This window comes from Aplidium turbinatum, chromosome 12, assembly GCF_918807975.1.
Source record: "Aplidium turbinatum chromosome 12, kaAplTurb1.1, whole genome shotgun sequence".
Classification (NCBI taxonomy): domain Eukaryota; kingdom Metazoa; phylum Chordata; class Ascidiacea; order Aplousobranchia; family Polyclinidae; genus Aplidium; species Aplidium turbinatum.
Window position 1 is genome coordinate 15854066 of NC_137483.1, and position 118879 is coordinate 15972944.

The 118879-nt window shown below is 36.9% G+C and overlaps 3 protein-coding genes across 3 annotated transcripts; 2 read left to right on the forward strand and 1 right to left on the reverse strand.

Moving 5' to 3' along the window:
• The first annotated feature begins 5032 nt into the window (after nt 1–5032).
• Nucleotides 5033–25434, forward strand: LOC145780617 (netrin-G1-like). Its single transcript, XM_082592243.1, has 10 exons — nt 5033–5063; nt 5490–5614; nt 6042–6222; nt 7163–7298; nt 11218–11371; nt 14260–14435; nt 14816–14991; nt 21568–21801; nt 23833–23970; nt 24885–25434. The coding sequence occupies exons 1-10, from the start codon at nt 5033–5035 to the stop codon at nt 25199–25201; spliced, it is 1668 nt and encodes a 555-aa protein (XP_082448369.1). The 3' UTR covers nt 25202–25434.
• A 24977-nt stretch (nt 25435–50411) lies between these two features.
• On the forward strand, nt 50412–117673 carry LOC145780618 (sodium channel protein type 4 subunit alpha B-like). Its single transcript, XM_082592244.1, has 28 exons — nt 50412–50476; nt 50983–51111; nt 52113–52246; nt 52785–52971; nt 66975–67313; nt 67847–68004; nt 69728–69885; nt 76571–76698; nt 77297–77480; nt 78875–79063; nt 80736–80912; nt 93480–93668; nt 100338–100460; nt 101984–102127; nt 102358–102558; nt 103179–103430; nt 104698–104871; nt 105394–105534; nt 106519–106694; nt 109239–109398; nt 110376–110609; nt 111110–111305; nt 111730–111879; nt 112558–112886; nt 114467–114597; nt 114959–115121; nt 116563–116725; nt 116847–117673. The coding sequence occupies exons 1-28, from the start codon at nt 50427–50429 to the stop codon at nt 117671–117673; spliced, it is 5586 nt and encodes a 1861-aa protein (XP_082448370.1). The 5' UTR covers nt 50412–50426.
• LOC145781223 (DC-STAMP domain-containing protein 2-like) lies at nt 82904–93122 on the reverse strand. Its single transcript, XM_082593002.1, has 10 exons — nt 92902–93122; nt 92113–92403; nt 90056–90269; nt 89384–89590; nt 88582–88781; nt 87993–88139; nt 86208–86507; nt 85743–86118; nt 85266–85426; nt 82904–84543 (listed from the first exon to the last, which is right to left on the reverse strand). The coding sequence occupies exons 1-10, from the start codon at nt 93120–93122 to the stop codon at nt 84261–84263; spliced, it is 2400 nt and encodes a 799-aa protein (XP_082449128.1). The 3' UTR covers nt 82904–84260.
• Nucleotides 117674–118879: the final 1206 nt, after the last annotated feature.

The window sequence follows — 118879 nt, forward strand, 5'->3', positions numbered from 1 at the left end:
GATCGTCCGTAACAGTGTCAGACCGTTTATCAGTAATTGGAGAGACGGCTTCTTTGGACAAAATCGGTGTATTGTTCAATTCCGATGCTCTTGGAGGAGTTTCGGTGAAGTCAGTTTGTTCGGCGACTTTACTAGTACTGGTAGTATTTTCTTCATGGGCATCTTCATCATCTGGACCACACACTTTGTCACAATTGGGTATGATCTCCAGTTTTTCGGAAGATCCTCCATACGGTGCTAAATGCTTTGTAGCTACTGTTGAGGTTCGTCCATCTGGATATTCTACACGAGCGTAATGTGAATTAGCTTCAATTAGTTGTACTTCATCAACTAACGGGTCGTTTTTAGACTTTCGTACATAGCGTTTAAGAAGCACCGGGCCCGGAGTCGACAACCACGTAGGCATTGAATATCCACTTGTAGATCTGCGAACAAAGTTAAAAAGTCTCTCATGTGGAGTGACGTTAGTAGCTGTGCATAAGAGTGATCTCATCGAATGTAGGACATCAGGAAGTACATCCTGCCAGCACTCAGTAGGTAAGCGTTTCGACTTTAGGGCTAGTTGAATACCTTTCCAAATAACGCCATTGCATCTCTCGACTTGTCCGTTTCCAGCAGGATTGTACGGCGTGGTTCTGCTTGTGGCTACTCCTCTTTCCAACAAAAACTGTTTTAGTTCATGACTCATAAAAGAAGACCCTCGATCAGAATGTATGTAACCAGGCATTCCAAAAACGGTAAACAATGAAGTTAACGCTTCGATTACACTTTCAGTGGTCATACTGGGAGTGGGTATGGCAAATGGGAATCTAGAAAATTCGTCGATGACACACAAGAAGTATTTGTTACGATTACGAGATGGGAGAGGTCCTTTAAAATCTATACTCAAACGTTCGAATGGTTGCGTTGCTTTCACCAGGTGTCGTTCGTCTGGGCGGTGAAAACGAGGTTTGAGTTCATTACATATTCTGCAATCAGCTACAGTTTGTTTTACATTGTCAATTGAATAAGGCAGATTACGCACCTTCACGAAGTGGGCCAGTCTTGTAACTCCAGGATGATTCAAGCTATCATGTATTTTGTACAAGGTTTCACTTGAAGGAAGAGCACACGACATCCTTGAGAGAGCATCTGGAGCTACATTGTCCTTTCCTGGTTTATGCATGATGTCGAAATGGTATCCAGCCAGTTCAAGTCTCCATCGCATAATTTTGTCATTTTTGATTTTACCTTTGTGTCGTTGATCAAACATGAAAGTAACACCTTTTTGATCAGTTTTTAAAACAAAATGACGACAAGCCAGGTAATGGCGCCAATGGCGAACAGCTTCTACAATTGCCTGTGCTTCCTTTTCCACAGCTGGATGCTTTAGTTCTGAGCCTCTAAGTGTCCGTGAAAAGAAAGCAACAGGTCTTCCTTCTTGATTCAAGGTGGCAGCCAAGGCGTTCTCTGAAGCATCTGTCTCAATTTCGAAAGTTGCTTTTTCGTTTACAGCTATTACCACAGCTTCGGCAATAGTTCGTTTAAGATCTTCAAATGTTTGTTCGGCTGTTTCATCTAAAGGAAACGATTTACATTTGGTGAGTGTTTGTATACGATGAGAAAAACGGGGTATCCACCTTGAATAATAAGAAAAAAATCCCAAACAACGACTTAACTCTTTCGCATTAGTTGGCACAGGCATTTGACGTAAGGGTTCCAGTCTGTCCGGATCCGGTTTGATCTCACCTTCAGAAATTTCGTAGCCAAGTATTGGTAACTTCCTTGTGGTCCAAATACTTTTCGCTTCATTGAGAACGATTCCTTTTCTCTTGGAAACTTCCATAAACTTCCTGAGGTTCTTGTCGTGATCGTTTTGATTGTGTCCACAGATAGTTATGTTGTCTAAATATGGGTAGACCCCTTCTAAGTGTTCTTCTTTGATGATTTCAGTGATTACTCGTTGAAAACAAGCTACTCCGTTAGTGACTCCAAACGGCAGCCTTGTAAATTGGTATAACCCGCCATCTGCTTCAAACGCTGTAAATGTTCGATCTTCTATTCGAAGAGGGACTTGATGGTACGCACTAGTTAGATCGACCGTACTGAAAACTCGGTATTGAGCAATTTCATTCACTAATTCTCCCATGTTAGGCAACGGAAAAGCATCTAATAGTGTGAATTTATTTATAGTTTGTGAGTAGTCGATTGCTAACCTTTTTTTGCTGTTTTGTCCTTTGACAACCACGACTTGAGCTCTCCAAGGTGACTGACTTTCTTCGATGATTGATTCTTGCAGCAAACGAGTGGTTTCTCTGCGAATGAATGTCCGATCATCTAGAGAGTATTTTCGTGATTTCGTAGCGATGGGGTGACAGTCTGGGGTTAGATGTTTAAATGGTTCTGGGGGATTAATCTTCAAAAAGGTAAAATTGCACACAGGCACAGAAACACTGGACTTCTTCCCTCCATAATGAAATATCACACTTTCATGTTGAGATTGAAAATCTAATCCGAGTATGACATCCGCGCATAAGGCGTCAAGAACACCGAGCTTCATACCTGGGTATACGTGGTTCTGGTAGGAGACGTCTACTGTCACATAACCCAAAAGTTCAGCGGAACATTTCGAAGACGCCAAAGCTATAGTGTTCCTTTGTGGGACCAAATTGAGATTGAGGGACTTTACGATGCGAGGGTGAATGAAACTCTCAGAACTTCCGCTGTCAAACAACGCAGAAACAGTTTTGTCGCTCAGTACAACAGGGGCCGCCGCCTTTGAAAGAGAACTAGGAACAAAACCTTTGACAGATCCCAATGTACATCTTGGTGCAGGGTACTGTTTGAAACTTGCTCCGATTGTAGAATAAGAAATGGAAGCAGATATTTTAGTTGGTTTAGTTTTCATAACATTAACACTTTTCTTTGCACGACACACATTAGCAAAATGTCCTAATTTCTGGCAATTAAAGCAATGTGCTTCTTTAGCTGGACAAACAGATCTGCAATGTCTTGCTCTCCCACAAAACATACACTGTTCCTTATTGATAGAGGTCGACAAAGTGTTTTCAGAAACATCTTCCACGACTGATTCTTCGGGATAGGTGGCATTAATAGCGTTCTGAGTTGCATAAGATTGCGAATCATTTATAGCTGCTTCTAAGGATTTTGCTTGATCCGTCATCTCACTTAAAGTAAGCGTTTTGTTTTCTAGGAGCCTCTGACGGATCCACGAAGAATGTATTCCTCTTATGAAAGCATCTCTAATATATTCGTTTTCGTATTCTTTTCCTGAGACTTGACGAAAATTGCAGTCTTTACATAACTCTTGTAATGCACGCAAGTATGCGGCAATGGTTTCGGAATTGTGTTGATTTCGAGTTGCGAGTACATGGCGAGCATATATTTCGTTTTTTGGCTGAACGAAAATTTGTTCAAGTTGAAGCTTAGCTTCCTCGTACGAAGTGGTATTGCTAATAAAGCGATACACTCGTGGAGATACATAATTGAATAGAACACTCAACTTGTTTAAATTTTCTTGGGGCAAAACCGCCAAGAAAGTCTCAAAAGTCCTTATCCAATGCTGCCATGCCCATTCTGTTTCCTTCTCGCTTGGATCAATATCCAATTTGTCTGGTCTCAACACTTTATCCATTTCTTCTATTTATCTGTATTGCCTTCGTCTGCAGATCGTCGAATCACTTTAGCACCAATGCCTTCTTTACCAATAACTATCAAATCAATTTCGTAACAATTATCATTTGCCATTGGTAAAATAAATGTTCAGAGAAAGCTTTTGCTTTGGAGATTTTGCTGGCGCTGAATTAATCACAAACATTCTTATACATTTAGATGATTTTTCATCGCTTTCTCTTCATGTTGTGGTGCTGTTATGGCTGCCGTGCACAAATCCACCCGTGTCTTGGCAGAGTTTGTGAACACAACAATGCTAATGGTAAGTTTTGTAGAATGAGCTATTGGGGTGGATTATGGCAACATGATTGCGTCTACCCAGCCAGCAAATTAGCTTATTTTTAGTTTAATTCAGTAGTTCTCAAACTGTGCGTCGCGACGCCCTGGTGCGTCGTTTCACTTTTCCAAGGGCGTCGCAGAATAATTCCGTTTCTTGGCTAAACTCAGTTTAAGATTATAAAAATTAGGTTAACCCTTTGAGGACCGCTAGGACAGATGTGTCCCATGCATTTAGCTGATTACACCGCAGTCAACTAAATATTTGCTGCTCGGATGTCTATCCTTCAAAAAAAAAATTAAAAGCTCTGAATCATTTTTCTTGGTGTAATTTCATTTTGAAAACAGTGAAGAGTTGAGGTTGCAAGTGCATTTTTTCCCTTCAAATTTGCGAAGCAGAGGCTTATTTATTTATTTACATTTGTCCAAGCTCGAGTCGAAATTTGCAAAATACTTCCAGGAAAATTTTTCAAACTACGAATGGACTCGCAATCCTTTCGTAGTAGGAAATCCGGCAAATTTTTGGATTCAATGAATGACGATTATCCAGGTTTGGTGAAACAAAGCACTACGAATTATTATCCCATTCGCTACGTTGTATTTATGTGAAGCAAAATTTTCTGCCTTGGTGGTGATAAAAACCAAATATCGATCACGAATAAACACCGAAAGAGTAATGCGAATGGCAATTTCAAAAATTCTCCCAAGATTCAATGAACTTTGTGAAAACAAACAAGCCCACATGTCACATTAAATAACATGCATTGCCTTTTGTTGTCGTATCAATAAACAAAACTTTAATCATAAGTTTATTCATTTACTTTTATTTGCTGGTGCGTCGCAAGTCCAGAAAACTTTTCCAGAGGCGTCGCAACAAAAAAAAGTTTGAGAACCACTGGTTTAATTCAACGTTCGTAGATGTTAAATGAATGCAATAAAGGAACGATATAGGGTACTGGCTAGGCAACATACAATCTACAACAAAAAGATAATTTTGCGGCTACTTTTGAGGGATAAATGCAGACTATCACCGTGTTAAACTTTATTGGCTGTATTTTTGCCAGTTAAGCTTTATGATGATTATATGACTGGCTCTCAATTTTGTAACCTCCTTGGTGATTTTTATTGCTACTATACTGTAGTATGGCAAACGTGTTAGCTCAAAACGTTTTCAACTAGACAGAAACTCGTAACTCCAAAACGTCTTACATCGAATTTTTGCTGTTTAAAGGATAATTTTGACCATTTACTAAGTAAAACTTGTTATCTGAAAATGTAGGCCTGTTTGACAGTGTAGGATTATTGATTTTGGGTTTTTGACTATCACATGAAAAATATGCAGATTCCTATAACCAATACAATATTTCATTGCTATAAATCTAAAGCTTAACGGGATTATATTTCCGTACAAATCATTCGAGTCCAAGGACTGGCTTACGTTCCAATAAAACGAATCATAACGACAAAATGAAAACATGTTAATGACAATTTATCTACCTGACTGGCAGTTGGTGACTATAATTGTACAAACTTCCAATTAGGTGAGAAGATCTACACTGCTTGCGAGCCTAAAAATAACGCAGTGGATACAGCAGCGCTGGCTAAGATTGAAATCCAACCAGAAAACGCCACCTGCGGGAGACCTCCAGGGAAGTTTTGCAGCTTGGTAAGAAAAGTGCAGTTGGTGCAAAACAAAAATGTAATTTTTCTCGTTAAATTTTAGTGGTCAGAAAATATCTTTTAGTTAATGAGCATTTTTACAGTCATTCAAGTTTACTCCTTTAGTGCGCTTGTTTTATTTTGTTAGATGTTCAAACGGCGATGACTATGCTATTAAAGGAAATATACTAGGTCTACTCTGCAGTTTGTAGTTAATAATAAAAACAACAACATGTATATAACGCCACATCCACAGTGCAAACTAACTATCTGGCCTTGAAGCTTTTGTTAAATCAATCTTGCTTCAACGTCTTATTTCTTCGTTTACAAAGCACGAGTTTGGCGCTTGTTCTGTTGGATCACGGTGACATAATCAAATCAACTTTAAAAAATCCTTTTCCTAATTTAACAAAAAAAAACTTTTCGTGTTGCAGAGAAATCCCTTTGCGTGCAGCACTTGTGATGCATCACGCGAGGATTTGTCACATGAACCTATAGCAATGATTGATGGGCTCCAATGGAATTGGTGGCAGAGCATATCTTGGAAAGGCTCTGAACCTAACGCTTTTAAAGTGAACATAACCCTAACGCTGCCCAAAAAGTTTATTTTGACAAGTTGGTAACGCTAGCTTTTAATCATTTATTGCTTTGAGTTTGTTTCCAAATGTTTTGTCAGTTTTAAACATAAATAAAGATAAAGCTTTGGTAGAAAGTTTGCTTTGTTGAACCATAGAGAAATAAAACAAAGTAACTTCAGCGGGTTTAACATGATGTATTACATACACAAATATAACATAATTAAAATAAACTCATGTACGTGTACGTGTCGAAAACGTTTGAGTTTATTTTAATTATGTTGTATTTGTGTATGTAATACATCATGTTAAACCCGCTGAAGTTACTTTGTTTTATTTCTCTATAAATAAAGGTAGTTAACAGCAATCTATTATTTTATCCACGTTTGTGACTATTCATTATATTCTCTGAAATAAGAGCACATTTATTTTTTAAACTTTTATTAATCCCTTAAATTTGTAAACTTCTTATTGTTGTTAATGCTCTAGTCTGGTGTCTAATTGCAAATCTATATATAATAGACAATTTTTTTGTATAGATTTTAATATACTGGTGTTATCACCATAGTTCATTAATGGTACGGTATATAGCGAATTTAAAGCTGAATCTGAATGTAAAGTCAGATCCATTAGCGTAGCGTGACCATTGTTGCGGGCTTTCGTTTTTTTAAAAAGTGTAAGCAAAGCCCATAGGCTGCTGGTTAATTGTATTAAAAAAAGAAAAGAAAAAAGCAAAACAAACAAACGGTGGAGCTAACTCGGTTGAACAGCACCCAGGCCTTTTTTTACAAGTAGACTAAAGTTTTCTAAAAAAAGTTATAATAACCCAAAATATGATCACGCTACGCCACTGGTCAGACCTCACCGGTTGCGGAGACTTTCATTTTTATTTTTTGAGTCTGTATGAGTCTGGCTATTTGTTTCGTACACAAAGATGATTGATGATAAGAAGAAACAAAATTATGACTTTACTCTTACAGATGACATTCTTATTGATTTTAATGATGGTTATCCTGAAAAAATGATTGTCGAAAAATCCTCGGATTACGGAAACACTTGGACGGTGCTGCAATATTTCTCAAACAAATGCATGAGGGACTTTGCAGTTTCCAAGATGTAAGTGCAGCATTCTTACTTTTTATCCATATGCCCATTGAAAACACCAGTGGTGAAATTTTAAAATGCTAAAATGGTATATTTACCTACACCTAAACAAAAGGTGTGGTGTGATTGCACTTAATACCACAATTTAAAACTAGAAATATACAAATGTTTATCCATTTGTTAACTCCAGCTCATTGTGGGTGAACAGCTAGTGTTGTTATTTTGACAGTTTGAGAAACTATTTTTAAACCGTCAAGGATCTCTCTAAGAGTTCGTTTTTCATTTAACCCTTTGTCCTGTGGGGGAGGGGGGGGGGGGGGTCGGGTGGGACTTGGCGCTTTTCAAAGCAATATCACTAAAGAACTACGCAATCCACACCTTTGAAATTTTTTGACTTTTCCTAAAAATTATTCAAGTATTTATTCCGCTTGAAATGGCATTGCTATTGTCTATAGTTTTAGAGATATGACATGATTTTCATAACATACTCGGATATTTTAGCCTGCTACTAGCTAGTCCTTTTGTTTTCTAATTATACGGATTAATAGGATTACTGAGCGCCGTCGTGCGTGGAACTGCGACGCAGATATCTCGTGAGTTGGCTTTGTTGTAAAGCATTCGACCGTAATGATTCCGCCTTTTGTTTGCAAACTCGAGTTTTGAGTTGCTTTGATTAATCTTTTAATTACATCTGGGTTTCTTTGAAATTATATCAGAGAGTAAGTATACGATAAGCCATGTTGAAAAAGATGTAATTTTACATAGTTTTCTATGGCCAATACATTTTGTTTCTAACTTATAACAAGAAGCCGTACGAAAATTTCTTGACAAAACTCAGTCTATCTCACAAAACAAACAAACTGATGTGGGAAGTTTTTTGTTGATTTCTTGTCGGAAAGCAACAAGGAGTGAGTTTTTGACCCGCCAATAAACTTCTGCATGTACCTGTATACTTATATTCACATAAATATTTATGGATGTTGTTAAAACGTTTTTATAAAAACGAGAGATTGAAGGATACTGAAAAGAACTTGACATCGTCTATCTAAACTGCTCTGCTTTTGTGGAAAAACACGCGCAGCGAAATTGTTGTGCTTTGACAAACATTGCACATTGTGTATTGTCAGCAATGAATCTTTACCTAAATGGTAATTTTGCAGTTGCTTGAGAGATTACAAAATTATTTTTTCTCTACGAGGATTGAAAAGTTTTGATATATCTCAGCAGAAACACTATCAGGACCAACTCAATAATTTCAAACTTTGTTTTCAAATGTTGATCTTCAAAAGCTTATTTTCACAAAAGCTTACCTCAAAAAGGTGTAGGCATATATCATTTTCCCAATAAATTTGGATGTTTATGTCATTTGGAGCAAAGTTGTTTGCTTGGTTGAAAGAATTTGAAATCAATGCCTTGTTTTTGTAACGTATCGCAACGTAACCTATCAGTCAGCCGCTTTTGAGCCTTTTTGTTTTCGAATACATTTCCGTGACAAAAGATTGGCTTTTGTAATAACGCCATCAACCGCGAAGTTGCATTCTCTGACTGCATCTAAAACGCGATACCATACTCAGCAATTTTTCTAAAAAATTGTTGCACGAAATACATATCTGACAAAATAAGGGAAATATGTTGAATTGAATTATTTTTTATACGGATTGTTTTCCTTGTCTCCTAAAAGTAACTAAAAAAAAATAAAAACGATTTTTATCGTTTGGCATAAAAATATGATATTGAGGTTCACCTTGGTTTGCATGATGAAAAATGAAAATCATAACAAACAATTGCTCGAAGTGATTTTCACAGCTATTTGATCCTTCGCGATGATATCAATTGTAGTTTCTATTACATGAAACCTGTTCAAACTAATTTTTTTTAAAACTGTGGTTGATTCAAGAATATAATACTTTGTAAATATAACTTACTTCATTTTTGTGTTTTTACTTCGACTTTTTCACAAGCAAGACTTTACACAAAACAACTTCAGTGTGAGCCTACCCAATAATGTCGATAAGTTATTTGCAACGTGAGTCGATTGACCAGAGTAGCCTCAGTGGACCAGAAAGCTGTGGCCAAAACTTGATTACTTTTATCAAAAGGTTTGCACATAGGAAACAGCAATCACTTTGTTTCAAATCAGCAAATCACTTTTTGTCACTGGTTCAACGTCTGAACTAATATACAACAAAATTGGTTTTCTGGGTCTTTGGTTCGGAAAAACATCATTATGATGTATTGTTACGTGGTCTATCAGCCAGCAGTAGTTGATGCGCCTTTTGTTTTTGGTTATGTATCAATTACAAAAGATGGCTTTTGCAGTAATGCCGTCAACCGTAAACTGCATCTAAAAAGTTATTTCAAAATTTGAAGAGAAAGAAATCTTCTAATGCGTAAGAAATAGCTTGACACAAAATGCATGTCCAACAAATTAGAAAAACATGTAGAAAACCTTATCTTGCAAATCTAGTTGACAACATAAAAAAGCCGTTTCAATCGCTTAGACATAAACGTGCATTTTCAAAATATCAAAAACCTTCAATTTTGCCGAAGAAAAAAGTCAAAACTTTAGTGATTTTTTTGTATGATAATAACAATCAGCCTAAAAAAGATTTTTTTTGCAAGATTTGATATCTTGCTAAATGTATTTATTTTTCCTATCGTTATGCCACGACTTTGAGTTTGTCACGCAGAACGGGAGTTCCCTTTGGCAATGTACAAACGACCTTTTCTATAGCCTACCAATACGATTTGACTAAACGATTATTATCACTTCACTTTATCAAAATTGTTGCAAAATTATTTCATTCAAAGTGATCATTGTTGGTAGGTATGGAAACAAATCAGTTTTGTAATGCATCGTGACATAGTTTATCAGTCAGGAGTTCTAGACACTTTTTGTTTTTGAAGTGCATGAAGGTCCAAGTTGGAACGAGCTCCTATCGAAGCAAGTAACTACCTTTGGATAGGTTGTGGTTCAAACACCATGTGACACCAATAGGCTACCTTTCTTTTCTGTATCAACCGCTAGCTAGAAAGCAAATCAGATACTTTTACATCAATTCAACGTCTCTAGACGTTGAAACAATGTTAAAAACAAATAAATAGCTCCCTGGGATGTGCTGTAAACTGCAAAGTGTTTCTTGATCATGTATAACCAAATTGGACAGTATGAGTGTGAAAAGAAAACTGAACTGAACACAATTGTTACAAATAAAATGTTCACTAAAGCTCATTGCTTGATTTAGTTTTAATATCAAGCGATGACAGTACATTTGAAAATGTGTAGACTATAACATATGGCTCAAAAATGACTTGAAACAGTTTATTTTGCCGTGATTTTGTCTCATTCTCTGCAAATGTTGAGACAAAGCGAAAGATTTTTGCAATGCCTCGGGCAAAACAACAAGCAAACGCAAGTCAGACGCCAATTACGATTTCATTGAAGCGTGGACGACGTCCACGCGTTAGAGATTAAAATCCAACACAATGGAATTATCCCGTCACACTCAATTATAAAGTAATTAAGAAACGATTTCTCAAGTCAAATAAAAAAATATGACCAACCATCAAATTATTTGATTTTTCAAGTTACGCTGTTGAACAAATTGCAAAAGATTTTCGATGCTATGTTGTCAGATAAATTATCTGCATCATGTGAAAATTTGATTGATCTATTTTGCGTAGTTTTTGAGTTACACGAGCTGAAAGTAATAGTGTCGCACCGACCCCCCCCTCCGCAAGTCAACTGGCCAAAATACGTCACAGGAAATAGGGTTAAGGCATGCAATTAAGTTCATTAAAATTAATTCGAAGTGAATAACCAGATCGTTTAACATGAACTAAGTATTGGCTTTTATGATTTGCGGATGGCGTTCCAATGTGTTTTATCACTATTATTCTTTTAACGACATCTCAAAAAAATATTCTATAGAAATCCAAATCAAGCCTACAAAAATTCAAATGAAGCTGTTTGCCCTCTATGCTCAGATGAATTCAGCAGCAATAAAGATTGGAAGAAACGTAATCTGGCTTTTGTTTATATAAACAAGAGAATAAGGGCATTGAAAGCATTTGGGATGACCAAGGTACAGTTTCTTAAACTATGAAACTAGCCTAATGAGGCTCTTTTAGGTTCCTTTAAATCCATGTTTGGATATGCCAATCGATTCTTCTAAAACTAAAGCCCTATGTTCACTTGGGTTCCTTTATCGAATGCCACTCTTCACTACAGTATTACACAAATTTATTTTTTATTCAGATAGCCTATAGCAAAATAACTACAACAACAAATTACTAAACTTTCTCAGTAGCCAGTGAGTTGTTCTCCACTCATGGACAGAAATTTCTGTTGCCAGTAGCGTTGAAAGGAAGTTAAGGGTGTGCTTTTGAACATGAGCACGAGATGATTTTAGGAGCCAGTAACTTTTCTAAGGAGATCAGGAATTTGAAGAAACCACCTCCCCAGACAGCCACTTTATCTGGGTAGATCTTTGCCAGATCGGGTAGGCTAGCAACTTTCTAAAAGGTACCATTAAAAAATCCCATTTGAGCAACGAAGGAAAAAGGCCAATAATAATAGCTAATTTAATTCATCGGCTGCCACTGCCTCACTTGGTGCAGAGGGTTAGGGCGGCGATAGTCATTGCATTGACGTGGGTTTGATTCCCACCACTGCTGTGCTCTTTTTCTTCCGTAATTACCAAAACAAAGTTCGAAGGGATTTTTTAATGGTAGCCTACTATTTCGAAACTTGCGATCGAGTACGGATCTGAGCAGATAACGTGGCTGTCTGGGCCGTATTCTTTGTATATTGCGTTTTTTTAGAAGTGTCTTAATTTGGGGCCCAGAGACCTAATTGGTTTCAGGCTTAAATTATCTCCTCAACGGACCTGCATGTTGCTCTGCATCGAAGAAGCAGCAAACGCAAACTGAATTTGTAAAACTTTTGATTGATAAATTTTTGTATGTTTTTTGTAGGCCTGTGCGTGCTCAGCATATTTGTAATACTCCATTTGAACACTTTTATAAAAGTATTTTATTTATATGTTGAAAGCAAGTTTGCAAAACTGAATTATGCTCCGCATTTCAGAAACGACAAACCTCATTGCAATACATGATCAACCTTTTATTTTGTTATATATTCACCAATGACACTTTCTTGATATTTTTACAATGTTTTGTAATAATACTTTAATGAAACTTTCCAACTTCTTTATGCTGTATAAATAATTCATATTTTCTTGGTAAGGTTACAGTGCACGCTTAATTATTTTGTTCCTTTTGGGTTAAATATTTTATTATATTTAGAGAAAAATAGCCTACTATTTAAAAAACAAAACAACTATTTTTCATTTTTCGCTTTAATAAAAACTTGCCGTACCATTTGATGTTGTTAGAGACAGGGCTGCATTAACCGACCCGTACCCCCAGTCAATTGGAGCTCACCGCGTCTAGGGGCTCACTTTTTGTGGTCTGCCCAACATTTTTTTGGAAAAAGCATTTAAAAAAATAGAAATACTGCTACAAAAGCTCGATATTTAATATCTTTTACATCACATCATGAAATTTTGTTTTATCGAGAGCACTTAGTATTGCTTTACTATTTCAAATCAACAAAACCAGAATTTATACTATGAAATTTATAGATAACACATAACTAGCCTACTTTGTTTTCTTTAAAAGCTGTGCCAATATTGGGCAACAGCACGGTGGAAGTTTTACATCATTAAAACGCCTAGGAGCTGGCAAAAGCGTTGAATTTACACACCCAGAAGTGTTGTTGGGCCAGTGATGATTTTAGAAAGCCAGAATCTTTCAAGGGTCTGGAAACAGAAGTAACCGCTCTCACGCCGCATTTTGTGTAGGTTAACCTATAATTTTAAATTTTAAAGCAGCCTGAACTTTAAAGTGATTTTGCACCCATCTCAGTGTCTCGTATCTTTTGTTCAAAGAAAACTTTTGTTTCACTTTTCATTTTCTCTTTATGTTGTTCGAGGGTATTGCAACTGCAAGTTTTTGGCCCGGACTATTGATTGGTAAAAATTCCAATTTTTCATCTGGAAATGGCCTTGATGACGGCTCTTTTGCTGAAAATAAATCAGACGTAGAAAGAATCAACGAGCTAATCATGTTTTTGAAGAGTTGAAGTTTTGTTTCCATTTTTTTTTTCTGCAGTTAATAGATCATGCTAATGAATCTTAGAAATGTCATTTTGATTATAGAGCATAATGTGGCTGATATTTTAAAATTCTTATTAATCAATAAATCTGTTGAACATTAGAGAACACAACTTGTTGGTTATACAATGCTTGGAGGTAGGCTATTAAGGAAATAAACTCTGACTTGCACTGTACACTTTCACTTTTCAACTTTTGAGTTCACAATTCGGCAAAATCTCAGGAGAGGTGAGATTTTATTTGAACAACAATAAAAACGTGGGAGTGTGCATGACGTGTTGGTCGTTGTCTGAAGGTCCGTCACAAACGTAGTGAAATGCGTGGTCGTAGAATTGGATGAATTTAGCCGTGTTTATAACGACAGAGCTGTTGAGTGGATAATTTGGGCCTGGTGCCGTTATCCTCGAGCCTCATGTGCAAAAAAATACAAGATAGTTTTTTCAATTCCCAAGCCCCTTGGAAAGGTTATGGGCGTCAAAGTCATATTGGGTCCCGGTCCAAAACTACCCCCCGGACTTCCTGTCAACGCTGCTGAGCAGGATTAAGGGTATTTAGCATGTCATAGTCCTTTGCTAAGTTATTGGGTCAAGGACGGCGTTAGTTTTTAAAAAAAATGTGGAGTCTAAGTCCAGTGTTTTGATTTGATTTTACAACCCTTTGTGTAAATCACATCATATCAAGGAGTTTGTACCCCTAAATGCTGTCAATGCAGATTTCGTTTTTGTTAAAACGTTTAATAAAATAATTTTTTATGCTTTGTGAAGTTCTCAAAACTGAATAATGAAACATAAATTTAGGAACACCTTTGTTCGTCCATACACAGCGACAGCAAATTGCGTTCTTTTCTGGAAATCACCAACTTGCGTATTCGTCTCTTGCGCCCTCCGGTACTTCATGGATCAACAGATATGCTACCTGCGGATGTGAGACAATCAGACCACTACGGAATAAAAAAGGTGCACATCTCAGCTCGGTAAATATCTTTATTTTGTGTCAAGTCTTGTGCAACTTGGTGTTTCGTTTTTAAAATGGAAAAAGGTGCAGTGATACTGTCAGATCGCTATTATTAAAGTAATTTAGACCTGCAGCAGCCTGAATTTTTAATTTTGACTTACAAGCACAAACGACAATTGGTCTTATCAGACCTGAAACAACTTGCCATTTACTTCAGATTCACAAATGGCAAAAAGTGTATTTACTGTTTACTGAAAAGAAAGATAAAAACTCCTATTTCGAAAAAAGCTCTCAACAAACAAAAGAATACAACTGCATAATTGAAGCGAGAAAAGTAGTTTATATTCTACCACTTTTTCATCCTATATTTGAATTGTAATTTGGCACGTTTCTTTTCAGCTGCCAATGTAATGGGCATGCAGGCGAATGCATGAGAACAGGCAACAATGTTACATGTAACTGCGCACATAACACATATGGCTCGGAGTGTGAGCTATGCAAGCCATTGTTTTGGATGCGTCGTTGGACACCCGGAAGCTATTTTTCCACCACGCCGCCAGGAAGTGGAAATCCATGTATGACTGCCATTGTTTTTATATTACCGTTATTACTGCAGATATGAAAGTAACAGTGCATTATTGCACTAAGAACAACTAACAACAAAACGTGTTTGATAAGAGAAAATTCTTATCCGAAAAACACCAGAGTTGGATCGATTAGGCTACACAATTGTCAGTTCAGTTTCGTTACAATTACACCATTAAAATTTTTAATTACTATTCCAGTTACAGTGAAACTTTCAAACAACAAATACTTCCAAATGTTATTAATGACACGTTTCAATTTTAAAAATTGAATATTTCAATAGCCATATTCATCGATGATTTTTCACAGATTGTTTTTTTCACAGACAAATACAATTGCATTTGATAACGATTAGGTTGCAATGAAGAAGTGCCTTTTGAACGCAACTAGCACCAGCTCAACAAAAGTAATCGTCGTCGTCGTGTGAGCGTCTGGGGCCAAGGGTCTATCATTTTACCACCCCAGATTTACAATATTCTCGGGCCTAAGCTGGAAGGCTACTAGAGAGCAGCCAGTCTTTGGTTTCATCATTCAAGACAAGCAGACCTTCCACTCCATTAAGTGGCTTGAAAATGGTGAAATCGTTGATGATGTGGTCTGCGGTCTGTTCCTCAGCGTTCTATTTACAAATGGAGGAAGAAACCATTTCCCATTGGTGCATGGTTGAGTGAAAAAGCCCGACGCTCGTACGTAGACAGTTGAGACGCACCCATGCTTGTCTTGGTAGTGTTAGGCCGATTGACGAGTGTTTGCATCGGGATTAAACGAATGGAGTCTGGTGGTGCTTGACTTCCATTGAGAGTTTTATTTATGGTCAGCCCAATTAGCAGCAGAGATGTTTTGTCAATCAGCTTCGTTGATTAGAAGTTGAGCGGCTGGCACGAATGGGTGTCTTGTATCATATCATGCGTGCAACTTACATAGTGTAATTGCAATTTGGACTAAAAAAATTTAAAATTACAATTTCATCACAACAAAAAGTCTCAACTACAGTACAATTATAATTACAGTAGCCTACATGAAAATGTGTAATCAATAACAATTACATTGTAATTACAATTACATTGTAATTGATCCTACTCTGAGTCTGGATTTAAAATTAAAACCAAAGTAAAGTTTTCTAATTTCAAATAAGTCGAATGATGCAAACTCACATTTCGGTTTAAGGCTTGTGCTTGCAGTGCTCTGCAATTACAGTGTGTTCAATTGAAAGTTATAATTAAAACATTAGCTTTAATTTGCTGCATGATACCTCAAGCTTAGGCATAAAGTGGTAAATTTTATTAAAAATCATTGTGCCGCAACTGCTGTAACAGCAACAACACAGGCAAAAAAATGGCAATCACTGCCCGAATAGAATCTTTCTGGATAAATTCGAATTTCTTTACTTTGCTTCTCATAGATTAAGAATTGAAGCTATGCTCTGACATTTTCAAGAGCTTTGCGCAAATTATTGTTGTCTGATGAATTATTTATTTGCATTGAGTTATTGTGGCTGAGGGCCAAACACACATAACATTTGACGACAGACAGGCTAACTTTTCAATTATTTTATCTGTTTCTGCTGCCACATTTGTTTTTAATCTTGTAGTTACAGACTCTTTTTTAAGCATCGCCAAGCCTGTGGTCTCCTAAATCTTCTAAGAGTGATCACTAGCAAAAACTATACAAATTTACGTTTAAGTATATGATTTTTTTTTTTTTCTTAAAATCAAAGTACTTACCGTTACCGATCCCTTTTAAAATACTGCTGATTTCATTTCTCGGCCTTGAAGCAGCTAAGCTTTTATCTGTCTTTTGTAGTAATTTAAGAAGCTTTATTTGTGTAAAGCAGGGGTCGGCAACCTTTTTGAGCCGCGGGCCAATTTGATAAAATAAACTATACTGGCGGGCCGTAACTGCCGGGACAGCTTTTCTGAAACGCGAATATCTTACCCTTAAATTGCAGGCCGTTTTACATTCCTATTCATGCTTATATAATATGTTCATTGATATGATAAAAGGAATTTATTACTTTGAAACCGATTATTAAAAGAACAAATGTGTGTAACAATTTAATGTTGGAATCTACCAACTGTTGGAATCTAAATTTTGAAATATATCAACCAGTTGCAATCACAGTCGTGCGATTCCTTTTTTCTTGATTTCCAGCAAAAATTTCCTTTTTCTTGATTTCCAGCATTGTGATGTCATCTGGCTTGTTCAAGATTGCATCATCTTATTGAATCAGTCTAGTTAAGCTTTTGCACAAAACTGAAACGTGTGCAATGAAGCATATAATTTGTAGCACGAGGCATGGGCGTCCGCAGGTTTTCGGTTAGGGGGGGTCAAGGTGGGTTCACTTTCACCGTCAAGGATTCCAAGTCCGGTAATGTGAATGATTTATTAAGTTTTAGAATTGAAGCTGGTGATGGAATTTTGAAAGATCACATGGAGCACGCAAGTGACAATGTTAAGTATACATCGGCTCGTATACAAAACGAGATGACAAGTTTGTGTGAAGAAACGTTTAGAGATGAAATTGTTACTGAAGCAAACAATTCCGTTGGCTTCTTAATCTTAGCGGATGAGACCGCTGACATTTCAGGAAAAGAGCAACTGGCTATTGGAGTGAGGTTTTTCGACGAAAAAAATCTCGTCATTCGAGAAGAGTTTCTTAGTTTTGCGTCACTGAACGAAATGGACGCAGAAACGATTGCGGGGACAATAATAAATCAGTGTAATAAGTACGGTCTAAATTTAAATAAACTACGTGGTCAAGGATACGATGGATGCTCCACTATGGTAGGCAAAGAAAATGGAGTACGCAGGCACGTATTAGAAGCGAGTAGGCCTATCCGTTTGCTGTATTTGTCCACTGTTCAGCCCATCGCCTTAACCTCGTGGTCAACAATCTGAATGCAGTTTCGGATGTACGGAACACTATTGGAACAGTGAAGGCTATAGTAAATTTTTTTAGAGAGAGCCCGAAACGAAGATGCCTAATACCAAACACGCCATTGTTATGTGAAACGAGGTGGAGCGCGAAATATAAAGTATAAGACTCTTCGCGGAAAATTTCACCGAAATTCACAGGCAGTTGGAGAATTTAAAGCAGCACAAATCGAATGCAAAGGGACGGCAGACCGCACACCAGCTGCCAACCGCTTCTGGAACCGCTACTTTTGTAGTAACGCTATAGGTTTTGGAGCCTGTCACCCAAGCCCTTCAGGCAGTCCAACTGAACATGTTAGGTGTCAAGAAGCACATTGACAAACTCGTATCAATGTTTTGTGATCATCGGCAAAATGCAGAAACACTTTTTGTAGAAAACATTTATACAGCGGCATTGAAGTCAGCCGAAGAAATCGGTGTCACCATATCTGTCCCACGGCAATGTGTCCGTCAAGTAGCCTATTCAGAGCAAATACTGGTGGCACCAATGAGGAATACTATCGCCGCTCCATTTACGTTCCTTACATGGACTCTTTAATCCAGTCTCTGAAAAGCCGCTTCTCAGAGACGAACATGCCGGCATTCATGTTATACCGACTGCATCCAGCGCAGATGGAAGAATTTGACCGTTCAGACTACAAAGCCCTGGTCAAAACCATACACCAATTCTACAGCTACAACAATTTTCAGCAGGACGCCATGTCGTGGTATGACATAACCATAAAAGGAAAATTTCCTCAGTCCGAAGACCAGGAAGAATTGGAATTTGTGGACTTGGTGAAAAATATGGAACTTTTTCCAGCTGTAGCCTACGTCAAACGATGATAACATTACTGACCCTCCCCGCCACTACTTGTACGGTAGAAAGATCATTCAGCACAATGAGGCGGGTCAAAACATGGCTCAGATCAACATGTCTGACGACAGGCTATCTGGGCTGTGTGTGATGAGTGTCCACAGAAGCCGAATAAACTCGGACAAAAATTCGTTCATCCAAAAAGTCATCGAAAAATTCAGCAAAGACCCACGTCGACTTCACTTTTTATTCAAGAACTGATTAACTAAATTGGTGGCTGATTGTTCTTTTCTGTATGATTCAATGTTACGAACAACTTCATTGAATTCATGCCTATTTTTGCATGTTCTCGCTTTTTCATTTTTCATCCAACAACTTTCCAGGGGGGGTCAGCTGACCTCATTTGCCCCTTTGTGCGGACGCCCATGGCACGAGGTAGTATCCGTGGTTTTGTTGCACTATGATTTTAGCATGCGAAAAACAACTTATTTATCGTCGCGGGCCGAATTGCGTGCTTTTGCTTGGAACTGCTCTCGGGCCGGAACGAAGCGCCTGGCGGGCTGGACCTGGCCCGCGGGCCGTAGGTTGCCGACCCCTGGTGTAAAGCGTATGGCTGGCCAGAAAGTTTGTTGCACTAGTAATCGATTTTAAATTGTGCAGTAGTTTTCCTTGAAATGTCTATGCTCTTGAAATCAAAATGACAATGTTTTAGCCTACAATGTAGACTATATTGTGACCGCCAATTCGATTGCTGATCACTGGGACAAGTTATTGTTGCATTAAAAAAGTGAAAAAGTGCATTTATTTTCAAGGAAAGTTGCTATTAATAAGTTGCAATTGTGCACGCGGATTTGAAACCGCAGTGCTGTGTTCATGTGATTTCTTTACATTCAATGCCAAACGTTTTCAAACATTCTCGGTTGAAAATTTACCACTTTTAACGATTGTTCACCGAGCATGTGTTGTTGACTTCTCACAACGCTGCATGAAGTTGGTTATGTAGGCTAATAGCCTAATTTGCGTATACTGTAAACAGGGGCGCCGGAAGCGGGGGGGCAGGGGGTGCGGCCGCCCCCCCTGCCCTCAATTTTTCTGCAGATGGAGGGGCAGGGGGGGCAATGGTGCCCTTTTAAATTCATGTAACCTACTGCACATTTGCAATATAACAATTTGTGCTATTCGCTTCAGTAGCCTACAGGCCTTAAAACTCGTTTTTTTTTTCGGCAGCCATGTGGCCTACCGGGAGCTCCTTCTCGGCGGCCAAATCTGCGTGCTTGGAGGTCAAAATACAAAATAAAAATAACGATAGCACAAGTAGGCCTAAATAGAATTAAACTTGAAACAATGCAAAAATGATCACTTAGCGTTGTTGAAGTCTGGGCCTGGGCGACGTCCTACAATAGAATCGTTGCACCACGCAATAACTGCTTTATCGGGATTGTAATCCAGTAGGCCTACTGCGGGACCATCTAACCGTCTAACGACACTCGCACGAGTGTCTCCAATGTGGCTGATTTTAAAAAAGTTCGCCACTCCCCTAGATTTCTGTTTAGCAACGAAAAATAACGTTCGACATGTGTTGACGATGACGGCAAGGTAATAAAATAAGTATTTCAATGATGTGAAGGACATTACTAAAAGAAGCATAATTTTTGCAAAATATGATCAAAAAATGTTTTCCCCTCGGATGTCAACTAACCTAGTTCTCCTTTTTAATGTCCGACAACATCGAATAGACATAAAAACGACAATATTGCCAGCCGATGTAAATTAGCACTTCGGATTAAGACTTTGTTAAAATTAACGTCGGGAATTACAAACAAGACTTACAGCGCTGGTGATCGCAAATGGATATATTCCATCAATATTTTTTTTCGGGGGGGGGCCAGAAAATTTGAAAATCAATTAAAAAGAAAGAAAAAGCTAAACAGATATGAACAACGATACTACGACATATACGATATGCTATAAAATAGACATTAAAACAACCATTTTCATCAATTGTGATGCCGAGGGACTAATATCAGCTGTTTAGAAGCATATCAAACCATTTGATGCGGAAACATACAATTTCTACAATTTTTCACAAAATTTCGGGGGGGCCCGGGCCCCCCCCCCATAAATCCGCGCCTGCGCATGGCCTACTCAATACATAGTGAGCTGATAGATTAGCATTGTCGCTACGGTATATCTTATCTTAAAACTTGAAAAAAAATTTGGCCTTTTAGTAAACAAAAGTGCCCTTTTTTCGTAATCTTGCCCCCCCAGTCAAAAATCGTTCCGGCGCCCCTGACTGTAAAATAATGTTGGCGGAGACAGTCATGTTTGGCAAGGACATTCCCACAACCGCTTTAACATCACCATTTAGTTGAAGCCGATGATCTAAAATACAAGTTTATCCCAACACGATCCCTGTAGCCTAACAGTCAAAACAACAAATTTTCCTTATTAGTTTTTATTTTGGTGTAATGCTTGGAAAAGGTTGCTTTTAAAAATGAAAAAAAATTGTGTTTTAAAATTCCTAGAAATAGTTCAAAGTATGTTGCTTTGAAATTTAATTTAACTCTTACAAGAAATGCTATAGTTCACTAAACACCTTAACACCCTGTTTCACATTTAATAGGATCATCAGACGGAACTTTTTCAAAGGAATAAGTTCTATTAAAGTGTGAAACAGGCTGTTAACGTTTTTAATGAACTAGTAACTAATTTAGATGTAACTTTAGTCTTGTTTATTTTGGAAGCTGTTTTAAGCTTTAAAAAGTTGCCAAAGGTTTCCCTACTAATCACTAATAATAATAACTTGTTAGTCTTACTTAATTGAAATGTTTTGCAGGCTTATCATTCTTTTCGGATCATTATCGCGCAAAGTGGCCGCTCAAACGTCCTAACCACAAGCCGGTCAAGTGCAATTGTAATAATCACAGCAATCGCTGCGAAGTTTTGAAACGGCTTGGTACAGTTTGCGTCGACTGCATGCATAACACTGAAGGGCAAAAATGCCACAGGTGTAAGCATGGCTACTACAGGACACCAAATGCTTCAATGAATGATGAAGATACTTGCCGAGGTAAGCATGGTTATCATCTAGGGCTATGCATTAAGTAAGTTACCTTAATGTCCCAGATGTTTTTACAAGCTAGTGAAAAATTCACGTTAAAAATATTTCTTATTTAAAAAAATGAAGAGATCAGGGGAACATTAACCCACCTGGAGTTTGGAAACGTTGTCCAGGGGCCGCTTGAACTTGGGCCGATGCGGCCACCACTGTCATGTATAAGAAGTGAGGAATTTTTTTTTGTTTGAGTACATTCAACCAAAATATACCAATACTTACGGATTGAAAAAGGTAAAAATTATTTCGATATAAAAAAAACATGCTTGATAAATGTGAAATGGGTTTTATTTGTAAATATTTCGCCTAGAACGCTTTGCCAATCCAACCTTGTTATCAGGTACGCAGCATGACAAATGCTAAAGCAAGTGTTGTTTACAGATAAGAGTTTATTTATGAATTTAAAGTCGCTGCAAATGATTTGTTTTTCTGTAGCCTTCTTTACAACAAACTCAATAATGCAAAGAAAAGTATTCATCACTTTGGAACAATTATTGTAATGGCGTTGTAAATATTTTACGAGATACCGTTTCCTGTTGTTTCATAAACTCGTGCCAACTTCAAGGTACAATCGACCTAATTGCCCTTTTGCAATTATACGTTTTTACTTTCTCATCTACGAAAGTTGTCAAAACAAATGCATATTTAAAATCGATTCTAAAAGCATTTTTGTCATCAATATTAAACACAGACTACTTACTCTTAAGTGATGAAGCAATGAGATAAAGCAGATGTCCCCAAAACGTTAAATTGTCGAGGAGGCGCTTTTGATCAACTGTTATTTAGTGAATCTTTGTTTCACGTTTATTAATAAACGAAAAAAAAATATTGCTGGGCTCTCGGACATGGTTAGAGCTTTAAATATTTCTTCAAAGTTTTTTCGTTTGTGTTGATTTATATTGACCGTTTGGCTACGTGCCGATAACTACTAAGGAGTTCTTTGATTGGCACAAATATTGTAAAGTTTAGATTTTTTAGCGTACAATAAGCCTTTCAACAAAAAGAAAAGAAAAAGGAGTAAACAAAATTTTGAGGATAAATAATTATTTAATTTCTAAGCTGAGATCGTATTACTGCGTGAATGAAGCTACACGACATGCGAATATGAGTCTAGCCTGCTTGTCCATATCGTTCTGCTTTTTGCGATTGACAATAATCATGTCAGTGACGTATCTAGAGGGGGAGATTGGGACGATTACCTCCCGTAAAACACAGAAAAGCAACTTTATTCACAGTTTATTTGCGAGGTCGGATTAATGTAGATACCTACACGTTGTTGTGTTTTGTTGGAATTGCCCTCCTACGACTACTTGCTTTAGCCCCTGAATTAGGTTTTGTCTGTCGGATTGCATTATTGCCATTAGCGGAAACCCTGTGGAGTGTGGAATTTTCGACATTTAACTGTTTTTCCCCCAATAGTTATCTTGTGGGTCAGTCATTGAACAAACAAGCTGATAAAACCCGAATTTGGGCTTAAGATATTTTTGCAGTCTAAGTTTGGTAAAGGAAACTACATAAATATATTCCCACTTCGCAACAAAAAGTTCCTTTTTCGAAAAAAACTCGTTTCAGCAATTTTGTAACAAAAAATCATTTACAAAAAAAACTTTTGTTTGATACGATCTAAGTATAAAGGTCTTTCTGTAGAAATTTAATTGTTTATATTTAAAATCGCAGTCTACCTGTGATCGATTTCTACAAGCAAACTACTGTAAGGTGGTAAGTGTAATAACTTACCATTATAGCCAGTAGCGTTGACAGGGGTTCCAGGGGTACTTTTGGACCGGCCCGAGATAGTTTCAGCGGTCAGTAACCTTTCTAAGAGCCCGGGGATTCGAAGAAATCACAGCATAGGCCTATGCTTTGCATGGATGTCGCTTCGTGGTCTCGTTGGTACTGGATCTAAATTATCCTCTCAACAGGCTTGATTATAGCCGGTAGCTCTGAAGGGTTGCTAAGATTGCTTTGTATGTTCTTAACTTTCAGCTTGTGCGTGCAGTCGTGTTGGATCTTCTTTATCTCGATGCAGCCAATCGGGGCAATGCAAATGCAGAACAAATTTTGCCGGTAGATCTTGTGACCGTTGTGCTGCGGGGTTTCAACTCAATAAGACGTCTTGTGAAAGTAAGTCTAGTTTTCATCTTCTTTTATTGTTGCTTCACGGCTTTTGTTCTCGCTTGGCACTAATGAAGTGCTGGCGGTGAGTGCCTGGTAGTAGGATTAGTAGCCTGGTAGTGCCTAGTAGTAGGTAATTTTGCCGGTAGATCTTGTGACAGTTGTGCTGCGGGGTTTCAACTCAATAAGACGTCTTGTGAAAGTAAGTCTAGTTTTCATCTTCTTTTATTGTTGCTTCACGGCTTTTGTTCTCGCTTGGCACTATATGAGTGCTGGCGGTCAAAGGGCCAGCACTCATATTTGAGTGCAAGTCTAAAAACCACAACATCTTGCAAACGGTGGCATCGTTGATGCTCGTTGACCTTTTAACTCAAAGATAAAGCAATGGAGAAGTAGAATATATATTAAAAAAGTATGGTTTGTATTTAGACTTTTTGAGATTTTTACTGTCAAACTTGGACAAAAATTTTTGCTTAGATTTTCCGTGCTCGCTACAAACGAGAGAGCGTCACCGTCGCGCTAAAAACTGTTTTATCAGTGTTGCCGATAATATTTCAAACATTTTATTAAATTTCAACACCAAAAAAGCTGAAAATTTAGCTCTTATTTGGGGTTGAAGTGAGAAAAGTATGAAAAAAAATGCAGATAACTTTGCGAGGTCAAAAATTAATTAAAATAACTGTATAAAATAATCTTTTTACATTTTTGAAAAGAGAAAGAATTGCTCTTCCGACATTCATGTGAAGGTTATTGAGGGGGGATTCATACATGAGGTATTTAAGGATAACAAACTCGTGATCACTCATGCGTGATGGTAGGGTAAATTTTGGGTGGCGGTCAAAGGGTTGCGACGCTGTTGTGGAGGCAAGAAACTTTATATGTAGCCTAATGGCAAGAAACTTTATGTTCTTGATTTGTTGCAGAAATAACTGCAAAGACATGTCTTTCCGGAAAGACTTGCTCAGATTTTTGTCTGAATCAAGCCTTTCAAAAATGCAGAAACCAAGAAAGTCAAGTTGTTCCCAATCCACTTGCTTCGCTGTGTCAACCATTGATCTCGGAAAGATGCTCCTGTGATGAAAGAAAATTATCTGACTGTTCTGCATTGACTTTTAACACCTTATCTGCAACCGGAAAAGCACCCACTGTAGCAAAGCCAAATTTTTTCACTACTTTATCAAGTTTCACAATTTGTTTATTCTCTTGTTATTTTAACTGTTGTTTTTCGCACAAAACGTAAATGAGATCATGTTGTAATTTTCTACTCTTGATTCGGCTTCTTTGAAAAAAGTCGTTGGGAATTGAAAGATGGGGTTGATTAAGCATTTGACAACGGACAACTTGGAAAGCCGAGAGAGTTGAACACCAATTCACAAATACTGATCGATGGAGTCTTATATCTTTATTTTTTACTGTTTACGGTGCAATTTTAGTGATTTCTTGTAGAAGTATAAATTTTTCTGGTAGCTTAAAATAAAAACTAGTGGCAAGATTGAAAACTGTATATCGTTTCTGTACAACATGACGATATCGTTTTTTACTTTATTTTTTATGAAAGCAAAGATTTCGCCAAGTGTCTCTTGTATTTAAGAGAGTATAGATTCATTGTTTGTCGATGTAGAAGGTAGAATAGTATGAAAGTAGCAAGTGGGGCAAGTGGGTAGCCACTTTAACAAGACGAAATTCTGCCACTGCGAATGACTACAATGCAACCGTCAACCAATCAGAACATGTTATAAGAGGCTACCGTCCAATTGTGATCCTTCTAGCACTAATCCAGAGAGTTAGTGCTTGTTTTGAACTTTATTTGGTAATTACAGAAGAAAAAGAGCAATAGCAGTAGTGGGAACAAAACCCGCGTCAGTGAAATGACTACTTTCTAGCCCTAACCCCTAAGCCAACCAGCTGACAAAAAATCCATCACTTAATTTGCTTTCTATCATCTTCTTTTCGCCATTTTTTACGTCACTTAAACCGTAGCTTATGATTGGTTGGCGGTTTCATTCTAGTCAATTTCAGTGGCAGAATTTCGACTTGTTAAAGTGGCTACCGGGCAAGTGTTGCATGTAGGTTGTTCCCCAATTACATTAAAGAGTAGCTTAACAGCTTTAACCAAAGTTATTTTATTCCTTGTGTTTCATTGAATGAGGCATACGAATCAGTAGGGTAAATAATTTTGAAAGGAAAAAGTTTAGTTTCACATCTACAGCTTGAGTTTTATTGTATCGTGTTTCTGTGATATCTGCCCAATAATTGACAGCCATTGTGTGTTTTTCTTAAACTAGCTGATGCATCACAAGCAAACTAGAAACACCTCACAGTATACTACAGCAGCGGTCCCCAACCAATTTTTTTTCTCACGGAGAGGTTTTAAAATAAAAATGGCCTCTGGAACCGGCAATACTGCAGGAAAAACGAAGTTTGACGTTGACGTAGGATACAGGTCTAATTGTTTATAGCGGTTTAAACACACTTTAAGCAAGATTCTTAAAATAGAAATAGACAATGTATGAAAGTAAAAGTTGAGATTGGAAAAGGAAACTAACGCAGCAAGGGGGTCTGGGAGGGTTGCTTCACAGAAAATTTTGACTAATTTAACGTTGTTTTAATCGTTTTTTAAGCACTTTTAGGACCAACAATGATTTTCAATCAAGACGCATCACACCTTGTAGCTATTTGACCAATATCATTAAATTAAAACTGGATTTTCTTTAAAAGTTTGAGTGATAAGTTTTGATTTAAAATTGAAGCTACTTTTTAAATACGGTTTTTAGTTACTTTCTTTCACGACTAGAGAAGGATTTCAAAATTTATTTGTTGATGGTTTATAGCCTGCAGTAGCTTATTGTGTGTGCTTGAAGTAAAATTTCGAAAATCTATCTGAGGTGTCCCCACCTTTTGCATATAGCTCATACAAGGCACATTTCACCTCACACCTGAAACAGGTCATTTAATTGTTAGGTAATTTGTTAACCAAGTCTTTAATTGCTATCTTTGTTTTTGAGGGACTTTTAAAACTTTATCGGTATTGTTCTGTAAATTTACTGCTTACATGCTGCGTCCCCAAAGCCACCCGTTAGGTTGATAACATGCATTGCCGAGAAATTAAGCCACCTTTACATAGCAATGACCCTAAAATGCAAATGAAAGATAACATTCAGAATAACTTTTTCTGTCTATTTTAAATTTAGAAAGGTATGCAGTAAATAAAGTTGTGAGCTTATAACATGAACAATGACTGTATGGGGTAGCCTACAGCAAAATACAGAAGCTGTTTTTAAATCAACACCAACTCAAACTACTTCAAAGGCATACTAAATGAAAATTTCAAACCGGAATTAAGCATTAAAATGAGTAAACTAAACATTCAAGAATAGGCTACATTTTAAAAACAATTACCCAAAAAAAAATTGTTTTTAATGGCGCTGGCAAGGCCCAAAGTCCAGTGTTTCATTTATTTTCATTTTTTTCAAAATGACCAAAACGTGCAAACACTGCTCGAGAATACGTAATAAAAGACAGCAATAACAAAAACCACGTTACCACATCTGATGTTTTGAGCAAACTGTCTGCTGTTTTGATGTTGAAATGCGCTGTTTTAATGTACATACATACATAGCCTACAGTCAAATCGCCCGCAGTAACAATTATTGCGTGATCGGTTGATTGCTAGTCTTTTGTTACGTAGACTGTACAGTCGCACGCTTCGTTGCTCAGGCCCAATCTCATTTTGAAAGCTCTGACAAAAGCACGCGCACAATGGTGGTCAGACCGCAATGGGGCAAAATTTTATTGAAAATCGTTTTATGGTAGCATGTTAAACACAAAGAACGTGGAAAATCGCCAAGTCAGGTTTTTCCTTTAGTACCCCTTTAAGGTTAAGCGAGCAAACTCAACCAACTCTTCTTCGCAAAACATCAAGCAACTATATCGCTAGATGCAAGCGCAGAACGTTGCCACCGGAGCTTTGCCCCAAACTATAACTTATGATTGGAACATCGTGTTTTCATTGATTAGCTTCTCGTATTTTGCTGATTTGCAATAGCTCATGTGATCTGTTTCATGTCGTTTTGTGTAGGTATTTACGTATAACTCTTCTGTGTGATATTGAGGTTGTGTTGGTCAGAAGTATCAATTACTGTGCTAGTGTATATAGGCTAAATTCAATCTGTAACTGCTGCAGTATGCTGCTTTTTTTGGTGTAGTTAAATCTTATCATTGTTATTCATGATAAATAGGCTACTCTATATTGTGTCGAATGCGTTCTATATAAATTCGTCTGTACGCACTTTTTGCTCGTGTTTGAAAATAAAGTTGTTAAATTCGGCAATGTTACTTGACATTGCAATGTTCGTGGCCGACAAGACGAACTCTCCAACAAAAGTATAACATTGCCGCTACATGGCGCATGAGAACCGGCCGTCGTTCTGGCATCACCTCGTCACTGAATGCTAGATCAGGCGAACCACCATCTGTATTAGCGATACCAGCAGTCAGACCCAAGTGTTATGATACCTCATCTTAGAATTCTGCTGCAAACCCTCGAATTAAACATCGACGAATCAAATTGGCACTGCATGAGGCTAGCCTTTATCCAGCAAACAATTAGCGCAATTGTCTGGTATGTCTCAAAACATATGCCACAGGGAAAGTGCACAATGATTTTAAAAAATGCTCTTTTTCAGTTATTTATATTTCACTTTTTGGTTTCATACTAGGCTATCGTGTTTTGATCAGTTCGTCACACACTATGGTTGTAGTATATTCATGGTTCTTGCCACTGTGCTAATTAAAACAGACAATGACAACTCATTACTTTGGTAATTCTTATATTTTATTAATTCTTTTAGTTGTGATTGTGGTTTCCCGACGAGTTTTGAAAGATGATAAGTATTTATTGAGCAACAAAGTATTTTAATAAAATTATTATGAAAACAGCGAAAGACAAAATGGCGTGGAAACATAATATGTGGAGGCAGTTGCAGTTGCATGACTGGATGATGATGATGATGATAATGAAAGTATTCCGGAGAACGAGACAAAACTAGAACATGTTCGATCACTTTTCACTTTAATGGTTTTAACGATGCAATTAACAATGCACAAAAGCCGACATTAAACTTTTTGTGTTAAAAAGGTAAGCAAAGGAGACTTTGCAAGGTTCAAAAACGTCTGCATCTAATAACATTTCTTTTACATCTTTATCAGCTTTAAAAATTTTGCACGCTATCTAACTGTGAAGACTTAAAAGTACGAAAGTATACGTTCAAAAAAGCCGAAGCTTTTAAAAATGTAATTATTTCGAGATGCAAAAAGTTTAAATTATTTACAATGTTTCAAAATGTTTCTCTATCATTTGTTGAACAAGTGTTATCATTTTACAATGATCGATTGTAGAACACTGAACCTTGTCGAAAAACGTTCATAATTTCCAGGTAAATTTAACTTAGTTCAATATTGATTCAACAAAACAATCTGTGAATAAGTTTATAAGCGAAGGAACTATTGAATGTTTTATGTAATTAACGTAATTAAGAACCTTGCCCTCAAAAAAGCCAAACAAATTTTTTTTACTCTTTTACTGTTATGTTCCGAGTACAGAGAGAGTGAACAAGAGTTTATGAACACAAACAAATGAGAATCTAATGAGGAAATTTGATACCCTGTACAGTACAGGGACGCTTCACTTGAAGAAAAATAATCGTGGATGTAGAAAAAGGGTAGTTTTTGGGGATACAAAAGAAATTTTTTTCAGACATGTTCAATTGCATGGAAAAAATGCGACAAGCACATAAACTGCACAAGCAAGCACACGACATCACATAAAGTTGTCAATTAATAAAAAAATAAGCACTTTTTTATTTTTCGGTTGTACTTTGTCAGATGTAATTATTTTCTGACTGGCCACATACTATGCTCTTCTTACGAACACGAATATTCGTAATTTGACAACTAAGTAGGCTATACGAGAGTATTCGATACGAGCCAAACGTACGAATATTTGTATAAGATATGTTTCTTCTCACGAATATTTCATTTTGTTCGTGAAAAATCGTTTTGATCTTACAAAGATTTTTCTGTTCGTATGAAGACTCTTTGTACGTCATAATTTTTAAAACATCTTCGTAGAAAGAGCAATTTTTCATCAATTTTCACAAATGGTCAAGGGTCAAGACTCAAGACCATTCGTAAGTTTTACGAATTTTTTTACGTGTGACGTCATACTGTACCCAAGCGTGCTTGCTAAACTTCATTGCAGTTTTTAGCACATCCAAGCAGGAAATATTTATTAGCATACTTGTAATGGCATTTTATACTTTGTTTTTTTTTTGCTGGAAGATATTACGATGAAGAAATACGATAAATAATAAGCAGAAGTTCATTTCTTCGGAAAGCCGTCTACGGAATATTTTTGCTGTTTATGACTAAGCTGCTATGACTTGTTTGATTGCGAAGCTGGCTGAAAACGATTGCAAATTTATGCAAAATGTTTTAGTAAAATTTTAGACTTGAGTAGGCTAGTTGGTACTAATAAGTTAGTAATCATTGTTTTAGATGTAGTAGGTCTATTGTCATAATTACTTGTCAGTAGGTGACGTGTAATACACGAACAAAACTTACGAAGACGAGCACGAAGATTTTTTTATGTCAAAAACACTTGAATCATTTTTTTTTGTTTGTGCAATTATTTTGGAGAAATTTGGACTGTTGGTACAAAATTTTGTTAAAGTTAAAATCTTCGTGTTTCAAAACAGTCGCACAAAATTTCCCAAATAAATATTTAAACACGAACGGCTTACGAATGTTCGTGTTTGCACGAAAAGCGTAGTATGTGGCCTCTGCTGGACTCTGTGCTGGATATCAAAATGTAACGGACGAAACACTAAAGTGTACCACAGCCAAATGTAGATTCAGGACTAAGCAACAATTATGAGTATTTAGAATAACAAAGTAAATTTATTTCGCATTTTATTTATCAATCAAATTTAAAAACAACACATTCATGAAAACGTTTCCAATTATAATCCATCATGGGCAGACTTATACGTTGATGAACCTAGGGATATTTCTTATTTCTTAGGCAAAGGGCCGTGTTAACCTCCCCGTGCCTCCCGGTTACGGAGGGGCACGGTTATTAAGGGGCCAACTCATTTTAGTCTGTTTCAATGTTATTGACTGTTTAAAAAAAAACATCTGCTGCAGAAGCTCTATAATCAATAACTTAAATCTTGCAAGGCCGTGTTTACTTCTTCTCAAATCCCTGGCTGGGGGTCCACCTTCGTCTGGGGGCCCACGCATATTTAGTTTGTGCAGCGTTCTTGTAAATACATGTAACATTTATTAAGTAATTATTTTCCATTTTTATACATATTTCTCGCTTTTCTCCTCATCCACGTTCTATTCACCTAACCAGATGTTGGATATGCATAGTTTCAGAAGTGGATTAAGGGAATAAAACGTTTTTGTGTCTCACAAGAAACTAACATAATAATGTAACATTCCAAAGTGAACACTGCCTAGTCAAATAGCCTAGTTAATTAACAATTAAATTGATAAATTTCAACGTTAATGGAACGTTTAAATAAGCTACTAGGGTGAAGGGAAGGTGAGGGCACCTCAGATAGGTTTTCTGAAAGGTTTTTCTACCACCCCTACTAAAACGCTATCACCATGTTAGACTGCAATATTTTTCAACAAATAAATTATTGAAATCCTTCTGTAGTCGTGAATGAAGTTTTTTTGAAATGGTAGGCTAACTTAATTTTTAGCCAAACCTCCTACCCAAATTCATGTCTCATTTGATGAATTTGGTTACAAAAAAACCTGCCAATATTACATAGGCTACAATGTGTGCATCTTTACAAAAAATAACATTATTGCGCCAAAAATTCCTAAAAACTCACCAAAAGAAGACTAATAAAAATTAAATATGCAATCCCTCAACACCCTCTATTCAACTTTACTTTATCGGTTAAGAAGTTTTACATTGTCTATTTAAGTTGTCTTAAAATTTTACTTTGTTAAAACTATGGTCCTTCGATTTTTGTCCAGATCAGCTACTGCATTGTCGGCATATTTACTATTTTTTTCTAAAAATCCTAGAGTTGTTCAGGCTACTCTGCTGACATGATAATTTTTTTCCCTAAATTGAGGAGATTGCTGACACAACCTAACGCATTTTTTTATGAGCCATCGCTAAACATAGGGGCCCACTGGTGGATTTCGGGGACAGGATCAACCCAGTCTCAGTCTATATAGTGGGATCAACCCCATGGACCATTGGCTCGATGTCAAGTGCCTTGATCTGAAAAGAAAATAATCTGTACAAGAATTGGGCGAATTTAACGGACTTTAGGTATGATTATTAATATGAATATGGTGTAGCTATGGAAGTAGACTATAAATGTGGATATGGATGTTAAACTATTTTTTTGAGCTCTCATTTGCATTTTGTTACATTATTTTGTGTGGTGACGTTTACCAAAAAGGCTTACAAATGACTTTTTTTTATCAGATATCATTTAAAATAGGAAATTTTATTCTTTATGAAAATAATTTAAAAAAAAATTAAACAAATCCCTTTAATAATTTTTACTCAAATGTTTATTTTATTTTTTAAATTTGCGTGTAAGCTTGCACCCTGAGATTTTTTATCTATCAATATACATAGCAATTTTATTAAACCAATTTTGAATCAATCATTTCATTTTGCTGAATTATCAAAAGCAAGATCAAATATTGTAAGAAATATATCAAGGTTATTTTAAATCTTCAAACTCCTACAAGATTCTTGTTGGAATGACGACGATTAAAAACTATTTAAGGAATTTCTTTTTGTCAAACTTAAGGCTTTGTGATGTTATGCAATGGGATTGACAACGTACGCCATGCGAGAAAGCACCACAGAAACAAGGCGACAGAAACAACAACATTAGAATTTTTGTATCATGGATTCCCTTAATGCGTGCTGCGCTAATGCTAGTATCAACTAATAAGTGGTTTTAGGACGATCGATGCTTCCAGAGAGTCTCAACGAGGCGTCTTTGTATGTTTGTTTTATTGCAATTTTTGCTTGCTTTCTTAATATTTAATATATTGATTAAGAGTTTCCTTTGCCTAAAAGTCCATGAAACGAGTTGTTATAACAAAGTATCGTATTGGTATTTTACAGCCACGATTAACTTGAGCAGGGGCGATATTTTTTCATCGATCCAGTTTTACTGGCGCTTAATAGACGTCGCATTGCGCAATCTGATGGGAAAATCTGCAGCAAAGAAATCGAACTCTAGTGGAATGAAATTTCACCAATTTTAATGCATTGAGATATTCTGACGCAGACCTTTTGGTATCTCGTTTTGAACGAAAAGCCTTTGAAATATTTACCATGGCACTATGGTTTACATGGAAAAGCATCAATTTTTAATAAACCGCACGAAACTTTGGACAAAAGTAGAAAGAAAAGTTTGAAATTTGCTGATTTGCTTTAAGCGTGATGTTAGTCCTGTTCCCGGTGTGCTGAAAATATACAGTTTGATTTAAGGAATTTCACATGCTTTCTTAAAACGTATTATACAAAGCGATAAAAAGATTTCAAAGTTACTAAGCCAAGTTTAAGCTTCGGTGTTGCCTAGACAGCTAAACCATTACACATGACCATAAAATTAACAAGGATGAAAAAGAAGCACAAACTGTAAAAAAAAGTGTGGGTTTCGAAAACAATAAATTAAAACTTCTTTGTTGTTAATTCTGTGATCATGTGTGATAGTTTAGCACTTTAGCATATCCAGAAAAGTGTTGCAAACAAAAAAAAAGCAAAATAGGAATTTTAAAAAAGGTCAATAAATTTACCACACAGCCTAAGAGAGCACTCAACAACTACGACCAGATCAGTTTCGAGCTATGTAGGCAGATCTAGATGTAGGTCTAATGACCAGATTGGTTTTGTCTTCTTCAAAGCCATACGAGCAGTGATGTGCACAAGGTAGAGAGTAAATCCCTTTGATACTTTGAATATTTCAAATATTTTCTTGCACTGTACGACCTTCGATATAATTTATTTTTATATTTTTTTTAAAGTTATGTTTCTTTATAAAAATTAAGGTTAGAGAGAACCATCGATGATGCTAGCGTGTTATATCTCAATAGCAATCCAAAGAATACGCAGCATTTTTTCCCAGTTCCGGCCACCTGGGAAGATTCCTGGAAAGAAAATTATTTCAAACTTTTTTCCAAAAGTGCCCTTAAGAATCTTTGTCAACGCTACTGAACCTAATGTAAACTAAATTTAAACTTCTCGGTGAAATTTGCTTGCACAAACTGCTGAAAATTTATTAAATGACAATGTTCGCATGGACGACATCAAGTCCATTGGCAACGGTCTAATGCGCTATTGAAAAAGAATAAACCATAAAGTTTTCTGTTGTCTGACAATGATTCAGTTGAAACTCAAGGTTGTAATGCACTAGCCTTAAGTTGTCAAAGCTTTTTTTTTACAACAAATAACTCTTAAATTTTTGTTTTATTGCTAGAGCTGCTGCTCAAAAATTTTTTTTTTTGAAACAAAACTTTTCACAGTTATTTTTTAATTCAACCAAAATCACAGCATCTACTTTAATGTTGAAATATATGAATAACATTTTGAGACTGAAAATAATTCGTTTGCTGAATGCTCGCAAGTCCGACAACTATTTTGTTTCCAATTGACAACACAATCGAAGGTTCTTTTTTTTTAAATGAAATTGTGAAAGAATTTTCCGTCAAAACGAAGCAAAATCTTTTGTTTCAAACAATCCTTCTCAAACCTTTTTATCACTACTCATTACAAGATTTTATAATTCTTTCCAGCCCAGCATCATTTTAAAATTTATGAGTTAATGCGAAAGGTTTAGCATTATGATAAAATAATGGTGGTTAATACCACAAAGCTTTGTTTTCAAACAAACTATTTAGAAATTTATTGATTACTTTTGAAATGTGTGTAGCTATTGGATAGGAAAAGAATTAGGGAAATTTTTAGGTTCAAGGATTATGTTATCAGAAATCGAGCCCTGCAAGAAGCCTGTCAGAACCGAGTAAGTTTTTCGATTAAACTGCGGAAAACGCTGGGCGCGAAGAGTTAAGTCTTTTGTCAAGATGTATAAAATCGATCGCGTCAAAAATAATCCTTAGACTATTCCATCAGATCACCTTCCAAGTTTGTTGTGCTGCAACTGTGCCCAATGTACATATGCTAATTTCCATGCGTTTTTTTCTTTGAATCAAAGAATTTTTCAATAACAGAATTACCAACAATGCAAGTGGAAGCTATTTCCCTTAGGACCTGATTTCTGTCTTTTTGAGAATTAATCTAATTCTATATGCTATGAATAATTCAATTACCTTTTGTGTTGTTTCCCTTGCATTTTAATTCCAATATAACACTTTCACTGAGCGCAAATATAAGAAAAATATATTACACCGAATTATTATGCAATTTACTTACTATTTGTGTCATGTTTTCGTTGCACTGGCATTTTAATTTCACACAGAAAACTTTATAAAATCATTACTAAAACTTATACGTTTATTAAGTTTGCCACATTCGATCGACTGATAATCGAAAACGTCAAGTGGGCAATGTTACCATTACACAATATCACTTACAGTACAGACTTTTTTGTACAATTGTTTTAAGTAGGCATTGTGGTTTTCTTCATTTTTTCCCCAGTATTAGCCTTTTATACAATACTTGCTGTAGTACGGTATTGTGGAGATAATCGTCAAAAGGAAAAACCAAGTGAAGAAAATTAAAACACCCGGAATAACTGATGGAATATTAACTTTTTCTTGGATAAAACCATTTTACGGTTAATTCAAGGCTAACAACAGACGTGTTTACATTTTTTTTTTATGGTAGAAATGAAACATAGTTTTAATTTAAGAAAACTGGTTAAAAATAATATTTCAGTGAAGACAAAGGAATTGTTTTCCTTCGAATTATTATTTTTGAATAACGCAAGGCCAGTCATGTTGAAGTTTACGACACTTTCTGAATTTTGGAATTCGGATAAATATCTAAGTTCGAAGGCGTTACGAAGAAATCAAAGTATTGCTATGTTTTCTAAATAAAAGTTAAACTACTTTTTTTGTACTGAGAAACTTACTTTGAAATGAATCAAAACGATTACAAATGAACCAATACTGTATCATTTATTGACAAAATTTTATTTATTTTTAGGTCATGAAAATCTTTTGTTTTATATCATTCTAAAAACTTGGACACATTTAGCTTGCAATTGATATCTGCGCGCTTAACATCCAGTTGGATAGCAGAAATACAGCCAGAAAAATCAGCTTTTTTTAACATTGATTGAACGTCTGCAAATATAGCATCAATGTTTAAAAAGGCTGAAATTATAGTTGAAATTCGACAATACAAAATAGGCAATCCGAGAATTTTTTTAAAGTAGTTTACATAGCTTTCCAACCCATAAAAATAAGTTAAAATGCAATGCAGTTACAGCTTGAATATTTCTTTTAGACATTATTCAAGAAATTAAATCTAGTGACAGGAATAATCGATAATAATTCCTCATGTTTTTATCCCACTTCTCCAGCAAAAACTGACACTTTACAACAGGTTGTTAGGCTTCATAGGGGTTACTGATATAGCCAGGGCTGAATTATTGCAGTCAGATAGTATTGGGACTGAGAGAAATCAATTTACTGTAGGGAGTATTAGATCTAGAAAACCAATGTTAAGAGATGGGCACCTTGACTTAGATAACCGCATGGTTTTTTCGGTGCCTCCATGGTGTAGTTTCCATATTAAAAAAAGCGATTTGTTATATCTCCTGATGTGTAAGGCCTACATTGAAAATGAATGTGGAACTATGCCGAAATAAGCTTGATTGATTGAGATGGTGTTACCAGAGCTTCAAAAACGCAAAAGTTCTCGGCAGAAATAAACAATAAAAAGCTGAGATGCAAAAATTAAAATAGAATAGTTCAGAGTTACCACCGGAATATTTTAACAAACTTCATCTTGCTTTCCGTTGCTTTTTGCCTTTTTGTTTGAGACAAATTTTCAAAAGTCTGTTAAAAATGTGCCCATTTTTTCCCTATATAAAACACATTTCATCTCATACCTTTAACATTGCATATGGCTTAGTTTCATGATTAACTTATTATTTAAGTAAGAATATATTATGCTACATTAAGTGGTCGAGCGAAAAGCAAGCAAAATCCAAAAAAAAACAAACATTTTGTTTGTCAATTTGGTTGGGGGAAGGCACTAAGCACGTCGAGAACGCATTTCCAAAATGGCCGTCATTGTGCGAGTTGGTTGAAAGTATTTCCTTCGCCATAAAATAAATCGATTACAGTAAAAATAATTGCAGCCATGCAGTTGATATGTGGAAATAAATCTTAGCTATAACCTGTTCTTTATCCATCATAGGCTATTTATCCAATGTCGCCAGCATTAAAAAGCTTCATAAACTGCCAAAACTGTTTTTGAAGGTTATCAGCAAAAGCGCGATTGATGGAGAAACTGTGATGTAACAAAGACACTGGTTTATGGTTTTCCAAAAACAGGTTAAGTGTCAAATTGAACAGGTGGTGAATGGTAATTTACTTGCAGCATTTTAGTTTAGAAGTACTGTATAACATACAAAATTTAAACTATCAAAATAGCATGAGCAAGAAGCAGGTTTCGCTTAAGAATTACTTTGGTGGAAGTAAAAAAAAGGACAAGTGAAGAAAATGCTGACAGCTACACTTTCAGCATTCAGCAAAGAATAGAAAAGCCACTTTCGGCCAAAAATATGATGAATCTTATCTCAACTTTGGTTTTGTTGCTACAAGTGATCAATGTGCGTCAAAATTACTGCGGCATCTCGAAACAAAACACCCTACTTGAAGAGACAAACCCATTAAAAGTTTTCAACGAAGAAAACCACAGCAAACTGGGCAACAGTGACTGCTGAAAGCAACCACCTCCAAAAATCTGGCTACATTGAGAACCTCATACTTGGTAGCTAACCGAATTTCTAAAGCAAAAAAGCCTTTCACCATTGCAGAAGATTTGATTTTACCTACAGCAAAGCATATCTACCGTGAAATGCTTGGCGAAGCTGCAGCTAACAAAATAGGGGATGTTCCTGTTTCAGCTACCACTGTCACACGAAGAATCAATGACTCAGCAGAAGATAATAAAACGCAACTACTGCAAAGGATTAACGAGTCTCCATGGTATGCATTGCAGGTTGATGAATCAACTGACGTTAAAAACAAAGCAGCTCTTTTGGTTTATGTGCGATGCATCTTCCAAGAAGAATTGCATAAAAACATCTTGTGTGTCCTTTCATTGCCAACTAACACAACAGGTTAAAACAATTTCACCTCGTTTAGCAGCTTTTGAGCAGCTGCATGGCTGAAAAACTTGGATGGTCAATGGTCATATTGCATTAGAATATGCATTGACGGAGTTGCCGCTATGACGGGAAGGCTATCCGGTTTTACATCTCGTGTCAAAAAGATTGCACCTGAATATAAGTTTACTTACTGCATCATTTCTAGAGACATGTCAGCTAGCAGAAGAACGTCACCAGAACTTCATGGCGTATTAAATGACGCTGTTAAAATAAAAGACAACGCTCTTAATTCCCGTCTTTTTCAGCAACTCTGCAAAAACACGGCAGCAGGATACATACGCCTCCTCTTGCCCGCTGAAGTGAGGGTGAGGTGGTTGCCAAGATGTAGGGTAGGTCATTCAACAAAGTATTCGATTTAAAAAATGTAACAGAGATTTCTAGCTGACAAACGATCACCACTTGCAGCATCTACTTCGATGATAAAATATGGCTGGGCAAACTCGCCTATCTGTGTGATAACTTCAACTTCCTCAATAAACTTAATTTGTCACTTCAAGATGAAATGACCACAGTTTTTAAGTTGTCAGACAATATATATGGTTTTAAAAGTAAACTGAGCTTATGGAAACATCGTGTGTCAGTGGGTAACTTAGACATTTTTCCAACGTTTTTTGGAAGAGAGCGAGTCTGAGACTTTACTTTCTGAGTTGGTGCATTGATCACAAATCAAAACCTCCAAGCGAATTTGAACGTTACTTCCCACTTGCCAGCAACAAGCGATCCGAGGCTTTCATTGAAACGATTCTCGAGCTATTTGCACATGATACACCCGACAAAACCTCCATTCTGCCAAAAGAAGAACATCAACTCATTGAAATTACAAACGACGGTGGGTTGAAATCTGTTATTTAAATTTATTCTCTGACTTTCTTTTGGATCAAAGCTAACACACAATACTCAGAAGTAGTTACAAAAACGATCTTTCCTATCTTCCTATCTCTGTGAATGATTTTTCAGCAATAGCAGCAATTAAAACAAACATGAAACGCAGGTTAGACGTTACCCACACCTTACGTATCTCATTGTCTGACATCACCACGCGTTGGGATCACCTTGTTGCCAACAAACAAGCCCATGGGTCTCATTGACTGAGCAATGCTAATGACTTCTTATTAATTGTTTTTACCCCATTATGTGTACTGTGTAGCTTAAAAACTGGTCATTTACCTTCGACAAAGAACAGTATTGTTTTTGTGTATGGTGCTTCTAAAAACCCTATCAGCAGGCGACTCGCAGTGCGAAAGTGCGTTTAATTCGCTGTTGAAAATTAGACATAAAGTAGATGCCGAACTTTGTTTTTCGTGTTGCCGAAGCTATTTTCGTTTTAAAACCGGTCCGCGAGAGAAAAAAGTTTAGGAACCCCTTGCGCTACAGGTATAGCTCGTTTTAAGACGTACTTAGTAGCCTAAAATGCGTAGCAACTGCACAAAAAGCACTAATTTTGGCATGCCAAACCTGGCAGGCACGTTACAGTTCATCATTTTTTTTTTTTTTTCTTTTTTTTTTCATGCTGTTTGAGAGCTTAATGATCAAACAATAACCTCTCATTGTTATCCTAACGTGGCTAAAATATATCATTGCTGACTAGGCAAGACGGACTATATAGTCCGTCTTGTGACTAGGCCTACTGGTAGTTTCCCTATCCCAAAATTAATTTCCCAAATAAAATTTAGGTGCATCTGCATAACTTTAAGTACATTTTGACGTAGGCTAACCTATTATAAGTGTTTTATTATTTAATAGTGATCAGGTGTTTTACAACTGGTGATAGACTGCAACAATAATTATAGATTTTGTCCAGTGCCTGTAGTCTACACCTCACGTGATCTGTTTCCCACCGCATAATTTACTCGCAATCATTCTCGTATCATTTGTTCAGTTTGTGCTTTCAGTCCAGAGTGTCGTTACAGTTACAGTGCATAGTCAAATTTATCTTACGATTTTTCATTTTATGTATTGCAGATTTAATTCGTGATGAGGACACACGTACGTGTCGAAAACGTTTGAGTTTATTTTATTTAATTATGTTATATTTTGTGTGAAATAAAGTATGCTAAACCCGCTAAAGTTACTATGTTTTATTTCTCTATGGTTCAATAATTATAGAGAATTATAAAATAATTTAGTCAGTAGCCACGAGCAACTGTCCTAACACATTACGTTTTCAGATTAGGCTATTGTGAGGATGCTGATTACTTTCTGTAAGTTACTTTACTTCTGATTTTGTTGGTATTTGCATTATAACACTTAAACAAAAAGATGGCGATGATAAGAGGCAGGCAATTTGGCAAAACAAAAGAACCAGCAATTCCTGTCGTGCCAATCCATCCTAACAAGGTAAGTTAGATTGTACGATTAGCAGTAAATCTAGGGACAAGTTAACCAACTCATTTTGTGACTCAGTGTCTGGTAAGTCGCTTGTCATTGCCACTTTATAGGCTACACTGACTACTGTGACTAGAATCACCACTACAACTTCAATCAAATTTAGATACGCCGACGACTGGGCTATTGCCGTCCAGTTCAGATCCTTACAAGCAATAGAAGAAACATTAACTGAAGATCTATCTGATCTGAGAGATTATTTTAAACAATGGTAGCCCACGTGCGTATGAACACCGCTTAAACTGTTAGGGTATAACTGTTTTTCACCCAACCACCTTGCAGAACGGAGACTAAATATTGAAACAGAAAGAATAATACTACCATACGAAAAACATCTCAAATATGTCGGAGTTACACTTGACAAGACCTTAAATTTCAAAAGCCATTTCCAATACATTGCAGCTGCTGAACTCAAAACAAGAAGCTCGTTAATCAAAATCTAGCTGGACAAGCTGGGGTGCGTCTCAAAACGTCTTGCACATTCCCATTCTAGCACTCTGCAACTCAGTGGCGCAATACTGTGCTCCAGTGTGGGAACGATGTGCATTGTCCACACACTGAAAAAGTTGACGTTCAATTACGAGTCAATGTACATAACCACCGGAGCGCTCCAATGCAATGGCTACCCACGATAAGCGGAATTTCCCCACCACATTTGAGAAGAGGAGAAATCACAGCCATGCTAAATCAAAGACTTCGAGAAGCAGGCAATATGAGGAGTAACTCACCATTACACAACCTAATTCAGCAAAAACCAAACACCCACCGACTAAAATCACGTCATCCGTTTCACAACCAAACAACCAAGAACTATGATCTAATTCTAAGTCATAAATGGAAAGAATATTGGACAAAACATTGACAATATGATGGAGACATTATCGACGATCCAACGATACCCCTCTCAGGTTTCTCAACATGAAACAGAAAGAAATGGACCAGTTATAATAGAATTTTATCCCGTCATGCCCGGACTGATGCTATAAGTTATGACTTTTCATCGATGGGGTTATCAAATTTAAAACACACCAATCTGTCCAAACTGCGAAAAAACAAGCAAACTGTTGATCAATCGATTTTTGACTGTCCAGCATGGACTGCATTACCCGGTGGTTTCAACACAGTTTACCAATGCGGAAACATATTTTAAAATTGGTGAAAAGACAACGAGCTTCAAGTGTGACAACGCCAAACGAAACTAGGCCTACCACTCTAAAGACTTTAAACTTGGAATTTTCCAAGTACATGATTTTGCTGTTTGTCTTAATTGCAACTTTTGAAATTTTGCATAACTCTTTCAGCAGCCAGGTCCCAAATTGCCAAACTGCAAAAAGACAAAGCAAATAGCAAGGCAATTGACGTTTAGCAACATTGAAACGATACCGAAAGTGCAAGTTTTTATTGTTTGATAAACGTTGAAAAGATACCGAAAGTACATCTTTTTAATGTGTGATGAACGTTGAAAAAGCATTGATGGTTGAATCACGATAGGTGTGAGGTTGAAACTGATTAAAATGAACGCATTGAGACGCATTTTTGATGCAAAATACAAGCAAACAAAAGTACTTGGCATGCCATCAGCGTGTGGTTCTCTCTTGGCCCTTACTAGTTGTGTTGCAGAGCTCGAACTGAACTTTTGTAGCGATTGTTTGATATCATAAACCGATAATCTGACTTTCAATACATTTTGCATTGATTCAGAGTCTGCAGACGTTGAATCAATGTAAACATGACGGCTTTGCTGTTTGGGCAGTAGTCAATCATGGATTCATGGTGATAGTCCAAGTCACTTTAAATACAAAATTGTTTTCATTTGTTTATTCCAGGACAAACCTTTGGCCTCCCTGAAAGAACAAAGACGAATTATTTTTAGCTTTTCAAAAAACGCAGAAAAATCTCTAGTTCCGATTGATGACCCAGATCCTTATTATGAAGATAAGAAGGTACCGTACAAATCTATTTTGAAGAAGTTTTAGTTTAAGCTCATCGTTTTTTGGTTGTGACTAGAGTAAAATAATTTTGAGCAATTACATGATTGAATGGTAGGTGTAAGGTTATATGGTTTATGTCAGGGGTGTCTAAACTTTTTCGCTGACGGGGCAGATTTGATAATACTGAAATTTTCACCTGCCAACAGCCTCTGACAATCTTGCTGAGTAAAGGAAGATGCATACATCGGAATATTGTATTATTTAATGTCATTTTCATGTAACACAGCAATCGCCTATGCAGATTTAATTATATTGTTGTATACATATCACCGGATATAACCTAGGTCCTAGGCTACAAGGTCTAGGCTGTTGGTCTAGGCTACCTAGGTCCTAGGCTGTTAATGCAAAGGATGTAACTGATTAGAGGCGAAGCGAGCACAAAATTTCAGAAGGAGGCCAAATAAGTGTTTTTGCGCATGTGGGTTGTTGTTTCGTATGACGTCATAAGTCCAAGCAGTTTTCATTTAGCCAATCCATGAGGACGTTGTTGCATTGGTTGGCTGTGAGGCATCCTACTTGAAGCTTGGTTACTGGACACTCCAATATGGTTTGTGGACTGATTTGGAGTGTTACATTTTGGACAGTTTTGTTGAGTTATCATCCTTAACCCAGCAACGAGTCATCGAAGGCGGAGCACCCACAAGGGGTATGGGATAGCTCCCTGAGAAGCTTTTGAAAAAATACTTTCAAATTGCGCATTCTGAGACTACTTTCAGCCTAAATCAATAGTGAAACTTTTCAAATGATGCTGTAACAAAGTGTGAAATTTTTATTTAAAATATTTCGGGGGTGGGGAAGGCATTGATCAAGGTTCATTGTTCCCAGTTAAAGCAAAAAGAAGTGAATAGTAATAAGTCCTTTACATTTGCGACAAAATCTCGAGAGCGATCGTTGAATTTGCTGGCAAGAAAAGGAAAACAATGAGTGCTCGACTGTATCATTTATTTCATTCTCTCCAGTCAATATAACAGTTGATTTCGCAAATAAAGCAACAGTAATTCTAATTTTTCTCGCCTGGCTTTTATCTGTGAAAATGTACTGTTTTGATTAATTGTCTACAAAATGCAAGTTGAATTTGCATGATTTCTATGTGTTTGCAAGCCAAACCAACCCATTGCACAACAACAGGCGCTGGTCAAACAAAAACGTCTCGCGGTTCGGATTTAGCCCGCGGGCCGGACTTTGCACACCCCTAGTTTATGTGCTAGCCTAGTCTACTATGTTTGCAAATAACAAGTCATCAATTCAGATTAAAATCTAGTCTGAAAGATTCCGCTAAACGAACCGAAAATTGAAGCAATTCATGGTAAATAAAATGTATTAAAAGTTATCAAACTTTCGTCGACATGTAAGCTTGGCCCTCAAAGGTTACGCAAACTGGTGCTTAAGCATTTGGTTTAATGCAATTAATTCTTTTTTTAACGATTTATTGATCAGCCTGTCCCTTTCATTGTAGCCATTACACTGTGGATGCATTTGTCTTCAGTTTTTGTGCTGACATTTTAGGTCAGCTGAAGATTCATAACTTTACACAATTTCATTGGTTTAATCATTTAACAAGACCTAATTCTGTCATACTGTACCTAGATGGTAGATTGTCCAGTATGCGTATTTTTAGAGTATACATTCCCAGACAGCAAAGTCTGTTATTTTTACATTGATTCTCTGATTATATTTTTACATTGATTTACGATGTAAAAATGACACATTTTGCGGTCTGGATTATCACATATCAACGTCATTCAAACACGTCATCAATCACACCTGAGTCGACGTCATATCTGAATCTAATTCACGCACAGGCGTCTTCTCAACACTTTTCATTTAAGTTTTTTGTTGCACCGTATTGATCCACACACCACCATCGAAGCATACAATAGTTCCATGAAAATCTTGAGAGTTGTTATAAATATGGTGAATTTTCAAACGTTAATTAGTGCAGGCCAGTAGCGAAATCTTCGCTTAAATTAGAAGCTGGTTATCAAAGTTGAGCTAAAAAAAAATGCTTTATTTAGTATCCAAAAAAATGGACATAATATGGTCTTTACTTTTTCGCATGGTGTAACGAGGTGAAAATTGGTGAGTGTCGAAAAGGAGGCCACGAGGAATGTTGGTCACTAAGCAGTTTACAATTCTTTTATTGTGCATATTCAATGCATTGAAAGTTTTTGTTTCTGACTTTCTCTGCGACCAATAGAATCAAACTCAGGTTTGGGTGAACTGATAATTAATTCCAGAACAGCATACTATTACATTGAATATTTCTTATACACTATATTTGATTGAAGGATTTGACTACACATGTTATTGTTATAGCACTATAACATTTATGTAAGGTATTACTTTTCCGAGTGTGTGTGATTGTGCACATTGCATACGCCTATAAATTTTCAGCACAACTAACACAACCTTCATCCACAATCGCATGACTGAAATGTTGGTTGGAGCTACAGTAGATGAAGAATGAATGAGTTGCGTTGAAGCATTAAAGGTGTTTTAGACTCGATGCTACAATCATAAACTCCATTCAGAGCTACAAAGCTCAAATACGAACACAGATATAAAATGAAACAGCATTTGAATTTATAATTTTAATATCTTTTGAATTGTACCTTTTTAAAATAATGGTTGTCAATACGTTACATCACCTGATCAATGCACAATTGCACATTCCATTGACTGTAACTTTGAATTAAACATCTGAAGCATTCAGATCAACGTCTCTCTTGAGTTCAATGTCTTGAAGGGTTTAGATCATAGTGAATAAAAATTCACATTAGTTATCCCTGTTGAGTCACGGCTAGGCCTAGGTCATGTAGATAATCGATATTTGCCATTGACAATGATTGGTTGGTTTTGAATTTTTATCCTTGGACTGACAAAGCCTTGAATGGGTTATATCTCTCACTTTCGCATACTTGTAGGTAGAGGCTTTGAACCTTTGACGACGGGCCGGTTACCAAGATTGAGAGAATGAAGTTTCCATAATTGTTAAAGTGTTGTTGCTTGTGAGCTATTCTATTGGCAAGGTGCCGCTGAATGGAGAATAGTCCTGAAATGTATTGCTGAAGCGCACACCACGAGAGCTGAACCAGTGCCGCTTGATCAAGAGCAGGTCGCTTAACACTGAGCTAACGGGGAGGACAGCGGGCTGATTAAAATATACAGTAGCTTAGTGTCAGGGGTTGCTTCACGGTAACTGTAAATCCACTTTGGGTCAAATATGTGGTAAACCCCACAAACTGGCATGATTGACACGTCATTCAGAATTGAAAGGGAAAATTGTGAATTGCTATTGTATCTCTGGTTTAGGTGTTTGGGGTATTACAGTATTACTGCAGCTCAATTATTTACGCATTTGCCATCTAACATCAAAGAACAACCTTCTGATAAAATATTTATTATTGTTTCTGGTCGAGTTTCAAGTTGGGCGCTTAGAATACCAAATGGAAAACCAAAATACAATAAAGAGGATTCTAAGAAATTATTCCAACGTTCAAACGATGTTCGAACGTGTAGAAGCCAAATAACATTTCACATTTGTTGTCTCGATATGTGGCCTAAAAATGCTGAACGTTTGTTTGAAATGTGATAATTTTTCTTGGATAACTTTGTACATTTGATGTCAACACGGAAAGAACACAGTTGTTGAAACAAGTTTGTTAATCGAAACGATTCGGGCCATTAATGACGTAAAGACAACATTTTGTAGCAATCCTTTTCTTCATCATAACAATTATTGATTTGATAAAACCTTGTTTCCGTAAATAGCAGAAAAAAAATCCTTTTCGATAAAGTGTCGTTTGGAGAACTATTAAGTTGCAAGGTTGCCTAAACTACAACACAACTACAAATTTTTGCCAAATGTGTTCCAAATCTACGTAAAATTACGTATGCACCTTGATACCAGCCAACGTGTATTCATAGCATAAAAATATGGAATTAAACGCATAAAAAATTGCGCTAAAAATAATCCGAAAAAAGGAGGTTGTAAAACATTGTCAACCTATTTGGATTGGTACTCTTTAAAATTTATAAACAAAAACCACCATTGTGGGACACTACCTACCCCAACGACAATTCATTTGAGATTTGCAACTGTTAAGAAATGGAACAAACCTGGTGTTTGTGTTGTTAATGTTGTTATTGCATCGATGCCAATGCGTACATGATTAGAATCATGGCAAGTCAATGTCAAGACATTTGTCATGTTTTCGTACGTAAAACTTATACAAAAAAAAAACCAACTCTGTTTTGACTGAAGCATTTTTATTTGTATTTTTTATGCTTTTTACACATAGGATTGGAAGTTTTTAAATGACTCTAAAAAGTATAGACCTATGACTTCTGACGTCACAACTTTAATCATATTCTTTGTGACGTCTTTTCAGACATTTGTTGTGCTCAATAAGAACCGGACCATTTTTCGATTCAGCGAAGCAAAATCGCTTTTTCTATTTGGAAGAGAAAGCAAGCTGAGATTAAGCTTTATCAGGATACTCATCAACAAATATCCTTTTTCCCATATAAATGTGTTTTATTGATGTAGTTTTAATTCACTTTTCAACACCGACAGAGAAAGCCTGGCCTCATGGTCAGCCAATAACAACCTCACCCTACTGCACGATCCCAAGGGTGCAGCGAGCTTCTTCTCCGGACGCTGGAACACTGGTACAAATCCCGATCTGGCTTTCGCAAGTGATGACCCCGATAATTGCCAACCGGACAGACGTGTGCTAGAGAAGTTTCCCAGGTCCCAACATCGACCCTCGATTATCACGGCTCCAACGCTCATAATGCCTGTCCCGAGCAAGCCTGTTAATCGATGGAACTTCAGAATGGCTAACTGGGAGTACTATAGCCTCCTCACTAATGAAGCCACACAGTATCTCCCATCCCCTCACACCAACAACGTGGAAGAAGCCTACCAGGACTTTTGTGATGCAATAACATCAGCGGCAAAACAATCCATCTCCCGCGGCCGACGAAAGACCTACATACCGTGCTGGGATAAGGAGTGCGAAAGCCTCTACTCCGACTTCCTCCACGCCTCTCAGGGCAATGACACCAACAGCTCAGCCACAGCTCTGCTGGCAAGGCTGGACTTAAAGAGGAAGGAGCGCTGGACAGAAGCCGTTGAATCAATCGACTTCACGCACTCCAGCCGCATAGCATGGAGTACACTGAACAACCTAACTGGCAGATCACGTGCCTCTCGTCAACAATGTCCCGTTTCAGCAAATTCCATCGCCTCACAACTTGTGGAGAACGGGAAATACAAATCGAGAGACCGTGAATCAGATAGATCCGTCTTGCAAGAAATGACGGACCTCTGGAGGGTAACAACCCCAGACGGGGACAACATTTAGGGTGAGTTCACCCCGGAAGAATTTTCCGCCTCCCTCCAGCACATAAAGCCAGGTAAAGCCCCGGGCCCTGACCACCTATGCCCGGAGTTGATACTCCATGCTGCTGCCTCAAAGTCCTGGTTAAAAGACTTCCTTTCCTGCTGTTTGCGCTACCTGAGAATTCCCAGAATCTGGAGAAGAGCCCTTGTGGTTGCAGTCCCTAAGCCGAAGAAGCCCCCAGGGGACCCGAAGAGTTACCGTCCAATCTCACTGCTCTGCATCCCCTTCAAGATCCTCGAGAGACTCATCTACGCCCGTGTCGAACCAATAATAGATCTGCAGCTCCCCCGTGAACAAGCTGGTTTCCGACACGGACGATCAACCGTAGATCAGGTCATACTTATGACCCAAGACATTGAGGATAGCTTCTCGGCTAAGAAGAAGGCTGGCGCCGTGTTTGTTGATCTCACGGCTGCCTATGATACCATATGGCACAGCGGCCTTACCTGCAAGTTACTCCGTCTGCTCCCTGACAGACACATGGTCCATATGATGATGGAACTTGTGCAAAACCGCAGTTTTACCCTCACAACCGGTAGCGGTCGTCGAAGCAGACTACGCCGACTTAAAAACGGCGTCCCACAGGGCTCAGTCTTGGCTCCTCTCCTGTTCAACATATACACCTACGACTTGCCCCCCTCCATCTCCAGGAAATATGCTTACGCAGACGACCTGGCACTCCTGCACTCAGCAGGAAACTGGCAGTCAGTGGAGAGAAACCTCAGCCAAGACATGCAAACACTATCAGCATACTTCCAGAAATGGAAGCTACAGCTCAGCAAGTCAAAGACAGTGTCGGCGGCCTTCCACCTTAACAACCGGGAGGCACAGCGTGAGATAAACATCAAGATTGACGGGGAACGCCTGCCCTACTGTGCCGAACCTACATACCTCGGCATAACCCTGGACAGGTCACTCACGTACCGCCGGCACTTGAAGTCACTGCGCAAAAAACTATCTACACGCGTCGCACTTTTGAGGCGATTGGCTGGTTCCGGCTGGGGAGCTGGTGCTAAAACTCTTCGTACAGCTACCCTAGCCCTTGTTCATTCCACCGCTGAGTACTGCGCGCCGGTCTGGTGTCGTAGTTCTCACACCCACCAGATTGATACGACGCACTGCGTACTGTGACTGGATGCCTGCGTCCCACTCCAACGGACTGCCTACCCATCCTAGCAGGCATCCAACCCGCTGAGCTACGCCGTAAAGGAGCCACAATTTCTCTCGCTCGCCGCGCTTTGGACCCGGACCATCTCCTCCATGCAACATTCAAGAAACCACCACCTATAAAGCAGCGGCTGAAATCAAGACGCCCCTTTGTGCCTGCCGCACAACAACTCCTTAAGAACGCAGAAGAACTTGGTTTAAGTGCAGCACACTGGACGAACCACATGTGGAACCCGAAGTGGCAAAATCACACCTCCACGCTCCGTGACTTCATACTCGACGCCGATCCCCATCCACCAGGGATGTCCCTCGCAAGGCTTGCGTGGGTCAGGCTTAACCGCCTGCGAACTGGCGTCGGCCGCTTTCGTTCGGACATGCACAAGTGGGGCCTGGCTCCTTCATCAGAATGCGAGTGTGGTGCCACGGAACAGACCGCAGACCATGTCATCCACCAATGCCTAACCCACCGGCCTCCACACGGTGCGCATGGTCTGAGAAGCCTGGACGACGAGACTGCTGAGTGGCTGATGATTTCTTGCCCTCCAATCTAGCCTGGAAAGATCGCTCATACGCCATCATCATTAATTTACTTTTTAAAGTTTTGCTTGTTTTAATTGCTTAATTTTAATTAGATTCATAGAAAATTGTCCTTTCACATCCCATCCAGCATTGAACATTTTGGATTTATACGGTTCTGGTACGCATTTTGCATTCAATCAATTTTGTTTATGCTCTTGCGACCCCAGGTTTTCTTTAATTCTTTTTAAAAGCCAGTGTTGCCATGGTTATTATCTTAATATAAAAATTTGAATGTTTTTTAAAGATGGTCAGTAATTTCATCATCATATGCTCACAAACACACTTGTAAATCTATTTTGACAGTTTTGTATAAATCCATTTGTAAGATGAAAAATAATTTGCTTTATAAGCTCACTTCCGTAATATCTTCTACACTATCGAGCCAAGTGACAAGTTTTGTATAAAAGAAGATGTGCTTTTTAAGTAACATGCAGGCATTGCTTTGTTTTGGTTTACTTAACCACTAAACTACATGGTTCAACGGGCTGGTGATCACTACGATTCTTGTAAACTGCCTCATCATGATGATAAATGGAAATGAAAAAGCGGAATGGGCGGAGAAATACGTCGAGTAAGTTGGACAAATAAATATTAATTCTTTCCATTTCCGTTTGATAAATCTTTCTTCTATTCAAAAGGTGTGCTGTATTTCTTGCAAACTACAAAAGTGTGAGAATGTCAAAAGAACGTTTACACTTATGATTATGTTTTGTTAGGTTTTGTCTCATGTTTTTGTTCCGATAAAATTAGCATCTTAAATGATTTATAACTTTTCCATCCACTTTCATCAAAGAAATTATGGATTAAATATTTTCTCCAAAATAAGTTTTCTGATATAAAATATTTAAACACTGAAAAAAAAAACAACAGAAAAGAATGTCGCCGTAAAGATGCTACATCGGTTATGCAAAACTATTGAGAATTTGGCAAACGTAATACTCTAAAAAAATTCGTTCTTTAGTATTTTCGAGTTGTAAGTTCTAGTAAAGTGGTAGAAATCACTTAGTTGGCTTATAAAGTCAGCCTACAAGGTGGCCTGTTAGTCTAAAATCTAACAAGTACTTTATTTGCTTTTAGACATATTTTTACGGCAATATATACCGTTGAAGCTTTGGTGAAGATAGTTGGACGTGGGTTCATATTTCATCCTTTCAGTTATTTAAGAGACGCGTGGAATTGGTTGGATTTTGTAGTTATACTTGCTGCGTAAGATACAATTTAATGCTAAAATAATTTGTGAATTGAAGTTTGCATACTTTTATCACATTATTCTAAAGCAGCTACGTCTAACCTAAATACATCTCTGGGCCAAAATTTCTGTTGGTGTCTTAAAAAGGCAGTAGCTGTAACCGGTTTAAAAAAATTGCAATGTCAAATCCTTTTAAAATGAAACATTATGCAAATGAATCAGCTGTCATTGTTTTTTTTTCATCAAAATATTTCAACTTTAATTTCCCTGATGTTATTCTTGAGTGACAAAATCACAGTCTGCTGTTTCGTAGCATTTAGCTGCAGTCCGACAAACATCACCAATCAGACATGGTAAAGAAAATAACTTAGGCTCAAATGAGTATCGAACGTATTGAGGGTTTGCCAATTTGGATCCTGCAAAAAATTTACCAAAACAAATTGAAACACACTTTACTTTCACTTCAACATAAAATTGAATACAAAAGTTATGACAAGGCCGCACAAATCTTTCAAGCGGACCGCATACGGCCGGCGGTCGCTGGTTGGACATAGCTGCTTTAGACTAAAGTTTAAAATATTTAATCATTCTATAATTTACCGACTACAACATAGCCAAAGCACAAAAGGAAAAAAAAAATATTGCACGACATCTCAGCACAGTGGTCGGCACTTTTCTTTACACTGCACCATGGACCAAAATGTATTTTAATAGCTCATGGGTCCCCACTACAACAAAACAAATAATTTGTTACTGAAAATATCAAACTCTTGCAAAGCGTGGTATCTGGTTGTGGGTAATATTCTGTCACTACTGTAGACTATCAGACAACCAAATGAGACAGGCAAAAATTGCGTTTTCAAACATTTTTTTCAGAATTTTTTCAGACAATTTTTCAAAAGCAACATTTTGTGTTATTGTATGTTTTTTCCCTAGATGAACTTTTTTATGTTAAGTAGTGTTTCACTCTGCTACTATTTTATTTTTGAATCATAAGCTGAACATTATTTTTTTAAAGGTACGTTTTAGTGATTGTAGCTCAATCGTCTTCAGAAGGTATGAATGGCCAAGAGGACTCGCCTCTTGGCAGCTTAACGTTTCTACGAGCTCTTCGAGTTCTCCGAGTTTTCAAAACTGTGTCTGTAATACCAGGTTGGTATTATTTTTAAAGAACTCTTTTAAAATAAACTAAACTTGAAAAATGCTCTGCAAGATTTGTTCAAAGCTTGCTTGAGATGTACTTTTGTTCTTCTGTATTAGCCCCCCACAATTCTTCTTCTTCCTCTTCTTCTATGATTGCCGGTGAAGATTGCAGTCGTCTGTCAGCAACGTTCTTTTTTTTTATCCGGACTGTTTAAATTTCTTCTGCCACTCTATCTTGTGTTTTTCTTCCTCGCTTTTGTTTCCCAAAATTCAATAGTTTCATTCTTTTTCTACTGCCACTCTCTACAATTGAAATTCGTAATTTTTGTTGTATTGCATCACAAGTTTCAGACACTCTATGTTTATTTAAACGCTGAAAGGATTAACAACTCTTAAAATTGTAGCACTCTAATAACAATTTGTGTTGGCGTAAATGTTGCTCTGGAACTTTTAGCAAGAAGCAAAAAGCTACAAACTGTTGATTTTGGTGCTGAATCAGAATGGTGTTGATTTTGAGATAAACTTTTATTCAAAATTGCTTGTTCAGGTCTTCGCATGATTGTATCTGCTCTTCTTGCATCGACAAAGGCTCTCAAAGACGCAATGCTTCTTAGCCTTTTAGGATTTTCTATGTTCTCATTAGTTGGCATACAACTTTTCAGGGGTACCTTGCAGCATAAATGTGTTCTTCTTCCCCCCGGAATGCTAGAGTATGATTCCTGTTTAGATAAACGGTAAGATAAAAATAAGATCATCTAATTATGTTAACACAATTTATTATTTCATTAGGTGCATGCAATCTTAGAACATTTTGAATTGATCATAGGCATTATTGTTAGTCATTTGAGTGTCAATTTGATAAAAAATACAAGATTTAATGTCGATATCGTGACAGATAATAGCCTACAGTCTTCATATCTACCGTAGGCTTCCGTCTTCATTTGCATATTTTGTCAAAAAACGGTTTAGACACGGGTTCTTTTGCAATGTAAATAATTTAATAACATTGAAGAATCTAAAGTAGGGTCCAGGACTCCAGGTGTATGCCGAGTGAAAACAGGTTTATTTTGAAGGCCGGCTTTGTGAAAGAATTAATCAAATTTCTCACAATAAGCTTTTATTTTAGCTCAAATGCAACTCCGCTTGATTCAACAACAGCTTCAGAATGCCAGATTTGTTTGTTTGATGAAAAGTGTGGAAGGAAAATTGGCAATCTGTTTGGCCAAGCCACTTTGGATGAAATGAGATTCATAATTCAAAATTACAACAGCGTCCTTTCAAACGTTTCAATTAACACAAAACCACCAAGGTAGACTTTTGGTCTATGCTATTAAAATTTTTAAAAGTTTTTTTTTTCTTGTGTTGATAGACTAATTTACTCTAGCTGTATGATGCGGTAATTTTCTATCTACAAATTGCTAAAAATTTTGTTGTATTGTATTTTGATAAAGATCGAGCTACTTTGTGCAAGAGTTGTTCAAAATTAAACCAAGTCTTTGAGTAAAAAAGTTCGTTTCGTTGGAAACTCCAAGCCACTTTGCTTCTTCATGTGATTGAAACAAAAAAGAAACGCACAAGAATCTAACTAATCAGAAAGGGCCTAAAATTCCTAACAGGCTGCATGGCCTTTGGTTGTACAGGTTACTTCTAATTGTTTTATTAGTAAGCTTGCGAGTAGGCCTATTCCAGATAGAAAAGCTTGTCTTGGATCACTCACAAAATTTAAGCTTCTCACGCATAGCTTTTTAGTGTTGGCTAAGCTTAGTGTTGGCTAGTTATCGACAACGCACGTGGTAGTAAAACGAGAGACCTTCGGCCCTATCGGTCGTCATCTACGACGAATGCACTTTGGTTCGAAATATTTATTACATTTTGTGAAGGCTTTCACTTTGACAAAAAACATTTGTTCAAATACCCCACTTTGTGGCATTGAACTGAACTACTTCTGAAAGAGTTATGTGGTTTATCACTGGTGATGCGATATTCCTGCAACAGTTAGGACTCACTTGGCGGACAAGTGCAGAGAGAAGTTCTTGATTTTTAGAAATTTGTTTTTAATCTAGAACTCTCAACCAATTCTAGTGAAGGTGTTACCGTCTTACTTGAAGTTGGTGTCCTGTTTTCTTTCTTTTTGTTTCAAGTTAGATGTACAATTGTGGTGACTGAAAATGGTTTATGGTGGTTGTTGGATTAAGATTACGATAAGATATATAGCAACTTGACGATTTCCCAGGTTTCAACAGTTCGTTCGTGCAGGACAGGTTAGAGAACTGCGTAGTTTTTATCATCTTCAATAATTGATTAGCCAAACATGTAGGTAAGAAATAATTGTAATAATGCTTTTTAATGAGCTTCTTTAGGCATGTTTTACACTTAGTGTGATTGTAATTCAAGGGATACTCACATGATGATGAGCAATAATTGCGCGTTGGAGTTGCCATCTAACAACGGTGTTTTGCTATATTAAATTGAAGGCTTAATAAAATCTCTAAAGATAAAAGCATAAAACCTCTTTCTCTTTCTTTATGAAGTTAGTTTTTAAAACTAAATTATGCGCTATAGGCTACTGTAGCCTGTGTCACGCTCCTTATTGCTGAGAAACATTATTTGAGTTTTTCTACTAAATACGTACACGTTAGAGCTCCAGTGTTTCCTTGTAGACAAGCTAGGCTTATTGCAACCACATCTTGTTCAAATTTCTTTTCATGAAACCAAAGTCGTACAGTAAACATTGTTTTCCAGCTTTGTCGTGTTCAAAATATGATACATGAGAGGCAATGTTATTTCTGGGCTGTTTTTGAAGTTTTTGTGTATTTATCCAGCAAAACCCGTTAAGAATCGAAAATAATCCAAGTTACTAATCATGCACAATTTAGTATTGCTAACCAAAGTGTAGCACATCACCTGTTTTAACAAGATACTTTTGATATATATGTTGTACACTGTAGGCCTACTGTGTACGTACAGTCGTACATACTACTGTACAAGTGTACGTCTAGCCTATCAACGATGATTTATCGACTTTTGTTTACATGCAACGTAGCCTATATATTTATTTTTTAGGGAAAAGTGGCGAATTCGCAATAGCTTTGTAACAAAGTTTTTTTATAACAAATGTAGGTTGTTCATCCTTGCAATTATATCACTGTGTAGATTTTAACGATCTTTTTTAGCCTGATGCTGCGAGTTAGTTGTGGCAATATCGAATTACACGAGCTTTCAGAACACAGTTCCCTAGTCATGTGCTAGGCTATGACGAATACGATAACTACAAATTTTTCTGCCGAATTCTAATAGGTTTTGGAATTTATAAGTGAAATGAAGCTTTTAGTGGTTTGCGCAGGCTTACATAAATAATTAATTTTTTTTAATAGCAATGTTTATTATTTACAGTTAGGCCTTACAATGGTACAAACAATGAGGAAATGTGAACAAAACATTATTTTTGCGTCTGTACCAGTAGTACTGTAATAGTTCCAAAGTATAAATTTCATGATTCTTCTCCACCAGTGGTTCCCAAAGCATGGATCGCGACCCAAAGTTGGGTTGCCTGATTATTTTTTTGAGTCGCTTGTTTTTCAGGCATACATGTATTGTATTTTGGGCGAAAAAATAACAATAAAAAAAATTTAAAACGTGAAGAGATCAATCACAAAACTGGAAAACATAAACACAGGTCATGAAGCGTTTCATGTCGAGAAATTGGAAAGCTTTGTAGCATGTTCGTAGCGCAAGAACTATTAACAGTTTTCGTTTTTATTTAATTGTTATTATTATTATTAAATATAAACCCTCTATTAAACGTAAACCCAACAAAAATTTCAGTCTCAAGCATAAATTAACTTGCCAAAATTACGGGATATACATTGCAATGTGCACTATATGCCACGAACATTATGTAGGACAAACTATGATAGTTTTCCACGCGTTGGGCCACACATAGTCTGGTGTAGTAAAGTAAAACGTATCAGACAAGCCCCAAGTGCTGTATGGACTCATTGCGTTCTTCACAGAGAGGCCCTTGCTGCAAATAAAGCTGACTCAAGAGCTGCACAAAGTGTTGAATGATGTTGGGAAGTGTGTAAACCATCAATGCAAGTCCACCAAATCGGCGTTTGTTTTCGTCTTTGTGCACTGATATGGATTCTGATTATTATCAAGCATTGCTACTGTACACAGAAGTGCTATGGTTGTCATGAGGTTGTGTCCTGAAGCGAGTTTGTAATTTGTGGGAGGAGATTGCTGTTTTCCTGAGGCAACAGAACTGCGTGGGATAAGCCGAGAAGTTTTTGCAAAAGGTTTCAACGCAAAAGTTGCTTACCTTGCCGATATATTTGACTCTCTGAATTCTCTAAATTTATCTATGCAAGGCAATGGTTTTACGGCATGTTTTACGGTGATTGATCACGCCGCAAAAGTTTCTGCTTGCCACAAACAACTCATAGCCTACCCTGAAAAAGTTATGTCACTGGAGATGAGTACGATATGTTTCCTCAGCTAACGCAATATATTTGTGGCAAGGAAGTTGATATTAAACAAACCATAACTGGACACCTGGAACAATTTGCCAAAAAGTTTGTGCACTGCTATGGAGAATCTCTAAAACCTAATAGCGAAAATGATTGGATAACGGATCCATTTTCTGGAAAAGATCTGCCTCAACTTCCCGTCCATGTTGCAGAACAGTTTATGGATATAACGACAGAAGCAGCAAATCATATTTTTTTTGCGTCCGTCGTAGACAAATACCCCCAAGATTCTGCAAACATCCACTTTTGGACTTCCAATGTACAAAGTGTATCCCAGTGTATCTCACAGTTTCAAAATTAGTGATTCAAAAACTGATTCCATTTGCAACAACTTGGCTTTATGAGATTGAATTTAGCGCCATGTGCGCATTGAAAACTAAACACCGAAACCGGCTGGAAGTTAAAGCCGACATGCGGCTATGCCTTAGCAAAATAATGCCTCCATTTCAAAAACTCAATGACAGCAAGCCAGCACAGCTATCACATTAATGATTTGACAAACATATTTATTTTCGGAAAAAGTTACTGCCCTTGTAGTGTTGTTTGTTAGCAACGCAATCTTGTATGGCTTTGAAAATACTACGACAATTTTCTTGAGTCGCAAGATTTTACCAAACTGATTTTTTTTAAATGGGTCGCCTTAAAAACGTATTGGGAACCACTGGTCTACAATCCAGTGGTTCTCAACCGCCGGTCCGCGGACCGGTGCCGGTCCGTGTAACTTTTTTGCCGGTCCGCAGAAGATCTTACTTTCTGCAAAGCTTATTTTAATGTGGAGTCATTAAGATATTGTAAAATTGTGATCGCACTGTGAAACATGCACAGCTGTAAAACTGACACATCTCCACGTAAAATTGTTTGATAATAAAGGTGAACTTTTTGATGACCTAATTCTGTGCCGTTGATAATGTTTTTGTGACAAATTGCGTGTAGTTTTCAAAAAGTTTTGAAACACAGAAATACATAACCAAATAGGAAATTTTGCCCTTGATTTTGAAAAATTTCAAAGTCGTTGGAGACGAAAATTTGGAATTGGATAAATTTGAAGTTCCGGGATAAAGTCAAACCTGCAATTTAAATTTGCCAGAACCGGAGTTTGAGAAAGCAAAGATCTTGTCTTTCAAAGACTAAGCTATGCGGAAAATAGCGCTTCAGAATGGAATGAAGACAAGCCGATTTGCTGTGGAAAATGCTGGTGAAATGGAGTGGTGAAAAAAGTAAAAAGAGGTGCTGAGCATTGTGAAATAACACTTGAAAGAATTGGCTAACAATTTTGACGATCATTTTGCGTAACATGAAGATCCTCGACATGGAAACTTTTGGATAAACAATCCATGCATCAATGATGTCAACACATGCGACCTTAATCTTCATGAAAAAGAAACTCTGATTGAATTACAATAGGTTGTGCTTCTACTTTGCAGTCCAGATTCGAAAAACATCATTGTCACACTTCTGGTTATCTCTTGCAAACGAATTCGAGCCTAACTTTCAAAACAATCGATTCGATGGTAATTGTTTCAACTCTCTCTCTGTAGGTAGGCTATCATAGCTGATACAGTCCTCGATGTACAATGATGTTCCAGTTTGATCGATCTCATGCGTCTTGCCAAATTTTAGTAGGGTTTTTGATATGTTATTAAAAAAAAGGGGCGATTACTTTAAACCCGTATCGACATAAAGTCAATCGGGGATCCTCGTAAAGCAGATACAAAAGCATCAAAAATTTAAGAAAAATGTGAACACATTAATACATTATGTGTTCACATTTTTCTTAAATTTTTGATATGTGGTTGAAAATTGTGCAAAAATGTGAATTTTTTAAATTTAGATTTAGAAACAAAATTTAGAAACGACAATTCTTTTTCATATCTAGCTTTAATAACAAAGCAAAGAAATCGCCTGGATGCCGAAACAGAGTTACTTGTTTTAGAAACTTTTTTGATATCTCGTTTGCCTCACATACTGGCAGCGTAACAGTAGCAAATTTCCCACTGACATTGATTTTGTATGCAAATGGACATTTTCCTGTTTGAGTTGATTTGATTGCCGTTTTATTCCAATTTTTGTCCTGAATACAAATCATATGCTAAAACCTTGCACTATGGTGCGCAACGACAACTTTGGTTGACAAAACGTTACAAATATTCATTCTATTCACTACGATCTTTGGTTGCTGGTCCGCGAACAGTTTTCAAAAAATTTGCCGGTCCCCCACTGTTAAAAGGTTGAGAACCACTGGTCTACACCACTGTTCATCACCAGTGGGCCGCCGCAAAGCTATTAAAAGAGATACTTAAAATAAAAAGAAACGAAGGAAAAATACAAAAGCGTTGATTGGGAGGGCTGTATTGAATGGGATCTATCATTGTATTTGCCTTTTGCACAGAAAAAAATATTGCTGCAAAGCAGATATCATCAGAACCAGTTGAGGTCTTGTCTGCACAGTAGTTGTAAAGACTGTGAACTACAGAATATCATGAAAACCTGTCCTCCAGTGAAGAACTTTTGCTGACCATGACAAATTCAATTCAAACCAGTTTCAGCTCATGTTTTACTGTGAGCTTAGGTGTCTTATAGTTATAACATGACGTTTTTTGAACGTTTCTTTGAACTTAGACGTCAAGTTTCGTCGCGATCAGTGTTCACTTCTTTCTGATTGCCGCATTCATGATAACGTTTGTGTAAAACCGGTTTACCATTAAAATATGTCTGTCAAGTTGAATTAATCCAGCTAGTCTAAGCAATTCGGCCAGGTAGAAGACAATGATGTACGGTGACCATTTTGTAGGGTATTTCCTTTTTTTGGAAAGTTTCAAACACATGCTTGACTTACAGTGATTCTTGAAATCCTATCACATCAGGTAAGAAATAAGGTAAAAAATGATCACCATGCGCCGCTGGTAGAAACAGTTCAGTGGTTTTAGTTGTCGATTATGTTAGGGGTTCAAGAAAAATTAAGTTTTGGGAAAATATTGGTGAAAGATAAAGGGCTCAACTTGTTTCCATTCCTCAGCAAAGATCTTAAATCTATTGCTCGTTTAAACATTTCAGCACTAATAATCCAGAAGTTTACTCAATTATAGCAAATATTTTCCAGAATATTCACTTTCTTGAAGCCTTTATATTCTAAACTCCTTTGCTGTTAAATTTCCGTCAAAAGATGTGGCTTTTCCGTAAAAGTTGAAAATGAACGCATTGAACTTTCTAAAGGCAGCAGTCTCAAGCTTCGACAGAAAACAACAAAGAATCCTCTTTTTAAATTTAAACCATTATAGAATACCCTTCATTGCCAGAGCGCGAAATCAGATTTGTTTTGATAATTTTCTGCCACGTAGGCTACCTGTAAGTCTGGCTTTTTAATCGCAACAAAATCGAATGTCCCAAACAAGCCTGATGACCATAGATAAACTTGTGCGGAAAATCAATTCAATTGAATTTATTTTTCATTACTGGCGCGAACATGTGGTGAATGATAAAGTAAACTTACGAATTTTACACCAACAAAAGGAAAAGATGACAAAACCAAAAGGTTTAAAATGTGCATCAATAAAACAGTGTTTGAAAAACATAATCTCAAAAATGCACAGCCACCAAACCTAGAAAAGACAGCGAAAAAAGAAAACTTTTGTTTCGTCGATAGTAAAATAGACCTACAATTAATACTTGCAAGAGCAACAAGGGCGATTTAACACAAAAGAAGTTCAAAAAGTGACAAGTTTCCCGAAGTTTTTACTTTGAGAGTCTTGCATTCAAAAACTTGGTTGTGATGTCATAAAAGACTCAGAAAAATAAAAATTGCAGGAGACCGCTCAGTGTGGCTCAGTGTGACCATGCGGATTCAGAAAAAAGTAAATAAAAATAGAGATAAAATTAAGTATAATAAAATACAGACATCCTACAACGTTCAAAACGACAGCAAATGTGTGTTGGGCAACTCTGTTTCATTATTATTCATCACTCAAATTCGAATGCTCACTAAAATACGAAAATAGACGTAAAGCAGCATTTTTTAAAAGAAATTAGTTATAACTTAGTGACATGCTGAAAATAAGTACAAAAGTTGGTTATATATTTTGCATAAATAAGTTATTCAAAAATAATAAAAAATTTAAGAATATTAAATAAAACAAAAACAAATGGCGATAATAGTTAAAATTTATAAATTAGAAAACAAAACTAAAAAGTTCAAAAAGACTTTAATATATAAATTATATAAATAAAAGTTGTAATAAATATTTAAATAATTGTGAAGTGAAAGCGCCATAGAATGGATTTAGATTCAACTAAAACAATTCAATCTGAACAAAAACGTTTTAAAAATGTTTTTACAACACCAAATTGACATCAACTCCCTGACAATTCACGCGAACACCTCTCTTACACACCAACATGCTTGAGCTCGTCAAATTGATATTGAAAATAGTAACTGAAAATGAAACAGGCTTGGCTACGCTTCGGTTTCAAATCCAAATGAATTAGATTTCCAAACTGACATTTAATGGCTTTCTTCAGTGAATGCATATCCTGCAAATAATTTAAAAGTGAACTTTTGGACTTGAGCTAGCCAAGCTATAACTAACAAACTTTTGAAACAACTCAATTTTAAAAGTTATATTATGGTTTAGTATGGATTGAGAGAATTTTTTGTAAGTATAACCAAGTTTTTGAGTTTATGTGAGACTACTAAAGTTTCATGGACATATGCACAGCTTCTTTTATAAATTGTTCAATATACCGGTACTTTTTTTCTTTTTTTTCTTCAAGAAAGATCGAAAGCAATATAATAACCGTATCAAACTAACGAAACGTACAAGACGTTTTGAGTTCAAATCCTGAATATGCAAAACCCACAAAGATGTGTAACTTATTAAACAAAATCAGATTTTGAGATCCTTGCAGAACTACAAGTTAATCAAATCCACGTTATAAATGAACCACTGTTGCTTACCATTGTTGGCCAGTTCAGTGCCGCTTTCATAGCAACAATGGTATTCCGTTTTAAATTTTCAAAGCATCTTTCATTCAAAGACATCGGGTTGCAAGTCTGTAAAAACAATAGTCTTGAATCTGTTTTTTGTATTGAAATTATCTTTCGATAAAAGTCTATCATCACCCAATAGACCTTTGTCGACAAATCGACTACGTTTTTGTTTTACAAAACGTGCTGTACGTCGAACTTGCTGTATATTTAAATACGTCTATATTTAAATACGTCTATAGGCCTATACTTTATTTTGGGTGATAGCAAATAAACACAATAAAATCTTTTGGAAAGACCAAAAACTTTAGAAGAATTATTTCAAAATGAAAGTTAACAATAAGCTTCAAATTATCTCTTAATTTACCTCAAAACTGCATCATTTGGTCAATCTGACAAATGTTTGCAGGTACTACCTTTTTTTTCTTAAAATATTTGAAATAGAACGATTATATTTGACTTGTTAAACTTTATTGTGGACAAAATTTCAAGAAGCAAGCATTGATAAAACTTTTTATTTTAGTTTTTAATTATGAAATTTCTTACCTCACTTGAAGAAGATCGTGTAAGATCCAAATTAAGCTTAGGCCTACAATCCATCGGGTTTCCCTGTAAATACAAGACATCATTTTTAAATAACGATGCTATAGAATGTAAAAAAAAGTAACTTCTGGTGTAAAGACTTCTGATTCAATTGTGAAACAGGTTGCACAAAATATGTTTTGTCTTGAGCCATAATGTGGCATTGTTTGCGTTTCTTATAGACTAGGTAACGTGCATGAGCCTGAGAAATGGTCTATGTCAAAGTCGCTGAGATTTTGGCATTGCAAAATTGCTAAAAAATGAATCCAAGTCAAAATGATAATTGAAATTAAGTTTTCTTACCCTTAGTTTATGTTTCATGCTTTGAAGCCAGGAATAAAGTCTAAACAATTGCACGACGACTCTCCCAGCTGTTTTATAGCTTCTTTCAATGATTTCAACTTCTTCAGAATTCGACCATATTTCTCTCACAGACGCCACATCAGTTATGCTGTTGCCCTATTAAAAAAAATCTTATTAGTTTAAATATTGCTTACATAAAAGTACCGCTTAGTATAAAGGCTTTTCGAAATAATAAGCTATGAATATTGAGCAGAATATAAAATGTCCATATTCGAATAAAAAATACACAAAAATAAAAGTACATAAACAGCAGTGGCGCTAAATTTATCTCTGTTAAATAATGTTTTAAGCAATTAAAGTCTGATGCATTGTTATTTTGGTATTATTATTGATGTTTGAAACGTTGTCGCAAATGAAGTTTTTACCTCGATTGAAGGCAAATCACTGTTGCTTCCGGGAAATCTACTTTTCAGAAAGTTAAGAGAAGATATGTAGTCAGATTCAGAGTTGAAGTGCAAACCGCAAGTTGATGGTGTTTTTGGAATGTTAGCTGAGCTAGCAAACGTGGCAAATGCGATCAACGTAAAAATGAATAGAAGTGCCATTCTTGAGATGAAAAATGTTTCAGAGTGTTATAAAAATTCACTGGTTTTGTTCCCTGACGTTCTTTTGACGACCTTCTTCCGTTGTTCAAATCTTTGCTTCTGAGTAAATGGTAGGCCATGCCAGGTTTATATACCACAAAATATTTGCAACATTATTGAAGAGGGCATTTCCTTCTTGGTATATTTTTAAGTTTCTTATAATACCGGGAAGTTGCCTTATCTGAACCATATTTGTTAGAATACATAATTAGTAAAAAAAACTGTGTTTGAGAGTACGTTCATGGAAGGGATTTTTTTCGTTTCGTTGAAAGAAATTACATTTAAACATACACAATCATGCATTTATTAATAACTGTTGATTAAAAATGATCGAAATTGAGTTAAATATTAATTTAAGGCCGCTACTGTTGACTTTATAATATTTGTATGTGACAGAGTTTTTTGATGCTGAGCGTAAACATATTTTATATCGTTATAACATCAAATGCTGTTAAATTATATAGTTATCGCACGAAAATTAGAAATCGAGCGTTGTTTTTCTTTTGACAAATGCTTGAAATATTGTATCACTTTCTGGGTGACCAGGTCAGTGAACCATTTTGACTAACTAGCTGCGGTAGAATAAGTCTGTTTCACTTGTGAGATAACAGTCATATATACAAATATTGCAAAGGGATGTTAAAATAGAATTCCATAAGGCTATTTGGAAGGTTTCTGGATGCTATTTATGGCACACTTGCAAATATTAAGTTTCTACTATCGCTTGTTGTAGCCTATTTGTTCGCCATTTTGAAAAGTTTTTATTCGATTGAATCACTACTACTCCTCCACGCTCCGTGACTTCATACCCGACGCCGATCCCCGTCCACCAGGGATGTCCCTCGCAAGGCTTGCGTGGGTCAGGCTTAACCGCCTGCGAACTGGCGTCGGCCGCTTTCGTTCGGACATGCACAAGTGGGGCCTGGCTCCTTCATCAGAATGCGAGTGTGGTGCCACGGAACAGACCGCAGACCATGTCATCCACCACTGCCTAACCCACCGGCCTCCACACGGTGCGCATGGTCTGAGGGTCCTGGACGACGAGACTGCTGAGTGGCTGATGATTTCCTGTCCTCCAATCTAGCCTGGAAAGATCGCTCATACGCCATCATCATCATCACCACTACTTGTTTGACCGAAAAGTCGTGCATTTTTATTTTTGTTAGGCTACTTTTCTTGTTTTAGGATGGACACAGTAATCGGACATTTTTATTACATTTTTGAAACGCTAAAATTGCTCTCCTCACTGAGTTGAACGCGTCTTGCTCTTACAAAGTTCTTCCAAAATTGATTTCCTCTCAAAGGTTAACAAACATGTGCAGTTAGCTGGGTTATAATTTATTTGACGACTTACCTGTTTAATTTCATGTTTTAATGGTTCTTGGCTGTTGAGAGGCAACTTTAAATTTAAAAGTAAAAATTCCACAACCAGAGGTTCTAGCTTGAACTGGAGTAGATTCATTAACATAACATAAATGGACTACACAACGTGTTTAATGAGAAATATGCAGCAGCTGTAAAGAGGCCACACGCAACGAAGCTTCGTGCATTTGTCCAAAACTTTTAGAGTAGCCTATTCTTAAACTTTTGCCAAAGCAGATTGTAGGCCTAAATCAGACTTGCGTCGAAACCGGGAGTTCTTTTCTCGTGTCATCTATGAGGCATCATAAAATAGAGTATTTGACTGAATTTTAAATCAAAATTAAATCTGCGCTCAGAAGTAGATTTTTCTTCAATATATAGCTGCTGATGTGATCACACATTGACATGGTTCAACCTATAAACTTCAAAACATGTAAACAACGTAAAAAGGTCTGTTGAACCAACCATTATCCGCCCCGTTAGCTCAGTGGCTAATTAGACGCTCGACTCAAGATCACGCGGCGCTGTTTTGGCTCTCGGGGTGTGCGCTTGAGCAACGCATTTTCACGACTGCTTTCCATTTAGCGGCATCTAGTGGGAGGAGTGATTCCCCAGCAACAACACTTCAACAATCGGAAACTTTACTCTGTCAATCTCGGTTACCGGCCCTGCGTCAAAAGCTTCCACAAGCATGCGAAACTACCAGGAATAACCGATCAGAGGCTTCTTCAGTCCGAGGTTAATGTTTCAATAATCAACCAAATCAACGAACCACAAGACTTCGTTCAATATATAAATCCGCATTCTCCAATGAGCTGTGGATTTATATTTTTTGCGTTCCAGATTATCGCCAAGTTGTCGCCTATTGATCGCATTCTCCAGTAAGCTGTGATCAATAGGCGACAACTTGGCGATAATCTGGAATGCAAAATATGATAATTTGAAAAATGACGTTTCACATTTTTATTCTTGTTTTGCTATTGTTGTTTTGTCTTCAACTTGACTCAAAAAACTAGCCTGCACACTGCGCAGGCTATTGACTTCTATTCACTTGTAAACTTAATGGGATTGCATACGATCATGCCATCAGTAGGACGCAAGCGGCACACTTCGCTTATGTAGGGTTGCAGGTATTACGGCAATTCAAAGCCGACAATGCAAAGCAGATAATTTAGACCCGATATTCAAAGACGAAGGATTAAGGTTAGGGTTATTGTCTTTATCGTAAATAAATTATCGGCTTCGAATTGACCGTTTTGAATTATCGGGTTTGAATTGACGCATAACCAAGATTGCACCGTTCCATCAAGTTGTTTATACAACCAAGTTGATTCTTTTAATCCACTTTATCGCTTTTTGATAGATAAATAGCGTGCAGCACAAGTTTGTAATTCAACAAAAAGCCCATTAAAAGTTATAGTGAGGAGTTTGTTGAATCACAAAAGTACATTTAAAGAAATAGTTTTACATTTTAACTCTGAGAAAGAATTTTTTTTCAACACATTTTTGCCCTATAACTATTATCTCATTGTTTTTTCGTGGTTCTCGGATAATGTTTGCTATTTGCATGAAATCGCATCTACTGTTTAGAAGACGAGTACCAAAATTTGTTCAAGCAGGTTAATTTTGACAAAACTAGAAATGTTCTTTATTTTTTTCAAATATTTTTTTGCATTCTACAGCATTTGTTTGGCGTTGGTGGTTCGTTTATTGATTAACTTATTTCGCAACGAAGATTAGCTTTCACGTGGTTTTCATTAACAAGAGATATGATCTAAATTTGAATAGTAGGCTATGATTTAAAGCGGAAAAATAGAGGTCTACCAAAAATTTGTAAAACATTGGTTATTGTTAACGTGTTAATTGGGTTTGTTGTTGTAAAACTATAAAAACTCATATACTTTGTCATGATTTAAATGAACGAGTTTTGGGCGGTATGAATATATTGACCTAACCCTTTCGTAGTTATTTGGAACTTATTATCTTACTTATTTAGTATATTAGGTAGCCTATCACCTGAATATAAACAGCAAAAGATAGAATGGTATGAAAATATATGCGTGAGACATATGCCAGTGGGGCAATTGAGAAGATAGTTTAGACCCGATGTATTACGTCATGGCCCGATACAAATGAGATAGCCTATTCCGGGTCCCCAAACATGACCCTTTAGAAGAAAACAAAAGGACCAAAAAAATACGCGGTGTTTTTGTTTCTTCCCGGGTCCCCCAAAAAAAGGCCGTTCCAAAAGTACCCGCTGAACCCCTTTCAACGCTACTATTTACCAGCAGTGGCATGACCGGTTGATGATCTCACTAAAGTAATATGTTTTGCAGGTATAATTATTCGTATTCGTCGACGGTAGCTGAAGAAATATCTACAGCCTTTTCTCTTTATTCAAACTCAACTTCGTCAGTCGCCAGCAGCTTAGTGTTAGATTCTACCACAGACCCACGACCAATCACTAACTGGCGGTCCTTGGAAGATTATGGATCGAGGACAATAAAATATAATCAGAGTTCTCGGGAGTCTTGGAACTACAAAATACCCAGCAACAAAACATTTAACTCTTCAGGCTATAGTTTTAATCTTCAAAAATGGTTTGATGATGAAGCGCATTACCTCAAGAATGAGATGGGAATTTATCAAATATGTGGAAACCACAGTAGCTCATTGTAAGTGTGGAAAGAGATTTGTTCTGTTGTGTAGTGGCATGCAGCTGTTTATTGTTTTGATATAAACATGACAATCTTTCAATACGCTATCTCTGAATAAGGCAAACTGTTGTCGGAAAGGGCTGGAAAAACGGATATCAAAACATAGAACTCAAATTTGCTTTTGTAATCAGTCAAAAGATTATTTTATGTAAAATAATAGCCTAGGTCCACATACTTTATAAAAATAACACACTCGATTGTATGAAAGCAAACAAAGCACGTTTAAAAAGGTAGTGAGGATACAACGTCTTGTTTGCATCCCCACATACGTAATTTGCTTTTTAATACAGAAAAAAACAAAAACAATTTTGCACTAAAAATGTACAGATTGTTTGCTGAGATTGAATCAGCCATGTATTTTTGTGACTATTGTCGTTTATTGAGATACTCCAATTACTGCAAATATAAAAACTTCAATTGACTTTTGATTACAGTATGAACAAAAAGCTATCCTGTATTTTTATCTGATTGATTTTTTCTGTTATTTTTAGGACATGTCCAAATTTTAGTATTTGCCTGAGAAGGGGAAATAACCCTAACTATGGGTTCACTAGTTTTGACAATTTTCTTTTTGCCTTTCTCTCCGTTTTTCGTCTTTCTCTTCAAGATAATTGGGAAGAATTGTACTTGCAAATTTTAGAATCGAATGGTAAGAGGATGTGGAAAAATATAGGCTACTTCAAAGTTATTATATGGTAAAGGTAATTGCATTCAATCATAGGCTAATGAAAGTGTCATCACTGGAGGCTGAAATATGTCGTCATCAGTTGGCTGAAATCTTTGTGACAAAGCTTACAACAAGATTAGGTTTTTAAATAATTTTTTTTTATGCATTTTATGACAAGAAGTTGGGTATTTTTGGTCGGTCTCTACAACCCTGTTTTTAAGAGTAGTGGTTATTATAATATCACAGCAGATTCAGGAATTACAGGTGCTCATTCCGCGAATTTAATTTACAACAGGCTATATACCAACGAAACACTTGGCTTATGCAATTTAAGTTTCAACAAATTTTAACAATTAAAACGTTTTTAATTTTGTAATATTCTGAAAGTCGCAAACAAACAGTTTATGTAAGTGCTATTTCAATTATTTTTTGACCAATGAATAACAATTTAAAATAAATCCTAATTATTAATTTATAACTTCAGCATCCACCCCAGACGGAACACTACAGTGCCATTGCAATCGAATTACACTTTGACATTAGAATAAAAGCTTACTAAAGCAATGCATACCCCATTTTGTTTTTCGTCATCCCAAACTTTTTGACATTTTCAACGTCAAATGCGTTTCCTGTCAACAAAAACAAAGAAAAACGTAACAAAATGCAAAAATAGTTGCGAGAGTTGTGTTATTTCTGTAGGTGCTGTACAAACATACAAACTCCGCATGCTTTTTTGAGAAGAAAAATAAAGCTTTGGCTATTTTCATAACGTCTCGTATTTAAACAATTTCAATAGTAAATACACCACTGATCATTGTCAGCATTTCGATCAAATATCATTTGTCACTTATTTTCAAATAACATCGTCGTCTTTTTCGTAAACAATTTTATTTCTTTAAAACACACTTCTTCAATCGACCACTGCAGCAGCTTGTTGGGCTGAGAGGCGAGAGCTAACTCATATACTGTACATTTATGATCAAAGCATCAGTGAGTGTGTCTATAGACAGAATATATTTTACTACCTCCACATGCCACTACCATATACCAGCATGCTTATTTCAAGACATGAAAATTTGCAAACGTGAGTTTTCATATTATTAGATTTTCAAACTTAAGTTTTTTGGGTTAAATGACAGGCCTGTTGAAATTTGTTACATTTTAAACAGCTCAGCTATTATAGATTCTAACACCTTTTTTGCTGGAATACATTTCCTTCATGTCGGTATTGCTGAATGTCATTGACTTATCTGGTACAGAACTCTTTTGGACCAGAACCTTCGCAGCATGCTAACAAAGCACACTAACGGATTTTTCCAGTCATCTGATTACTGTGTAGAAAACTAATTTGTAAAATTTGTTGAAGACGATCTAAGGGTGTTGTATATCTCCTCCAGCCAATGGGATATAAAACCAAGTTATTTCTACAGCTGCAACACCAGGTCCAGCTGAAATGAGAAATGTGCGTATTGTTAAAATCGGTAACGACATAAATAGGACACAGAAAACGTTGAAAAATGTTATTTCCGGAAAGGGGAACAAATAGAAGTAAGGCCATGCTAAAAACTTAATTAATGAATGAAAACACAAAATAAAAAGAAAACCAGTGTCGGTGAGTAAAATACATCAAAATTTACGTCACTACACATCAATACACGGAAAATTGTTTAGACATGAATATAGGCTAAATTTATTTATCTTTTAGGTCAACTTGCATGGTTCTTCTTTCTCGCGATGATCTTCCTTGGATCATATTACCTTGTCAATTTGATCCTGGCTGTTGTAGCATCTTCTTATGAAGATCAAAGAAAGAGTGTGGCCAACTCATTGGAGGAGGAAAAAAGAGAACTCCTACAAGAAAAAGTAAGAATGCATTTATTAAAAAAGGGAAGGTAAAAATACCATAAGCAGTTACTGGTCTTTGAGGAATGAAACGATGAGGTTCTCATTATACCAGGCCTTCGACACTAACGAGAGCAGGGATGGCCAGTTCTTTTCTCTCGGCCGCCTTCCTTCAGCGACAATGCCTACCCTATTTGTTACACCCTGGGTAGAGGTGAGTGCTGTTTGTCAACAAACTCAAGCCGGGTGTCCAACCAAGTTTGGATTATTGGAAAGCCAGCGCCTTATCCGCTGCAACATCTCACCCCAAGAAAAGAAAAGCTGGAAATAAAAAAAGAAAAACGTAAAACCTCTTCATACTTGAATCCAAGCATCGGAGGATGAAAGATGAAAAGTTAAAGTTTTCATTATACTAACTCTTCGCTTCCGCAGAGAGTAGGGTAGCCGGTTCATTTCTCTTTGCCGCTTTCCTTCAGCAATTACTCAACTCAATTCGTTAGTGAAGTGAGAGGTGTTTTTTTAAACAATTAGCTTAAGCCGCGAGTCGAACCAAGTTTGCATGTATGGATAGCGAGCGCTTTATTTGCTGCTCTATCTCAAAGCATATATATTGCAAACGTTTGCGTAAATGCGTGATAGGCATACTTTAGAATGATATTAAATTAAACTAGGCCTACTTATTCTGTTACTTCACAAATGTAGATACAAACGACCTGTTTTAGCCTGATGCTGCGGGTTGGTTGTGGTAGTAGCGGTTTGCACCAACTTTCGGGTATATAGTCTGCCCCGATAGGTCAGTTGGTTAGCGCGTGACTTCTGGACCAAAGAAGCTTCAAGATCAAGCGGCGCTGGTTCGACTCTCGGGGTGTGCGCTTGAGCAACGCACGTTAAGGACTGCTCTCCATTCAGCGGCATCTAATGGATGGAATAATTTCCTGGCAACAATACTTCAACAATCGGAAACTTCGCTTTGTCAATCTCGGTGACCGGGCCTGCGTCAGTGATTCAAAGCCTCTACAGTCTACAAGTATGCGAAACGACCAGGATTAAGCTCTGCAAGAAGCTTTCCCAGTCCGAGGATAAAAATTCAATCAATCAATCAATGTTTTATTTGTCAGTAACAGGAACATAGGTACATGTTTGAAATATGCAATATACACAGTACAAAACTTACACAAGTTTCCATACCGACAGGGAGACAACGAGACGACCATACGGTCTACTAGTCAATTGCCACCCTACGGAAACTACGATTTTTCCATTTAAAATAAGCTTACAAGAGAAAAAATGAAATAATTGAAACGTTCCCGCGCTTCAACAACAGCATACGCACGAAAAAAACAAAAACATATTGATGATAACGTAGGCCTAAGCACAAAATTCCATGAAGCAAGCAGAGAATAATCAAGTTTCCGAAGAAACTGACAAGTTGGTTTCCATAACATATCATTTACGATGCACTGTAGCTTTGTAAAATTAACGTTTTGATCTCGTTTTTGATTTCTTTTTTGATCTCTTTTTTTTCAATCAATCAAAGCGCTACTACCACAGCAAACCGCAGCATCAGGCTAAACCAGGTCGTTTGTATATACATTAGGGTGGAGTGAAAAATTTTTTTTTTTTAAAATAAAAAAATCAGATTAACCAAAATTGGCGTATGGACCTAAAACCAACTTCTGAGAAGGTTTTGGGTTTGTGCCACCTACACCGAGGTGGCCCATAATTTTTAAAGGTCATCCGAGGGTCAAATTTCATGAAAATCTCATAACTTGGAAACCGGTTAAGCTAGAATGTTGGTTTTTGGCTTAAAAGTTCCAGAAGGTCCATGTTTATATATGCTCTAATGCAACTTTTGTCTCTATTTTAACTATATAAGCTGATAATAATAAAAAATGACATTTTAGTTTGAAAGCTATGCAACCAAGAAGTGAAAATGCTATAGTTGAACTATTTGCACCCATAGTTATGTGTTAAAGCATAATAGGTACAAACTGACTAAGTACTGCTTAAAATACTTTCTAAGTAGTTAGTACAAAGGATATGCAAGCAACAATCATGGATATGTGACAAACAAACTCAAAAAAATAATGTAGCAAAGACTCAAATGCAATAATGTTACAATGTTATTTGACATTAAGTTTCAAAATTTACATCTTTGGTTTCCATGAAATTTATAAGAAACTACTTACAATCAGGGTCACATTATAAAAAATATCATGTGGTGAAAAAATATTGAAAACCTTCAACCTGAAAGCATTAGGACTATCAAAGTCAGAAAAAATGTATTTCGACTCTAATCCATTGCAAATTTGGGCAAGGCTGACTCTGCTTTGGTAAAGACCCTTGCCAACCTTAACATCAACTCATTTAGAATTACACATATCCAATGGCAATACACAGCCAGGGGCTCCGAGAGGAGGAAAGTCGGGCAACTTTCCTCCTAGCATAATATTGTAAAGGAAAAACGAGTAGTTTTTCGTTTTTGCACGTTTGAGGGGGGCCCATTTTTGCCACTAAAATGATAGCGTAACAACTTAAATAAAAAACAAATTTTTGAATAAAATAGGCAGTTCCAAGTATTTTTCGATCATAGCATATGCAACTTCAAATGTATCTCATCAAGAACGAATCATTCTCGAATTAAGGTAGGCATTGTTAAACTGTTTCAAGACGTAAAACTTGATGCTTAAGCCTACTGATTTCTGCATCATCAATTTTCTATTGTTTTCACTTGAAAACTGGTGCTGCTGCGTTTGGCTAAGCGTGTAGCCTACTATTTTTGCTTGACCAACGGAACCTTGACTTCAAAAACTGCATTGGCCAGGCGTAAGTCTGCCCTGTTAGCTCAGTGGTTACGCGCCCGGCTCAAGATCACACGGCGCTGGTTTGACTCTGAGGGTCATATCATTTTTGGAGTAATTGATCTACTGTAGCTTGTGTTATTTTCAAGTGTAACCAGGCCATATAGGAAATTCAAAATAAAGCTGCCTCATTCAAGAAGCCTACTTGAGCTGTTTCAAATCCATCCTTCTCTGCATTTGTTTGTCCTTTACAATATTATGCTAGGGGGGGAAAGTTGCCCGACTCCTCCCCCCATTCTCAGAGCCCCTGGCAGTGTATTGCTATTGGATATGTGTAATTATAAATGAGTTGATGTCATGGTTTCTGTAACACTCATTGCAAACAGTGGTTGATTAAGGTTGGTCTTTACCAAGGGTCTTTACCAAAGCAAAGTCAGCCTTGCCCTAATTTGGAATTGATTAGAATCGAAATACATTTTTTGTGACTTTGATACTAGTCCTAATGTTTTCAGGTTGAAGGTTTTCAATATTTTTTCACCACATGATAATTTTTATAATGTGACCCTGATTGTAAGTAGTTTCTTATAAATTTCATGGAAACCAAAGATGTAAATTTTGAAACTTAATGTCAAATAACATTGTAACATTATTGCATTTGAGTCTTTGCTACATTATTTTTTTGAGTTTGTTTGTCACATATCCATGATTGTTGCTTGCATATCCTTTGTACTAACTACTTAGAAAGTATTTTAAGCAGTACTTAGTCAGTTTGTACCTATTATGCTTTAACACATAACTATGGGTGCAAATAGTTCAACTATAGCATTTTCACTTCTTGGTTGCATAGCTTTCAAACTAAAATGTCATTTTTTATTATTATCAGCTTATATAGTTAAAATAGAGACAAAAGTTGCATTAGAGCATATATAAACATGGACCTTCTGGAACTTTTAAGCCAAAAACCAACATTCTAGCTTAACCGGTTTCCAAGTTATGAGATTTTCATGAAATTTGACCCTCGGATGACCTTTAAAAATTATGGGCCACCTCGGTGTAGGTGGCACAAACCCAAAACCATCTCAGAAGTTGGTTTTAGGTCCATACGCCAATTTTGGTTAATCTGATTTTTTGATTTGAAAAAAAAAAAATTTTTCACTCCACCCTAATATACATTGTGAGAAAAACAACAATCACGCTGCCAAAAGCGAAACTCAATCTATTGCATCTTATTCTGCAATTTACAGCAGAGGACAAATAGTAATTTCGAATCTTGATAGTTCATGCTTTCAATAAGCAGACCTACGTCAGCTATCGAAAGCTATGACGAAGAACTTTTTCAAAATAAATTTTATATAATTACAGTAGATTGGCTACGCAAGCTATAATAGTTTTATTATTTTTATAACTGATGCAACTTAACAAATCAAGTTATGAACTAAATATAATAATATATTGTAGGGTGACCCATTTTGGCGACTTCAGAAAAAAAAAGCTTGGGTCATAATCTGAATGGATTTTCAACGCTGAATTTAAAAATGAAGTTATTTTTTTTTATTATGGCGTCATTTTGAGATGGCACTGAGAAAGTTTATGCAATTTTGGTCCTATCTCGAGAATAGTAAAAACACAGAGCTGGAACTTGTACCAAAATAACTGGACGTGTCTATTTCCTATCTACTTTCAATACATGGTTAAGCGCTAACTGCAACAGAAAACAAGCTATTTAGAAAAAAAATGGTATTTTGTGCTTTTCCGTCTAAAAAGTAGCATTCAACCGACTTATCTGATCTACGACCATATTTGGCAATCTTTGTGCGACGCATAACGTGGCAAAATCTTTACCATTTATAACGTAATAACACCATCTTTGCGTTTGGCATGAAGTTCAGTTCCCATCGTTGTAAGTCAGGGCCTCTAACAGATTTACACAGGAGGGGTAATATTTTCGAGGATTGTCGTAACTGCTGGGGGCTCCCCCCAGACTCCTCAACTCGTTTATTGTCTTTTCTGATGTACATTTGACATGGCAAAACGTGTTATTTCATTTTTTTCAACTTTTTTATAATAACATCAACCTTTATTTGAAATCCGCGCTGAAAATATTATTTGAGTTTTTCTAACAGGCCCTTGAAGTAGGCCTACATTGTCAATGTATTGATGTGCTAGTGCCGAGGGTATAGCCAGCACAAAAATTCAGAGGAGGGAGGGTGAATATGTATTATATGCACATGTCTGTAAACCCGGAAACGAATTGACAAAGGTGAAACACCCAGAAGGGCATGGGGATGGGGCATCTCCCAGAAAAAATAAAAAACACCTAAAAATTGCGCGTTCTGAGAGTACGTTCAGCCTAAATCAACAATAAAACTCTGTCAAATGATACTGTAACAGAGAGTGAGATGTTTATTTAAAATATTTCGGGTGGAGGCAATTCTTCCCTCCATGACTACGCCCCTGACCAGTGCCAATACACAATCAGTTTTTCTGTGATGTTGTGAGTTTAATTTTTTACGTTACCAGATTCCTGAAAAAGTTTTTGTGATGTGATGTGCACTTTTATCTTGTTCTAAAATTATTTAATCCTGCAATGCTACACGGGAGAATTCTGTACATTTTCGACATGGAGCTTCACGAAAAAGTAAAATTCGAACTTCTGAATCACTAAACTTAATTCAAGATTAGTTTTCTCGAAACGTTCTAGACCAAATCTTTTTTGTTTACGATGCACTGATGATTTTGATGTTCTAGCTCAGAATTTTTTGGAGTCAAGACAGTTGGTCGGATTGCTGTCGCAGAGAAGTGAAGGGTCGATACGATCATGTGACCAAAACATTTACTTTTGGTCACATGATCTTTGCTCCAAAGCTGCTCAAGATAACCACTTTCTGCTTTGTTTGAATATTCTTCTTTGTCACCTGTCGCTTTTTTTATCTCTTCAATCACAAACGTAGTCTCATGTTCTATCCTATTTGTATCTTTCCTTCATTTTCCCCTTCGTTCCCCCAACACTCGCGGCTCGTCGTCGTCGCTAAGTGGCATCTCAAAATGACGATAAGTGGCATCTCAAAATGACGTCACAATAAAAAAAATAACTTCATTTTTAAATTCAGCGTTAAAAATTCACTCAGAATATGACCCAAGCTTATTTTTCCTGAAAAGTCGCCCAAAAATGGGATACTCTAATGTGTAGCATCAACACTTCTTATTATTTCTAAGTATTTTTGTTTGATTTATTTTAATAGTTCATCTTTGAGCCGTTGGGCTCCAGCAAGTTTCATAATAAAGGCAGATTAATGTCTTCAGATACCCCATCAACTTGAGCACATCAAACGAGTAAATCAGTGTAAGGAGTCTGGTTCAGTGGTGCAAGATACGGTTGCAAGAAGGGAACTTTTAAACAGCGCAGCGAACACCAGGCTTTTGTTTCAAGTCAAATGCGCCACTACCACGTATCCACACGTCTTCTTTCACTTGTGCGAGTTCGTTCACAGGGCCGCAAACCGAGATGACTTTTTAGAATCGGACATTGGCGCATGTAGGCTCAACATACGGAATTGTTTGTCGTTTTCACTCTTTTAATCACCAAATTTTTCTTTATTTATTTTTTATAATTATTATAAAACTCCAAATGTATGCACAAAATAAAATTATGCGCTTTTTGCGTTGTTGCAAGTTTATCTAAAGCAAAGTTTTTGGTATCATGTTTAACACACCCCTTAACCAAATGAGAGCGAAATCACAAAATCGAGACATGATGACAAAATCAATGACAACTATCATCTCCTATAAAGCTTGAAACAAGACAGCTCACCGGGTAGACCCTCATCCATCTGCTCTGTGGAAGCAGGAAGATTAAATTTTGTTATAAATGTGCAAGTGCTTCAATCTTTTCCAATTTCTTACAGGAAGCAATGAAAAAAAGAAGAAATGCGGCTTTGAGTTCCATTAAACTTAAAATGCATTCGAAAACAAAAAATCAATCCGTGTTGGAGAGGTGCTGCCCCTGTGAAAAGTTTAAAGAAATATTTCTATTGTAAGTTTTTTATACGATTGTGCCTTTTCTTATGTTGCTTTTCTTATCGTACTATAGACTGTTGTTATTACTAATTGTTTAGAATTATGATTAATTATGAAATTTAAAGCCCTGGAAACTTTGTTAGTAATCTTCATGAAAAAAGTCTGGCAAATTTTTAATAATGCAATACCTGTCAAAAGACTTGTCTCTTTAGTTAGACAAATATCTTCACCGAAACATATGTCAAATAAAAACATACAGAACCAGTTATAAAAAAATTTAATTTATTTTTTTTATGATTTATTTTCTAAATGATTGCTTTTTGTGTTAGGTTGATCGCCCATTTGAGGAAGTGTTATAGTACCTGATCATCTTTTTCAGTTAGTTTTTCTCACTTTTGAACCAGTTATAACTTGATGTTTGTGGTGACGTTTTTATAAATTACTTGTACTATACGGTGGACTAAATTTTAATACCAGAGAAGTGCAGTGATGGTTACAAAGTTGATCACCTACTTTGCCAAAAATCAAAAGATTTTACTGTAGCCTATAATTGTAAGCCTCATCTGATATTGATATGGAAAAGTGGGCCTATGTCATAACAAAATTCTTGACAGATGGTCATGTTGTGTGGGAAATAGCTGTCTTTGTCAAATTCGCAACAAGTTGAAGACCTTCTTCATGAATTCTACGGCCGAAATGTTGACTGTGTCATTGGTCATTCTGAACACGCTCGTCATGGCTTTGGAACAGGAGCCTAAAGAAGAAAGCTTTGACGCTTTTTTATCGATGTCGAATAAAGTAAGACTTATTCAGCTTCCTAATAAAGTAACATAATGCTCAAGTCAAAACTGCGATAACCCGCATTTCGTCTTTTTCAGCGGTAGGCACTTTTACGTATTGCACTGCCCGAAGAGGCAACCGCAACCATGCGTATCGTATATGACATTACTGGTGTTTTAGTCACAACTTTTCTCATAAACTCCATTGTTTGCAGTCACTACGATTCTTCTTGCACTCAGTTCAGTTGAAGAAGAAAAAATAGTATTAGCAGAGGGTGGGAATCGAACCCATGCAATCGAAATTATTACTCCTCTGCCCTAACCATTAGGCAACGTTGGTTGTGGCGATGCAAGCAGTTAAATTTCTTTGTATCAAAATCTTTCGATAAAGACGACCAGTTAATCACGTGTTGAGTCATGTCACGCATGATAGCGCTACCAACGTCAGCGATGTCGTATGTCACGCATGGTTGCGGTTACCTTTTCGGGCAGTGCAATACGTAAAAGTGTCTACCTTTTTCAGCGTTTCATTTTTGTGACAAGTGTTGATTTGATCAGATAATATTTTCATGGATTGGAACACGAAGTGAAGTTCATAATTCTGCTAGTTTTTGCTTAAATGAGGACTGCAGAGGCTTTGAATACCTAATGCAGGTCCAATCATCATAGCCGGAAGTTTGAAGTTTCCACGTGCTTTGAAGTGTTGTTGCCTATACTGTACTGTGCACTACTGTATTCCATTTACTATATGCCGTTGAGTGTATGTTCCTGAGGTGCGATGCTTAACCGCGCACATGCTACCAAACCATCCTTGTTTCATGTTGCTATTTTTTTTGCAAATTTTGTTATTTATTCAACAAGCTATGGTTCATGCTTAAAAACCTTACATCCTTCTTAAAGTAACTTTTACATTACACAATTAAATAATTTCGCAGGGCACGCTGTATTATGGCTCGCACTAAAATGTAGATTTCATATTGTGTTGTAAACTTATTTATTTAAAATCTATACCGTGTAGTAAAGACCCTTGGTCCCCCGTAGGTTAACTATCGATCATACCGGGTGTTTTCAGTTTATGTATACTGTATGTTTATAATCTTTGTTGTTTCTTTGCTGTAAAACTGTGGTTCATGTTGCCGCCCGTTCACAATAGGCTCACTGTACAGCGTGAACATCAAATTGAGGTTCTAAAAAGCTAAATTAAGATGCTTGCCGTGGCAACTTTTTGTAGAATTTGTATCCTAAACTACTGTACATACACTACAGTATGTCACCATTTATCATGTAAACCCTTAAACTCCCACAACTTTGCCTGCAAAAGAATCCTGTCAGTGTCAGTGTTTGGGCTAAATTGGAATTTTTCAGTTTTAACTATTTGTTTTATTGTTATCAAAGTAATAATATCTGAAACAGATTTTCACATACCTTTTCACTGCCGAGATGGTACTGAAGATGTTTGCACTGTCTCCCTACGATTATTTCAAAGTGACTTGGAACATATTCGATTTCGTTGTTGTCACGCTCAGCCTGTTTGAAATTGTCATATCAGATGAACTTCCCAATGGACTTTCAGTGTTGAGAGCTTTCAGGCTCATCAGATTGGTAAGACTAAGAGGTTAAGCTGTCTTAGGTGGGTGGTCCAAACCATGGCTCATTTGTACGCTCATTGGCAGAGGAAATATTTTTAAAAGAAACTTGGTTGATTACGTACAATTGAAACGCATATGCAGGACTATAATACTTTTAATTTTAAATTGTACTCATCTCATTTTAATTTAAAAAAAAACAAAAAACTGTCGAACACCAATATTGCTTGGCAACCTAGTTGGGGCCGGCCCACGAGGTTATGCTTAAAAGCTCTTGCAATCTTCTCAAAATCTTGGACCATCCTATTGGGATATTATGTTATGTCGCAGGATACAAAAACAAGCGATTATTTTTTCGTCTGGAGAAAAAGACCCAGGTGTTTATGCAAAAATTGTTTTAATGATGTTTTGACGATGATAATAATTCTTACATTGGCGAATTAGGTTATAGGTGAATTGTTCGTAAACAGTTGTTCGTAAACAGCTGTTCGTAAAATTAATTCTTCGTAAAACAATTCTTCGTAAATCAATTCTTCGTATACCTCAATTGTTCGTATAGTGAATTGTTCGTAAACAGGTGATAGGTCAATTGTTTGTGAACAATTTTTCAGTTGTTACTCAGGGGCGCCGGAATCGGGGGCAGGGCATCATGGAGGGACAGGGGGCAATGGTGCCCTTTTAAAGTCATGTAAGCTACTGCACATTTTGCAATATAACAATTTCTGCTATTCGCCTTTAGCCTAATTATAACACAGGCCAACAAAATTTTTTTGGCACCAATAAAGTTGAGAGTCATTTTAAAGTATTTCAAGGCCCCTGATTCCGCAAATGCACTTAGTTTTTTTCGAATTGGCTCTAGTTTTCGAGATATTCGACAATGAAAATATTTTTGAAATCGTTAATTAAAAGTTTTCAATCAAAAGCTCAAAATAATATTCACAGCACAAATTCTGCAACACAGCAGGTTACATCATAACATAGAAAATCTCCAATAAGCAGTTTCTTGCCCTTGTGCGTTAAGTGCACTATAATCTTTGTAATAAAACTGGCCACCATACAAAAGTTTAGGCGTTCCTTTTTCGCTGCCATTCTAAATCAGGGACTCTACACTCTGTCTGCTCGTCTACAGCACGTCACATCTCTAGCATATACGCTACCCTAATTAATTGTTCGTAAAGAATTGTAACTGTTTTACGAACAATTAGTATTACGGTCAATTGCATGGACGAAAAAATGCTTTACGAAGAATTATGTTACGAAGAATTAATTTTACGAACAACTGTTTACGAAAAAAACGTCGGACACCGGCGAATTAGCCTATAAGTTATATGAAGCTATTTCAGCTGGAACTTGCTTACCTTGACTTTTGCATACAAGCACAATCATAATTGTCAGACACTTATAAGTTATAACAAGTATACAAGCGTAGCGTGGCCATTTTTTGGGGTGTTTACTTTTTTCAGCAAGATATAGTCTAGCAGTATTTATAAAAGAGTTGTGGACGCTCATCAAATCACCTCCAATTTTTTTTTAATACAATTAGACTGTGCCAAGTTTTTTACAAAAGTGAACACCCAAAAATGGTCACACTTCTCCTTTGCAGGCCTATCGCACAAAGTTGTCCCTTTGTAATGTTTTCTAGCAAATTAGGTCCATATACGACCGTTTAATCTTTTTGTTCTAAATAGGTTCGAATCTTAAAGTTAGCAAAGTCTTGGCCAACATTGAGCAAGCTCATGCAAATGATAGGAGATTCTCTCGGAAAGGTTAGCTACTTGACTCTAGTACTACTCATTGTCCTTGTCATCTTTGCACTTGCCGGAATGCAAACAGTTGGAAACCTCTATCATCTCGACAGCCTTACGGTAAGATTTTAGTTCGTTTGAAAATCGTGCCAGTTTCTGACGTTAATTTCCTCTTTTGAAACTTGGTCTGTGAGTTTATCTCTCAGCTAGGCTACAGGCTCGTAATCTATCTCCGACAATCGCTCAGTTACATGAGTGCAGGCTAGTGTTTCTAACCCGGGTTGTTGGAACCCGTTTTTTTTGTTACGGTACACAGAATTCGGGTTTTAAAATCAGCAAACCCAAAATTTCAGACAGAATGTGAAAAAGGCTATAAATTATCTCAAAAAAATTTAAAAGATTCAGTCAAGCTGTTCCCTCAGTTTTATACGCATTTATCACAATCAGGCAAAATAGCACCATACAACATCATTTCCTGCAGCCTCCGCAATGCAAAATCACGTCGATTTATTTTTACTATTTATAGTTAAAGGTGTTAAAAAAGTGCAATAGGACGAAATAGTGAAAAAGGAAATGCATCGTTTTCAAGCTACAGACAAAAAACATGATCTTGAAAGGCTCATCATACCTTGCGTACAATCAAGCCCACGTCAGTGGAGCCCAAAAAAGTGTATTCGCCTAAGGGTTATGCATTACAAAACTGGGAAACAGACTGAATGATATCGCTTTGATTTTCGTATGAAAGACTAGTATTCTAAACATCACTTGAGAGCAACGTGTTTCAGCGATAAAATAAGTGTAGGCTAGGCTGTTTTTTGTTGTCTTTGTTTATCGGGCCAAGTCACAGTTTATTAAAACCTCGGAATTTTGCTTCTCAAATACTGGAAACTCGGGTTTTGTCCGAATTTGAAACGCTAGTGCAAGCTGTTTCCGACAATTTTGTTTACCAAATCAAACGTCATATAAAACCGTTATGGTCTACTTAACCTAGCTGGCATCTTACGTCATGGAAATTGCTAGAAAATGTCCAAATATTGCACCATCGTTCGTAAGACCTGATGAAACATTGCATCATCACCTTTGAACACCTGTTTCAATTGCTTCACAATTCCTTTCATTATTACGTCACATAACTGCTTACGTGAGTTTGAGATATCGCAAATCATTTTTAAAATTGTTACTTGGAAGTTGGTCGCATATTTAACTGTTTTCCTTATTGCTTGAATAAGCTGGACAAAATTTCCGTCTTTTAACTAAGTAGTTTGGATTGTGGTGACAGGTTTTTAGTGGTGTACCGCGTTGCACCCCATTTTTGATAGCCGCGGGCTAATTTTACAGAAATACACTTTTTGAATAGACGTTTCTAAAGAGTGTTTCTTTCGGTCATTACATACAGACGAACGGATTCGGGAATCTTATGTTACAATTTTCCCACGAAGAGATTATGGTTTACCGCTGTGACCACAGGCTACGACAGAGCCAAGTAACGCTGGCGATGTGAGCTTGAGTAACGTTTTGTGGCTTCTACTCTTTTTGCTACGTTTGGCATGGGCTTATGTTGTTTCTGAACTTTAACTCAGGACAGCTCTCTACTCAGCGGCACCTAGTGGATGAAATGATTTACTGACAACACTTTTAAATAAAAAAAAAAATCATTCTTTCAACTTCGATGACCTGGCCTGCATAAGTGGTTCAAAGCTTCAATTACGGTATGCAAACTGAAAGAATAGCATTCAGAGGCTTTCTCAGTCTGAAGATACACATTCAGCCAACCTTTTCAACTGCAGCAAACTTACCATAAATGTGTTTCTGTGTTCCTTTGCAAGGCGTGTTAAATTTTTTTTGTAAGCAACGACGCGATACGATAGCCTCCCAAAAATAACTTTTTTAGGTTGTTCAGAAACAGTGAATTCTGAATAACAACTATGGGAGGTTACTGAGTTGATTGGAATTTATTTAATCTTTCATGGCTGTGGTCTTCACTGAAAACAGAAAAATAGACTATAAACGAAAATGGAACCAATTTGATTTTTAAAGCTTTCTTGGTAATCAACTCGCTTCGAAACAGTATTTTATTTTTTTCAAAAATTGTAATAAAAATAGTTGTGAAATGTTTTCTTATATGATCATTGATCATGTCATTTAAAAAAATGTAAGAATAATCATGATTTTTTCAAAAAATCTGGACAGATTCTTGTAAAACAAAAAGTAATTACAAGCTTTTTTATCAGCAATATTACAACAGCGTCCAGTGCAAGACTGAAAATTTTATCGTAGCTATCAGCAACGAAGACATTAATTATTTAGTTAACCTTGGTGGGGTACGCGCTTTTAAAGTAAACACTTTGACGACAAAAAACTTTCAGCGAGTATTTACACGAAACGAAAAATTGCACAGAACTTTTCATGTTGGCCTGTTAAATTTTTTATCAAATCTTGAATTATTTCCAACAACACAGCCACACATTTTCGTAAACAGAGGAAATCAAAAATCACATGCAATATGCTTATTTCTCAAAAACAACAAAAATCATTCATTTTCTTACGAATGAATTGTTTACAAAGAACACACAAAGAGTAACAATCAACTTAAAAAAATAAACAAACTAAGGTTCTGGTTATTGTTGCCTTTAAATCCCAAGCTGAATATTTGGTGTAGCTTAGCCTACTTCATAACTACTCAGGACTCAATCAATAAAGCGCACAACTTTCAATGTACACCTTCTTGCTTGGGGTGTAGTAAATTGTGTGCTCATAGTCATTGGTGTAACGGGGGTTAGGAAAAATTAGCCACAATTGGGACATTTGAGGCAACGCGAGATGACATTCGAGACGAAGAAAAATTAGATGAAACTTTTATTAGTTATGGAGTATTTTATTGTGAAGAAAGCTATGCCGCGTATCAGTTTTACAAAGTAACAAATAAAAACCTTAAACAAAACACCGCAACCGAGCTGATCCTTTAAGTGACATGTAAAGTTGTATTTTATTGCCTATCAATGTGATGTTTTTCAACCGCATAAATTAAATCGTTGTTGCGCAAGAAAAAAAATTGAATCCTGCAATATGACCGACATTACTTTTATCGTTAAAAGGTTTTCATTTGGGGTGGCTCCACTCTTGCATTATTGATGCGGCTGGCTGCTTTTGCAATCGTTTCAACTAACTACAGTCATCCATCGGTCTGCGTTGCAAGGTTGTCAAGTTCCACGACCATACACGAATTGTGGTTCACAGCCTTTATGTAGATTTGCATCAGTCACAAAACTATTAAACTTTCAAATGTATAAACTTGTAGAAGTAACCTTGAGTGAAGATTTCGCAAAGTTTCTTCTAAATATATGAATCTTAGTGCTTTTATCCTAATGATTTGTCCTGAAACCAACACGTTTGATCACCCCCTGTATAACTTTTATGGGTCCTGCAGGGGACGTAGAAACCAAGTTGGGAACCTCTGGAGTAGATAAATCATTTTTCCTTCCCAATATTATCATATTCGCTTCCAGCAAGCGATAAATAGGTGGTTTCATTCTTTCCGTCATCGAAACGAACTGTTCTAGTTTGTGACCTCGATGTGGCGTCATCGTCAGACTCGTCATCATCGGATGAGGTCGCGGATGAATCTGAAATGCCACTTGAGTCAATAACTAAAGCTGCTTCGGGACTGAGATCTTCCAGGGCCTCAAGGGAGCCTCCTTTCTTTCCTTTTTTCACTTTTTGCGTTTCTTTCATCAGACAAAGCATGCACATTCTAAAAAATAAAATTAATTTGTTAAAAAAAAGATTTTCCAGGTCATCTTATTATAATTGCTGAAGATTAATCATTGCCAAAATATTGCAATATGGTTTTGAAGTCTTGGATTACACTGCTGTCGCACTTGATGCAATGTTTACCAGCTGAACAGTTTATCAAATCGAACTAAACATCCCTCTATGCGCCACAACACCAAAGCCCTTCGAAATCACAATTTCTTAACACCAAAGCAGACCCAGTTCACAAAGTGTTTTTTCACGCACTTGTGTTATAAAAGTTAATAACATTATAGGTGCAAAGAGATAAAAAGAAATTGCAAAAATTTGTAATCTTTGTCAACCATAGCCTTCATCATTATGCCTAGTAACCTAAATCTATCAAACGGCGGTTGATAGGTACCCTACAATGTTTTAATGTTTAAATGTTTCTACAATGTTTTATGATTAAATGTATCTTGAAGAATACCAAGGTGTTTTCCAAATGAAAGTCAGAATTAGGGAATAACTGATCTATTTATTTTTTTCGTATTGATCTTTCACACTAATGCAAAATATGAGGCATTTAACATTCTCAACGATAAAATACACTCAAAAAGAAGTGAGTAAATGAGATAGTTTCTGTGCATTTACTAACCCGGGCGAAGCTAACCTTAATTCAAGAATATAACAAAAACTTTACAAACTGGAAATAGAAAATTAGAAAATGTTGGGTCTGCGAACCTGTGCAATTCTTCGAAACATTCCACACAATAAACGCCTGTACATCCAAAAGTTTTGCATTTTGTAAATAAGTTTTTGTGATCAACTCCACCAGCGAGCTTGCACACGTAGCATCTGTAGGCTGTTCGTCTTGATATGATTCTTGCCACACAGCCGATTATCTGAAATGTATGTAGCCTATCTGTTACGAAAGTGGCCTTGAAAATGTCCATATGTCGCCAGTTAACCTTGGAATAGTAAAAGGACACTATAGTTGAAGCCAAAACTAGGAAACCTATATTATATGGTCAGAAATCTACCCATTGGTTGTTGACTAATGTCCTTGTCTGCTTTATGCTGTGGAGCGTACACCGTGTGGGTCAAGCTATTATGCTCATTTAGTCATATCTTTTGCCAAATTTAGTACGGTAAGATTAGTACTGGGACTACTGTATTATTTGTGCATATTTAAAGAGAATCGGAAGCTGACTTAATTACCCCTCCTTTGTGAGCTCGCCTTCCAAAGTAATCCAGTTTTTCTTCCTCTTTTGTACGCTGAACATCGAAAAACGCTCTTCTGAGTGCAGATGCAGAAAGATTTCCTCTGGAACCAATGCCGCGGAGTGATAAGATCTTTGACCTCAAAAACATGATGCGCAACTTTTCTCTTTTAGGATGAAAAGAGGCCATAATGCGTCTTCGTATGCGAAGAAGATAAGGCTCGAACAAGCAAATAATGTATAAGATAGCAAATAGAGTGAGAACGATGGAGTATTGAGCGAAATCGGGAGTTTTAGGTTCAGGAAGACATTTTTCTATTGCAAATTCGTAACCTTCAGCACTGGCAATTCTTTCGAGTCCAGTGGCGATTGCTCTGCGAAATGTAAGAAAAAGATTATAATACGTTTATTTTGACTTAGAGAAGTCATATCTTGTAACGTCCAAAGTAATCTTTTGCCTTGCCTGTAAATCATAGAAACATATCCATAACCACCAACAGCTAGAGTAGATAAGAATTCTGCTGCAGATTCCGCTTGCTCGCCTAACCCCACGGCTTCCCCAGCACTTGTAGCTCCTTCTTTCACAAGTTGGTTTACCAATCTTCCAGCTTGTTTTCTCAATGACAAAGACAATGTAAGAACTGTAAGAAGCTTCCAGAAGCCATAGTCGACCAAAAGAACAATCACCGTGTAGCCAAAGTTAAAAGTTAGGAAAGTAAGTCCTTTGGCAAACTTTTTGAGTTCTTGACGAGACATCCATATTCTGAAAGACCAAAACAATAAAAACATTTTGAGGTTTCACTGTGAACGAATGAAGGCAATAGCTGCAAGAAAAGAATCGGCTACTCCCGCAAGTCGGGACAAAACCGAATTTAGCATGATGATGATGACGACTGTTCGTCAGAATCATAACTAAACCTCTATTGTAAAAACAAATGCTAATAAAAAAAATTGACTTCTTTGTTTTTATCTAAGCGACAACTACATTTCATTGAAAACAGCATCTGAAGCACAATCACATTTGTTTATAAATTCTAAACAAGTGGTTTTCGAACTGGGGTTCGTGAGAAAGTTTTAATTAGTCAGCACTAAATCATATTAATTCATTGACTACAAAATTATGTTGGTCAATTTGCTTTCCTAAAACCCTTTAACTGATCGCTTTTTTAATGCATTTTCCAGAACTTGACTTAAACAAGGCTTTAATCTTATGCCGCTGTATTTTGAGTAAGGTAGGCCTAACTTCCACAAAAAAATCAAAACATCGAAGTTATTTTTGACGATATTTTCGAATATATTTGTGTATATTTTATATTATTTATTATTTAATATTAAATATTATTTATTTGTGTATATTATTTATTGTATATATTTATTGTATATATTTTCTTGTAAATGCTTCAAATGACTAAAATTTCCGACAAACTGCAAAATTTTGCATTTTTTGATTTCTTGTTTACATTTACATTTAACCATAAAAAAAAGCTTTAAACTGCGTTAAACTTAGCCGCTAGGTGTCAGGCTTTCCACACATAGGCTGTGAAAGTGGTGTTTATGTGTTATAGGAAGTAGAAAACGAACAAACATCACTTTGCAAAAAGAAAATTCTCTGTAGCCTAAATGATGGAAAATGCAAAAAAAATTAAAATACAAACCGAATAATTTTTTTCAACTTCTAGAAAATACAAGTCTTCCTCTTTCTGAAAAAGTAAGACCCGTGCATTTTGTCAAACAAAGAGCAGAGTTATGCAGATTGCAAATAGTGTGTATTTTTTTAAGGTTTGGGTTCTTTAAAGAGTTGGTTGGCATTTTTCTTTGTTTTACATTTCTGGCATGGTAATATACACGATATCCACTCATGCGAGATATGCAATTATTCGCCTATAAGGCTACGAAAGTAGCTCTGCCTTTTGCTTACACGAAAATTTGCGTTTCTCTGTGCAAAATAGTGCCACTGGTCGAATGCCGGTTAAAAGAGGTACAGATTATCGAGGGATCTCTGTGCTGCTTTCAATGTGGTACACTTGATCATCGTACCGTCATATCCTTAAACTTTCCTTGTTTTAAAATTGTGGGGTTCTCCATTACTTTAAGAAAGAAAAAGGGGTTCAACAGACAAAAAAAACTTTGAGAAACACTGTTCTAAACTTTTGTCACTAAACTCATGCAAACTGTTCAAAAAGCATCGTAGGTCTATTAGATTGAAGGACTTGTTTGTCCTTTTAATTGCAACTTAAAGTTCACCAACCTGGTAGGTCTGACATAGAGTGAAATTTCTTTTGATTTCAACGGCAACACAGCCACATAGCCTTGCTTTTTACGACGCCTGTCAAGCTTCACAAACTGGTCTGTGATGTAGTTGTTGTCAAATTCGTTTGAAGTGAGATATTTGAACCTGAACTGTCATGATTACTACATTCTTTTAAGCTTAGATTACAATAATTTCATTAAATTTTTATTTTTTACACATAGTAATTTCCCAACGCTTATATTGAAAATTTACAGTATATGCCAGAAATGTTCAGGATGAAGTTCCTACCAGTTCAACGCCGGTAAAAAAAATCATTAAATGGCACAAAATAACTTGCGTTACAGTATCCGAAATGCTCATGCAACTTGTCCTAAGTTGAGCATAAAAGCAACCTATTGGTTAAACGACAATCAACACGAAAATGAAGTACTGTGAACAAAGTGTAGAAGTAAAACGTTCTCCCTGTATCGTCGATGCTGCACAATAGGTAAAATTATTAGATTAGAAATGTCGCAACGCCTATTCATGAGTATTCATCGCTAAGAACTTCCAGATTACTTTGCAGCCTACAGACACTTAGACGAACCTGTATTTCATCGCCTTCAAAACAACGAAAGCAGTAGAAAACGTCATTCCCAATTTAATCCAATCAAACGCAGTGGTGACAAAACCAATTTTATCAGTGACTTCAGCCAAGATGTCGTTACTGATCTCATGGATTGATTTCGTCGAATCGACGTCATACTGAAGTTCGTGTGAATACGTCATTTCAAACTCAAACTCTTCCTAAACCGCATACAAGAAAATAAAAGAGAATAACGATTTAGTCACACATAGCGTGTGACTTTTACCTTTTAAAAACAAAACATTTGCATTCTCCAGCAATTTTTGTGTTTAAATTGTTTTCTTTTTTACTTCTCCAAATATAGAAGCAAGTATAGCGACTAGTACTAAAGAGTTCTAAACATGTAACCTACTATACTCTACAAAAGTCATCCTCAGAAAATCATCTTGCGGTCATTGGCCGTAGCAAGACTTCTCATTGTTTCTTTTTACATGGCGCTCCTGATCCGTTCAGTAAAATGTAAACTGCTGCCGATAATTTATTCTTGTTGATCTTTTAAACAGCCCTAGAGCTATGAAAAATCCAGTGCTCTTGATCAATCAGATTACTGTTCATATGATTTTAAGCAGCCAGATAACTTGGCATGTAGCCTACCTTATGTTATGTCTAGCCGAAGGATACAGAAGATAAGTTTCATCTGCCTCATTGTGTTGAATCATACAAAACACTACGTAGGCTATGCAACAGCCCTTAGCAAGCTTTCAAATACATTACAAAAAATCACATTACTGTACATAGTTTCAATTAGCCTCCTTCTTATCACCTTTACTCGGTCCACAGCGTTGTTCAGCGGCGTCGTGATAAGTTTCCTGGCTTGTTTTGCCACGAATGCAGGAATGATGCAAAAGAACGCTCCCAATTTATTTTCACAAATAGACTGCATATTGCGGATGAAATCATTGAAGCTTGCCACTACGTCAGCAACTGATTGTACGGATTCTGCAAATCTTATAAAAGTTGCCTCAGCTTCCTAAACAAACCATCACTTTCACCGTCAGTTTTTTTTTTTTTTTTTTTTTAATTGTTAGTTTGAACTTAGTTTGCCTAAACTTAAGGCTCTTGGGCTATGGAGGGTAGTACCTTTCAGCAGGTGATGTACAAGTCAATAGCCTTTCCCTGGTCACTGATGTACACATCCCAGATTATCTAACAACAAGACCGTCCCAGAGCCTACTCGTGGCGAGCCTGTTTTCGCCAATCTAGACGGATCTAGAGAGGCGAACTTCGATAAAAACACGTAGTCAAGACTTCGCAAGCAGTCTTTAGTCGGAGGAGTGGATACCACTTTCAATGACATGCCTAGTTGGTGCCAGGATGTGCATCCAGGATGATCCAGCCATAAAATACTTGCATCTAAACTTTAAATGCAGTAAACTCAACTATTCACACATATCTGGATTACTGACAAACAACCTATACAAGTCTCACATCTTACCGCAACAGCCTCAATAACTGTATCTACAGTATCGTCCATTGATGCAAGTATCGAATTTTGTCCTTCGTGCACCAACGACTTCAAACCTTGAGTCATGTTATAACTCAGTTCATCGCCACAAGTTAGTGACCGAGTCATTATTCTGTAGTTGAAGGCTATATTTGCTGACGGGCCAGTCATCACCATAATCAGAATAAACGCCAATATAATGCTCCTGTTAAAAACAGAAAAACAAAACAGAACAATGATCCCAGTGTTTATTAACTAGCCTATGCCACGATTAATTGATGCAACACATGGGTGGGCAACCTTTTTGCATGCGCGGGCCGAATGAAGTAGCAATAATAGAGCGTCGGGGCGCAACGATGCTCACTTAATAACATAAGAGCATGCGAACTTAACTTCAAGTATTTGTTCAATATGAAACCTATTCTCGTATTGTCTTTTTAGCTCATTTCAGATTGTCCTTTAAGCTCCCTCCATTCACAGAGATACAGTATCTTGAATTCGTCTTGTAACTGTCCTTGGAAAAATTGATTGTTGAAAATAAGGGCCTTTTCTCTGGACAAACGACCTCTGCAACCGACATCAAGCAATCCTTTATAAATTCTACTTTTTCCATGCATATTTTCTGCTGTCAGTTTTGATAATGCGTTGACTTACTCGCTTGAAAATTTCTTTCACCTTCTGTGCCCATCTTTGTAAAGAACAAAAACTGTTGCTACAAAGATTTGCGAATCTAAAAACTTTATTTTTTTTAATCTTCTACCTACTGCGGGTCTGCTACTATTCGGTGAGTCCGATTCGGTGAGTTCCTAACCTCTAACCCTAACCCCTAACCCTAAAACGGAAATGATAATTAGGCTACGGTACTCAATAATTAAAAAAAAAAATTAAAAAAATTGGACTCACCAAATCGGACTCACCGAATCGGACTCATCGAATCGGACTCACCGAAACGGGCCATTCCGACCCACTGCACAGTGCACACACGCACAATAATTTTACAATATTAATTTTAATAGTGTGCATTACACGTTCATAGAACCAGAGATGTACGTATACGTCGCAAATTCTATGCCGCATACTTGCGGCGTAGACTTTTTGTTTGCGCTAACGCTTGCGGCCACATTTTTTTGGATAGTTTGCGCTTGAGGCTATACGCCGTAAAGTTTTCGCGGTTTTTTAGCGCATAGCGTCAACGCATACTTTTTAATGTCTTTTTTTCGCTACAACACGCCAATACCTTCCAGCGCTGCAGTTGAAAGAATGTTTTCAATGGGCAAAGACATATTGGAACCAAACCAGAGCAAAATGTCAGATGAACAGTTTCAGATGCTTGTGTTTCTTCGTGGAAATTCAAAATAAAACTTGTTTGTTTCGAGTGGTTTATACCGTGTGAATGTTTGGCACCTAGCAAACAAAATTAGTTTACGCTAGTGTATGCGCTGACGCTGACAACTTTTTTTACAAGTTGCGTTGACGCATACGACGTATGGTTTTTCGAACGTTTGCGTTAACGCTGACGGCGTCAATATTTTTTGTATGCGCGTACATCACTGCATAGAACTAACCACCAGTCTACGTCTGTAGACCCATTAGTGTTTAGTTTTAAAAAGTATTTTTGTAGCCAAAAAACACGTTGGTACATAGGCTATAAAAGGCATGCAGGATAAATTGCATCTGGCCAACCAGAAAAAGTACCAATTTTGAATGTTTGAACGGGCCACACAAAAGCCGTAGGTTGCCCACTTCTGATGTATAAGTACATTTCGCAACACCCCAAATTCAAATTTGTGAAATTTAGAGAGTTTAGACAACAAACAGCGTTACAATGCCACTTGGATATTGATGTTACTTTGGTGAGGCTATTCATTATTCAACCTTTATTATAACATTATGTCTATAAAGTTGCGTAGAGTTATGGCTAAATACATCTCTATTTCAGTTTATCGGAGAAACTTCGACTGAAGAAATGATAACAATGTTTATTGGATTAGTTGTAGCCTATGAATGACTTTCTTTGAAGACTATGAGATATTATCTTAGACCCTTACCTTCCTTTGCTAGTGCATAAAGTTGGTAATACCAGTGCAATAATGCTTCTTATAACAATGGAAAAGGACATTCCAGCAGCTACAAAAAAGCCTATCCCTCCAGTATAGAAAGCAGCTAATTTGGGGTTCCATTGGCTATGATACGTCAGAAGCAAGTAAAATCCTTGAGTAAGCACAATTCCACTCAGAAATCTAATAATGAGAACAGTAAGATATTCTCCATGTTGATCAACTCTTTCATCTTCTTCTTCATCTAGAGCTCCCCAAGATCTTTTTTTTAAGATGAATCTCCTAGAAATTATATACTGTATAATATGCTTTTCAAATAAGGAATCATGTGTCTTTATTGAAGAAAATAAAGACAAAAGTTTTACTTAGAATACATTATTCACAGCCAAAAGAAACTTGTTCACAACTTTACTGGTTTTCGAGCTGTTTTGGTAATAATTCTGTGTAAATGTATATGTGCCATAACTTATGGCCCATAAGTTTAGAACAGCTGTACTCAAAGATTTTTCTATAAAATTTCAAAATATGCAGACAGCTTTTTTCTACCGGAAAGTGCATAGCCTACGTAGGTACATGATAAGGCGGTTTAGCACATTCAAAAAAATCGTTTGAAAAATTAAGAAGTGATTTCAGTATGGAAAAATAAATAAGCTTGCAGCTACTTTAACATAGAATTCCTTATCTCCATGGGCTGGCCATAGGCATGATAATGTTGTAGCCTACATAGATCCTCGTATCCTCTGATATAATTTGTCTACTGGACTAAAGACAAAAACTTACTTTTTAATCGCTGTAGTTGACCCTGAAGACCAAGTGGACGTTGAAATTAACGACTCTTCGTCATCAGCACTGTGCTCGCTTGGGGCATCACTTTTCCCTCGAATTCGCCTAAAAAATTTTGCAACGAAATCTTTTCCTAAGCTCAAATGTCCTGAAACTTGCTGCCCAAAACCTAATCTGTTTCTAACGGAACTACCAATTGAAGGACCAAATCCGAACATTCTTTACACTACACTGCGACAGCAGTAAGCTAAATGCATTACATTTGTGCAATCACAAAACTTGACATGAAAAACCTGAATTTAGCCTAGATTTTTAAAAATCATTTATTGTGATTAACAATGCATGTAATCTCTTTTTATTATGATGTCACTGAAGACTTCATTCACTTGAAGGAACGTTGTACTGTAGCGTGAATTGAATGCAATACTTAGATAACTCCCTACTATTTTTAAAATAAACTTATCTTCTAGCTAGCCCACTACACTACAGATGTTGGTTTGGGAGAAGGAATAACTGAAACTGAAAAAATTTGTCAAGTTGACCAGCTATAGCTATGAATTTTGCACTTATTTCAGGGTATTCCCTTGCGATGGCACATGAACGACTTTCCTCATGCTTTTCTTGTAGTGTTTCGGATCCAGTGTGGAGAGTGGATACAAAGCATGTGGCAGTGTATGAATTCCGTACAAGAAAAGAACAATCCAGGAATGATCCCTGTTTGTCTTTTTATATTCCTTGGAGTAGTTTTTGTTGGAAACTTAGTGGTAAGAAGCTTTGTATTGGCTACATCAGGGGTCACCAAACTACGGCCAGCGGGCCAGAACCGGCCCGCGAACTGATTTCATCCGGCCCGCCATGTGCTGCGGAAATAACAGCTGCACTACAACTGTTAAGGAAAAAAGTTACCAAACTTTTTGTAAAGGACTGACGTTGCTGTTTATCATTAGGCCATCACAAATGGGGACAGCCTAGGCTAAATTTGGAAAGATGTAATGTTTTTTCAAGAGCAAGATGCCCTATAGTGTATCACACCAGGGGATAACTTTTCCAGTAACCTTTCGATTTAATCACAACTTTGCTATTCCACCGCTGACTTTGTTATTTATTGTGCTTAATTCAAGTCAATGGAGATTCTAAATAGTTGTCTATCTTTTCGCAATTTGCATCCGGCCCGCAGCTGTTAGTCTCGCAGCAATCCGGCCATCAAAGAAAAAAGTTTGGTGACCACTGGGCTACATAAGTAAGCTTCCAGCTACAGCAGTGGTTCCCAACCTGGGGGTCGCAGAGCATTTTATAGGGGGTCGCGAAGCTGTTGCTCATGCAACAACAAAAGTGAATGTAAGTAGGACGAGGTACCATTTCATTCGGATTGCTTGTAGCACAACATTATTGCATCAGTATGCGTCCACTGTGATGTAATAAGCGTGACTGTAGGTCCTACAGTCACGCTTATTGAGAGTGAGAGTGAGAGTAGTTTTTCAGCTCTTCTGCATATGAAAACGAAGGAAAGAAATAGAATGGATGTGGAAGACGACATGAGACTGGCTCTGTCTAGCAGTAGCACTCAAACTCGAATTTCACGGTTAGCTGCAGACCTACAAGGTCAACCATCGCATTGATTTGTCAAGAAATGCAAGTAAAGCATTTTTAGTGCTGCCTTTTGTTGTATTATTTGTTAATAGTATACTTGCATTTAGGAAAGAATATAAGTGGGGGTCGCGGTATCTACAAAATTTTTTAAAGGGGGTCACCAAGACAAAAAGGTTGGGAACCACTGAGCTACAGCATTAGAAATTTAAAATTTCGTTTAGCCTAATAATAGATTGCATCGTAATATTATAGACTAGACATAAGACGTAGTTAAGCCTGTGGCTGCTCGTGAATGTGGTGATTTTTAATTAGGCTAAGGGGCGTAATTTTGATTGGATAGCCTATTTATATTGGCCGATGTGTCCGTATCATCTAAGGTAGCCTAAGGGTAGCACTGGTAGCAGCCTTTATGAACGAGTTTCCACTGGCCTGTGGAATTAGAAAATATCTTCATCTCTCTTTTCTCTTGAAAATGAAGCTTCCACACTTATGCCAGAGTCACTATATATAGTGGCTCTGCTTATACAACATTTCCTGGAATTTTTGCTTATTAGTTCAGGCCCTTAGGGGAATCTTTAGGCTAAACGTACTACACGTTGTTTTTTTGCATATTTTTGCAGTTGATCAACCCAACTTTGATTTTAGTGGGTGCCGCAACTTTTTGGGTCACGTGATCACCCCCAAATCGGGGATTTCCCCAGAAATCACGTTTCAGCTCTTTTTAAGTCATTTTTGTGCAATTACATATTTGATTTTTGCACATTTTAACTTAAAAAGCACATACAAATAAGTGAGACTAAATAAACACAAAATAATTTGATTGATGACGTCAATACGACGTCATCACATATATTTTTTTGCTTTTTTAACCTATTTTGGTCGTTTGCTGTTGGTTTTAGTTGGAGTACCGATTACTAAAACCATTTCACAATTCCTAAAAGTAGTTTCGTCATGATTGCATCTTTTATGACGTCATCATTACATTATTAAAACTAGACAACTTCAATTTCAGAAACCAAAGGTAAGTTTATTCCGAAAAAAGCGATCAAATACTCTCATTATAAGTTTTGCAAATGCTTAAAATTTTACAATTGCAAGCAATAACAATAATTCCAGTACAGTATGACGCAATAACGACGTCATCAAGGGAATAACCAGAAGAGCAGCTACCAGGGGTGAATTTCCCTTTTGGTCATGCCACTTTAAAATTTAAAATGATGTGTAGGCCTAATTATGATCTACAAATCAAATTAATACACGACTCCAGATGATGCAATGTCAGAGTCTTAACACTGTTAATTCAAGATGAAAAAACTAGCGGTTTTCGATGTTAAATTCCTACCATAAGTAATTTGATGTTAAAAAAATTCGTCTACGACAAGTTTTTTCAAGTTACAAGATAGAGTTTAGAAAGTCAAAAGCATTTCTTGAATGATAAGTGTGGATTGGAGATGAAACGTCAATGTGGATTGAAGATGAAACATCAGAGAGGATTGGATATTTTGTGGTCGAATTGCATGTTTCGTACTCGCATGAACAAAGACTTGTGCATTCTATGGATTTTTTCTTACAGGAACATCGAGAGCCACAAGTAGACTGACAAAACGGAACAAGCTGATTTGCATCATTATGTTTCCAACCCCAAGCTAAAGGAGAAGGTAGTTGCTGAACATTTACGAGGCTTGATTTCCGTATTTCAGCTTGATGTATCGCTCTGCGTGTATGTTGCATCAGAGCAGCTGACGTTGGTGGCAGCTTTTCAATAGTGCAACCATTGGTAAACATCATATAACGGCATTCGTCTACATCCGTAATAGAGGACCATTGCCATAAAGAGCTATGACATACTTTTGTATGTCATTTATAGAACTAGGTGAGCTTGAGAAATTCAGAGAGTTAAATAAGCCACACATTGCGGTAAGATTAAGCATCAAATAATCCCAAGCCTTTTTTTTCAAAGACGAAACAGTATCACAGATTGTGATAGCATAAAACAAAGGTAAAGAAGCGCAAATCATCGGAGATTGAGGTGAAGATGAAACAATATCATGGATTGGAATGAAGCGAGTTTTTTTTCCAACCCCAAATTCAACCCATAGTTTACAGATTTCTAACTTGTCAAAACACGAAATTGCAATAATTACCACATCAGTATCTACTGTTTTGACTATGGCATCGAATTTTCTATGTTTCACATGGAGAAACATACGGGTGTCTGCCTCTTCGTGATCACATGGGGAAACCTCAGACATGTCCAATGTTTGATTGTTAAGAGCTGTATCTAACGATGTTACAACAATCGTAAACAAGTTTGAATCGACTGAAGTTATCACAGCTTGTTGAACCAGTTGATATAACGCAGTTTTGTTTCTGTCATTTACCAAAAACTCAGACCAGTTGAGAGGAAGACGAGTATTACTTGTGACAGCCACGTAACATCCAGACCCTGTTTCTTGCAGAAGATAAGCCTCAAATAGCTACTGCCATCACAGAACATGCCAGCAGTGTGATGTCAGCCGATTATGAAGTAGTGAAAGAATCTGCCTCGAAAACCGATCACTACGTCCCTGATGGAGGGTTCTTGTTGCATCGAGTGCCATGGAAACTGGAGACAGTTATGGGTCTATTGCAGAGTCGTATGCAGATTTTACCATTCGTCATTATCGCTTAGCAACGGTGGTCTTTGATGGATATGGTGGTCCGTCTATCAAAGACAATACCCATCAAAGACGCGGCATGAACGTCCACCCGGTTGTTCACTTTACTGTAGACACCCAGTTCATTGGAAAGAAGAAGCAGTTCTTGCCTCGAGCTTCCAACAAAAGGAAGGATTAATTTCTGCTCAACTGAGGAATAGAAGCTGCAATGTGATGAACGCTCCAGGTGATGCAGATGTTGACATCGTCAAGACGGCAGATGGACAGCCCTCATCGACATAGTACGACTTTAATTGGTGAATACACGGACCTTTTAATATTGATACTGCGCTATGCTGACACTGACCCAGACATTAAAGACCTCTACTTCCGCTCCGAAAAGGCTTACGCAACCAAGATACACGACATCAACAAACTTAAAGCAATCATTGGACCAGACATAATTATGCTTACAGCTCCTCTTCATTCACCGGTTGTGATTCAACGTCAAGGATATTTGGTATCGGGAAGAAGATACTTTCAAGAAACTAGTGAAAAGTCAACCAATAATTAATCAAAGAATGTGCAAATTGCTTTATTCTCCCAAATCAGACAGACCACATCATTAAGGATCTTGGAAACAAAGCTATGACCGTTATGTTTGGCAACGATGGCAGTAGTAACCTAGAAACACAGCGATACAATACATTGGTCAAGAAAATTAAAACAGCCAAATCCTTTGTTCACCCTGAACGTTTGCCACCTACATCATCCTTTATCAAATTCCACTGCCTCAGAGTTTACTACCAGATTATGGTCAGGATGGGTAGGCTACTTGCGATGGTATGATGGATGCTCTAGACTGGGGATGGAAAGTAGACAATAATCAGATGGTTCCAATCATGACGGACATGAAAGCTGCCCCGGACAACCTACTGAAAATGATCACTGCAATTGCGAATCGTGTTCACCTCACTGTAGTTGCCGGAGATATGTGCTACCATACCATGCTGGATGTGGACCATGCCGAACTGGTTCATGTGTCCAATGTCCATACAGCAATCACATAATTACAGACGATGATATCGAGAGTGACAGCAATGACCATTAGTAATACTTGATCCATTTGCTTTCTTTACGCTGATTATGTCAAGAGTCTACATGACCACATCGTATGAGCTCTTTATGCCTGCTCAGTTAACCCAAATATATATAGAAATTTACCGGGTTTATTAATAAACAATACATTGTTATTGTACATTTTTAATTGTTTTGGCCGCCATCTTGGATTGCCATATTGAATTTATAGGCTATCAGATAATTTAACAATTCTGAGAATGGTCTCATTGACTTCACAAGGTATAAAAACCTAGATATAGACACCAAAACTACACGTTTTGGTCATATGATAACCTAGTTATGGTCAATTTACTGTTATTTTAATGGTTTGGCGGCCATCTTGGTTTGCCATATTGAATTTATAGGCTATCAGATAATTCAACAATTCTGAGAATAGTCTCATTGACTTCACAGGGTATAAAAACCTAGATATAGACACCAAAACTACATGTTTTGGTCATATAATGACCGAGTTTTGGTCAATTTACTGTTTTGTTCAATGGTTTAGCGGCCATCTTGGAAGCTATCTTGAAAATAACCACTTTCTGGAAGTTGGATTCCTTAAGATTTTGAATATGTTAGTACTGACACTCAATACTAATCAAATCAGTTGAAAAACCATTGGTAACTTATTGTAACCAAAAAAGTAACACCAACAACAAACAAGCGACTACAATAAGAAAAAAACAAGCAAAAAATTAATACATGACGTCACAATGACGTCATTAATAACATAATTTTGTGTGATTTTTATCTCGTGTATTTTGTAGTGGCAGTCAGTCCAAATGTAAAAAAATAACGTATCTAATTGCATAAAAATGCCGTGAAAAGAGCTCAAAACTGACTTGGGGGGAATCCCCGATTTGGGGGTGATCACGTGGCCCAAAAAGTTGCGGCACCCACTAAAATTGAAGTTAGATTCATCAACTACAAAAAAATGGAAAAAACAACGTGTAACACGTTTAGCCTAAAGATGCTCATTTTTGCCCCTAAGGGCCTGAACTATATTGGCCATGAAAAGTAGGCCTATTTTCTACCAGGAAAAGCCGTTGAGAGAATATTTTGGGCTTGGTAGCCTACTAATGCCATCTCTGTCCCATAACCCTATAACAAGAGATAACTTTAAAAATAAACACTTTTCAAGTCAGGGTAACATATGAAAATAGTAGCCTAGTGACAGCTGACGTCATCGAGGAAATAGGGAGCTTTTCTAAATAAAGCAGGGATTTTAGGAGCAATAGTTGGAACGCCTGGTTAATCTAATAAAAAAAATAACCCAAATTGTAGATTCTAAGCTCATGTTCAGCAATGTTTCAGTAGGCTAACTACGGTATAGGCCTACGGTCTTCATAATGTTTAGTCTTCATTTGTAGTAGGCCTACTGAAGATGAAGACAATATAGTTTTCGAAACGTTTGCTGAAGATGAGCTTAATAGGCTATCTACATTTCGGGCTGTTTATTTTTTGATTAGATTAGGCAGAGATTAGGCCTATCTCTTACTATGTCTCCGGATTCTTTATAAACACTGAGAGTTGGATGCAAAGGCATTACACAATTAAAGAACATGGGGTGCTTTCGTAAAGTTTCTAGGCCCTGTAAAAAGATTCCGCTCCCGAAAAATCACTCTGGGTTCAAAAGTCAACATGGACTGCGCTTCTGCTCCCATGTTCTTAGAGACTTAGTCAATAGCTTACAGAGTCAACGAGGCAATGCTTCTCCCCGTGTAATTTTCTTTTGGAAACTTTTCCATACTTGTAAAAATTATTTTGATACTAAATTGTTGTTACGAGTGTTTATTATTATATTTTTGTATCGTTTGCCCCTGACATAACGTTCGGGCTACGGCCACTATTTGATTGAAGCTACGGACGGCTTACATGAAAAAGAATGCCCATTAATTGTAACCTATCTGATGATGTCATTTTTCGAATAGGCTGAGAGCAAGAATTGACTTGTGAAGTCGATAAAATATTGGCCACGCTTAATCAACGCAGCCAAATAACCCACATCTTATTTCAAGACATCAAAGCTTTTTCAAATTATGGAAAATTGGTTGAGATACTAAAACACTTTTATGACATTTTCAGGTGTTAAACCTATTTCTTGCCTTATTGCTGAATTCCTTCAGCAGCGATGCCTTGAGCAATGGAAAAGGAAAAGGAAAAAGTGCTAAAAGGGTTTTAAAATCTCTTCGCAAAGCTGGAAAAAAGGTAAAATTCAGACCTAACATGCAATTGAAATTTAAGGATAGTTAGGCCTACCCTTCTTCTCTTTGTAACAACACATGCCGGTTTACAAGGATCATCGATCATCATTATGTCTCCTCCTCGTATTGAAAGTTTGATGCAATGCGCCATTGTTCACGAACATGAGCTTTTCGAAATGCACTTTCATAATCTACTTTTGTCCATTTAAAGATGTTTGTTGTCCTAATCAGGGCCGTTGACAGGATTTCTCGGGCCCGGTACCAATTTATTTTCGGACCTCCTTCATCGACAAAGTTATGAATATAAAGGTTGTGTACAAACTTTTATTGATGTCGTTTAAGCATGGTCATTTTACAAATCTTATACAATCTTAAAAAATTTCCTGAACCGCAAAACTTACTATCTCTATCTAGCGGTTGCTTTTTTGAACTTTTATTTGTCACATGGCACTAGAGTATTACTTCCCAATTCCATTGATGTTTCACTGGTCATTCTAGGCTTACTAGAAGAGAATTTACAGCACTGCAGACAGTCAGACAGTTTTCAATTTGAATTCGGAAAGGTGTTTGGCCCTAGGTCAAACATTTGCTGATTGCTGAAATCGGAAAAGCGGTTTTGGTCTAATTTTTAGTGCAGAAATAGGGATACTAATCTTCTTACCTGTGCCATTTCAGTTTTTGAGTTTGAACAAATATTAGCCTATTTATTTTGAAATTCGTGTTTCGGGTGATATTCGTGGTTAGGGAAATCACAATATTAGACTAAATTCTTATTTTACTGTTTGGTGGCAGATGTGGCTATTTTAACACTAGAAAGCTGAAGTGGGCCCGGTACCCAGAAAGGGACCCGGTATTTTACCATCTGACGGCTGAAAGGCCAAGGGCTGTTTTAACCTCTAATGGCAATTTCTTTATAGATCTGATGAAATTAAGATCTTGATAATGTTTAAAGTCGCGGGGAATTTGTTAAATCCGGGCCCCTTAAATATTCCGGGCCCTGGTCCAAAAGTACCACCTAAACCCCCCTGTCAACGCCCCTGGTCCTAATCATTCTTGGTCTACCTTTGTTTCTTTTACTATTTATCTTCCCTTATGTTAATGATCTTTGTAAGGAGTTTTGCCGTGTTGTGTGCTCAAAGTACTTCAATTTTCTTGTTTTGGTTGCTTGTAAGCGAATTTGATTGAGTTGAATTTGGATAATACTTCATCGTTAATGATCTTTTGTTTCCATGAAATTTTTATTAGTCTGATTTTGAATTTTGTTGATTAGTCATGCATATAATGTTCATTTTATTGGATTTTTAAACATAATACTGGAAAAATTGAAAACGTTTTTTCAACAAATTCTTCCGTGATTGTAAAAAACCAAGCCCATATTCGAAATCAGCGTCTCCGAATTTACAAAGTGCAACCTCACCAATTCTTGAAACTTTTCAAAGTTGGAAATTTGTTGCACATTTTTGCTGTATGGCTTTTTTATCATTTTATGCAAAAATTGTTCATGTGTAAATTCTTTTCTTATTCTAGGCCTTGCCTAAATTATCCAACGGAGTAACAAGAAGTAGAAAAATAGCCCCCTCCCAACTTAGACCGGCTCTACAAAGGAAGAGTGCGAAGGAGCATCGTGCGCCCTCTGGAAATTTGGACAACCAAAACGCTGATGGAAATAAGGTAACATAGGCTACTTGTATTTGTTTCACATCTGAGAGCAGACGTTTATGCTGATGTAGAAGTATCTATTCTAGCAGGTAATGTGAACATTTATAATTACCGTATCGTAAATTGAACAGTGAAGCCAAAGCAATTAACTACCCAGTGTAGGCTACTTGAATATATAAAAGTTAGCCATGTTTTGAAATAAATGACAACTTGTACCAAACCAAATTAATTTTTGCTTACAGAAGAGTTGTCTCATTTACGACAAACCGGATGTTGTCCCAAACCAAGCTGTATGCGAAACTGGTTCTTTGCGATCAAAGAATGGCCACTTGCGGCGCAAGTCTACAGTGAGAGAACAACGCAGCTCAGACCTGACAGGAGTTGACAATGCCTCGCAAACAACTAACGAATCCAATGGTTTCGAAACAAATGGATGCAATAATGTAGGTTATAGTACAGGTCACGCCTGTCTCCTGACCAGGGACGTAACTGCGGAGGGGCTTTTTGGGGCAAAAGAAAATTGTTTATACACCATTACAACGTTATAATACCATTGTAGTTTATGTTAAATGACGTTTTCTCCCACAACAGTTGCTTTTGTCTCCATAAAATTGTTTTTACTACGTCAATGCTCTTGACCATATTGTTTTAAACAGATCCGCAGTCCAGGTGTAGACAGAGTAGGCCAATTAAGTGGCCAGCTAAACGCTTGCAAATGCGTGTTTAAAATGCTAATGTTCAGCAATCAGCAACAAATGTTTCTATCACCCTGTCAAAAAATAAAACAATGACAACCATATGAATGATTAAATAACATATTTCGCAACTCATCGTCATACCGAGCTGAAACAAATTGATTACAAGCAAGCATTTGCACTATTTAATTATTTTTTTTTTTATTCATTTTCGTACGTACAGGCCCATGCGTACGTACATTGCCTGAAGAACTTCTGGCAGTTTAATGAAAATATGTACACTCCCCAGATTCAAGGTTAAAGACAACTTTTTTTCCGATTTTAGCTAGAGTAACATCAAAGCTTTATATAAAAATGTTTTTGTTTAGAATTCAGTAATTGCCTCTCAAACGGATATTGTGGCTGGCGTCATCAAGTGCAATTTTGAGAAATGCGAATCTGCGTACTTGGAAAGACCAGGGGACACAAAGAAACGAAAAAAAGATCAGTTCGCTACCAAAAAAAAGCGGGCGTGGAAAGAAAGGTGGTCAAACTTCCGTCAACAGATGAACAAAATTGTCAAACACAATGTCTTTGAAACGTTTATCATATTTGTTATCACTCTTAGCAGCGTTGCTTTGGTAAGTAAAAAACTTTCACATATAATAAGCTCTATGCCTCAGGGTTACTCAACTAATCTTAACAAAGGTCCAGTTTGACAAGTGGAATATTTTTAGGGGTCCGGTGAATAAGTTATTTTACACGCAACCACGAAAGTTAAACTATCTGTACCAAACCACTTTTTTAGGTAAAATGTGACTTGAATTGAATTTCTGAGAAAGTGTTGGGGAGTCTGAAAGTGGAAGCCACCCCCAGCAACTAGGATAATCAAAGTAAAAATTTCTTCCTCCCAGTAGAATCTGTTTAAAGAAGCCCTTAAACGTGGCAATGAGGTTATTCTTCCAAAACCTCAAGGTCCGCCAGTTGAGTAGCCCTGCTCTATGGTGTACTACAGATTGGAAAGTTGACCTCGATGCAATGCAGTTGTTAGTAGTTTATTGTACAACAGTTACGATGCGATACTAGGATCAACTTACCAAATTTGTGGTGTGGCAGGCTAATCTTACACAATATGACTTACAAGTAGTTATCAGCAAATGTTATCTATCCAAAACAACTGTTTTATTTGGAAAATTGAAACGCTTTTGCTGATCCTTTTGACGCAATAGTGATACGATACTTGCATTAACACTTTCATTACTGTCTTCAAAAGATTGCTGAGTGCATCTATCCTTTGCTTCGGAAGATATGGTGCACTGTATCTATGGCATTGCTATAGCTAAAAGCAAAATAGTGTTTTATTCTAACAACGTGGAGTAAATTGACACTTATCTAAATTAATTAAAATAATGGTAATTAAAGTTATAATTTAACTGAGATAAAAAAAACTTAAATAAACTAAACCCGGGCTTCTCATTTTTTTTTCTTATGCGACCGCATTCAGAAAATAATTTTCTGTGCAAACCCTTTGTGGACAGTTTCCAGTGTAAATTACCGACTGTATTTAGCCCTGAACTAAACTAATGGTAAATCGTTTGCACACGTTTTCAAATCAATCGCCACAAAAGAAACAAAAACTCACACGATAGAGGCGCGGTTTTTGATTACGTCTTATCGTTTGTTTTCCAAAGGATTTTATTGTAATAAGTCAAAAACCAACGCTGAAAATCGTTTTTCAGCAAGAGTAATACCTTGTTTCAAGTTCAAGATTAAAGTAGTGCATTATAAATTTTTTTAAATCAAAATTGTTAGAATGATTGTTTATTGTTAGTAGGCTATGTAGGCTAGAGCATATTTTTGATACCAATTTAAATATTTAATTGTTAAGTGAAATATTTGCTGTGTCAGGTATTCGAAGATATTCACTTGGACGAAAACCCCAGGTTGAAGTCGATTCTAAACGTATTTGATAGAATATTCACGGTCATCTTTGTGATTGAGATGCTCATGAAATGGATCGGTTTCGGATTTAAGAAATACTTCACAAACGGCTGGTGCCTTTTGGACTTTGCTATAGTGGTGGTGAGTTGACTTGAGTCTTGTCCACCCGACAAATCAGTCTCGCGTTTTCAGATGTTGAATCAATGCAAAAAAGACTGACTTGTTAGCTGGACGAGTCCTTATAAGTCTTTTGAAAATCCAAAATCGGAGCAACTGACTATTCTATATACTGTAATAACAAAAAATATTTTTTGTCCATTATGACAACTTGCAGTACAATTGCATGCACTACAATGTGCTTGCACAAGCAAAACAACAGTCAATTTGAAATAGAAAATACCACAGTTCATTGTATCACTGATACAAAAATACATATAATGTTTTTTTTTTATTACTATTGTTGTTTTAAATCACAAATCTAAGTGTTTAAAAGTATCTTTTTTTTATCGATGACATTTATACGTGGAGACTTGACTTAAATTTTAATGCGAGCTTTCTCCACAAAATTGCGACTTCTTCACTGAATTGCGCCACCAAAATACCTATAGCCTAAAATTCAATAACAAATACTTTTACTTTAAGTGATTAAAAGGTGATTTCCAGGTTTCCCTGGTATCTCTCGGATTAGAAATATCCGCATCATTGTCAAAAGGGAGTCCAACGGATCTTTCATCTCTTCGAGTCTTGAGAAGTTTACGGGCATTTCGACCGTTGCGGGCAATGTCAAGATTTCATGGCATCAAGGTAGGCCACTTATTCGTTTTCTTTATCTGCTACCAAATACCAAGATAAACCTATGAACAGGGCTTAATATTTAAATGTAGGGTATTATGATTTTTCTTTAGTCTGTCTTCGTTTTAAAACATTTCAGCCACATTTTGTCCTCTAAATTTGCAATTTCAATTGATGGAATTTCAAAAAAACTACACGTTTTCAAGAAGTATGTGAGACAAATGATTGAAATAAAAGAAATTAAAAAAGTGGAGTTTGTTGCTGCTCTGTAATCTATTTATGTTGAGTAATGTTTTATTTATGTAATTTGCTTTCGGTTTCGCATGTGTGTCATCCACCTCTTGTTTCCTTTGCTTGTTTAGTTTTAATATTGCCTGAATTCAACGTATCTTTTTCTTAATCACTGTTTTATCAGCGCTACGTTATGGCAACTCTTTGATATAGATTTGAAACGCAGCAGTCCCCTATCCCATACCACTTCACTCTTCATTCTAACTCTCACTATTTCATTATATTTGGTTGCAAAATCAAAGCTGTTTGCTTCTGGTTGTTTCTGTCAAGAAAGTTGAGTAACCAGTTGATTTCGACACAAAGAAATGTATTTTTTTTCATACAACGAATAATATAATAATATGATCTAATTGATCTAGTTGGTGCATTGTTGCATACATTTGTCACTGACGTAACTGTCAAAGCCTCAGCGACTTACGCCATAGTGCAAACCAATTATGTATACTGTACGCATGTGAAATGAAAGACCATGATGGATTTTTGATTTGAAAGCGTTCTCCTTCTGTTTGAGGCTTCTTACTGAAAACCAAGAAACGATAAAGTTGAAAAACCTCAAAATTTCGATAATCCCCCAAAGCAAGGATTTATGCTTTCAAACACTAGTTCCAAGCAATGTCTGCTTAGATTCAACCAGTAAAAAAGTGGATTGTTTGGTTGGATTATAAGGTTCAAACGGTTTCAATAAACAATTGGACTTTTATTCAGGTTGTGACAGATGCCCTGTTTCGTTCAATTCCGTCCATTTTGAATGTGTTTGTCATCTGCTTAATATTTTGGTTGGTCTTCGCCATTATGGGAGTGAACCTCTTCGCAGGAAAGATGCATTCGTGTAAATGGAGAGAAACGGGGGAAAAAGTCTGGCATCCTGATGATTTCAAAAGGTGAGCTTAATTACAGCCACAGCTACCCAGTAGCCTAAGCCTAAACATTAATAAAAAACAGATAATAAAACTTTGAAGCTTTAAAGTGCCCCTGACAGGTTGGACCCAAGTATAGTAAATTTTCTAAGCATTTTCTAGCGCAAAATTATGCTTAGCGAACTTTTTAATCTTAACCTCGAAGCTCGACTGGTTAGGGCGAAATTTATACAAAACGACAGTTCCGCAGCGCCACCACAGGCGAAACTCCATATTTCACTGCACTGAGACGACTTTGGTGGTATTACGTCATCGTGGGTGGGCGTTGTTAGCGACGGATGAAACAAATGCTTTCTAGATGTAATTAGTGGATCACAGTTTGGTCGGAGTTGGTACGAGCGGTTGCTTTTTTCAAAGATTTATTGTTTTTTGCAGTTTAATAAAACTGTACTGGATACGTTCCTACAAAACCTAAAATATACTTGAAGTGAAAAATGAAGAAATCGTACGAATCATCATTCATATTTAATTCATCATCATTCATCACTATTCATAAATAAATAAAAGTTCTCTCTCTCTCTCTCATAATGTGTCTTCAGTTGGCCATTGAAATCCGGTGTAACGGCCATCTGGACTTGAAAATTGTTTCGGATTCGCCAAACAATGCATGATGGCAGCACAATCCGATTGTTGCTTCCGAGAGCACCACCTTGTAGTATCCACTCCAATACATGCCTGTAAGCGACTAATTACCGATACTGCCTGCAAGGAAATAAAATCACTTCGTTTAGTGTGCATTCTTTAGCGTTTAGGGTATTTTTAGCCTAATGTAGCATCCTTACTCTTTTGATAGGTCTCCGTTTTCTCCTTTCGGTTTATTGTTTTTTTCTCGAGTTCTTCCGGCTCCTCATACAAAAAAGGTCCTCAGAACTGCAGGATGTAAGTGTGCCTCAAAATCGGTCAAATTGGTAACATAGCTAGATGCGTCTTTCGTCAAAAGTCCTTTCGTCTATGGCACTTCATGGCAACATACACAATCATTGGGCTGGGACATAGACTCGCACTTGTGGCAAACGCACCACCTACAGTTCCCAGCACGCCACTCATTGCTGAGAAGACCCAAATCGGGTTGGTGGTGTTAACAAAATCATCTCCATTGAAGTGAACATATACGACTAGTTTTGTATGGTCCATCCACTTTCGAACACTTGAAGAAAACTTTGACTATTTTCTTCTCAGCACCTTGTTTTGTTTGAAAGCATGAAAATATAGCACACGTCTTTGTCACTGACTCTGTCACATAAACAGCAATTTCCAGGCATTAGGCCTACCTCAACCATAAATTAAGTGTACTGTCTGTGAGATACTGCTGTTACACTGCAAATGGCTATAGCCAGATTAGGACAAATAAAAAATTATCCAAATTGTAGCCCTACAAGAGTTTAGAAAAACTGCAATCTCAATTGAATTGAGATGCTGTTTGATAAAAATAAACTCAATCTATTTGATGTAAACCTGATAGTAATAATAAGTTGACTTTTTCCTTTTGGTAATTCTCATTTTGCACATGCTTTAGACCAATAGAGCCCCACACATTGACGTTTTGGAGCAGTCGTACCATACTTTACCAACTCACCACAGAGAAAGAATGTATCCTTCCCACCCACGGTGACGTCACAGCGAGGTTGCCGTTTTTATTTTCGCAATTGAATGAGTGCCAGATTTGCCGAAAGTGAACGAAAGTTTGCAAGCGTGTAACTTATTAGCCTGTTGATATTTTTTACTATTTGCTGGTCAGGGAAGTTTGTTAGTGTCATCTCTTTGGTATCTTAGGTAAATTTAGCAAATTTATTTTCCTGTCAGAGGCACTTTAAGGTCGACCAGATTAAAAATGCTGTTTAGCAGAAGAGTCCCAATAAAACTTCAGTTCAGGTCAAAATCAGTTTGCAGTTTATGGCAAATTTGTTTGACTTCTATGCTTCTTTGTGTTAGCTACTTGGTCTTCCACGCAAAATTATTCAAACCAAGAATAAAATGAACTTTTTTTGAAGCAAAGCAGTAAAATTTTTTAAGCAGACGTATTCTCTTTTGACCCTGACAGAATTAAATTTAGCCTATTCATGCTGATTTCCAGAGGGCAAGCTTAATTAACCTTTCTTCCGCCCTGTAAGGATTCTTAGGGCACAACATTCCAGACCTGGTAGCCTACTATTCAAATCTAAATAATATTTACCAGCTGAGCTTCATGCATATTAACATTTTTGAATTTTTTTTGAAACAATTGCTTTATCAAAACTAGGAGTTGACATGGTTATGGTAGCAGTTAGTAAAGATCACATCATAGAATTTGGTAAAATATTCCTTTCTGTGAAATATAGTAAGGGGGGCAAAAAGTAGCGCCTCTCCCGCTACCGTTACTTTGGAAAAAAGTAGCGCCGCTACTGCAGACGTTACTCCAACTAAAAAGTAGCGCCGCTACCGCTACTTTCACCAAAAAAGTAGCGGTGCTACAAAAGTAGCGCGCTATTGCCCACCTCTGCCCTTGAAATATAGTAAAATTTTGTGCAGCTATCCTGATTTGTTGGATAAATACGAACCGTCGCCGATTAAAGTCTATAATCGTTCCACCTGCTTGGAGCTGGCCAATTACACAGAAGGGAAGGTTCATTGGTCAAACTTACTGATCAACTTCGACAATGTTGGAATCGCCTACATATCCTTGCTGCAGGTAAGTGTTGACAATGAGTAATTCTTTGTAATTAGAAAAATAATAAAGCATTATAAAGCATGTTAAAAAGGTGACAAAGTGGTCCACTGTTTCAGTGCCCAGGGTAATAATAGAATTGGAATTAGCGTTTTTCCACATTTTAAAATACTCTGCAATATACACTACAACACCATTCTGCAGTTTTTTGTAATAAGGCCTCTATAACTGCTTTTCAAAGTCAAAAAGTGGTTAGAATCAAAGTGTTTTTATTTTATTTTTTTTAATTCAAGTCCTTGATGTGATCACAAGAGCTGTTTCAATTGAAGTGGAACTAAATTTGTATGAATAAACGTTTGAAAGAGTAACAGCCCAATAGCAGCTTGGTTGACAAAGCTTTCAATAGATGATGTTGTCTTATTGCATTCACCGTTTTAAGAGGTGGTGTATTTCTTAATGATAATTTGTGCAGAAATGTATCGTTTTGCAAATTGACAGCTTGTATTTTATACCTTAACAGACTCTTCTAAATAACCTACATAGTGGCCTTAATCATTCTTGTGCATTGTTCTACTGTACATTATGTACATTGTTCTACTGTACATTGTTCTACTGTTCTACTGAAACTGAAAACGAAACTTCCCAGGCAGTTACTGCCAGTCCCTAAGTCACGTTGGAGAGAGCGACTCTACCTAATCGTCATCAGCGACAAGTTTGAACTTGGCGTATTGATCGTAACGATACTGAACCTTTTAGCCTCTTTTAGCCTACGAACATGTAGTGAAAAATATAGAAAGTCATAAGAAGTACCACAAGTAGGCTATTTGTTTCTTAATTTTGAAAAAATCTGTTCCAAAAATGCATTATTTTTTCAAACAACAGCATTGAACAAAAGTGCGTGTGATAATTTTACACTCAGTAGCTTAGCTGCAGTGTGCTGTTTTAAATTATTAAAACTTTTAAGGTAGTTAAAAGTTAACTGTTGCTGCTTTAAACGGCAGGTTGCCACTTTTAAAGGTTGGATGCCGATTATGTTTGCTGCTGTTGACGTACCCAGCAATATAGATGATCAACCAATCAGAGACAATCACATTGTTATGTATTTTTTCTTCGTGGCTTTCATAATTTTGGGAGCTTTTTTCACACTCAATCTCTTCATATCGGTTGTCATTGACAGTTTCAATCAACAGAAAAAAAAGTTTGAATTGGCGGGTGCAGAACTGTTTCTGAGTGAAGTAAGTTTTTGTTTTAGTAAAGGCGTTGAAGATTGGATGACATTGGATTACGGTACATGTTTTTAATACTCGGCAGTAGCCAAAATCATCAAAATAACTAAGTCACTTAGAGTTAGACATTTTGGTTCGGTCAAGAAAGTACATTGAAAATTATATTTTACTCAACATTTTATAGATTAAGACTTTCAGCCGAGTGATCGAAGTGTTTAACCATCTGACGGATGCACAAAATTTGCTAACTTAAAACACATATCGCGACCGTACGACTTACTTGGTACTAAAGTTGCTATAGCCACAGTAAATAAAGAACATAAATTAATGCAAGCAGATAAAAAGGGTACTTATAAATAGATGGTCGGTTATTAGTTATTATGTCAAGGTAGACACAAATGACATGCAATAAAATGCGATATAATCTGTGTACAAATGTTGATTTTATTGTAGCCAATTAAATTACATTGATCACATCCTTTTCAACTTTGATTTCTATTTTTTTGCAGTCCCAAAAAAAGGCTTACAGTGCCATGAAGAAACTGAAAACGAAACTTCCCAGGCAGTTACTGCCAGTCCCTAAGTCACGTTGGAGAGAGCGACTCTACCTAATCGTCACCAGCGACAAGTTTGAACTTGGCGTATTGATCGTAACGATACTGAACCTGCTTGCGATGGCCATCGAATACGAAGGGATGACGAAAAGTAATAAAAAAAAAAAAGTTTTGTAAAACTTAGAGATTTTTTTTACGTGCGTTTGTTATTCTACTGCAGAACATGATCATCACTGGGTTGATGAAATTAATTTTATATGTTTTTTATTTTTATAATTTCAAATTTAAAAATACATCAAGCATAAAAACCAAAACAAGCTCGAATTCAAACAATTTCCCATTGGTGTTCCCATTGTGTACCATAAAATGTGTATCAACTCTAGAATTTTAAATTTCATGTTTGAGTTTGGTAATAAAGACCCAGTTATTTGATTTCACGTTCTCGTTTACAGGTCTGATAAGTGATAACATAACAGGTTAAGTAAGTTAAATATTAGGTCACCACAAACAGGGTCGTAACATTTAAAGGCTGCGCAAATTAGTCTTATTTTCTGTTCTAATCCTTTTCATCGTAGCTCAGGATCTGGCATTGCAATGCGTCAATTACGTGTTCATCGGATTGTTCACGATTGAGATCACCCTCCGAGTTATAGCGATGGGACACTCTTTCTTTTACATACCCTGGAATGTTTTCGACTTTCTCCTGATTGTAGTGTCACTTTTAGGTAAGTTAGAGATGTAGCTACCAATGTTGAACATTTTCAAGTTAATAATAAGTCGCTGATTTGCGTGTTCAGTGCATTATATTCTTCTGGTGCAAATAAGCTGACTCAGAGTAATCTTATCATCATAGGCTACTAGCAGAATATAAGAACAAGAACAGCCACTAATCTGCACCATGCTTTAAGACTAAGATGTCAGCAATCTCCTAGCATTCCAACATTAGGCCACAAATTCAACGTATCAGTCGGTAGGCTGTTTAACAGAGTTTGTTTTTGGTTATGTCCACTTTATTTTGTTGGCTTTGTAGCTACAACACCAACAACAGAAATCCCATTGTAGTGTTGCTGTGTTGTATTATTAACAATAACATTGTCCTGATTAATATCAGATTCGGGCTCTAGTATCATACTTCACTTCATAATAAAGTAGGCCTACGACAAAAACAACATTTTGTCCTTTCTGCACAAAGGTGAAAGTTTGTGTAAGATAATACAGGTCCTGCGTTAGAAAAGTTGACTTAGTGCACGAATGCGCGGTAGGCTATTATTCAACAACTAGCTCAAGCTGGGTGTCAAACTAGATTGAAAATCAAAGATTTCGCTAACTTGGCCATCTTACCTTACTGGGTAATCGTATTTAGATCCCGTTAAACTTTGTTTTCAATGCTGTTCTTTTTGCAGTGAACATCATTTCAATTATCTTAGTCTTCAACAGTAAGTCCAATGGCGGACCCATCATTTCCACCTCGCCTTGGCTTCCAATGCTTCGAATGGTTAGAGTGGTGAGAATACTTCGTGTAGCGAGGGTTGCCAGTGGAATTCGGACTTTGCTGTTTGCGCTTATGCTATCTGCTCCTGCCCTGATAAACGTCGGCAGTTTGTTGCTGCTGTTCATGTTCATTTACGCCATTTTTGGAATGTCACAGTTCAGTCGTGTGTTGAAACGAGGAGCAATCAACGACATACTGAATTTCGAGACTTTTCCGAACACCTTTCTTTTGCTATTTCAGGTATGACAGAATGGAATATTATTTTAAAATATTTGCGTTATGTTGAGATGGATCATGTGCACTGGCTCAGTGGTTTATTTATTCATACATTAGTTCGATATGCTGTCGGGTCATCCTTGTAACAAAGACTTTGTGAAAATGGCGCTGAATCTTGTTGCTCGTCATGGACGGAAAGGACATTGGATGCTGCACTTCTATACGTTGTGCTAAAATTATCTATCTTGTAAACCACTGATAGCGATGCTTATCTGTAATGATTTAGTTTTATATAAAAACATGCGATATTGTATGTTTGATGTGAAATATACACCAGTAATATCAACAATTTGCAACTATTTGAAATACGTTTGACAGAATTCCTTAAATAATATCATTATAATATCCTTATTCACACTATTATCAAAGACTAAATATAGATATTTCTTGCTTTTTGCTTTAAAGTGCTATGGTTGGCTAAATAGATTGTAGTTGCAATAGAGCTAAATAGAGATTTAGTTTCTTAGCACACGAGAAGCACATATTGACTGCGTTTGTCATTATCCAATCAGCTTCCTGGGTCTAGGTTCAGTGGAGTAGGAGGCTAGGAGCATATGCTGCCGTCCCTGGCTTCCGTTGAAAATGCCGCCCTAAGTAGACTGCAGCAATTTTTGAAATAGTTTCATGTTCAAGCAATCTTTTCAATAAAAATAATTACAAGTAATGTGCCGCGTCTCAGAAGTTCTATATTGCTTGAGAAAGAAGCCTCACTGTCTCAGCGTTAACGCCAAAAATAAAAGACAAAAAATGGACAACAAATGTATTAGGCAAACAAAAGATCAATAGCCGCCTCAAAATTGAACTTTTAGAGCTTTCGCCGGAGCAAAATCAGCGATAATATATTCAAAATCGTTTTTGAACGTAGTCTCTTTCTATAGAAAGAATCGATAAAGCTGATAGCCGATCATGATTCATGGCAGAGCGTAATTTCAACTTCATCATTTCGAATGAAAATGAATCGTGATTATAACAACAGATTTATGACGTAATAAATGTCACTAAGAGTTGAACAACAGACGGAGTACAGGCTACAGCTATCCAACATTACGCAAGAAGCAACTCGAGCTTTTTAGCTGTTGTTCTATCCTTAAATTTTTTAAGGTGTGCTAGCTGTCTCTTTGTAAATCATTTTCTTGTTTTACTTTTTATTTATTTTTGCATTATTTCATTTCTCGTGCTGTGTGCACTGTGCAGTGTGCAGCCTCATTTTGCCGCCCCCTTGCAGCCTGCCGCCCCTGGCGCAAAGCCAGAACCGCCAAGTGGCTGCTACGCCACTGCCTAGGTTATTATCAGTTAGTTTCCCTTTTCTTTTTTGCATAATTTTCAAAATAGACTAATTTTTCTTTAGCAGAAACAAAGGATCGATCTTAACGCAATTATGTCGAATGACAGCATTCAAATTACCTCGAGACTAACAAAACAGATTCGAATGTTCTATGTCACAACAATGTACCACAGACAGACAATTAACCGGCTGCAGGCTATTTGAACAAACAAAAAAGTATCAACAACAAAATCTGAAATAAGTCGATTTCCTTCTACAGATGTCAACATCCGCAGGATGGGATGGATTCATGGAGCCTACTCTCTATGTGGAGGGTGACGAGTCCGGATGTGATAAAAGACCCGGATCTTGCATGTCTACAACATTTATCGGCTACTTTTACTTTGTTAGGTAAGCGTTGAGCAATGCAAAACACCGTCTTTGCAAGTGATCAAGCTGTTTATATAGATATATATATTTTTCGTATCCAGGCTGACGGCCTGTACTGTAGAAGATTTAGCTTAACTGGACAGGAAGGCAAGGAAGCTAAGCTTCGTGTCTACCTGCAAGCATGCCTATAAGTGTCTTACCAAAGACACGCAGCATGGTCTTAAGCGGTGTCGAACAGCGCTGTTTCGAGTGCCGTACTAGTGCTTTCACCGCTCGGTTATTGAGCAGACTAGATGTTTATAATTGGATTAGGTTACAAAATGGAGACCATGAGCTGAATGTGCAAACTATGAACGACTGAAATACATGAACTTATTTTCAGTTACTTGCTGATTACGTTTGTGATCGTCACCAATATGTACATCGCCATCATTCTCGAAAACTTTGAAATGGCGACCAAAGATAACGACGAGGAACTAACGGCGGATGACTTTGAGCATTTCTTTGACATGTGGCAACGTTTTGACAAAAGTGCGAATGGAAGGGTAAGCCTTCATATGGACGGCAGATGATCCTTTTAAACCAATGTTTTCTTTGTGAATGAAATACTGAAAAAGACGCTTTTACGATGGTGAAAGTTCTATTAATAAACTGCACAAGTTACCGAACCAGACTAATTTTGTTTAGGCTACTTTATGTTTTGAAGCAAAGTTTGCATTTTTTTAAATTCAAGTAGGCCTAGCTAAAGACCGCTTATTCCTCTGATGATACTTCGTGTAGCTTATGAGGTTGTTTGTGCGGTTTAGCTTAAAAATTGTGCACACCTAATTGATTGATTGAATTTTTATAATCAAGACTGAGGAAGCGAAATTTTTGTTTTGTAAAATTATACTTTTAGAAAACGTCATGGTTATTTGGCGATGACTATTGTGTTATGTTTTCATTTGTATTTACCAAATAATAGTTGTAGTGTACACTTCTAATGTGCACAGTTGGTCTAGTCAAATATGATACAGAGCTACAGCAGACAGGGCCGGGTTTAGCCTAAACGCTGCCCTAGGCAGATAAGAAAAGTGCTGCCCCCCAAAAAATTATTTTCAATGGTGCGCTACGATTTATATTTTCAATTCCTTACAAAAAAGTTATTTGCACTGTTTATTTGAATACATCAATGAATGTCATTGTATATATAATGAACTAATTGTTTAAAATCGCTTCCGGCGGGCTTTTTCTCTTGCAAACAAATCTATAATTTCCTCAAAGTCTGTAGAAATAAGTAAAGATGAGTTAATGCTCAAAAATGTGAGATCATTCATGTGATCATGCTTCAACGTAGACCGCCGTGCATTCTTGATCAGCTTCAAAATAGAGAATGATCGCTCCGCGCTGCAACTGGTGACCATTATGAAAAGTACCATTCTAATTGCAACTAGAACATTTGAGTAGGTAACTTATACTTCTAGTTCCTGCAGTCGCCTCTTTACAATAAAATTCGCCAGCACAGCAAAAGTAATATTTCCAGCAGTAAATTCATCCGAGGAAAGTGATCGCAAAAATGAACGGAGATGTATGCACTCAACGGAGATGTACGCTCCCAATAATTTCCCGCCCTATAGGCAACTGCCTACTTTGCCTACTGATAAATCCGGCCCTGACAGCAGATCTGTGTTAAATAGCCTACACGGTAAGCAGGGGCGTAAGATAGGGGAATTTTTCTCTCCCCACCAAAATTTTGTGCTGACTACACCCCTGACGATTAGTAATTTTACAGTTTATCCTAAAGCCGTGAAGTCATTAGAACTTTATTTCACGCTTATCGTGTGAGTCTGCTTTGTTCTGTAGGCCTGGGCTTCTGTCCAGGGCCAATGAAATACTACGAGAGATTACGTATTATTATGTTTGGATTTATAAATCATGCAACGGTACAAGCTGTTACAATAACGAGTCGAAAGAAAATCACTGAAATCAAATGTTTTCTATTTTTAGCTTTCTGTAGAAGAGTTGAGTGATCTATTGAATGTGCTTGACAAGCCATTGGGCATTAGTCAGCCAAACAAACAACAAATCGCCGAAATGGCCATCCCACTGTGCGAGAAATACGAACTTCACATTGTGGATGTGGCTGCTGCGTTGATAAAGAAAATCATTGGTACGCTCTATAGCCTACTTCTGATGGAGATCATTTTTGTCGTCTCCACAATTCGATTGATTGCATAACCTAAATTTTTTTTTGAATTGCACGTGTTTAACAATTTTGATAACTTATGCAGGTTCTGAAGGATTTTCCGAAGAAATGGAGGAAGAGTTAAAAACTTACTTCGAAAGTCACGCCAAGGATTCTATTGCAACGGACAGTGGAGTACGGATCTCCGACACTTGGAAATATTCAGAGCTGATGAAGAAACAAGAGCTAGAAAAAGGAGGATGTAAAGATGGAGGGGCTATCAGTTATTTAGTAAAGCGGGTGCGGGAAACACTGCTGATCGACAACCTTCCAATACCGCATCAAGCTTTTAAAAATAAATCTGTTTTGAAGTCAAAGCAACCGAAGTTCTCAATCACCCGAGCTGAAATTCATTTTCCATTTGATTCGGAAGTAAGACTTCCATGTTCCAAAGAAGTTGCTAAAGAAGCAATTATTCTTAAAACAAGTGCAACTTGCAACGCACCACTAGCGACACAAGCGTGTGATGTCACAGACTGCAACAGTGGGAAGGTGGTAATCACAAATGAAATTCAACGACTTTCTAAAGACACAAACCAAAACAACAGTTCAGCTTTCTGCAAAACAGAAGAAAACGCACGAACTGAAGAAATTGTTGTTATAACTGCACCACGCCAACATCAACAGACAATCAGCCATTTCGCAACTCATAGCACGCTTGCCGTTGATTCAGCCGTTACGAAAACAACTTCCTCGCAAAAATATGAAAATAATAAAGAATTACCTTTGGTTGTATTGTCTCCTGTGAAAATAGAAGAACAAAAAGAACAAATTACCTCATCAAATAACTTGATTTTAAGTACTTCATCTACTGCAAAACAAGAAGAGGTGATGCATATCACCAATTGGGCAATCAGAAGTAACAATTCATAGAAAAAGTTCAGCGTTTTGCTCTTTAAAGAATTAAAATATAACAAATTCAAAAAGTGCATAACACTTAAAATCAAATATATAGGTTTACTGCAACAGCAGGCTACTATGTTTACCGAGGAGTTTTGCGTTTGTGTTTTATCGAAGTCAAGGTACTGTAACTGTAGTAGCAATGCACTCGATTTTTCCGCTGTAGGCCTATGGTTGTGGTAAATTTCTACCTTGTAAGCCTATTTCACTTCTCAGTGGTTAAGCGTCCATTCGTCCAACCTTGTACACGAACCAACCTTAAAATCAAGCGGTGCGGGTTCAGCTCTCGAGGTGTGCGCTTGAGCAACACATTTTAGGACTACTCTCACTTGAGCTACACCTAGTGGATTGAATCCACCTAGTGAGTGGAATAATTCACAGACAGTGGTTCAAAGCCTCTACAAGTAGCCTACGCGAAACTACCAGGAATAACGTATCAGAGGCTTTGTCAGTCCAAGGATGAAGATTCAAACTAACCAAGAGCAACACGTTATTTCTATAGGCTAAGCTAATCAAAGCTTTGGTAAAATCGAAACTTTTTAATAAAAAACAATATTTTGTTTGAAACAAATAGCCTACGAAATGAAATACACTTTTGAATACGTTTAACTGTGCCACACTGTAACAACATTAAGAGTTACTTCTTGAAGTACATCATGTTGTAAAGTAGTGCAGTAGTATTTTACGAGCTGCAATTGCATCAAAATATTTTCTTGAATCAATCAGGCATTCTGATTATTGTTTTAAATTTGCTGCTGATAACAGATCAATGAATCATAAAACTAATCAAAAACTAAAGAGCCCAAAATGTAGATACTAAGCTCATGTTCAGCATGATGAGTTTAGTAGCTGAACATGAGTTTAGTATCTACATTTTGGGCTCTTTTTTTTTATTAATAAAACTGTTTACAGCTTTTATAAAGCAATGTCGCCAGTGCAATTTTAATGCATTTGTTTGAACCACTTGCATGATTTTATCCCATTTGAGCTATGTGATCATTTCTCCCTAACATGGCTGCTTGGCTTGAAGTATGGAGGTTTCTTGTAGGAGACTGTGTTCTTTCCACTTTATGTGTAACTGTAAAAGAAGCTACTAGTTTCTAACAACTCTATGTTCTGCAGTATGCACATTTAGGAATATTACTTTTTTTTGTTGCTTAAAGTTTTTCGTTGTTCTAT

Coding starts and splice junctions, on each gene's coding strand:
- LOC145780617 (XM_082592243.1), top strand. CDS start 5,033: ATGACTGGCTCTCAATTTTGTAACCTCCTTG. Junction 6,223..7,162: donor CAAAAAGTTTATTTTGACAA/GTTGGTAACGCT, acceptor TTACTCTTACAG/ATGACATTCTTATTGATTTT. Junction 21,802..23,832: donor TGATGAAGATACTTGCCGAG/GTAAGCATGGTT, acceptor CTTAACTTTCAG/CTTGTGCGTGCAGTCGTGTT.
- LOC145780618 (XM_082592244.1), top strand. CDS start 50,427: ATGATGATAAATGGAAATGAAAAAGCGGAATGGGCGGAGAAATACGTC. Junction 52,972..66,974: donor GATTCCTGTTTAGATAAACG/GTAAGATAAAAA, acceptor TATGTTTTGCAG/GTATAATTATTCGTATTCGT. Junction 100,461..101,983: donor TTCGCAAAGCTGGAAAAAAG/GTAAAATTCAGA, acceptor TTCTTATTCTAG/GCCTTGCCTAAATTATCCAA.
- LOC145781223 (XM_082593002.1), bottom strand. CDS start 93,122: ATGTTCGGATTTGGTCCTTCAATTGGTAGTTCCGTTAGAAACAGATTA. Junction 92,404..92,901: donor TCAACTACAGCGATTAAAAA/GTAAGTTTTTGT, acceptor TATAATTTCTAG/GAGATTCATCTTAAAAAAAA. Junction 85,427..85,742: donor GGCGAGCTCACAAAGGAGGG/GTAATTAAGTCA, acceptor CATACATTTCAG/ATAATCGGCTGTGTGGCAAG.